The sequence below is a fragment of the Erpetoichthys calabaricus genome, chromosome 11, assembly GCF_900747795.2.
Source record: "Erpetoichthys calabaricus chromosome 11, fErpCal1.3, whole genome shotgun sequence".
Classification (NCBI taxonomy): domain Eukaryota; kingdom Metazoa; phylum Chordata; class Cladistia; order Polypteriformes; family Polypteridae; genus Erpetoichthys; species Erpetoichthys calabaricus.
Genome location: NC_041404.2, coordinates 39950121 through 40094299, shown reverse-complemented (window position 1 = coordinate 40094299; position 144179 = coordinate 39950121). Strand labels below are relative to the sequence as shown.

The 144179-nt window shown below is 41.2% G+C and overlaps 2 protein-coding genes across 2 annotated transcripts in view; both read right to left on the bottom strand.

Moving 5' to 3' along the window:
- Positions 1-12296, bottom strand: part of spock1 (SPARC (osteonectin), cwcv and kazal like domains proteoglycan 1) — a 633015-nt gene extending 620719 nt beyond the window's left edge. The window contains exons 1-2 of the mRNA XM_028812997.2: positions 12019-12296; positions 11468-11641 (exon numbers count right to left, since the gene is read on the bottom strand). Coding sequence (XP_028668830.2) covers positions 11468-11641 — 174 coding nt within the window. The 5' untranslated portion in view covers positions 12019-12296. The remainder of the gene's footprint in view (positions 1-11467; positions 11642-12018) is intronic.
- Positions 12297-42516: 30220 nt separating this feature from the next.
- Positions 42517-118889, bottom strand: bicc2 (bicaudal C homolog 2). The gene is given in 20 exon segments (XM_051933858.1): positions 42517-43645; positions 48793-48892; positions 53931-54082; positions 67511-67641; positions 69510-69535; positions 69538-69692; positions 74680-74719; positions 75774-75864; positions 78862-79067; positions 80206-80363; positions 83893-84049; positions 87334-87465; positions 87560-87808; positions 91005-91199; positions 91369-91422; positions 91602-91763; positions 94170-94249; positions 95107-95176; positions 113929-113975; positions 118408-118889. Coding segments are annotated over 20 exon segments (2520 nt in total). The 5' UTR covers positions 118583-118889; the 3' UTR covers positions 42517-43505.
- Between the last annotated feature and the right edge of the window lie 25290 nt (positions 118890-144179).

Here is a 144179-nt window from a genome sequence, read left to right as displayed (position 1 = left end):
CTAAAATGTCGGGTTCAGAGTGCCTCCTTGATGTCAGTATAAAGAGTGTCAAGCCTGTCTGCATTGCGCGAGCCCCTGATATCAATTAAAGTCACTAAAATGTCCTTTCTGCCCTAAATCAGAGCATATCCGCGGCTGGCTTCGTTAGTGCCTCGATTTATATGCTACCTGTTAATGAGCTTTCAAATTCCCTCAGTAGGGCTCGCTTATACCTTCCTTTAAGAGATTCTCTTTTATCATTAATTATAGCTCCATCTCGGTGTTTATAGCGAAAGGCGCGAATGGAGACCAAAATCGGCGAACATATATTTATTTTAATATTTCCTCGATTTGAAACAGAATGGACCCTCGCTGCGATCGCACGTTGTTTTGTGTCAAGCCTTGTAAGATGTAATTTAGCCTCACACAGCCAGACAGACTACCACTGCATTTAACGCACACAGTGAGATTAGCTTTGATTTATGTGAATAAATAAATAAAAAAATAAACCCACCATCGCTTCTTTTATATGGTCATTTTTAAGCATGACAGTGCACTCTTTTAATGTAGTTAGAAGAAGAAGAAAAAAGGCTAAATACATAAAACCAGAACAGAACTGCTCGTAAAGTTCAATTCCTGCGAACGGATTATTATATATGCACACCTGAAAAGACCCCGATACTTGCAGCCCGTCTGAAGATAACGAGTGGCAAATGAGCAACACAGTAAAGACCTCCCCCGGCCGTAATCTCCTGACCCAGCGTCGCAAAGTCAATGTCAAATGGTCAAATGGACCTCCTGGTGCTGCTAGATGAGGACGGCGAGCAAAATGGCACAGCGAACGTACTGTGGAACGAGTTAAAAAAAAAAGAGAGAGAAGCAGTGCCCTCTAGGGGTCAGAGCCTAGACGTGGAGACAAAGCAGTATAGAGCACAGGCCAAGACGCTGCTCAAGCTGCAAGGGCAACCTTAAAAATAACGGACCTAAAATGGCACTCTGCTGGTTTCTGGTAGATCAACCGTTTGACAATGAACCGTTTGATTTTGGGAAGGGTTCTTTGAATAAGAAGCTAGTTCTTTGGGTTTTGAAAAGGTTCCTAATCTGTAGAAAAAAAATCTGAAATCTTTAATGTATAGCAAGCTACTAACATATCACAAAAATCTGAACTTAGCCTGTGCTACTGTGTGCAGTAAGAGATGTTTTGAAAGTCAACAACTCAGTGTTGAGGCTAATTATGGAACCTGCATCAGATCTAAATAAATAAAGTTTCTTTTCGGGGACCTTTTTGTGGATGGTTCAAAAATGGTTCCCTTATAGCAGTGGTCTGAAACTCCGGTCCTGGAGGGCCACAGTGGCTGCATTTTTTCATTCTAACCCTTTTCTTAATTGGTGACCAATTTTTGCTGCTAATTAACTCCTTTTCCTTTCATTTCAATTGACTTGTTTTTTTAAGATGTGTTCCCCTGAATTTCTTTGTCATTCCTCTGAATTGCTTCATTTCTTTCCTTAAATGGCAAGATTTTAAAAGATTTTAGACCTCCTTCTAAATGTCCAGATTGGGCCAGTGAGAGAAAAACCTCCAAATGTCGTCTAACTGGGCCAGAGTTTAACAAAAACAGAAATTAAATGTGAAGTGAGTGAGCCAACGGAAGACCAACTAAGCCAGGGCCTCAAGCTCCCACCAATTGGACTCCAACCAGTAGCTTAATTAGGAGCCGATTCCTGTTGTTAATTAAACCCGTTCTTTCTCTCATTGTGCAATAGCAGACATTTTCAAATATTGTTGACTTTCTATTTTCTAAGAGCACTGTTCAAATGTTTTGGGGATCTGAACAGATCCGCATTCCTGAGACTTTCATATTTCTTCATTTTCAGATATTGTATGATGGGACACACTTTGCTGGTCATGTTTTGGATCACTTTATATCTCATTTTTGTTCGATGGCTAATTAAGGAAAAAGAAACAACTAAGGGGTCTGAGTCTTCAAGAGCAAGTCAATTAAAATGAATTCAACAAGAAGTTAATTAGCAGCAAAAACATGCCACTAATTAAGAAAAGGGTTAGAATGAAAACCTGCAACACCACGGCCCTCCAGAACCGGAGTTTGAGACCCCTGCCTTATAACAATGCACTGAAAAACCACTCTGGTACTTTAATTGTTAAGAACGTGGGTAGTGTATAACACTGGCATGAGAGTGGGCACTAATGAACAAATGCAACTGGACATGAAATCCCCAAAGTGTGTGTGTGTGTCATATACTGCTAATCTACCTTTACGATGACCTAAGAAATACAACCAACCCTTTTGAAGACACTGCAGTCTCAGTGTCCAGTTAGAGGCAGCAGGTAAGAACCACTGACGTATTTCAGAATCTTTCATTTCTTAGTAGCAATCAAGCTAATGATCATCAAGTGCAGTACAAGGTTAAAATTCCTAAAGGTTTTCCAGCATGCACTGTACTCATACATCATATTGCAGACAGATAGACACACACGCACACACACATACGAGACTGTAACACACCATCAGCACAGAGGTCCCAAGGAATGAACAAAAGAAGCCATAGTCTTAGATGATATTTTTGGCCAAGAAGAGACAGAAACGTGAAAGGCATCATTAATAATGAGTGTCACAACAGAATACAACCGGGATTGTTATTGGATATTTCAAAGCATAACCAGCATGTCTGAGAAGATTTCCTGAACATCCACCGCTGCAAAACACATCTATATATGGATCAAAAAGCCCAGCACAGTGAACAGATGTGCAGCGGCACACATATCCACGCATCTCCTCAAAGAATCACAGGCTAATGCATCTTCAAATATCCGGTGATTTGTCTAAGTTTCAAGTGGAAGCATTCTAATCGCCTTGTATTAATAGATCTTGTATATCAGCAACAGCAACGTGGTCTGTTTCGCCTAAATCTAAACTTAATCTCATCATCTAAATGTAATTCCTCTGACACCAGCGCAGCATTGAATCAGACTATTAGAGCTGAAAAGCAATCAAGAAGCCGAAGTAAATACTGCAATTGATGACTCAGAAAGAATGAAAGCTGGAAGACTAGCGGGGCCCCAAGGCAAGTCCTAAAACAAAGATAAATGTCAGATAGAAAAACACAATTTAATTGTAATGTCATTTGGCCTTTGGAAGTACTTTATATAAAAGTTTATCTAGCTTGCTTGTTTTGTATACAAAATACAATTTAGTGTTAATGCTATTTGCCCTTTGGAAATATGTCAACCTTTATGTTGCGCTCTTGTTTCATTTACTATGAGCAAATAGAGACTTTCAGGATGCCATTGTGGTGTAAAAAAAGTATTTATTAAGCATAATGTCAGTAACCGAAGGTGAGGTAAACTGCTACACTGTACTTCATTCAGTGTTCGTAAGCCACCATATCCTCCTCATGTCTGACCAAATGTTTTCTTGTTGTGTGAATGTTGTAGCCCAGTGTTTGTTATAGTTTAACCAATCTTCATCTTCTTCTTTCGGCTGCTCACGTTAGGGGTTGCCACAGTGGATAATTTTCTTCCATATCTTTCTGTCCTCGTCATCTTGTTTTGTTTCACCCATCACCTGCATGTCCTCTCTCACAACATCCATAAACCTCCTCTTAGGCCTTCCTCTTTTCCTCTTGCCTGGCAGCTCTATCCTTAACATCCTTCTCCCAATATACCCAGTATCTCTCCTCTGCACATGTCCAAACCAACGCAATCTCGCCTCTCTGACTTTGTCTCTCAGCCATTCAACTTGAGCTGACCATCTAATGTACTAATTTCTAATCCTATCCATCCTTGTCACACCCAATGCAAATCTTAGCATCTTTAAGTCTACCACCTCCAGCGCTGTCTCCTGCTTTCTGGTCAGTGCCACCGTCTCCAGCCCATATAACATAGCTGGTCTCACTACCGTCCTGTAGACCTTCCCTTTCACTCTTGCTGATACCCGTCTGTCACAAATCACTCCAGACACTCTTCTCCACCCACTCCACCCTGCCTGCACTCTCTTTTTCACATCTCTTCCACAATCCCCATTACTCTGTACTGTTGATCACAAGTATTAAACTCATCCACCTTCTCCAACTCTACTCCCTCCATCCTCACCATTCCACTGACCTCCCTCTCATTTTCACACATGTATTCTGTCTTTTTCCTACTGACCTTCATTCCTCTCCTTTCTAGAGCATATCTCCACCTCTCCATTGTCTCCTCAACCTGCTCCCTAGTATTGCTACAGATCACAAGGTCATCAGCAAACATCATAGTCCACGGGGACTCCTGTCTAATCTCGTGTGTTAACCTGTCCATCAATATTGCAAATAAGAAAGGGCTCAGAGCCGATATATGATGTAAACCTACCTCCACGTTGAATGCATCCATCACTCCTACCACAGACCTCACCACTGTCACACTTCCCTCGTACATATCTTGTACAGCTCTTACATACTTCTCTGCCACTCCTGATTTCCTCATACAATACCACAGCTCCTCTTGAGGCACCCTGTCATATGCTTTCCCCAGGTCCACAAAGACGCAATGCAACTCCTTCTGTCAGAGGGGGACACTTTTACATTTTTTTTTTATGCATTGGGTGGTTCCATTAGGCACCCACTGTTGGGACTAGGGGGGGTGAGAAGTTAAAAGGCTATCTGTACTTATTAATGGTATTTGCTGTCCTGCAAGAGAATCACTGCTTTGAAGTCTGGCCTTGGTAGAATGTCTGTATTTACCTGGCTTGGAAATATTGGTTCCGAATCAGCATATCTGTACTTATTAATGTTTGGTAACCATACATTTTGTTAACTTGTGTTTTTATTAATTGTTAAACCCAGGCAATTTAGATGTGCCATTGATTAAACTGTTTGTCCAGGACTGACAACAGAGGGGTGAAGTAAATATAAACTGCTGGCCAGCAGAAGGCAGAGGGGGAGTCCACAGGAAACGCTGCCAAGACACTCGGACAGGGCACAGGGGCTCGCAGGCAGACAAGGGTACCTGGCTGGCACGACGTGAGGCACAAGGACGGCAACATTTACTTCCAGGGAGGAAGAGACAGCTCCACAAGGAGACGCCAGTTGTGGGTCCAGCGAAAGAGGGAAGCCGCATGAGAGGACCCAGTAAAGCTGACAGACGAGGAATGAGCCGTGCCTAGGTCACAGCAACCCAAGGAGCCCAGAGTGGAAGAAAAAGGAACAACGAAGAGACGCTGACAGGGAGTCAACAATTTGACACAACTTCTGCTGGGGAACAGAGTGCATCCATGAACAATTTAGTGTTGGGGTAACACAGTGCCCAAACTGGACTCTGCACCACTAAAGGTTGTATCCACCAATTCTTGTTTTTACGGACTTTTAGAGTGTGGACTATGTATTTTCCTTTTACAAAAAAGGAAATTAATTCCTGATATGTTTAGGTTCTGTTATGTTCGTTTATCTTTTTAATGTACCTTATATTGTCTTGTACAATAGAACTTACTGTTGCCTTTTCCAGAAATTACTGTTGTGTCTTTCATTGTGTGTTTACTCACCGCCCAATTTAAAGAAACCTGTGTGCTATTATTGGTAAATTTCAGGAGTTCCCAGTCTCTTAATAAAACTGGGTGGCGTAGTCGGATATTTTAATGGTGTCTAAGTTAGATTACCTATAAGTTTGACCAGACACTTGTGACACTTCTGGCCTTCTCTATACTTCTCCATCAACATCCTCAGAGCAAACATTGCATCTGTGGTGCTCTTTCTTGGCATGAAACCATACTGCTGCTCACTAATCATCACCTCCCTTGTTAACCAGGCTTCCACTACTCTTTCCCATAACTTCATGCTGTGGCTCATCACTTTTATCCCCTTGTAGTTACTGCAGTCCTGCACATTCCCCTTATTCTTAAATATCGGCACCAGTACACTTCTTCTCCACTCTTCAGGCATCCTCTCACTTTCCAAGATTCCATTAAACAATTTTTTTAAAAACTCCACTGCCATCTCTCCTAAACACCTCCATGCGTCCACAGGTATGTCATCTGGACCAACAGCTTTTCCATTCTTCATCCTTTTCATAGCTGTCCTTAAGTAGAAAATAATTACCATTTTTAACATTCACTTTTTTCTTTTAAAAGTATGAATCCATCTTTATCTTTTGCACTACATGTATTTCATAATTCTGGATTTCACTTTGTGGCTGCTGTATTTCTCATGTAGGTGCAGCTTACAATTCCAGTCCCTGTGTCTTCTGTGTGGCTAGACCCTCAGAGCAATCTGATTGGTCAGTTTGGCTTGGGTGATGCAATGAAAGAGGAGGGGCAAGTTGGAGACACACAAGGAGGAGTAAAGCACCCACTGAGAGAGTCGCCTTCACCGACGAAAAAGTGTAAAGAAGAAAAACGAAAAGCAAAATGGCGAGAAAGGCACCTCAAAAATAATGACAGAGTCGGAGAAGCAGGCTTTATCATTCTGGAATGGCTGGCATAAATTGATCTGTAGGTCCAACAACCTTTTTTTTCTGTGCTCTAAAAAAATGGGGTCATTACACTCTTAAAAAATCCTAGTTCTTTACGCATTTATGGTTATTACTGAGATGTATGAATAGTCATTGAGCCATTTCTAGCAGTGCTACAACTTAAAGGACTCCATTTCCCAGCTGACCCTAAGGGTATTGCCCTGATTGGACATTGAGGAGAACGCATGGGCTGCTGGGGGGCAAGAGGGGCCGGCGGGAATCTTAAAAGGGAGCTGGCTAAGCAGCAAATGAGGTCAGTCTTTGTGTTTGTGTTCACCCGTCTGTTTTGCCATCTACATCATCTTCCGCCTGTATGAATGTATGGACTGTCTCTTACCTGCCTGTCGTGTGAGTAGCGTGTTAGATTTACCATCGCCATCATCGAAGGGAGCACTCCCTAATCAAAATACCCCTCGCCACATCAGGGCTACTGGTAGGGCTGTTTAATAAATTACTTACAGAGAGCTGTTCCCTGGATTGTCACTTCATCCATTACCTCTGCATTGGACTGTGTTAAGGACTTTGTCATTAGTGTTTATCGGTGTGTTGGTATTTGATATTGTCGCGGGAGAAAGGGAGGGTTATTTGTCCATTTGTTGCTTATATTTTTGTTTCATTTAAAAAACAGCTTTATTAGGTTATATACTGTTATTTCGTGTCTCTGTGTGTGAGGGGTGTGAGTAGGGCCAAGGCTGGGTGCGTTCCTGGAATCCCCACCAAAAAAAAATAAACAAATCACCGTCCCTACGATGGTGTGAATGTGAGCGGCTCCAGACTGCTACTCATTGCTTGACAAAGCACCCTTTCATTCTGGGCAGAGTTCTTTGCATATGAAGTTGGCTCTTTGTGCTTTGAAAAACTTTCCTATATGTAGAAAAAAAAAGAAACTGAAATCCTTCATGTTTGGTGGGCTACTAAGCGAGACACTAAGAGATAAAGAAAACCAAAGCTTAGCCTGTGGGGTTGTATGCAGCAGGAGTTCATTTAAAATCTAGACTCTTTGGTATTTCACAAATCTGTTACCATCTATTCATGGGAATTCACTGTATGGAGTTTGTTACAAATCTAAATAAATGAAAGGTTCTTTCTGGAACCCTCATGTGGAGGGATCTTTTGGGTTCCTTTATGGCATCTCCCTGAAGAACCACTCTGGCACCTTTATTATTATGAGGGAAAGGGTGTCTGGCTGGGTTGTGTGGTTTTCGGTTCAACGTTTGCCTGTCAAAGACCCATTTAATTCTGGGAAGGGCTCTTTGTGTATGAAGTTGGTTCTTTGGACTTTGAAAAGGTTCACAATGTGTGGACAAAACAGAAATCTGCTATGTATGGTCAGAGATCTAGCAGATTAAGAAGACCTCAGCTTTGACTGTGTGATTGTGTCCTTTTATAAACAAGAATCCATTAATATTTCACAAATCTGTAATCACCTGTTCATAGTTATTTATGGAGCTTGCATACAGATCTAAATAAATAAACATTCTTACATAAGAACATAGGAAATTTGACAAATGACAGAAGACCAATGCGTCCATCAAATCTGGTTTGTTCAGCTAATAGCTAAGCTGTCCCAGTGTCTCATCCAGTTCCTTCTTAAAGGTTGTCAGTGTTTCTCCTTCAAGTAGTTTGCTCCAGATTCTGACAACTCTGAGAAAGCAAATGCTATCTGGGGTCAGTCCTACATGCAGGTCCCCTTCATTTTCACTGATGTCCTCGAGTATTAATTCACTGTTTAGTTCGAGAATTCTGTGATGCCATTGAGGATCTTAATGAACTGAATTACATGAAGAAGGGCTTCCTGGCTTCAGTCCCACATGCACTTCCCCTTAATTTCCAAACGCACCCTCACGTATGTGATTCAAACCTTATGTTGAAAGAATTCTGGTGGATCTGCTTTATTGATGTCTTGGAAAGTCCTGAAGACCTGAATTAGATCCCCATGCAGTCTTTACTGCTCAACGACCGGTGAGTGACCATGAGTATGCGATTCACCCTTAATGTTAAAGAATTCTGCCAGACCTACTTTATCAATTGGTTTGAGAAATATTAAGACCTATAGTAGGTCCCCATGCAGTCTTCTTTGCTTGACACTAAACAGCTTTAATTCTCGGAGTCTGTCAGAGAAGGACACGTTCTCAAGTCCTGGGGTGCGCCTGCTTGCTTTCCTGTGCACAGCGTCAAGTGTTGCTCTGTCCTCTTTGTAATGAGTTGAGCAGAACTGCACACAATGCACTAGTGGGCTGTACAGGCTGTCTGATGTCCCTCTACTTATACGTATTATTTTTATGATAAAACCTAACATTTTAATTGCTTTTAAATAACTTCTGTACATTGTTTAGATTATTGTTTATTAAATCCTGATGTGGCTGGTTGTTTTGAGAACCAAAAATGGTTCACTTATGGCACTGCTTGAAAGAACCGCTTTGACACATTTATTTTAAGAGTGTAAGAAGAATCTACCATTCACTTCTTGATTTTGATTTGCTCTGTTAACTCCTGAGGGGAAAATGTCTCTTCACATGACCTTTGGGGGTCAGAACATAGTGTCAGCCATTGTACAGCACCCCGGAGCAATTCTCAGGTTACGGATCTTCCTCAAGTGTCTGAAGGAGAAGAATCTCATCTTGCACAAATGGGAAAATAACAGCGCAGAACCTTTAGCCACAGAGTCACCACTGCACCTAAAAATATGATTTTTTTTTAGGCTACTACATCTTTTTTTTTTTGTCCAAATACTGTGTGTACTGTAAAAATTTCAATCCACTAGCTTCATAGATAGATAGATAGATAGATAGATAGATAGATAGATAGATAGATAGATAGATAGATAGATGTGAAAGGCACTATATAATAGATAGATAGATAGATAGATAGATAGATAGATAGATAGATAGATAGATAGATAGATAGATAGATAGATAGATAGATAGATAGATGTGAAAGGCACTATATAACGATGATAGATAGATAGATAGATAGATAGATAGATAGATAGATAGATAGATAGATAGATAGATAGATAGATAGATAGATAGATAGATAGATAGATAGATAGATAGATAGATAGATAGATGTGAAAGGCACTATATAACAGATGATAGATAGATAGATAGATAGATAGATAGATAGATAGATAGATAGATAGATAGATAGATAGATAGATGTGAAAGGCACTATATAACAGATGATAGATAGATAGATAGATAGATAGATAGATAGATAGATAGATAGATAGATAGATAGATAGATAGATAGATAGATAGATGTGAAAGGCACTATATAATAGATAGATAGATAGATAGATAGATAGATAGATAGATAGATAGATAGATAGATAGATAGATAGATAGATAGATAGATGTGAAAGGCACTATATAACGATGATAGATAGATAGATAGATAGATAGATAGATAGATAGATAGATAGATAGATAGATAGATAGATAGATAGATAGATAGATAGATAGATAGATGTGAAAGGCAGTATATAACAGATGATAGACAGATAGATAGATAGATAGATAGATAGATAGATAGATAGATAGATAGATAGATAGATAGATAGATAGATAGATAGATAGATAGATAGATAGATGTGAAAGGCACTATATAACGATGATAGATAGATAGATAGATAGATAGATAGATAGATAGATAGATAGATAGATAGATAGATAGATAGATAGATAGATAGATAGATAGATAGATAGATGTGAAAGGCACTATATAACAGATGATAGATAGATAGATAGATAGATAGATAGATAGATAGATAGATAGATAGATAGATAGATAGATAGATAGATAGATGTGAAAGGCACTATATAACGATGATAGATAGATAGATAGATAGATAGATAGATAGATAGATAGATAGATAGATAGATAGATAGATAGATAGATAGATAGATAGATAGATAGATATTAATCCCAAAAGTCGAACATAAAAAATAACTAAATAAACAAATCGATTAAAATTTGCTTGTTTAGAGAGGAAATCTCCGATTCCCTCCTAACAGTAATGCACACTCAGATACGCAAGGTGTAGAGTTATGCAGTATCGCCCCCCAGACCCACTGCTTTACAATGAGCCATTTAACTCTGTAATGGGTTCTTTGCATATGAAGTTAGTTCTTTAGGATTTGAAAAGGTTCATAATATGTGGACAATAAAAGAAATCCTTTATGTCTGGAAGGCTACCTAGCAGGATATGGACAGAGTAAGGAAGGAAAAATTAAGCCTGCGTTATTGTATGCAGAGAGAGGTCTTTGAAAATTAGGAACCCACTGGTATTTCACAAATCTACGTAGTTTGTAGATGTTAGTAGATAATCTAAATGAATAAAGGTTCTTTCTAGATGCTTCTTTTCGAAACTAAAATTAGTTCCCCTATGACAATCATTCTGAAGAACCCTTTTGATCCTATAATTTTTAAGCGTGCACGTATCAGACAATTATACCCATCATAAACGGCCAGCTAGCTCAGCAGGACTTTCAGCGTGTCCAGCTTTACCTGCGCTTGAAACATTGCATCGCTGCAGTGAAGTATTTCCGTAAATACACATTCATTTTTATGGTGTAATCAGACGATTAACTTTTCATTTAGCATAGAATAAACCTTGCTCCAAGTTCAGCAAATGAAACCATCCGAGAGATAACTGAGTGCTCACTTATATAAGTGACAACATTAACACCAACATAAACACCGAAAACTTTGACAATGATTTAAATCCATTCTTGTTCACAGCAGTAATCATTTAAAAGTCATTTCTAATGTTTGACAACTTCTTTAGTGCTGATTTAAAAATGTCCCAGTCAACGGCAATTGTTTCTGATGATCAAATCTTTACAACTCCTGTCTTGTGGAGTTTAGGGGAACACCGACACTTTTAGCACGTACTGATCTCTGCAGCTATATAAGGAGATGCTGGAACCGCAGTTTTACGGCGCCTTCACTTAGCACGCTATTCAAATAAAACCCCATAGTACTTACGTCTCGGAATTTGTTCCAGTATCGATCTTTGTCATACTGGGAGACGGTGCTTAGCCATTTGTCGTTGTCTACGGAATTTCCATTGTTGCTGGTTGCAGTGATGATTTCAGTGCGCCTGCACTCAACTTGGAGCAAGAAGAGCGTACAGAACCCGAGAAGATAGTGCACCCGCATCTGTAACAAATCAGACAAAACCGTAATAAAGGACTGGCGCAAGAGTACAGGGATCATTAGGCTAACGAGCGTAAAGGATGCCAAGGCAAACGTCATCAAAACATGGACCGGAAAATAAGCTTCCTTCAATTCCTCCAAGTCAGTAAGTGCCCTGAAAGAAACCGAAAAACGGGGATTTGGGTTTCCGGCGTCAAAGGCTGCAGGTGTATATTAGCACATAATCAAACATCTCAGCGTGAGTCGCAACGGCTCAAACCTTCTACTTTGCAGAGTCTCTGCAAAGGATTACCCCCCTTTGTACTCTGAAAGCAGATCAGTAGATTAACGCATCTGGCCACCCCCGCAGAAATAAATAAGGGGAAAGACAGAGAACATACCTCTCCTGTGCTCACTGTTTTCTCTCGCTTCAGATCGGGTCACACTGTGTCCTTCTCTAATCCTCCACTCCGGCTATTTGATCGCCTTCACAAGAATAACGCGATAAAAAAAAATTCCAGTGTCTCCAGAGCGGCCTTCCACTTCTGCAAGCGAGAGAGCCAGATGCTTTTCCTTTTATTTTGGCTTATTTGTTTCGATTTTTTTGAATAAAGAAAGTAACGTAGGCAACAATCTTGCGCCACCTCTCAACTCTACCGTGAAAGTGACAGCGAATCGCAGTTACCAAGATCCTCGGAACAATAACACCCTCCTCCCCCCTTTCAAGCCCCTCCTAATGGTGCTGAGACACACCCCCTGTGTACTCGGCAACCCCACCTCCCCTCGTCAAGAACACGCACGCGGAGTCCGCGAGTGGCACCTGCTGTCTGGAAATAAAATCGAGATGAGGAGAACTGGAAAGATGAAGCTGCCAAGTGCTTCCAGAGTTCTGGGAACTGGAAACTGAAATTGCCATCCACCTATTGCGAGCGGGAAATGTAGACATGATATGGTCTTAAACGTGCATGAAATCCAAAAATACAAGGATTTTATTATTATTATTATTATTATTATTATTATTGCTGTTGTTGTAATGAACATTGCGATTTCGTTTGTTGAAGAGCTTCCAGAGTTTTAAAGATTAAAGTTGCCGAAACGATCAAAGCCAACATAACGGGATTACATTTACTGCTCTCGGACAACTCCACCAAACTAACCCTGAAACCTGTAATTTGTCTATACTGTTTTTTGCGCATGTGTTATGTTTATAAATATATTACAATAGTTTAGTCTGATCTTCACTGTAGGAGGGCTTTTCTTAAGATAAAAATGACCTCAGTGTTCCCTTTACTAAGTAATTCGCCGTTGCGACTTTCACTGTGTTTAGCTCGAGGAGCCGGGAGCTGTCCGTTCAGCACCACAGCTTAGTTCGAAGACTGGCACCGAAAGAAATGTTTTGATTATTTCATCTGATAACTATATATTTTTGGGCACCGAATCCAAAAATGAAAAACATTATTCTCTATCAGTTGGCTTTTCTTCACAATATACAGTACTGTGCAAAAGTTTTAGGCAGGTGTGAAAAAATGCTGTAAACAAAGAATGCTTTCAGAAATATAAATAATGCTTGTTTATTGTTATCAATTTACAAAATGCAAAGTGAGCGAACAAAAGAAAAATCTAAATCAAATCAATATTTGGTGTTAGTACCTTTTGCCTTCAAACCAGCATCAATTCTTATAGGTACACTTGCACAAAGTCAGGGATTTTGTAGGATTCTAGTCAGGTGTCTGATCAACCAATTCTACCAAACAGGTGCTAATGATCATCAATGTCACACGTAGGTGGAAACACAGTCATTAACTGAAACAGAAACAGCTGTGTAGGAGGCTAAAAACTGGGCGAGGAACAGCCAAACTCTGCTACCAAGGTGAGGTTGTGGAAGACAGTTTCATGTCATGGCAAGATTGAGCACAGCAACAAGACACAAGGTAGTCCTACTGCATCAGCAAGGTCTCTCCCAGACAAAGATTTCAAAGCAGACTGGGGTTTCAAGATGTGCTGTTCAAGCTTTTTTGAAGGAGCACAAAGAAACGGGCAACGTTGAGGATCGTAGATGCAGTGGTCAGCCAAGGAAACTTAGTGCAGCAGATGAAAGACACATCAAGCTTATTACCCTTCGAAATCGGAAGATGTCCAGCAGTGCCATCAGCTCAGAACTGGCAGAAACCAGTGGGACTCAGGTACACTCATCTACTGTCTGGAGAAGTCTGGCCAGAAGTTGTCTTCATGGAAGGGTTGCAGCCAAAAAGCCATACCTCCGACGTGGAAACAAGGCCAAGTGACTCAAGTATGCATGAAAACATAGGAACTGGGGTGCAGAAAAATGGCAGCAGGTGCTCTGGACTGATGAGTGAAAATTTGAAATATTTGGCTGTAGCAGAAGGCAGTTTGTTCGTTGAAGGGCTGGAGAGCGGTACAATAATGAGTGTCTGCAGGCAACAGTGAAGCATGGTGGAGGTTCCTTGAACGTTTGGGGCTGCATTTCTGTAAATGGAGTTGGAGATTTGGTCAGGATTAATGGTGTTCTCAATGCTGAGAAATACAGGCAGATACTTATCCATCATGCAATACCATCAGGGAGGCATATGATTGGCCCCAAATTTATTCTGCAGCAGGACAACAATCCCAAACATACAGCCAAAGTCATTAAGAACTATCTTCAGCGTAAAGAAGAACAAGAAGTCCTGGAAGTGATGGTATGGCCCCAACAGAGCCCTGATCTCAACGTCATCGAGTGTGTCTGGGATTACATGAAGAAACAGAAGGATGTGAGGATGCCAACATCCACAGAAGATCTGTGGTTAGTTCTCCAAGATGTTTGGAACAACCTACCAGCCGAGTTCCTTCAAAAACTGTGTGCAAGTGTACCTAGAAGAATTAATGCTGTTTTGAAGGCAAAGGGTGGTCACACCAAATATTGATTTGATTTAGATTTCTCTCTTGTTCATTCACTGCATTTTGTTGATTGATGAAAATAAATGATTAACACTTCCATTTTTGAAAGCATTCTTTGTTTACAGCATTTTTTCACACCTGCCTAAAACTTTTGCACAGTACTGTACATATTTTAGTTGTCAGTTATATTATTTTCTTACTCTTGCACTATAATTAATTGAATATCAATATTTAATTTTAATTACACTTTTTAAGTGCAATATTTTCTGATATTAAAACCTATTTTAAAAGCAAATTGGTTAGTTTATCTGATAACAGAGTCAAAATATATCTGGGGTTGAACACTGTGATGAGTCATAGCAGCAGACAGCAACATGTGAAGCGGTTAGAAATAAAAACTTACTACAACTTCCTATTGGTACCAAAGTAGAGAAGAATATGCAGCATATTTTAAGAAGGATGGACCCTTGATTTAATGCACTGATGTAAGTGGGCTGGTGTAGAAACTTGGCAAAGAGTACAATGTAGAACAATGGAGACTATTCATAGACTAAAGAAGCCTGAAAGTGGAACTTCTTCATAATGATAATGCATCGATACCTGTTGCTCATTCTGTGCATTTGAAAGAAGCTTACAAGAATTTTGAAAATCTTCTTGACAAAATTAATTGCGATGGGCACCCTTGGTTGTGAGGACCTGAAAGGTCTGTGCTGGGACATCAGTAAGGACATACTCAATTTTCTTTGTGAATGGGACAGCAGAGTCAAGAATTGACTTTGAGTTCAAAGCTACGGCTTGGCACCAAAATCATCATCATACCAAGCTTGATGAATCAAAATAAATGGTGTTTTACCACTGCTTCAGGTAGGTTTATTGAAGTAATTTGTCAAACCTTATCGAAAGATTAAATCTGTTTTACATATTTGGGACAAAATTTTCAAAGTTTGTCTGAGGTTAAATTGACAGAGGGCATTTTTGCCGAATTGGATATAACAAAACTGATTTCTGGTGCAGATTATGATGGTGCAATGAATGACCTGGAAAGTAGAGGCCTGGGTATCATTCAAAGAACTAAGTTTTTAGGTAACAATAAAGATTCAAATTCTAAAGAAATTTAAAAATGTATTAGCTTATATTAAAGAATTGGGTTGCGACATGAGTCTCAAATTTTATGTTTTGCAGAGCTGGTTAATCCATTAGGGTTCACAGAGGCAGCCGCTTAGGGTGCTGTCATCTAAGAGCCACCATTTATGAAAGTTCAGGCCTGTACATGCTCTGGACACCGAGGAGGGAACCTGCACACAACCGCCCACCCGCCTTCTCATCAAACTCTGATGATACTGAGAGGCGCTGTTCCCCTTGTACACTCCATACACCAAATGGTAAACGCTCCTTTAAAGTGCACGGGACATGCTTGAAGGGGCACTGCTTGTGCTAATGAAAGAGCATGCATGCACACAATGGACACTGAGGGAGACCCCCACATCCGTCCATCCATCCCCCAAACAAACACACGAAGACAGGTCATCACATTCTGATAATACTGACTACCCACTTTGAACATCGAGTGGTGATGAGATCCAAGTGGGCTTTGACCGGCACTGATATTTTGGACTGATTTTTTAAAAATTTTACTTGAAAATCTTGGTGAGTGAAGAGCGTAGGGTGAAAGATTCCCTTAGGATAACAAGGACATGGAGAGAAGGTACCAGGGATGTTGGGATGTCAGTTTGAAGGCAGACTAATCCTGGATGATTTATAGGGATGCATCAGAAAGATCGCTATTGAACCACTGGCGGTTCACTGCCGAAATTCTTATCAGATAAAGGGGATTGTCAGAGAAGAACTGGAACAGAAAATTTCTCTATATGCAGATGATATGGTCTTATATATATCAGACCCAGAAAACACTGTCCCTGCTGTTTTAACAGCACTAACAGAATTTCAAAAGATATCTGGTCTTAGAATTAATCTGAATAAAAGTATACTCTTTCCAGTGAATTCACAAGCATATAATATTAGATTAGACACCCTACCTTTTACCATAGCAGATCAGTTTAAATACCTAGGGGTAAATATCACAAGTAAACATAAAGCTCTTTATCAACAAATTTTTGCCGTCTGTATGGAAAAAATTAAGCAAGACTTGCATAGATGGTCAACCCTTCATCTCACTCTAGCCGGAGGAATTAACATTGTTAAGATGAATATCCTTCCTAAACTTCTCTTTTTATTTCAAAACATTTCAATATATATCAATAAATCTTTTTTTAAACAGATTTAATAATAACCTCATTCATTTGGAACTCAAAACACTCACGTGTCCGAAGAGCGACCCTACAAAGACCTCAGGCAGAAGGTGGCATGGCTTTACCTAATTTTCAGTTTTATTACTGGGCAGCAAACATACAAGCCATAAAAACCTGGACACAAATAAATGAACATACACAGGCCTGGTCCGCAATAGAAGTAAAATCCTGTAGTACTTCTTTATATTCCCTGCTCTGCTCTCCAATAAATGAAAGTTATCGCAAATATACCAATAACCCAATTGTGCTTTACTCACTCAGAATATGGAACCAAATTAGGAAGCATTTTAAGATGGAAAATCTTTTATCAGTGGCACCTCTGCAAGAGAACCACCTCTTTCAACCTTCGCAAGTATATCCAGTCTTTAACACCTGGAAAAGTTTTGGGATTAAAATGCTCAGAGATCTTTATATAGACAACATATTTACATCTTTTGAACAATTACGTTCAAAATTTAACCTCCCAGCTACACATTTCTTTCACTATCTTCAAATTAGAAATTTTGTTAAACAGAAATTGCCCGATTTCCCCCACCTTGCACCCTCCACAATGCTGGAAAAAATACTGCTCAATTCTGAGGAAACAAACACTATTTCCGCAATATATAAAATCTTATTAGAGTCCCTACCTTTCAAAGATCCAAGAGGACATTGGGAAGAAGATCTCTTAATCAATATATCAGAAAAGGAGTGGAAGGTAGCAAAGCAGAGAATTCACTCGAGTTCTATATGCGCAAAGCATAGAATTATTCAACTAAAAATTATATATCGAGCTCATCTGTCTCGCTTAAAACTGTCCAAAATGTTTCCAGGCCAGGATCCAACCTGCGAACGCTGCAACCAAGCTCCTGCCTCACTGGGTCACATGTTTTGGGCCTGCACCAAACTAACATCATTTTGGACAAAAATGTTTAAGTGCCTTTCAGACAGCCTTGGTATCACAATCCCTCCTAACCCACTAACAGCTGTGTTTGGTGTCCTTCCAGATGGACTGGAATTGGAGAAGGACAAGCAAACGGTGATTGCATTCACTACACTTTTGGCACGCAGACTTATTTTGTTAAATTGGAAGAATCCTAACTCTCATCTGATAAGTCAGTGGGAAACTGATGTTTTATATTATTTGAAATTGGAAAAAATCAAATTTTCAGTTAGAGGATCTGTACAAAATTTTTTCAAAACATGGCAGGATTTAATCAATATTATTTTAGAATAAGAGAATTAACTATTATTGCATTTAACTCCCTTCTCCATCTCTTATTTATATAGATATTTACTTCTCCCCTTCTTTTGTCTAATGTTGCCTTATTAAAAAGCTTAAAGCAATTTTCCTTTAGCTAAGCTCTCCTTCTCAGGGGTGGGGTTTGATTTGTCTTCAAATTTGTTGGGTTATAAATTGATCTGTTTGTATGGAATGATTACAATGAAAATTAATAAAATAAAAATATTTAAAAAAAAAAGAAAGAGGGGAGAAACAAAGGTCCACAAAACAAAGTTTTGAAACCAAAGAAACTAAGGAGTGACAAAGACGTTCTATGTAAGTCAATGAACTGTTTTCTTTACAAATGTGTTTAAGTTTTAGACTGAAAAAGTAATTTCATGTTAAATTGAGTTACAACAAAATTCTATACAGTAGTAATAACTTTTTTCTCACTACTAGAAGTGATCGCCACACAGAGGATCCGGTACGCGAACCCGTCACCCCCTTATCCTCAAGCAGCACCAATCCCACTGCACCACCTGTGTAGTACCTGAACAAATTCTGTTTTACTTGAATATCTTTTCAACTTTGTACTTAAATGTGACGTGATTGAAAATTTGTAATTATACTTTTTATTGCGTTCATGAATGCAAAAAAATATATTCACGATTAAAACTTTTTAATGGATGTAATTTTGCAGACCTGCGTTCTCTTCCCATTGTTTCTGTATATTTATTTAATTAAACTCTGTCAGCACTTGTTCGTTGTTTTATTGTTCTTTTGACAATCAATGACGGCAAAGGAGTAAGATTTAAGTGGACCGTTTCCATGACTGGTCTTCACCCTGTCCATCTATGCAGATCTAAGCGTATGGGCAACTAAATTTGCAGCTAAGCAGAGACAAAGGGGTCGCTCCTGCAGCTCAAAGGCAGTCATGCAGTCGGTGGTCTGCACGCCCCTTTTGGCAGTTTAACGCTGTAGGGAACCCCCTGATGATCTCGTCACTGATCGCCAGACCTCCTTTGACAGCAAATCGCTGAAGGGGAATGAGAGAAGAGCGAGAGTGAAGGGGGCTGGGAGGTGTGAGGGCCTGGCTGTAGAAGACGCGGCCTTGATTGGATTCATTTTCAATAACATCAAAAGGGTTTCCATAAATATTTATACAGGTTAACTAGGGGGACTTGAACGCCTTAGGGTGCAAGTGATACGACACAGCTAAATAAGCACGAGCTGTAAAGTGTGTTTTCTTGCTGTGTAATACAATTCTTTTCACGGCATGGCAGCTGTTCTCAAAGACACCAGCGGTTGCTTTCATACAATCAGAATGAATTCTACTACTACTTTTATTAGCGGCACCTGAGACATGATAAATGACAACCCCTTAAAGAGGAGGAAGCCCCGACTCCCCGCGACCCTGACCAGGACAAGAAGGCTGCAGAAAATGAATGGATAGATAAAATGCTCTTAACTTTAGGCGAGACGATGCGGCAGAGTGTTTTAGCCGCGCCATACACTTTCAGATTGAAAATATTTTTTTTACTAGTGGCCTTCTCACAGGACGACAAAAGCATTCATCAAAGAAACGCCCTCTGCAACCGCAAATAAAAAGTGTCACTTTGTCTCATGTTGCCACTGCATAAAATGAACCCTAACACGCATGTTATAAAACTCCCGTCTTATCATGTAGGTTTACTCTTGAATAAATTCTAATGTCTCCTTCCCTTGAGTAATTCTCTCTAAAAACAAATATATAATTCAAACGATACTTTAGTTATTTGATTTCTAGTGTACTCTCTTTAGATGTGTGGTACATGCATTCTCACTGTGACAAACGAGATTTGCCCTGGCAACCTCATCCCGCGTTCAAAAGGTTCTGTGATCATCTCTAACGGGTATTAACGGGCTGATAATAAAGCAGTGCTTGAAGAGGAACCACATTAATGCCTGACGGTGCTCTGTTTGTGGTGATATAGTGATTTTCAATCAAAAAGTTTGGGAAAGTGGGGCTAGAGGGCCTCCCCAGTGAAAATTCACGAAGATGTTCAGGCACTCACCGGTGCGTTATGGTGCAGGGGTGGTGAAACGTCAATCTTCATGATACAATGGCGGTAGATCAAAGAGCACTCCCCCATGAAGATTCCTAAAGAGGTTCTGGTACTCAGCGGTAAGCTGAAAATGCGCTGGGTGAAATGCGCGGGGTGTTGGGGCGTCTCTGGGGTGGGGCCCTGAAGATTCCAGAAGAACGGTAAGCTATGAAATGCTGCACAGCTAACAGTATGGAGAAATTTACAGCATTGCAATAAAACGACAGATGATCAAAGAGTGCAGGGGTGGATTTTGAGGTTTGGGGTGATTCTCGCGTGAAAACTAAAGAAGAGAAGTCGGTACTTACACAAACAAAACGTGCTGGTATTGACTTTGCAGTCCTGTAAATCATTTTAGGGATAGCCAAGTTGGCAATGAAAAACCAATTTGGAGTCTGGAATTCAGTTCTGTACAGCCCTTCAGACTGTTTAAACACAACTGTGTGTTTTATTGCTCCTACGCCTCACATTAATTTGTACTGAGGACCTGTTTGCTGTCAGTAACAGCTGCCAGAGGTGAAAAATATGAAAATATACGATAGATAGATAGATAGATAGATAGATAGATAGATAGATAGATAGATAGATAGATAGATAGATAGATAGATAGATAGATAGATAGATAGATAGATAGATAGATAGATAGATAGATAGATAGATAGATAGATAGATAGATAGATATTATATGGGAGTACTTCCGTTGCTAAGGCATAGCCTGTTGGTTCCAGGTCAATTGGAAGTCCCACATAGCAAGGATTATTAACCTTATCAGCTCCACCTGGTGGCCCCCACAGAACCCAACATGCCTCCCCCATGGAATGACAGGTCCCAGCATGCCCTGCAAGTGTCTATGTGGGAATCCTGACCCAGGGATGCTGCCATCTAGCATATCCGTGAACCCTGTCAGGACTATTTTCCCCTATCCTTCCGTGACACTAGCCTCCTGGCCAAGTACTGATCTTCGGTCCAAGCCTGCCGGAATTCCAACATGCCCACTTCTGTAATGGTATCTTAATGCCCTGCCACACTTTTTACCCATTTGCCATCAGGGTCTTCCAGCAAGGTCAGGGAAAGTAGTCCATTCTGGCAGGAATGCCATCCATTACACTACATATGCATTTTGGTTGTTTCTGGGGTTTCTTATTAACTTGATTCTCTTTCTGAGCTTTATTTTGAATTTCAGGTTTCTCATTATCTGGTTTCTGTTTCTGGGGGTTTATTTTGAATTTCCATTTGTTTTTTTGTTTTTTGCGACCACTTCCATCAGTCAGAAGTGTCCTATGGAATTCATGGAGCTTCCTCTTCTGTCCACTGGTGATTCTGTAACCCTGAGTCCTGGCTTCCCATTAAAGGGCCAGGCAACCCCTCTGCTCAACATGATGATCATATTGTATAAAATCTCTTTTGATGCCACCATCACACTGGGTGTCTTCCATTGCCTTACTGACTGACCCTCATTGCAATCCCCCTACTTCTCTGCTTTGGAAGTAACAACTTCCATGGAACTGTCTCTAAAAATAGGCCCAACCATCCAAAGTGATATTTCATATTCTGAACTGTCATTGTAATTTGCATCATTCCTTGCACATTTCAGTTTCTCCTTATTGTTAGGGGCTCTCAGAGCCTAGTTTACCCAAGGACCCCAATACATAAGGATTTATTTTTTCACATGTGGGGGTGCAGTTACCATATTCTAATTTTTTATGGTAATTTTCACTATCCAAAGTTCTAAGAAAATTAACTGCTTGATTAATCATGCATCATGGTACACTGGGAACTCCACCTGTTCTAAAAATAATCAAGATAAGGCTGCCATGAAGTCATTAGAGTACAAAAAAGCCTAAAGAGTAGCGGAACACTCTGTTCACAAGCGCATTCGCTCTGAAGCCTGTCTGATCGCCTCCTTGCGAGATGACAAGGTGTGTAAGATTTATTGAGCAGGGAGGATGTTTATCAAGCGCACAAAGACAGATATTTGATGTTTTCTCACAGTCAACACACCACCTTACCCAAACAGCAAAGAGCAATTTCACATTAGAGCTGAAGCCATAAGTCTGCAAGCTTTTCCCTTTTCTGGGATCCCCATTGGTTTCACGCAGCTTCGGTTTCTTTATCTTTTCTCTTCTATGTGTGAGTAGCATTCAGGTTAATCAAATGCTTTCTGTTGAAGTCCCCCATATATTATGCCAAGAACAGCTCTCTAGGGTCTCCTTTGGAGGTTCGCTTATTTGGTGCTCTTCTTCCATGGAATTTCTTACCACTTCCCTGTTTCCGCAGCCCCATTTTGATAAATGGTAGATGGTGTCAGTAGGAAGTTTAATTAGCTTCATTTCTTTTATCTTTTAGCACAGACATCCCCTATGCACACAAATTCATCTCATAAAGATCAAAATGACACAATGCTAACCCTGCCTTGTATGAGGCACAGCGGGCAAAGGCTGCCATTCTAACACCTGCCTTCCAGTATTTGGGTTCCACGTACAGTCTCATTTGTTCCGTGTCGAGCCCTCTGTGAGGATACCGTGTGAAGCGCTTTACTTCCATTTCCATACAATCAGGCCGAGCGGCTGAGAGTTAATTACTTGAAAGCTGCAAATGATTTGATTGCCAGATACTCCACTTGCGTGTGGGCACTTTGTCTGATGCATGCAGGAAATTCCCATTGTATACACATTTAGAAAAGTACTGACTTATTAAGGGTCCTTGATTTGTGGTGCATATGTCATTAGCCTACTTTTTCTAAGTAGCTCTTCACAGCCCTGACTTATTTGTAGCAGCATGTGTTTGAAGCAATGACTTTAGACAAAATGCTGCCTTCTGAATGCTTACCCACATTTTCCAACTCTTTCAACTGATCTACCATGAATTATACTTTAAAATCTATTAATGTAGGGTGTGAATCAAAAATGTTAGTGTAGATAGAATGTGATATGTTCTCTGTCATGGAAAAGAAGCAGGTGGTTTGAGGCCTACCTCTTGGGCAGATCCTGGCATGGAGAGATGTCAAGGGTGCACCAGGCAAACATGAACATACCCCAAGGCTTGGTGCTGGATCCTCTCTTCTTCTCCCTATTCACCTCCTCACTAGGCCTTATCATTCAGTCCCATAGTTTCTCCTATCAGTGCTCTGCTGATGATGCTCATCTGTACCTGCCGTTCCCCCCAGAGGACCATACAGTATCACTTAGATTACAGGGGTACTCAGTTATGGTTTAGGAGGTCCACAGTGACTGGAGGTTTCCGTTCCAACCAGTTTCGTAAATGGAAGCATGTCCTAACAGATAATGAAACTTGGCAATTAATGAAATGGCGTCATCCAAGACAAAAAAATTATATTTGCTGTCTTCTGAGAACCTTCTCCATATGTTGTGTGGTCCATCCCTTCTCTTTCATTTATTTTTAAACATTTTCTTTACACAGATAGTTCAAGATGCATGTACACAGGTTTAAATAGAAGCTCATTAGCTGGAGAGCCGGTTGCTCCTTTGTCATTTGCGCCTCATTGTTAATTGATGGTTGTCAAGAAAACAGGCAATGATTAAAAGCTAAATGCAGCTGTTTACAACTAAAATGGGCAATTGAGGGTCCTGAATCATACCAAAAGATTTAACTAAAACTAAGCCCCAAACAAAATATTATTATATTAGTAAATAAATGGGTTCTAATTAAGAAACTGATTAAAATGAAAACCTGCAGCCACTGTGGATCTCCAGGACCCCAGAGCTTCAATCTCTGCACTGATATTGTAACCAGGGTGAAGGAACTCCATCTCAAGCTCACCCTGACAAAGACGGACCATCTTGTACTCTCAGCTTTTCTGTCTCTTCAGTACCCCATCTTTATTTAACTTGGCTCACTATCACTTAACCCTACTAAGTCTTCATGAAACCTTGGGGTGCTGATCAGTGACCAGTGGTCCTTCATGGACCGTGTTGCAAGACTGCCTCTGGGTCTTGCAGATTCACTCCATACAATATCCTCAAGATCAGATCATATCCAATGGAGTATGCAGCACAATCCTGGTCCAGGCTTTGGTCTTGTCACGTTTGGATGACAGCAGCTCTGTGCTGGCATGTGTCACCAAGCTGCTACTGCAGATGATTCAAAATGCAGTGGCATGTCTTGTGTTTAAACAGCCCCAGGTGGGCACATGTCAACTTCCCATCAGTGTTCAGAAGCTATTAAAAAGGCAAATAGAATGTTAGGTGTTATAGCATGATGTGTGGAGTGCAAGTCCAAGGAGGTTCTGCTCAACCTTTATAACACACTGGTGAGGCCTCATCTGGAGTCCTGTGTGCAGTTTTGGTCTCCAGGCTGCAAAAAGGACATAGCAGCGTTAGAAAAGGTCCAGAGAAGAGCGACTAGGCTGATTCCAGGGCTACAGGGGATGAATTACGAGGAAAGATTAAAAGAGCTGAGCCTTTAAGCAAAGTTTAAGCAAAAGAAAGTTAAGAGGAGACATGACTGAAGTGTGTAAAATCAAGAAGGGAATTAGTCCAGTGGATCGAGACTGTGACTTTAAAATGAGTTCATCAAAAACACGGGGACACAGTTGGAAACTTGTTAAGGAGAAATTTCACAAACATTAGGAAGTTTTTCTTTACACAGAGAACCATAGACACTTGGAATAAGCTACCAAGCAGTATGGTAGACAGCAGGACTTTAGGGACTTTCAAAACTCGACTTGATGTTACTTTAGAAGAATTGGATAGGACTGGCGAGCTTCATTGGGCTGAGTGGCCTGTTCTCATCTAGATTGTTCTAAGGTTCTAATGTTCTAATGTCGCTCCTCTTTTCAGACCAGTAAATTGGCCTCCTGTAGCTGCACTTATTAAGTTCAAATCCTTGATGTTTGCCTACAGTGTAGTCAATGGGTCAGCACCCACATATGAAGACACTTGTGAGGTCCTATGCCCCAAGTCTACTGTTGAACGGTGTCTGGTGACGCCACCTCTATATGACATCATCCAGACTCTTTCCACATGTAATTCCTAGCTGGTGGAACAAGATGCCCACCTCTATTCAAAATTATGAGGTCCATAGTGTTAAGAAGTGTTTGAAGACTCTTGTGTTTGGTGGATGTCTGTCTGACACTATCCATCAGGTTTTTGTAACCTAAGAATTGTAACTCGCTTGTATTGTGTTCCGAGCTTTTCACTTGTGATGGTCAATTGTGTCCCCTCGTCCTGACACACTAAACAATCCCCCAGTCTGAAGTTTACACAATTAGGATGGCCTCTTTTGAAAGCCACTTCAAATAAAATCATCTGCTAGAGCAAATAAATGTAAATCATTGACAGTTAAGGATTTCAAATAGCGCAGTGTTAGATAGGACATACTGTAAACGTACACCAATGCACAATTTCGCCAAGATCAAGACAAAACTTTAAATATTGCTTGAAATCTTACCCTTCCAGGTCATTGCCCACAAGGCAGATTACCCAGTTTGTAAATGAAGGGGTTCCCAAATCTCTAAACTGCCAGTCGCCACCTGCTGGTTTCTATTTCAACCAACTGCTCATCAGACGCCAGCTGCTGCCTTTAGCGTAACTGCAGGTGGAAGCAGACGATTTGCATCTGCACGCCTTGTGTGCTGTTGAATTCACATTTTGTTACAGATTTACTCCTTTAACATTTTTGTTAAACCACCGGACACAGTAAGATAAATGACCTAAAATGAAGGCTGGTCATTCTGCGCTATCTAAATCTGAGAATTTAATGTGATCCATTTAAATAGAGGACATTCATTAAGCAGAAAGTGGCATCCAGAAGCATCAATAAAATAAATAAAAACCGCAGAAAAATCTTCAGAACGAATCAAAACGTGAAGTTTAGGACGTGGTTCTTGTCCATGAAAATTAAGAGGTTCAGACTTGTCTGAGTAACCTAATTAAGACAGATATTGAAGGCTACATGGAAGCCAGCATCTATGACCAGTGGGAATCCCTGGTGCACATCATAAGCGACCTGTAAATATGCGCAGGGCAGACGTATTGCATTTGTCTATTCGGGTGCTAATTTCTTATGAGTTCAAGTTCAACAGAGCGCAAGGATTCTGGCCTTGTCATTTTTAGTGGTTCCTCACCTTCTTTTTTGTTTGTTTGTATGAGATAGTGGTGATGAGATGCGTCTGAGACACAAGCAAAGAACACGTTGGTCACCAGGCCTGTGGTCCACAAGCATCAATTTCTGAGGGATTATTAAAATCTGTGAGGCTCCGTCAAGGTTGAAATTTCAAATCGCCTATGAAAGGCAATCTTCGCTCATTTGCATTTTAAATGTTCTTTTGCCTTGCTGTGCGTGTTTTCTTTTTTTTTTCCGCAACTCGTCTGTACTAATGCTGACGCTGCTTTGTGATTTACCAGCCTTTACTGTCAATCTATTGTTTTGTATCCTGCAGTTATTTATTTATTTATTTGTAATATGGGTGCATCCTAATGTTTATTTCCCTTTCTTTATTGGGTGTTTGGATCTGCTTATTCTGTTCCGTATTTTGTTGCTTGGAATTGTAAAAGATGAACTAACAAAAATAGCATTTTCACATATTTTTCGGAAGGGCTTTATCCAGCAGGGCACCTTACCCTAACTAGGCAAGAATCAGACCTAAGCAGATGACCAGTCCATCATGGGGTCCGCCGGTCATGAGATAAGCTGATGTGTACATCTTTAGGACATGCGGTAGACTCACACATACTCTTAACTAAAAGTGCCAAAGTGACTCCTCACAACAACGCCTTAGCCCAAGGATGGGCAATGTCAGTCCTGGAGGGCCGCAGTGGCTGCAGGCTGTCGTTCCAACCCAATTGCTTCATTAGAAACCAATCCATGCCAGTCTCAGTCCTTACTTAATTTTATGGCTTGTTAGTCTGCAACATTAGGCTTTTATAGCATTGATTTTTTTCCTTTCCAAGGATATCATCCAAATGATTTGAAGCCTAAGGTCATTTTCAGTCTGTCACATTTTTCTCTTTAGGGTTTTATTAAACCAAATAGTGCATGATGAACACCCAGAGGGGTAAATGGAGAACTGCTTGCTCCTTTGACATTAGCATCTTAGTGGTAAGGGCTCATTTATACTTCACGCTCAGAATGTGTACGCACACATCATGGCTGCCACGCATTTCCAGCATTCATTTTGACGCCTCCTCTGAGCAGGTCCTCAGAAATTAACGCAACGCGTGAGCGAGTTGCAGTCCCAGCCAAAAGTCGGGGGGCACAGTGTGATAAAAGTTGGAATGTGATGTCAGAGTCTCTGTTTACTATCAACTTGTGACAGAAAGCCGCTTTGAGGATCCTCCGGGATCGGTGTGCGCGCTTCGATGTTTGATGAATGGTTCGATGTGGTGAAGCAAAATGGCGACATACAGATGCATTTGTGGTGTTTTTATATTCAAGCACCGCATATTCCCCATCGTAATAACGCGATACATTTTAAAAGTCTCACATACCATCTTCTGTGTTTTCTTTTGTTTGCACCTTCACAACAGCAACATAATGTATTTGAGCCACAGAGAAAAAAATTAAGGACACAGTGAAAAGGTGTATTTTGTGATTAAAGTGGAAATTTCGGCTTTAATCTCAAAATGTCCACTTTAATCTTGCAGTTTACTTTATCCTTAAAGTTGACCTTCGTAAACAAAGTTGTTAATCGCTATGAGCTTCTGGGACTTCCTCCTGACCTGACAGCAGCGGCAAGCAGCAATAGATCACCACACAGAGGACATTAAATGTATGATATTCCAACTGTCTGCACATTTAGAATCCTTAGATTTATACTTGATATCACTTTCATGATGAAATGCATTAAAGTATGCATGTTACATTTTACAGATAAATCATTAAGTTTGTTTAAATAATGAATACTGTTAATAATTACACACATGGGGGTGACACAGTGGCAGAGAGGTAGCACTGCTGTCTCACAAGGAGTCACGTCCCTGGTGTTCCCTACCTGGAGTTTACATGTTTTCCTGCTGGTTTCCACAGTGGGCTCTGGCTTCCTTCCAAAGACATGAAGTTTTGGGGATTTGGTGACTTTAAAATGACGCTAGTGTGTGTGTGTGTGTGTGTGTGTGTGTGTGTGTGCTTGTATTTACCTTGCAATGAGCTGATGTCCCATCCAGGGATTGTTTCTGCCTCATGCCCAATGCTAGCTGGAATGGGCACATTAATGGATTTATTCATTAAACATCCTTTTCAGAGATATTGCGGCAAGGATATTGTCCTCGGAATTTAATGGATGTTTCAGGCAATTCATGACACAGCAAAACAGAACGTTTTCTCAGAGTGATGATATCTCACACTGCCACCTGGTGGAATCTTCCAGATTTACAGTACGTAAGGTGCACGCGCACGTATAAAGAGTAAAACACTTGCGTAGCAGTAGCGTCCACTGGAGCATGCATTGCGTCGTGACACGTGAAGTATAACCCTGGCCTAAGTAATAAGGAACCATCAAAAACAGTGAATGCAGCTGATTAAGACTGAAATAAGTAATTAAGGGAGGGGAACCTTAACACGCCAGACCACTAAAATGAAGCATCAAAATGTCACTTGAGCAATAAGAGCTTCATCAGCAGTAATTGACTTCTCATTAAGAAACTGGGTTGGAACAAAAACCTGCAGCCACTGTGGCCCACCAGGACTGACGCTGACCATCCCTGCCTGAGGGGAACCTCCATTTATTTACCTCTCTAACACATTCCATCAATTACCATGAATAGCTGATCATAGATTTGTGAAACACCATGGGTTCCTGATCTTGAAGTGCTTCATACCATAACACAGGCTAAGTTTGGTTTTTCTTAATCTGTTGGTATTCTGCTACACTGTTAAGAATACTGGTGCTTTAATGGCACTTTACTGGGTTTTGTATTTTCTCATGGAACCATGGCTTGACAGAGAACTATTTAATTCTGTGAAGGGTTCTTAGCATGGGCGGCATGGTGGCGCAGTGGGTAGCGCTGGTGCCTCGCAGTTAGGAGACCTGGGTTCGCTTCCCGGGTCCTCCCTGCGTGGAGTTTGCATGTTCTTTCCGTGTCTGCGTGGGTTTCCTCCCACAGTCCAAAGACATGCAGGTTAGGTGCATTGGCGATTCTAAATTGTCCCTAGTGTGTGCTTGATGTGTGGGTGCCCTGAGGTGGGCTGGCACCCTCCCCAGGGTTTGTTTCCTGCCTTGCGCCCTGTGTTGCCTGGGATTGGCTCCAGCAGACCACCGTGACCCTGTAGTTCGGATATAGCGAGTTGGATAATGGATGGATGGGTTCTTAGCACTTAAAGTTGGTTTTTTTTTTACATTTACAGAGGTGCCTAATATGTGGAGAAAACAGAAATCTTTAATGTATGGTAGGCTATATAACAGGATATGAGAAGATCATAAAAACCTGAACATGGCTTGTGTTATTGTGTGCAGTGAGAATCCTTAGGAACCCAGTGGTATTTCACAAATCTGCTTTCATGGTTATTTATGAAACCTGTTACAGCTCTTAAGGATCTTTCTGAAACCTCCATGTGAATGGTTCTTTGGCTCTAAAGAAGCACTCTGCCACTTATTTTAATAGTGTGGGTCACCTACTATGCATCTCTCTTCTGCCCACATACTGTGAACCTTTTCAAATCCCAGTGAACCAATTTTAAATTGTAATGCATGGATATCTTAGGATCACCCATTGGACACTGTTGATGCTTGCAGTACCTCCCCAGGGTGAGAGGGGGCGCTGTTGCTAACTATATCATCTCTTTCTCCCTCTGCAGTGCTGAGAAAAGGCCCAGTGAGAGCAACTGAGTCCCTCCCACAATACACACACATTGATCATACAGTAACAATGACAAGTAGACCTTCTACATGATGGACTGCCACAAAACTGATCATCTTGTCAGAGTCTTAAAGTTTGAAAACCCGAGTAGACTATCCAGCTTATTTTTGTACCACCAAGTGCCTGTTTTTATTTGGGCTCTCGCATTAAATGGGGTGGCATGGTTAGTACCTGAACTTTCCTTACGGACTTTTCCACAGTGACCACTTTCGTAAGAGTTACTGTTGCTCATCTACCATATAATAAAATACTAAGGTCTGTGTTTCCAGCCCCTCACGGCAGTCTGATTGGTCGGTTTAGCTCATGTGACATGTGAAGGAGGAAGTGCAAGTGTGAGACACACTAGAAGGAGTAAAGGCACACTTGATGAGAAACTCTCCTTCAATGATGGAAAAGTATAAGACCCGACTGAAGAAAAAACTGTGAGAAAGGCAACTTGAAAATAATGAATGAGTCGGAGAAGCACGCTCGAAAGAGGAGCATCAGACAAGAGAGGTTTCACACATAGATACATGTGCACATATAATTATAGTGAATAACTCAATTAAGGCTGAAACCTGGTTTCCTAATAAACTGAGTTGACAAGTGCAAGAAATTGTCTGGAGTTCTCCTTTGGTAAAATGCTCTGACATCATTAAAATGTGCAAAACAGAGTTAAACGTCATCATTGGCCACTGTGAATTTGAAAATAAGCGCAACGCCTGTGATAATTGTGTTGTGTTTCATGCTTGTCAAACTGACAATTTATCTACAGGTTTCTGTTAAGTGATCCCTCGCCGCACGGTCTTTTCTGCTTGGCTGTGCAATTGAGCCCTGCAAAGGACTGGTAGGCTATGTCTGCTTCTTCCACCCAGTGCTGCTGAAATAACAATAACACACGTATTTTACTTCTATAAGATAAGTATTGCGTTGTGTTACTCGTTACTTTAAAAAGTATGTAACTTTTAACGTACAGTATTAACATACTGCTCTCCAGATGGTGTTGCTGAACGTAAAACTGTGCATTTGGCTCATTAACGTAAATTTAGCAATTTCTGAAATACTGAGAAGGAATTACGGTGGCGCAGTGGTAGCGCTGCTGCCTCGCAGTTAGGAGACCCAGGTTCGCTTCCCGGGTCTTCCCTGCGTGAAGTTTGCATGTTCTCCCCGTGTCTGCGTGGGTTTCCTCCCACAGTCCAAAGACATGCAAGTTAGGTGGATTGGCGATAGTGTGTCCTGCGGTGGCACCCTGCCCAGGATTGGTTCCTGCCTTGTGCCCTGTGTTGGCTGGGATTGGCTGTGTTCGGATTCAGCGGGTTGGACGATGGATGGATGGATGAGAAGGAATTATGCGATCGCCCGAGCATTTGCCTCTGAAAATATGTCTTATGGACGCTTTTGCCCGTGACCGCTGAAAGCGGGCGAAGTAAATACTTACGCAGGCCGACAGATTGCAAAGCACATGCGCAGACTTCAAAATCCTTAACTGTAACCCGGTTATAGGTTTACATGGCCACGTGATCGGCTTATTCACGGAAAAATCTACCTCTGTTAACTAGGTTTCTCAGAGGCCAGTAACCCGATTTCTCTAATCGGAATAAGGGTATACATGGCACTTTAGAAATCAGGCTTCTGTGAAAAGCGGGTTACTAAAGCGCGTGTAAACGCGTTAATCCACGTGAAGGATCTAGAAGAGATTTTTATCTCCAAAAATAGCCATGAACAGAAGATAATAGGTTGTTCCTGATTTTAAAAGGACTCGCTCTGCATAGGATAGCACGGGCTGTGTTCAGGTTATCTTGATCTACCTGTATTCTGTTGGGTACCCTACTATGCCTTAATGATTTCTGCTTTGTCCACATATTAGGGACCTTTTCAAAGCCCCGCGAACCAATTCCAAATGCCACAGAATGAAACTGGGGTCAAGTAGCGGTTCTGCGAGAAGCCACAAAACCTTGTAAAGTGCCATTTTAGTGCCATTGTTTTTCAGAGTCCATGAAAGAAGCAAGCGAAGAGGTGACAAAGGTCCGAGCACAAATAACGCTAAAATAATAACAAGCTAACAATGCATAAATCGTTTAAGAGGTTCAGGTGACAAGTCAAAAGAGAAGAAGAACGAAATATGGCTATCAAAAGAATATCGAGAGCTTGCCTTGGCTATCGAGTATCAAGTTCCCGCCCGGGTGCCCGTTGAAATGTAATGTGCCTCAGATGGCTACAGTGTAATTGGCGTTGCCTAGCAGCCTCAGACTTGATTGACAGCTTGAGGAGTGGCTAAGGCGCGGTCGCTGTGAGATTTCATTCCCCCTTGTGTATACAGATATTGTGCAGAGTTACTTAACAAACTAATATTTCATGCTCGTGTGTCTTTGTTAAAAAAATAACCATTTTACATAACATCTGGCAGCTGTATTTCGCATTCCCCAGATTTTTTTAACAATTCTCCTCTTGGTTTCTGTGTATAATGAAAAAAAGATTTGCTTCATCTCGTGCGCGTCCCCGGCATTGCCTGTTTAAGTCTCTAATATGAAGACTAAGACTGCGCACTATTTAAACGGATTCAAATAAACAGATCCTTGCCACTGTTGCATAAATAATTCAGCAAATGCACCATATACTCAGTGGAGAATCACTCTATAAATTGGATAATTGGCAAGATGGTGAATTAGTGCAAATCCATCTACTCATCTATATTTTAAACCTACAGTTTCTGTCACAGCAGGATCGGGAAGCAAGTCAATGGAAGACATCAGTTCATCCCAGGGTATTAACTACAAATTAAAAAAAAAAAAAACCAGAATGCAAACACAAGTTAACTTGGTAGCTTTATTTCAGTATATTTCATGTTCATGAAAATAGCTCCAGATTATGAAATTGAAACAGAAAGTTATCCACAGTAGGTTTCCCTGAGAGCATAATAAGTTTTGTAATGTAAAGCAAGACGCGAAGGCAAATATAACACTTTTTTTTTTACAATAAATACAACATTAATAGCATTTCCCGCACTGGGTTAAGACACTAATGCAGGTTCTTTAAAAGTACAAGAAGAAACAATTAATAAAATATAAACGGCAAAAAAAACGCTTTGGCGAGCTCTATGACAAAGCAAATCGAAAGCAATAGTGCCCTCTTTCGGAGATAAATATGTATAGCATACGAAGAAAAATAGAATTGAAGATACAGTAATTGATTCTCTGACGTGTTTTTCAGACAACGGTGTGCTGTTTTTGGATTTATAAAAAATGGGATTGATGACAGGCTGCAAGGTTAAGGAGAATATCCAGTGATAAGATTAGCATTCGTAGAGCCTCTTCGTCCAGTTCAGGCTCGTCTGCTAGCAGGCGCCTTAAGTCTCCGCTTAGTCCTGAACAGGGTCGCGGGGTGGGGGTATTGGATCGTCAATTCATCTAACCTGCATGAGGAAGCCCAGGCAAACACGAGGGGGACCTGAGATGTGAATCCTTACTGCAAGGCAGAGGCGCTACCACTGCGCCACCGTGCCTCCCGAGGTGCAAGGTTGAAAACACTCCGTGGACTCCATGCCTATACACGTCAATTTAAATAACATCACACCAAAATCACCAGAGTTAAATTGGGTGAACCCAGAAACGGCCATTTAACTAACGGAGAGGGAACGAGAGAGTTACTCTTAACTCATAAAATATCTACAGCACCTTCAGTTTTCAGAACCCTTCACTTTTCTCACTTTTTGGTAGGCTGCAGCCGCGTGCTAAAACCATTTAAATGTGTCCCATATCAAACAACGCTAAATACTCCCCAGGATAACGAATTGAAAATAAGATTTTGGATTCCTTTTTCAAATTTAGTAAAAAATAAAAGTATTCCGAGCCTTTGGTGTGACGTTTGAAATTTGGTACAGGTGCATCCCATTCTATCGATCACCGTTGAGATGTTTCTACACCTTGTTCAGAGACCACCTGTGGTCAGTTCGATTGATTAGACCTGATTAGGAAAGGCGCACACCTGTTTAAAGAAGGTCCACCATGCCATGAGATTGAAGGAACTGCTTGCACAGCTTCGTGACAAGATTGTGAAAACACACAGATCTGGGGAAGGGTACAAAACAGTACTGAATAATTCACAGTGGCCTTCATAATTCTTAAATGTAAGAACCACGACTCTTCCTGGTGGTGGCTGACCAGCCAAACTGAGTAATCAGAAAAGAAGGGCATTGGGAGAAGAGGTGACCAAGAACTGGCTGGATGAGCACCAGAGAACCTATGTGGAGACAGGAGAAACATCCAGAAGGAGAACAACTACTGCAACACTCTACTTATGTGGGCTTTATGGCGGAGTGGTCACACAACACATGAATACCCAAACAGAGTTGGAAAAAAGGTACCTAAAGGACAACCACATTCTCTGGGCTGATGAAATCCAGGTTGAACTGTTTTGGCCTCAGTTCTAAGCATCACATCTGGAGAAAATCAGGCACCGCTCATCAACTATGCAGTGCCATGCTTAATGGTGAAGTATATTGGAGGCAGCATCAGGCTCTAGGGGGACTGGGAGAGTAGACAGGGATAAGGGAAAACTGAATGGAGCAAAGTACAGAGATGTCTTTAATGAGAACTTGCTCCTGACCACTCTGGAGCTCTGACTGATCCAAAGGTTTACCGTCCAACACGACAATGACCCTAAGCACAGAGTCATGGTAATATAGGAGTGGTTTAGGGACAGCTCTGGGATTTAGTGGTCTATCCAGAAGAGACCTGAAAATATCTGTCCACCCGATGGTCTCCATCCAACCTGAAAGAGCTTGAGAGGATCTGCAGAGAAAAATGGCAGCATATCTCCAAATCCAATGATGTGAAGCTTGTCGTGCCAGACCCAAGAAGATATCAGGCTGGAAAGGCTGCAAAAGGGCTTTCAGCTATAAGTACTGAGTAGAATGTCAATGTGGTAAATGACCTTTTTTTTTAATAAATTAGCAAACATTTCTAAAATCTTGTTTTCAGTTTGCCATACAAATAATTTAAAAGATTTTAGCATAAGGCTTCAATGTTCATTTAAGAAACAGTGGCATTTTAGGGGGATCTTCTGAGACTTTAGCTCCCAATCTCAGGCATGTAGCCCCTGATCTTTGAAAGCTCTCCTCCCGAACTATTCAATGCATGTGTGCCTGTATCCCGCCCCTCAGCCCTGGCTTCCCCCGTTCACTGTTTTAAAAATGGCCCCAGACAGCACGAAAACTCCAAGGGAGATCTCTGAAGCCCCCTATAGCTGGTGATGCTAGCAACACCCCAGCCGAGGACTTAAGAAAGTCAGTACCATACTGCAACCCAAGGAAAGGATTATTTTAATAGTGATATTACAGACATAAATAGACAAAGAACAATGTTTATACCATAAACAATGGCCACATAATAATCAGGAAACATATTTCTTTTCAAGCATATTTCTCAATTGAAAACTTGAGGTTTGGATTGAGGTATATAACTACCAATGTAGCTTAGTGTAAGCCTATTTAAGTAAACCTGAGAGAATTTAAATACTTCTTTATAAAAAATGCATCTCAAGAAAGTGATGATTTTTGTAAGATTGGTATGAATGGTAATTTAACTTTAAGTAACTTAGATAAGAAACAAAGTAGTCAAAAAGTAGTTTTATTTTGTCTTAAATAACATTTTTAATATCCTTTTTGTAATGAGCTCTACCATTAACAGCGCAATCTTCAAGTTCACAAATTATTCTGTGTTTCCCGATTTTCATTTAACAATTCAATACACAGAATCCCCCTTTGCTTTGAGAGGAATCATCACTACCAGACCTGCACATTGAGACCTGGAGACAGGACTGGGGGCAACGAAGTAGTTAGGACCTCAAACTCCCAATCCGAGAATGTCGTGTTATAGCGATGTCTGTTTACAAGACGGTATCAGAAAAATACGTTATATTAAGGGGTGACATATCAGAAAATTATTAGAATGGGGCTATAGTAGTACTCTTTATTCATTGCTTTTAAAGAAATACATATCTGTAAAACTGAGATTTTTAAAGATATCTATTTAAACCACCAGATAAAGGTGTGCTGTTTGATGACGGTGCTATATATATATATATGGAAGAGAAGGTCTGTGATACGGTTTGCATATTTGCAGTTGGAGATCCACAAAGGGAGAAAAAACGAATCACGTATCATAAAATAGTTTTATTCCTGAGCTTTCAACCCCTGTCAGGGGTCTTCATCAGAGGATAATGCTTAGACACATTCAGTGGGGGGTGGGTGGAGGTGACTAAGTCCGTATGATCAAAGGGGGGGGGGGGGGGGGGGGGGTTGTATCGTTTAATCATTGTTTATATGTCCTTCTTAAGTTGGCATAGGCTGGGTTTATGTCCAAGTGTCTGTTGATGGCATTTTCATCTGATAGCCAAGACTCGGCCAACTCTCTTGCGCTTTTTGTACTGGCCTTAAATTTTACTTTCACGTTGTCCCAGTTGAATGTGTGTCCTGTCGATTTAGTATGTGCATATATCAAAGATAGTGCGTCCTTTCTTCTGACGGCGTTGCGATGTTCCTGTACACGTGTTGATATTCTTTTTGACGTTTGTCCTATGTATACCGCTGAGCAAGAATTGCATGGAATACTATACACTGCGTTTCGTGTTTCGGCTGTCGATTTCTTGTTTTTAGCATTAAACAGGACCATGCGCAGATTGTTGGTGGGTTTATGTGCTATTCTGATGCCCCACTTGGTCAGGGTGCGTGTTGCTATATATTGCCTTTGATTCTTGTAAGTATAAGCATTATCCTCTGATGAAGACCCCTGACAGGGGTTGAAAGCTCAGGAATAAAACTATTTTATGATACGTGATTCGTTTTTTCTCCCCTTTGTGGATCTCCAACTGCAAAATATATATATATATATATATATATATATATATATATATATATATATATATATATATACACACACACACACACACCAGATAACGCATGTGGTTGGTCTGCCTTTCGGCAAACATCAGCCACGGGGCCCTCTTCTATTGCAAGAAGCAGATCATGGAATGTTGCCGAATGGCAGACCAACCACTTGCGTTACCTGGTAGGTAACCACCCATACAATCAGGTCGGGACTCAGACCACGAATGCAATGAATGTAATTACTCCGATCTACAAGCTGTCAAATAAACGAACTACACGTCGTGGCGCAGCATAAAGGGACTTTGTCTCTGACGCTGAAGTCCGAGGTTCGATCTCCGCAAGGGGAGCAGTACAGGGTGTACGCCTGATGAAATACGTGTCGCGTACTTTTTGCATTATTTGACAGTAAACTATGCAACATTATATATATATATATATATATATATATATATATATATATATATATATATATATATATATATATATATATATATATATATATATATATTCACAGGGTGGCAACGGGAAATTTTGGAACTAGGTGTTGGCGACCCTGGGGCGTCGGCAGTTATTTGGGACCAAAGCGACCTCGTTTAGGACCCCTTGCCATTAGTTATGATGGAGCAATGCAGTGGTGCGCAACGCGCGTTCGCTGTGAAAGCCTTCTATAACAATGGTGACAGTGTAACTGCTGAGCAAAGGGAATTTCGGCGTCATTGCCAGTTCGGATGTCATGATCGTGTCCCGTCTGCTCATGGGATTACAACATAGGTGCGTAATTTCAAAGAAATGGTTTCAGCCTTAAAAAATGAAGTCCCCAGGTGGAGCCACCTCACATACTGCCCGACAGTCGATGGCAGTTATTCGACGATTGTTTGGAAGGCGCGTCATTTCACGCAACTGTGGCATTCCATGGCCTCCGAGATCCCCAGATCTAACTGTTTGTGAAAGCCAAGCCATCTTAAAAGCCAAGTGTACCGCACACGTCCTGCAGCCATTACTGATCTAAAAAGGACAATTGAAGAGGAAATAGCTGACATTCCTCTTCACATGTTATGTCGCGCAATGCAAAATTTCCGCAACAGGCTGACAGAATTTGTACGGAGAAATGGACAAAACCATCGTGATGTTTTCTTCAAAACATAATATTGAATGACTATTAAAATTATTTTTTAACTAAGACATTACTGTAATGTATACATGTCGTTTAAATTAATACAATAAATTGAAAACTTAGCATAATAACAACATTCCGCGAAACTGAGAATATAATGATTATCTTTCAACAGAAATCTTTACCCACAATTCCTACTTAGCGTATGCTCGTGTATACAAAAAATGCAATCTTCCTATCCAAAAAAAAACACACACACACAATCGCTTTAGCGTGCCCAGAGCGAATCTCACAAAAAGGTGGTGAACAACAGAGAGACGATATTTGCTAAGTTTTAACACAAGTTTTAATGCATGTTCATTTGGGAGGCGATCATAGTTTAAGATCAAGAGCTAAAGTCCTGTTGCCGTTTTGATTGTTTAATTTGATTTCGCCATGTCTGTGTTTTCTGTGCTACAGTTTGAGGATTATTATTATTGGCATCATCATCATCATTTTTCTTGTTGTTTGTGTTATTGTTGAACTGTGTAGGTCGTCAGACGTTAAGACCGAACACCGCTAGTATCCGGACGTAACATAAAAGAATATAATCGGACATTCGCTTTGATTCAGAAAGTTTGTAGGTCTGTGTTGTTAAAAAACGTTGATCGCCCAGGGCTGTTTCTGGGCTACAGATTGTGCTGTGCATAGTTCCGATAGTGCAGGCGCTGCAGAGGCACACAACATAAACGTATCTTTGTGTTCCGTCCGGTCCGGACAATTTTATATGTAACAAAATTAAAAGAATAATCTGTACATGGGACTGCAGTAATGCGTCCTGACCACTAGAGGCCCAGAGATCCAGAAACGTCCCTGCACTGAACAAAGCAAGTTGAGTCGCGTAGCTAAACGATTGCTTCAGAAAAGTATGCGCTATTCTTACTTTAAACGGGAGAAAGGACAGACCTTGATGAAGAATTCGTCAAATAATCCATTCTGAAGTGACAATGTCCTGGGCGCAGAGGGCTTTGCTCTACAGCCCGTCTCACCATTTTGATATTTTCTGAGATTCTTACAAATACAATTACAATTACAATAAACACGTCTTTCCCAATTCCAGTAATTTATAGAACCACTTTAAAATAGTATGACGAAAAGGATTTCTTTATCGCCAAGACATGTCAAACTTTCTAGAAAATCTCTGTTATAGATTTGAATTCTGTCCATCCCGTAATAGCGAAGAGGCACTGACTACATTCTTAAGAAGGTAACGGTTTTTTATTGGCACTTTTCTGGGTTGTATGGTTCATCTTAAAACCATCGCTTGACAAAGAACCATTTAATTATGGGAAGTTACATGAAATTGGTTCTTTGGGCTTTGAAAACATTCCTAATATGTGGACAAAACCGAAATCTTCAAAGTATAAGCTCGGTTTTTCTAAATCTGTTCACATCTTACTATAGGTAGCCGACTACACATTAAACATTTCTGTTTTTTCCACCTATTTAGAACCTTTTAAAACCCTGAAGAACCAATTTTATAATCAGTGAACCCTTTCCAGAATTTAATGGGGTTTTTTTTTTTTTGTCATGAATGGATCTAGAAGGGGGCGGCACGGTGGCGCAGTGGGTAGCGCTGCTGCCTCGCAATTGGGAGACCTGGGGACCTGGGGTCGCTTCCCGGGTCCTCCCTGCGTGGAGTTTGCATGTTCTTCCCGTGTCTGCGTGGGTTTCTTCCCACAGTCCAAAGACATGCAGGTTAGGTGGATTGGCGATGCTAAATTGGGCATGGTGTGTTTGTGTGTGTCCTGCGGTGGGTTGGCACCCTGCCCGGGATTGGTTCCTGCCTTGTGCCCTGTGTTGGCTGGGATTGGCTCCAGCAGACCTCCGTGACCCTGTGTTTGGATTCAGCGGGTTGGAAAATGGATGGATGGATCTAGAAGGAAGTGCCATTTTAGAACCATTATATGTGTTCACTGAATTAAGGATCACAATGTCATGTACAAGGCAAGGAAAAATGTCCTGGGCTGCTCTCCCCTGTACAAGAACACACACACTCCTGATGTCAGCTGGTAGATGTCAATAGATTTAGTCCAGCACATCTTTTGGGAAATAGGAGACAACCAGAGGGATGAGTGGTAGGGCTTATTTAACAAATTGGGAGACCCAGCCATGATCTGAGCCTTTGTGCGTCCTTGGAGCTGTGGGACGGGAGAGCTGACCAAAGCACCAAGGTGCCGACCTGTGACCATTCTGTCTTTACTTTACATTTCACCATCCAAAGAGAACTTTACCACAAACTACTGTCAGAAGTGGTATGCGACCCAGCTGCTTTAACACCAAGACTGACTACCCTTGTCTAAATTCTGTGTCCTTACTGTTCATTTCTTTCCCGTTTCTGTTTATGTCCTAAATGTAAACATTATATATTAGTCTGCAGCTTTAAAGATTCTTAGCACAGGTATATCTCTGAAGTGTACAGAACTCATGTAAAAGCACTTGAGTCGCTTCACACTTGATTTAACTCAATCACTCCCTGTGGGATTAACCACTCTATTCAAAATTAAACCAGACCTTGAAAAGAATGCATAGCCACCATGGGAAAGGTGAAATTAATGCATGTGGATGGTGCAGGAGAAGGTAGGACACCTGTAGTGATGTCTTTTCTCCCCTAGCAACACTCAATGGTGCGTAATTATAAAGTATTCTTTGTCACATACGTGCGCATGGGAGACAACAGCAGGGTCTAGTTATTGTTGAAGTGCCGTATGGGACTGATTATGTGCATTAATACCTTCTCTCATTCCTTGCACTTCCTGTTTCAACATAACACCGCCCCTGGGATGATGTCACTTCTCCTTGATGACCCGCCTCTTCCTCCCTCTCCACCATATTAACCCAATGATCCTCCTGGTCTTCAGTCTGTTATATGACTCTGTTCGAAGAGACTACTCTCTTTTTTAACCAAAAAATATTTAGTCTTGCAGCAATCCTGACAATACTCGGGCGGATCCCCCCAAAAAACCTTAATCTTGTTCCCTTTGTTTTCTTACACCTTGAAAAGTGGGAGCGGAGTGTTGGCTGTGTTGTAGGGGTCTGCACTGGTGATCAGAAGGTTGCCTCTTCAAATCCCGTAAATGCCAAAAGTGACTCTACTTCATTGAGCCCTTGAGCAAGGCTATTAACCTGCAAATGGGCCATTGAGCAAGGCCCTTAACCTATAATTGCTCCGTCCTGGGTATGACGTTAACCTGCAGGTCCAGTCCAGTCCTGCATGTAGGCCCTCCAACCTGCAGGGAAAAACCTGGGGGTGCTGAGGTGTCACTAGTCGCATGGCTGCACTCGGGTCCTAATCTAGTATCCTGAGTTGGTTTGTTGTGTGGTGGATGTGCCAATGTGCTGCATTAGTGTGTGCTCCTAACCCCTCTTTCTCTTGAATTGTAGAAATATTACATGTGGAAAATAAAGATTTTTCTACTTTAAAAAACTGTTGCTAGCATAAAGACTATCTAATCGGTGAGCTATGGTGTCAGTTCTTAGGTGGATCAGGTGCCGTCCTGGACAAACGAGTTGGCATCTAATCTATCTAGTTTAATGATTGCTTACACGCAGAGCCGATTCTTGGTATAAACAAGCTAAGCAGCCCACACAGAACCAGAAATGGCCTAATATAACTTCTACAAGTGTGCCTTCCGTAATGTGGAACTGTAAATTCAGAAAGTATTCTGCCGCAGAGGATGATCCATTATTGAATCCACTCGGTTCAACCCAAAGTCCTCGGTGCTGGAATCTCTGCCATCAGGTTTGGGTACAAAGGAAGAATTAACTTTAGACAATGTGCCAGTCTATTGCAGGGCACACTCACAGGTTACACTTGGAAGTTAACCTAACATGGAACCTCACAACTGAAATAAGCGGAGAAGTGGTCACTTACAGCAAGAGAGAAGGTGAGAACTCTACACGGATACCATTCTGGTCTGTGTTTGATTCAAGAACGGAGGTAGCACCAGACTCTGATCCAATAGGTTGCCAGCTGTTAAGCACACTATATAAAATAACATTAAAATGGAGCCCAATGCTAATAATGGTAAGATTTACAGGAATACAACATGTGGTTTGTAGTGATGGGTGACAAAAAGTTTGAATCTCATATTTTCACATTAAACATAGCTAACGACGCTTCTGATAGAATGGGAGGCAATGGTGAACAACGTTGGACAACAGCAATTGATTTCAAAAGCATCCAATAAAATAAAAAATCTCACGTTACTTGTGTTGTATAACCCACATGTCAAGTCATCCATTTGTATGCTCACAATGTGCAAAATGTATTTTTTTTTTGATAAGCTATTGTTAATTAAGAAAGTTGTCCACAACCAGGTAATCCACTGGGATTACAATTGTGAATGGAAGACAGGACTCTTGACCAATGACTGAGGATGGAGAAGTGGGTGATCAACACATAGGTGCAATCCAATATGAACGGACTTCCTGTTTGTGGACTACTTTCATTTTCCAAACGTATCTATTTAACAAAATGTTAACAGAAAATGCATGCATTTTGGTATTTGAGAGCATACAACTGGACAATCTGAAGTGTGGATTAAATGATTCAAGTAACATTTCATGTTATATTTCATGGATATTTTTGAAATTGTTTGCTGTTGTCCTGCACTGTCCAGAAATGTTGTTATTTCCATTCTCCACAAAAACATGAGAGTAAGGATTTTTCTTGGCCATCACTGCAAGCTACACAAGGTAAGTAACATATCGTAATATCGTATTTTAGGTGGGGCGTTCATTTAATGTAACAGTAAAAACTGAAGAGATCATCAGAATTCACTTCCTTGAGCCTTTACCGAGTGTGTTTCTGACTGCTTTACTCATCCAGCCATACATTTTATCAAGGCTGCTTAATCCATTTTAAGGTTGTGATCTTATGTAGAGGAGAATTTTACAGCGCTGAATTAATTCCCACCAGTTTCCTGCTTGCAGGTGCATGCTGACAAAGTCTTCCTCCAACTCCTCTGGAAGTCATTATGCACGTGTCTTCATCTACTCAGACCCAATTCCAGTATTTAATTCACAAGAGTTAAAGCTGCCATCTGTCATGTGTACTAACAAGAAAGTAATGAAAAAAAAAAAAACACTCCTGTTGCGCAGTTCCAGTGTGACATGAGTGAGGTGTTCTCCATTTACGGTTTCACCCACCTGCTGATCGTCTAAATAAGAACATGGTTCTGACCTTTATAGGACGTCATCCTTAACATGCCACCCACATGCCCAGTCTACAAGCCTCGGTGTGGTAGTGACGATCATAAAAAACCAACAGGTAACAGTCGGCCGTGAAATGGGGCAACAGAGACAAAGGACAGAGGCTAGGAGAGACCCTCAAAATAATCAGTTTTGCCTGCAAAAATTTCTTATCATTTCATCAACTCATCTGTCATCATGTATTTGTACCTGTCCTGTCTTGAATTTTGCACACATTTTTCTGGCTGCATAAAATAAGCTGTAAAAGTCTGCCCTGATCCAGCACTGGCAGTAGATCTTCTGAGCTGCAGCACATACAAAATACAAATGGAGCTTTTCCCATTCGTTAAAAAATACAAGAGTACGTGTATCACCAGCGGTTGCTGAGTGCTGCAATGTCAACGTCCATGTCCACATTCCGGGGTAATCGTCCACTGGCGCCCCCTTCGAGATAGCCTGGCCGCACAACTGGGGGTTCCAGGAGCTTCTTCTTCTTCGTTTTATTTAAATCTGTGTAATTGGATAAATGCAGACATATTATGCAAAATTCTTCTTAGAAAGAGCAACCAACCACCACATTTTTAAACAACAACCAAAGACATTAAATATGCCCCTGCTTATATTCAATTTAGTTTATTCTTGTATTGCGCTCTTCAGTGACTGCGGGTGCAGAACACTAAGACAATTTTATAGTGTGGCGGGTGGCCCCAGAAATTACCTGGCTGGTATACCAGCCGAATGGGGGGCACTACTTTCCCCGGGACCCTGGAGGGCAGCCCTTCTGAGTGGCTGTGGCACCATGGATTCCCGCAGGGCAGGCAGGGAGGGAGTTGGAGTTTGGCACAGCCCTGTTGGGTTCTGTCGTGGTGTGCCAGGGGGGACTGCAGAGCCAAATATTGAACTTTCATCACACCTGGGAGTGATTCCAGATAATGCTGATGATCCACCTGGAGCACTCCCAGGAGCTGACTAAAAGGAGCCGCCTCACTCCATTCAGAAGCCAGAGTCGGGAAGGAAGAAGGACGAAGCTTGTGAGGAGAAAGGACTGAGAAAAGGAAAGAAAGAAAAAAGGACATTCTTTGTATATTTTGGTGTTCTATTGTGTTGTGCTCTGGAAAGCGAGAAAAATTGTCTCCAAATTGTAAATAAAAAGTGTTGTGTGTTGCACCTGCGTCTCTGCTGGTCTGTGTCAGGTTAGGGTGGCTGTACGCACCCCAGTGGTCCACAACAGGTAGATTCAAATGCACAATTTACAAATTACTAATCTCAAAAACACTATGCGTGAACACAGCCATTTATTAAACAGACAGGAAACCAACCTGGTTTGAAAACTACTGTAAATAACATAAATGGAGCCCAACAACATGTCTCCATTACTTAATGGTTGAACTATGGCCAGTTCACAACAGAGGACTGGAAAGCTAAAACTCTTATCAGTAGAAATAAAAAAGATGAACTGACATCTAGAATCTAAGGAATACATTATCCAACTCAAACACTTTATGACATAACACAAATAACAATAACTTTGTTACAAAAGAAACTGAATAACAAGGCAGCATGAAGAATGAACAGAACCAAGTTCCAAAAGTAATGCCCAAAGATGAGGTACAAATATATGAATTTATTTTGTAATGGAGACACTGCAGAAGCCAAATATTAAGCATAGCAAAGATTAGTCTCATGAAGGTAAATGAGACACAATAAATATAAGTGTGTGTATACATACATGTATACATATATTGTCACACATGTGTGCCAGATTGTCACCTTCCAGGCTCACCTAAGGAATATAGTGCCACCCTGGGACAAAAGGAGGCACGATCGCTAACAGTCTTCCCTCATAGTGTTGAGAAACCACCCATGGAACCAGAGGAGCCCCACCCTTTCTGGTTCAGCCAATATAAAAAGGGAGACATTCCAGAAGGTGGCATCTCATTTGGACCGGAGGGCCTAAGTGTCAGGGACAACTCCAGACCAGCCCTTCATAGGAACGCCACTAGAGGGCAATAAGAGACTATTAGCCGATTGTTTGTTGTAATGCCATTATACTTTTTTTTTTTTTGGTTCCCTGGTTGGCACCTGGTTGAGACTCACTCTGCCCTAGCAATATACATATATACACACACACACACACACACACACACACATATAGACAACACAGAATTTTCAAAACTCGGGAACCAATGCCAAAATACGAATACTTTTCTTTTTTAACAAGACAAGGTGTAATATAATAAATGAAAACTAAATAAAAGAGTAAGAAAGAGACATAGGAAACAACAGGTCACCAATATGAAGTAGCTAGTACTGCATTCAATAGTGTGTCTAAAGAGAGTGAGAAGACCCAGGGTGCAAAACCTTCATGTTCCTCTGGCAATTGAACTGACCTCATATTGACCTACCAGGTAATGCCTTGAGTTGGTTGAACAGTCGGCAGACATCCGCCGCGTCCTCTCAGTTGCGAGAAACATGTATCGTGTACTCTTTGTATTATATGGCAGGTACTATAGGGCTGACCTACCACAAGCATTACCTGGTAGGTAACCAACCAAATAATCAGATTGCAATCAGACCTATGCATGTAATACTCTGATCTTCACCCTGTCAAATAAGCGAACCAGCCGCTGTGGCCCAACATCTGAGGGTTTGTCTGATGTATGCCTGATGAGCTCCAATTTAGGGTGAAACATGTGTCGTGTGCTCTTTGTATTTTTTGGCAGGTACAATATATCACATAGACATACACACACACACACACATACTGTATGTGTGTGTATATAAATATATATATATATATATATATATATATATATATATATATATATGACGTCTGGGGGACCTTGCCCCACCAGGACACAGGGAGAAGGGAAGGACTGGGAGACTTCCCCAGAATGCAAGAGGACAGCCTCCCTGGATTGCATGGAGGCCCGGAGCTTGGAAGCTCAACACTGTGGGTGGACGTGGCCTCCGCCAGGGGGCGCCGGGACAGCTCCGGAGTCTAGGCATGCAGCACTTCCACCACACCTGGAAGTTCTGCCATAAGAGGAGCTGAACTCGCAGGCAGCACTTCCACCACCCCCGGAAGTACTGCCGGATGTTAATTGGGGAGCACCTGGAGCACTTCCGGGTGCTGTATAAAAGAGGCCACCTCACTCCACTCGGGGAGCCGGAGTTGGGTGGCAGTGGACAGAGTTTGCCTGAGAGGAGTGGAGGCGGCAAAAGGAGAGAAGGATTGAGTATTATGTTGGATTTCTGCACTGCGTTTGTGCTCTGTGGAAAAGGGAGAAATAAACGTGTGTGATGTTGGACATCGTGAGCCTCAGTGTCTGGGCAGATCTTTCACTATATATATTATATATATTGTCACACATGAGCGCATGGGGAGCAGCTTAAGGACCCAACGTGCAACGCGACAAGTCGTGCTAGGGGACAACGGCAGGGTACAAACCTTTCTCTCTTTATTTTCACAGAAAAGATGAAGCATCACCGCTGTAATCACACCCGGACGACTCCAAGAAGCACAACACTTCCGGGTCCCTTTCTTTCCTCTCGTCCCCCTTTGATGATGTCAGCTACCCATCCACCACCACGCTTTCCCAGCATCCCACTGTTTTGATTTCCGGTCCACCTCCATAAATTGTACGTCCACCCGCCCTTGTATGTCTGATGATTTGTTTATTTTGACCTTATTTACAGTATATGGGGCCTAAAAACCCCAAATCTTAATGAGTTGTGGTCTCTCTTTTTTCTACAATATATATACACATACATACATAATATATATATAGTACATATAAATATATTATATATATATACACACACATATATATATATATATATATATATATATATATATATATATATATATATATATATATATATATATATATATATACACACATAGTACATATATACATATATACACACACACACACATTATATATACATACTGTATATACAGTACATATATACATATTGTTACCCACGTGCGTTTGGGAGTTGACTGCAGGTCCCATCTAATGGTAATTTGCCCCGAGTTGGGGTTGGTGCAGCTGCTTAATGCCTCTCCTCTCCTCCCTACTGCAGAGTTGACGGAAGATGAGTGACATCACTTCCTAGTCCAAATCCCCTGAGCCCACCTCTTCTGCCGTTCCCGCCACTTAACTGGCCTTTTGACCATCATGGAGACAGTCTAGTTGTTGACTTGCATCTGTGAATTATCCGTGGTTGGCTGAGGGTGCCCCAAACCTTTATCTTTTGCTTCATTTACTTTCTCTGTATATTATATATTTTACAGTATGTATACACTTATATTCATTGTGCCTCATGTACCCTCATTAGACTGATCTTTGTTATATTTAATATTGGGATTCTATCGTATAGTGTCTGTTACAAAATAAATGTACAGTGTATATATTTGCTCAGTATCTTCACTTATTATTTGCAAACCTGTGTACTATCAAAATGTACTTTCTTTTCACTCTTCATTTTACCTTGTAACTCAGTTTCTTTATGAAACAACTATTATTAATTTTTGTGTTATGCAATGTTGGATTTGACTATAATTAGAACATCTATGATTTCTTTACTTATTCCTTTCCTTTTTTCTGTTCTATTTTCATATAACGGTAACCTGCTTTTACATAATTGATTTGATATTTTTAGGTTCTGCTGCAAGAAATTAATGGTGGTAATGTTAATGTCCTTTTATATAGCACCTTTCATAGCAGGTACTACTGCATTAAAGCCAGAACATGCCTTGTAATGTATTCAAATGGCAGTAGATAAATAAATAGAAAGAAAGAAAGAAAGAAAGAAAGAAAGAAAGAAAGAAAGAAAGAAAGAAAGAAAGAAAGAAAGAAAGAAAGAAAGAAAGAAAGAAAGAAAGATTTGCAGAGTTTGGAGGAAAACCAGAGTGCCTGTGTGGAACCGAGGCAGACATGGGGAGAACATGCAAACTCCACACAGACAGACAGTGAATGGCACAGTGTCAATGATCCTTCCAAGCACGGCTGTCAGTGTCTGAGCACATCTGGTTTGTCATTCTTTAAAACAGAGGTGAGCGACGGCTTCAGCTGCAGCGGCAGCACACGGTGGGTTTGCTCCAGCCAAATTAAAGACCACGAGCTCCACTATGACAGCCTCTAAAGCCTTTCCATTAGTGGGCTCTATTCTCAGTTTCACTTTTTCTGTCTGTTTCAATCTGACAAATATTTCCTCTGATTTTTCATTTTGTTGAGATCACTGCTCTTTTCTTACGTTTCTGCAGGTGAAAGGCGACCTCTTTTTAAAAGGTTCCTTTAAGGCTGTGAATTTCCAATGCAGCCAAGGCTTCTATTATGACAGGCTTGAAGAAAGCAAAGCTTTTAGGAATCAATGATTTCGAGCTTTGGCAGAATAGATGCCGGTGCTCTAGAGAATGAAACTACGTCTGATGAATAAAAGGCCACTGATATGAACGTTTTATAAATAAAGCTCACAGTTTTCAGGTTTCCAGCAAATATTAAAGATTCACATGAAGTTGAAATGTGAAATCCAACAGACTGAGCAGCTGCCAAAGCACCAGGCCTATCTAGGTGACTACTTGTTAAAATGACATTTATCTAATACGGCCGTTTCCACAATTGGCAATATGCCTGGATCACTGTGCTTACCTGAAATGGCAAGTAACATTTTTCTTCTTGCCCCAAATGTGGAGATTCCAACTTCCTTGAGGTCTTCATCAGTGAGCGTTAAAAAGGTCTGGAAATCAATCTGAGGAAGAGAAATGAAAACATGAGGTGGTGGCCATCAGGGGTTGCCAAAATGTGTGATCACAAGTTCTAATCCACCTAAAGTTAATTTAAAATAATAAAGATTTTAGACCTCCTTCTAAATGTCCAGATTGGGCCAGTGAGAGAAAAACCTGTAAATGTGGTCTAACTGGGCCAGAGTTTAACAAAAACAAAAATGAAATGTAAAGTGAGTGGGCCAACAGAAGACCAACTAAGTCAGGGCCTCAAACTCCAACCAATTTCACTCCAACCAGTTGATTAATTAGGCGCTGAGTCTCGTTGTTAATTAAACTCATTCTTTTATTCCATGACTTGTTGCTGCTCTCATTGTGCAATACATTTCCAAAATTTAAATCTCTTTTCTAAGAGCATTGTTAAAACGTTTTGTGAATCTGAGCCGATCAGCATTCCTGAGACTTTCACCATTCCTTATTTTCACTTATTGTATGATGGTCACAGTTTGTTGGTCCTGCTCATTTTGTATCTCATTATTGTTTGGCTGCTAATTAAGGAAAAAGAAACAATTAAGGGGTCTGAGTCTTCAAGAGCAAGTCAAATAAAATTAATTCAAAAGAAGTTAATTAGAAGCAAAAAAACAGGTCACTAATTAAGAAAAGGGTTAGAATTTAAACCTGCAGCCACTGGTGCCCTTCCAGGACTGGAGTTGGGGACCCAAACTTAAAGGATCTGCTGTCAAAGACTTGGTGCCAGATACCACAGGACACCTTCAGACATATAACACAAATATAAAACATAAAATAATTAGTCACATAAGTGTTAATATGACACCCCTAAATCATCACTGGAGCACCCCATTGGTTTGAGAAGTCACAGAAGGTGATCAAAAGTGGTCACCTGTCTGGAATTGTAATTGATTGTATTCCAACTGAATGTGGAAGGGCCAAACTATGGTGAGTCATTATGGTGGGCTAATCTACACAATGAAGACAAAAGAACAGTCCAAACAACTGTATGAGCACAAGTCAGGAGATGAGGCCAAGAAAACATCCATGTCACTGAATGTCTAGTTAAACCAAACATGAAGAAATGGAAAGAGTATTGCATAGCTCTAAATCGGCCTACAGCGGGCCATCTGCAAAAACTGAGTGAACATGCAATAAGAAGACAAATAAGAGAGGACCCCCAAGAGACCTATGAGAACTCTAAAGGAGTTACAAGCTGTCATTGATGAGATGGGGAAGACAACGCACAACAACTGTTGCTCAGGTGTTTCACCAGTCGCATCTTTATGAGAGAGTGCAAAGAGAAAGCAACTGTTAAAAAAGGTCATGCCACCTTGACTTGTCTTTGCTAGACTGCAAACGGGGATTCTGACATAAGCTGGAAGAAGATTCTGTGGTCTGATGAGAGCAAAATTAAGCTTTTGGGCCTTTTTTGAAAATCTGCATACAATCAGAAACGCACCATCCACGCCATGAAGCATGGTGGTGGTAGCATCATGAGGAGGGGATGCTTCTCTGCTGCAGGCCTTGGGAGGTTTGTAAAGGAAAAAAATGATTGAAGAAAAAAACATGGAAATCTTGCAGGAAAACCTGATACGAGCTGAAAAAACCCTATGCTTTGGGAGAAGTTTTGTTTTCCGGAAAGACAATGACCCCAAGTATAAAGACAAAAGCAACACAGGAATGGCTTCAAAACTACAAAGCTATTGTCCTGGAGTGGTCAAGTCAGAGTCCAGACCTCAATCTAACTGAGAATTTATGGCTGGACTTGAAAAAAAAAAAAAAAAGGTGCCAACTCAAGATCACCATGGCATCTGACAGAGCTTGAACAGTTCTGCTAAGAAGAATGGAGAAAAATGTCAGTGTCAGATGTGCAAGACTGATGGAGAGACAGAGAGATCTGTGTGCACTGACTCAATGCTGTCATGGATGCCAAAAGTGCATTTGCTAGATAAATGCACTATACTTATGCAATGTTTTATATTTGCAATTAATTTAGACCACAGTGCAGAGATCTGTTTCACTTTGTCTTTTTATCTGTTCATCAAGGTCAAAAATGTCTAATTAAAGGCACTGTGATTCAATGTTGTGTAACAATAAAATGTGAAACTTCAAAGGGGGCGAATACATTTTATAGGCACTGTATATACACATACATACTGTATATACAGTACATACTATCAAACATGTGTGTGTGGGAGACAGTGTAAGGGCTCAAGTGATGATAATTCCTTACCAATCCAGGGGGTGGCGCTGTGTGATAACACTCTCTCTTTTCCTCCCTCTGCAGACTGGAAGACTGATGGCTTCTCTCCAACAACATCACTTCCTGTGTCCACCCACCTGAACCCGCCTCTTCCTGCCCGGCAGCCATATGACCAGAAGAACTGCCATCTTCAACAGTTGGAATAGGACTCTGGTCTGAGAAAACTTGTTTTTGCATTTTCATGTGCTTTATTTTAACTAAACCTTATTTCAATTTGCCCATGGGTGTCTTAACACTCTCACTGTCTCTTTTTGTCTTATTGCAATACATACATACGTAACATAGTGTTTTCTTACACTATTTGTTATTATAATTGCTTATTCAGTAGCCTTATGACTTGAGGTTAGTATCCGTCCATGAATCTACTGGCATGAGTGTCAATGGCTCAGAACCATTTGGCAGATGGCAGGAGCTGAGAACAGCAGCCATGAAGACTGGTTATGATCATATCCCACTGGACCGAGCGCTGAAGGGTGGTATTAAATGGGTGCAAGAATGAAAAAGATACCTGTACACGAAGAATTATTTTTTGGATTTAAACTGTTTTTCAATTATTTATTAAACTTTCCTCTTTTTTTCTTTATTTCCGCACCTGTTGATTTTAATAATCATGCACTGTCTGCACCTGGAAACATGTTATTGTCTCCTTGCTTGCCATAATCCATCCTCAGTTATGAACTACTAGATGACGCAACAGGGAGCTTTGCCAGCACCACAGGCACTGGGGCATCACAGCTGTGTAGTGCAAGGGAGCCTGAGACGTTGCCAACCACCACAAAGAATGAAGATGAGGCAGAATGAACTGAGATGAGAATAATTAATTAGATGTGACAAGTTTCACTCAGAGAGAGAGATCGGGAGCATGTGCTGATAGCTCATTGCCACTACTACCACACGACGCACCCCCTGGATTCAGGGACGTGCAGTCAGGGGTGGCAGGTGAGGATCATGAAAAATAAAAAATGAATAATGATAACATAAAATAAATTTGTTCACTGGTCTGTGCTGTAAATTTGCTTTCTGTATGATTCCAATAATTGTGATCATTTTTATTGTCAAAATTGCTGAATTTGCGCATTTCCTGTTCAAATACAGGGGAGAAACGATGAGCCACACCTCACCTTGGACTGCGCTCTCCCTCACACACAGGGTTGATGCATGCAGTTGGTGTGTGCCTGTTGCTGTCTCTCTGTATGTCACCAATATAAGGTTTGCAGACACGTTTACTATATACCCTGACTTTCCACAGTCTGGCTAATATCTTTAATGAATGTGTGTGACATATTTAGCCTTGTTGATTGGAACATAAAACCGCAGTGAAAAGGCACAAGGTGAGGCAGACCGTACCGTGCCGCCCTGAAGGGTGCGCATGTGAGCCCGACAGGTACTTGTTGCTGCTGTTCTTCTTGGCAATAATCTCCATTGAGGCGGAGAGACTTTTAAAACTAAAGGAAAATAAGAAGGACTTCTACAAGACAGAGAAGGGTAGGCACATGGACTTCATTTACAAATAAAGGTAAGACTATAAACGGTTTTCAGTTTTATAATAAATGGGATTTGACTAAGAAAAAAACAATTCAATATTTAAAAACTAAATTTTGACCTTAAATAAAATATTCTTTGGTTTTTCTTGTTATCCTTTTGTTGAACAGTCTGTATTAAAATTGATTAAAGCATCAGAAGTAAAAGCTTTTAAAAACAACTAAATATTTCAATTAAGGTCAAAATTGAAATCCGTTTTTTTTGTACACCTCTCTGTACTTCCATTTGTATTGAATGAGTATGAATTGTGGATTTGCATTGGCAAATTTAGAACACATGAAGGGCGCAGAGCAAATGCGCTCTCTCCGCTCTCTGTCACCGCTATAAATGTAATGTTCTTTCATATCCAAATATATACCTTACCTGCTGTATGTGTGTGTAAAGAATGCCGATGAGATATGAAACATAACCAGTACTCAGTGTGCATGCTGCCCATTGACTAGCGAATAAGCTACTCTTTTGGGTTCATATACAGTATTTGTAAATCTGACACTAAAGGTGTCGGTACCTCACCAGCCATGAACCTCACCGCACGTCACTGCCTGGATTGGCACCTGAGTGCAGCAGGTGACACCATAGCACCACGCAGGAACCGTATGAGTTTTTTTCCAGTGGCTGGAGTGCCAATCCTGCCACCAAAACCCACATTTTCCCTGCAAGCTGCAGGACCTGCTTGCAGGGCTAGATGCAAGTTAACATCATACCAAGGATGGAGCAATCACAGGTTAAGGGCCTTGCTCAAGGGCCCAACAGAGTAGAGTCAATTGTGATAGAGAATTATTCTGAAGGAAAAACATTACATGGAGTTGGTTTAGGCATTTGGGACAAAATGAGCAGGAGAATGCAGTGCTTTGGTGCACTGTGCTCAAGGATGAAGGGACGAGGGCAAGAGGAAGTCCAAAGAAGATATGGAACAGTTGAGATGGTGGATGGCCTGAGAAGATTAATCCAAGTCACTAAATGCAAAGAAAGGAATTTGGGTAAGAAGTGGCTAAGCTGGGTGAACCTGGATTAGGCATTGGATCTGGTTGATGTAGTTTCTAGGTGGAGATTTGTGCTGCTGTATCAATCCATTTTCCAGTTTCTGTAGATCTTTAAATGAATTTAATGAGGTTTGCCTGAACAACGTATATACACCATGGAGATTAAATTACCTCAGCCAAGTGGAGGGTGAGGGAGATGTCCTATTGCATTCCCATCAAGTGCCACTGATGCCCTCTATTGTCTCACCAGTGGTGTTAACTTACCTCTTGTTGCTCAAAGATGTCCAAGTATTTGCCAAGCCCAAGCTGGCTGAAGAGTTCCGGCAGGTTGCTTGCTTGTTTTATAGGGAAGCGACAGTTGCTTGCAGTCCCTGAGACGCTTTCTGGAAAACTGACACATTTGAAGAATGGCTCTGCTGCAAAAAAAAAAAAAAAAAAGAGGTGGATTAATAACGTGCCCATCAGTAGGAAGACTTTCCAGAGCATTATCAACAAACACATATGAAGGTGGCCACCTGCATCACTTCCTTTGTGATGCTAGTAAACTGATTCATGGATGGAAGAAACAACAACTGTGTGTGAATAATGAGTGTGCTGCTTCATGCTGTTCACCAAAGACAGTCCTTCTGTAAAAGCATCGCACCAGGAAACAGGAATGGATAAGCCCCTACGGCAGTCGTTTCAGCATGGAGAGATGTATATTGTAGCGCAGGAGCCTCGCTCTGAAGTGGGCCTCACGCTGATCACAACTATCACAGCAGCTGCTCAGTCATCATTTTGAATTCTAACCAAACCTTACCGTTGAAAGTGCTTTCTTTCTAGAGGGTTCCACACAGGGCCAGCTGTACTATGTAGGCGGTCAGAAGACTCAGTATTAGTGTCTTGGATATAAAATGTGTATAACATCATGCTCAGAACTCCAAGGGGGTCCTTAACATCTCCAAAGACAAGCAATGAGAACAGCTGAAACTAATATAAATGTTTATCAATGTATGGAGCTATTTCCATCACAAGTATGGAGTACAGGGAGATCTTATTTGCTAGAGTCCATATTTCAAAACTCGGGAGTGGTCTCCCCTAGACTTTCTTGTACACTCAGATATGGGGATGGATATTTGAGGAGTAAACCACAAGACAATGGTTATATTTTTATATTATGTACAGAACCATCAACAAAAATCAAATCAAATTAATAATATATTGAACAATTATTATAAAAGTAAAGTTGAATAAATCGGACTCTGCAGCTACATGAATTAAAGGTAAAGTACCACTTTCGGTTAGCGGAAATAGCCCAGAATTTAAATAGAAATCTACGTTTTGTACCTAATACTTGTATGCAAAATTTGGTTGGCCTAAGTGAAAGCGTACTCAAGTTAGCGTGTTTACATACACACACACACACGCACCCACGCACACACACAGACAGACAGACACACAGACATAATCACAAAAATGGTATTTTCGGACTCAGGGAGGTCTAAAACGTGAAGATTCATCAAAATCTTAAGGTCAAATTTTTGGAAAATTACAATACTTTCCCTATACTTTGTATATGAGAAAGTAAAAAAGAGATATCTGAAATAATGAGTAGGTAATAAACACTGGCAAATTAAACCAGAAACACGGATAAAGAAGATCAAAAGACTGAAAAACACCAAACAGGGCTCAAGGAAACTCAATGATTCATCATAGTTATTTAGCCAAGCTCCCTTTTTAAGTGTGTCTGCATATAATATGAAAAGCACCTACTGCGATAGCCATGTCTGCCTGTCTGCCCATCCTCATGAAACAACTCGTCTCCAAATGGGACAGTTTTGTTGAAATTTGGTGCAATTCTTCTTCAATGAAAATTGTCTGGACAGTTCAATTTTAATGAAGACTAAAAAATTAATGATATTAGAAACAATATAGTACATCTCCCCAACACTGATCCTCTTAAGCCCCAGTACTCCATTATAAACAAATTAATTTCTTTCACCAGGATAGATTTATCTGATTTATATAGAATAATTTCTCAACTGAGACCCACCACTTCCGTCCTTGACCCAATACCAACACGTTTTTTCAAAAAAGTATCGGGCGTGCTAATTGATAGTATTTTTGACATAGTAAACTCGTCATTAGATGTGGGGGTCTTCCCAGACTGTCTTAAGACTGCTGTAGTTAAACCCCTACTCAAGAAAAATAATCTTGACTCCTCTGCTTTTGAAAATTTTAGACCTATCTCTAACTTGCCTTTCTTAAGTAAAATTCTAGAGAAGGCAGTCATTATGCGGTTAAATGACCACCTCAATAAACCTGCTATTCTTGATAGGTTTCAGTCGGGTTTCAGAACAAATCACAGTACAAGAACTGCACTCGTTAAAGTAGTAAATGACTTGCAGGTAAATGCAGACAGAGGCTGTTTATCTGATCTCATCCTTTTAGATCTGAGTGCCGCATTTGATACTATTGATCACAATATTCTTAGAAATCGCCTTAGTCAATGGGTGGGCCTCTCTGGCAGTGTCTTAAATTGGTTTGAATCCTACCTGGCAGGTAGAAAACTCTTTGTTACTTGTGGTAATTATACTTCAAAGACCCCTGATATTCTATATGGTTTTCCACAAGCCTCTATCCTGGGTCTGTTGCTCTTTTCAATTTACATGCTTCCGTCAGGTCAGATTATCTCGGGGCATAACGTGAGCTACCACAGCTATGCTGATGACACACAACTGTACTTATCAATAGCACCTGATGACCCCGACTCTGCTGATCCACTGACACAATGTCTTACTTGTGTTTCTGAATGGATGAGTAGTAATTTTCTCAAACTAAATAAAGAGAAAACTGAAATTTTAGTGGTTGGCAATAATGGATATAACGAGGTTATTAGAAATAAACTTGATGCATTAGGATTAAAAGTCAAGAAGGAAGTAAAGAATTTACGGGTTACTGTTGACTGTGACCTGAATTTTAAATCACATATTAATCAGATCACGAGGACAGCATTTTTTCATTTAAGAAATATAGCAAAAGTTAGACCTCTTATAACATTGAAAAATGCTGAGAAATTAGTTCACGCTTTTGTTTTCAGTCGACTAGATTACTGTAACGCACTCCTCTCAGGACTACCCAAAAAAAACATCAATCGATTGCAATTAGTGCAGAATGCAGCTGCTAGAATCTTAACTAGGAATAGAAAATCCGAGCACATTTCTCCAGTTTTGATGTCACTACATTGGTTACCTGTGTCATTTAGAATTGACTTTAAAATACTGCTTATGGTTTACAAAGCCTTAAATAATATCGCTCCATCTTATATTTCGGAATGTCTTACACCTTACATTCCAAATAGTAACCTTAGATCTTCAAATGAGTGTCTGCTTAGAATTCCAAGAGCTAAACTTAAAAGAAATGGTGAGGCAGCCTTCTGCTGTTATGCACCTGAAATCTGGAATAGCAGACCGATAGAAATTCGCCAGGCTAATACAGTGGAGCACTTTAAAACACTGCTGAAAGCATATTATTTTAACATGGCTTTCTCCTAGCTTCATCTTAGTTTAATCCTGATGCTCTGTATATTCAATTAATTATCATTACTATTCATGGTGGCTCCAAAATCCGTACTAACCCCTACTCTCTCTTCTGTTCTTTTTCTGGTTTTCTGCGGTGGCGATCTGCACCACCACCACCTGATCGAAGCACCGTGATGTCCCTACATTGATGGATTAAAGACCAGAAATCCATGTGGCCATCATCAAGTCCTTCCATGAGAACCCTGAATAAAATGAGGACTGATTGAGGTCATTTATGTTAGGTAGAATGCCTAGAGGGAGCTGGGTGGTCTCATGGCCTCGGAACCCCTGCAGATTTTATTTTTACTCCAGCTGTCTGGAGTTTTTTTGTTTTTTCTGTCCTCCCTGGCCATCGGACCTTACTTTTATTCTGTGTTAATTAGTGTTCTCTTATTTTAAATCTTATTTTGTCTTTTTTTTCTCTTTCTTCATCATGTAAAGCCTTTGAGCTACATTGTTTGTATGAAAATGTGCTATATAAATAAATGTTGTTGTTGTTGTAGGGGGCTTTGCCCCCTGCTCAGTTCGCTCACCTGTCCTTGTGTCTCACTACCTTGTCTCTTTTCTCCCCCTGACATCCTCTGCTCCTGTTGGGTTTCCTGCTCCTGAGGTGCGCCCCTATGAAGAGGAAGATTTTCTATTCTTTTAATTGAGAGATGGAACTGTCCCCTACGACTACACACAGAGCTCGATTCACTCCTGAAAGAGACTTATGTTTGTTTGAAGTGTCTGAATAACGTTTCTGTCTCTAAAATCTCCTGTGTATCTGTGCAATTCTGTGACCCAAACATGACAGCGTACATGGATTTCACTTTCACTAGACAACAAATTTTTTAATTCTCACGGATACACCTCTTCATTGGGAAGAAACATTACTTTTCCCTGATGGCAACATGAATTAGACGATCTAGTAGTCTCAGACTTAAAGTTTAAATCCAAACAATATATTCAATTCTCTTTTTGCTGTTCCGTTATTTCACCAAGTAATACAGTAATTTCTGTTTGTTTGCGCTAATGCGATCTATACTATCAATTTTTGGAGACTTTCAAATTTTCGTACTTCCAATATATCTAACCTTCTCTGCATGTGTATCGCGCCAACATTTTTTAATTCTGTACGACGTTCTACTTTGTCATCTACTCTTTGTCTCATGGGACTTGAAAGTGTCTCTCTGAGAAAGTCACATCTTGTCCCAAGATTTTTTTATAAAATAGAGAGATATCTTGAATACAGCACACTGTACACATTTTTGAAATGTCAAAATTGCTCATCGAGAAGCATTGGCAAATTTGTGAACTCGATTATCTCAAAAGAGAGTAGCATTCTACAGCACTTCAACTAAATTAGTTTACTATTTCAATTTAAAATTGAGAGTGGTTACTTTACCTTTTTATTTGGTTATAATTTATTTTCTTTTACTCAATCAACAGCCTGCCCTGATGGCAAAAGTTTGAAACACCTGCAGTCACAACGCTGAAGCAAATACACCTTGGGTAGGAGCAGGTCAGATGTAGGTAAGGGTTGGGTGGCTGAGGGTTACTATATAAAAAGGGAATATGGTTTGTTATACATTTATTCAATTTGCTAATAAAGATATTCTGCATTTATTCAATACAATGGCAATGATTACTTATTGTAGTGATTACCCATACTGTACCAGAATACAGTGGTAGGTCTTATTATACTGTATGCTAACACTCTGGCTTCTGCCTCTGCCCCATCCTATGCTTGTCATCTTGTGGAAACTGCAGCTCACTTCTCCTGCTCTTTGAAATTAAAGCAGGTAACCACGCTGTGGTGTGCTGGGCTGGTAACATCACTTCAAGAAAGGCCCACCAAATCAACAAGCTAATTAAAAGGGTCAGTTCAGTTATGGGACACACTCTGGACACCCTGGAGGTCATAAAAAAGGAGACCATTAAAACAAAACCGTGTAACGTAATAAACAATGCTGCACATCCTCTCCCTGACACACCAACACTGAGGACTTTCAGCCAAAGAATTATTCAGCAGAAGTGTGTCAAGAAATGGTACGGGGGATCCTTTATACCAACAGCAATACACCTGCATAAGGCCTCACTGCAACTAACTGCAGCATCAGAAGTTTTTTTTCTTTTTAAATTTTCTTCCATTTTAGTCATTCTGGTGTGTGTTCAGGCTGTAGTGTGTGTATATGCAGTATGGTATATTTTTTATTTATTTATTTAAAGAGCTTCTGTAAAAAGCCAAATTTCCCTCTGGGGACAAATAATGTTCTATCTATCTATCTATCTATCTATCTATCTATCTATCTATCTATCTATCTATCTATCTATCTATCTATCTATCTATCTATCTATCTATCTATCTATCTATCTATCTATCTATCTATCTATCTATCTATCTATCTATCTATCTATCTATCTATCTATCTATCTATCTATCTATCTATCTATCTATCTATCTTCACAGGTGGCGCAGTGGTAGTGCTGCTGCTTTGCAGTAAGGAAACTGTGGAAGATTGTGGGTTCGCTTCCCGGTTCCTCCCTGTGTGGATAGCGCTTTTAGTACTGAGAAAAGCGCTATATAAATCTAATGAATTATTATTATTATCTATCTATCTATCTATCTATCATCAAGCATGCATGCTTAGGGGACATCTTCAGGGCTACAAAAAAGTAGGCAATATAACTTCAGGCAGAGAGGGGGGCCCTATCATTCAAACCATCTCCTATTCAATCTGCAGTTCAGAGACTCACTGGCTGTGTGACAAGTGACGCACCTTCTGCTTCCTCCACGAAGCCCTGCACTTGCTGGGTTGGCACTATAAACATGCCGAATGCCACTGGAGTGGGTGTTCATTTGAAGACCAATGTCTGAGGAAGACAGAAGTCCACCACAGCACCTTCGTTCTTTTCCATGGTTTCATGCCATTACATTTTTCACCCTTGTGTGAATTTTTCTTTGGTACCCTTTTCAGTTCAACCTATTAATGGGGTTACCAGCTGGTACCCTAACCTTTTATTGACTAACGGGTCTATGTTTAATCTTACACTATCTATCTATCTATCTATCTATCTATCTATCTATCTATCTATCTATCTATCTATCTATCTATCTATCTATCTATCTATCTATCTATCTATCTATCTATCTATCTATCTATCTATCTATCTATCTATCTATCTAAGTAATATGATGTCCATGTATACAAAAGTAAAAAATAAAAACTTAACTTATGTAGAAATGTATGAAAGATGGCTTGGTGACCCTTTATGCTACAGCGACTAAGCGTATACTCAGTATTTCCATTAATCTATAATAACCTCACAACTGCATTATCTAAAGATTATAATGGTTCAGTATTTTTTGACACTGTAATTTATCAGTAATTCACCACAATAATCCACTATCTATCATGCTTAGATGCAGCCAACAATTTTAGCCTGAGACTTCCACACAGATTTGTAGATCTCTAACAGGTGCTTCTTTGAAAAAGTTTAGATTTTAGAAATTTGAACTGCAATTAGCCACAGACCTGCCACATCAAACAACTAACAACAGCACAGGAAACTTTTATCATGTCAGTTTGTCTACAACAAAATCAACAACAATGTATTGCCCAAAATCACACAAGGAATGCCCCAATGGGCTTTAACAGGCCCTGTTTTTGACAGACCCCAGCCTTGACTCTTTAAGAAGACAAGAAAATAACTACCAAAAAAAAAAACTTGTAGGGAAAAATTTAGAAAGAAATCTTGGGAAGTGCAATTCCGAGAGAAAGAGACCCCCTTCCATGTAGGTTGGGTGTGTAATGGGAGTCAAAAAACGGGGTGAATACACTACATAAAACAGAACACAAGTAATGCTCTTCACAGAGCTCAATTGCCAATCTATCATGGCCGCCCCAGGAATACAATACAACAATACAAACTACTTTGTTCTCACAGAGCCCTCCTCACCAAGTGCAGGCGCAGAGCACCACTACAACACTCAAGGCAAAAATGCAAGAATAGATTATTCACCCACTAAATACAAAACTATCACATATAACAATAACAGATTTTTACAGATACAAAGTAGAAACTAATTAACATAAATGATTAACAACAATATCTGTTCATCAGCTAATCGTATAACCACAACTAGACAGTAGAAAAGGTGTCAGTCAAGCCAGACACAGTCAGAGTCCCAGAGACCTCGGCCAACAAGCTGCCTCTCCCCTAATGGCCATTCTACAGCTGAGTCAGTGCTGAGCCGGCCAATCAGATTAAAGGACCCTCCTACTCCATGATTCCAGTGCTCCTTTATATTAGATGACTTTTCCATAGGCAGGCAAATACAGTATCTTGGCAGCCTTCATAACACTTACAAAGCATCAATAAAGTGTTCGTCCATCTCTGTAATGTGACCGAGTAACAAAACTTCACTTTGGAATGGTCAGCAGTGGCTAAGGTGAGACACATTTCTCTTGATATTCCATATTTAGTAAAAGATCTGTGAATCTTTCATATTAAGTATTTTTACCATCATGTCAATACGCCAAATGGCACAGAGATGAATAACCGATCCACTGATATTTTATAAGTGTTATGAAGAGGAAAAGAAGCCTTTGTTAAGGTCTTGTTACATAAAAGTAAATGGGTGCTAGATGTATTTTTGCAGTATCTAAACTAAAGTATAACTATTTAAATAAGGATGTTTAATTAACAAAAAAAAAATCACTGTAAGTGTATATATCCTCAGCTAGGATAAGGCGGTTTTCTAGGTAATGGTAGTATTGGTTAGTTTTAGTGTGGTAAGATTTTCCTGTGAATTAAACACAAGAATGTTTATAGAAGCGCTTTTTATTTTATCTGCATGTGAAAAATATGCAGCATATCATATTTTTTAAAATGCACTGCACTGCTCTGCAGTGAGGTAAACAGAAGGCATAATAAAATAGATTTTTACCGATATGGTATGAATTACAGGCTTTACACTGCTACTGAAGAGAAGAAGGGTAAACACAAAGTGTAAATGAGGCTTTGCGGAGCAGTATTCCTTGTTTACATGTTGCAAGAGATCGACACCTGAGACGGTACAAAGCTAGCAGTGGTGTTATTTAGTTTTTCTTTTTTTTGTCTATTCAACAAATCGTGTATTTAAGTAACCCAAGAGGAATCAATTACAAGTCTATTAAAAGCATGAGCAGGAGATCAAGAGGTCAGAAAGAGAAGGAAAGGGTAGCTGAAGTTTCATCAAAGTCTAAGCCGCTCTCAAATTCACAATATGACCTGCTACAGACTGAGCTGGAAGAGACAGGTGAAGGAATGAATCAGCCAGGTCCTCATGATGCAGCATCTGCTCTGGTTGACAGCGAAACTGTGAGTGAGGTGGGCAATGAGAATTCAACACTTTTGAGTGGCATATCTAACCCAAATGTGACCTCTTTATCCCCGCTGTCTACTGCTACCAATACCATGAAGGAGTCAACAGCATCAACTCCAAAAGTCTGCCTTCAGTGCATGGACAAGATGGAATGAGCTCTCTGAGTTGAAGATTTTGATTCCCACACTCAGGGTAAAAATAAATGATGTAAAGGATATAAAAAAGGTGTGAGAATAGACACTACATAGCGCCCGACCCGGCACAGACTCAGACAGAGGCACGTGTAAAAACACAAGAAGACTTTTATTTTCTTCACCTGTGGGGCATGTCTTCCCCGTGAACCCCACAGGCACAACACAGTCCAAAAAGCACTTAAATCACACAACAGCCCCTTCTCAAACCACCACTCCTCCCTGGCAACCTCGTCCTCTTCCTCCCGATTCTGACTCCTGAGTGGTGGTTGCTGGCCCTTTTTATAGCCCACCCGGAAGTGCTACAGGTGCTTGATCACCTGTTTCTGATTGCACTTCTGGGCGGGGCTGTAGAGTTGTCCAGGCCGGCTCAGGGACCCATGCAGCACCCCCTGGCAGCCACCCCAGATCCCAACAGGGCTGTAGATAACTCCATCTCCCATGGAGCCCTGCGGGAAACTGAGGCACCATCGTCAGCCAGGGAGGCTGCCACCAAGTAATAACTTTGATCAGTGGCGGCTGCTAGCTTTTGAAACAGGGGAAGCTCATATTAGGCCTTCATCATAAAATTCATTATGTTATTTGTACGTAAATTCTGCCCTCCGTTCCTTTTGCAGAAAATGGTCTGTGACCCTGTCGTACCAATTGGCCGTCTTTTCCAGGGACTTAACCAGTTTCCTCTCAATGGCCAGGAGAGCAAGGCTGCTCAAACGATCTTGGCCCATCGTGTTGCAGGTGTATGAATTGACCTGTTTTAAACAGGAGAAGCTCCTCTCTACACCTGCTGATGTAGCGCCAATTGTTGCCACTAACGATAACAGCTTGTATAGCTGAGGCATTGCACTATCCAACTCCATGTCTTTAAAAAACACCAAGAAATCACACAGCTTACCCCTGCTCCCCTGTAAGTCATGATCTGAATATAGAACTTGAAGTTCAGATCTTAGTCTCCCTGAGTCAAAGAAATGGCCATAACTTTTCAGCACACTTTCAAATGCTGTCAATCAAAAAAGGGGTTCCGCCCTTTAAACAGCTCCTCCAATGATCATGCAGCAGCCCAGCGTCCTGGCCCACCCACTGCTCCATTCACTCCCAGAGAAGCTGAGCTTCCCTGGAAGTGACGATTTTGGTGCATTTATCCAATTACCGTCCAGCTTTTCTGCAGTGAAAAAAGCTCCTCTGTGCTTGCCCATAGAGCTCCAGTGAAGCTGGGCTTCAGGAGGGTTTAACGCGCTGTGCTGCACGGAAATGTATGACAAGAAAATCGCGTCAAACAATCTACAATAAATACCTGATTCTGAAGTTGAACGCGTTCTAGCACACTTTTATTAAAACCAATATAAATACGACAGTGCATATATGAGCATTTATTTTCTGACATAGTAGAGGAAGCGGAGCTTCCCTTGTAGTCTTAGAGCAGTCGCCACTGACTTTGATATAAAGCTAAAACAAAATCTAGCCAAAACTGATGAAAAAATAAAGGACAATATGAGCAAAATTGAGATATTAGAAGGAACAACATCAGAATCAAAGGACTTCCTGAAAACCATAGAAGTCCAAACTCTGTGAAATTCATAACTGAACTATCTTTCTATTATAAAAAAAAATCTTGGTGGAAGGGAGACCAGGGAAACGAGACGTGATCTTCTTGGAAGACACTTTAAAGACCCACGAGATGAAAGAGATTGGCCACGGAGCGTCTCACGGGGACCTTAAACATGAGATTTGGTGCCAAGAGATTGCAATTTGACGTCCCGCAAGAGACACTTTAACGTCACTTGAGACAAGGCAGTGAGACAATATTTAAAGCAAGTTCACGGACATCTAACCTAGCAGTTGTTGGAATGCTTTTGGCAGAGCACACTTCATGTGCTCCCAGCCTCTTAAAACAACGACAAGTGACAAGCAGAACACACAGCTTGCCAGCAGAAGCAGCAGGAAGCCAGCAGATGATCCGACTGCTTCTCCTTAGTGTGCGTTCTGCCCCCCCTTTCACAAAGCAAGTGCCAGAGAACTCAAAGTGACAAAACGACAGCTGCTGTACAGACTTTGAAATGATTGATGCAAAACAAGACAAGCAGAAAACGCAGCTCACCAGCAGCAAGAAGCCAGCAGATGATCCAACTGCAACTCATTAGTGTGCGTTCAGCCCCCACTTTACAATGCGAGTGGCAGAGACACGAAGTGGCAAAATGACAGCTGCTGTACAGGCTTTGAAATGATCAACGCAAAGCACGACAAGCAAAAAACGCAGCTCACCAGCAGCAAGAAGCCAGCAAATGATCCGACTACAACTCATTAGCGTGCGTTCAGCCCCCACTTTACAACACGAGCCGCGTTACACATCCTGCAAGAAAGAGATTTAACCACGCCTGGGGCCGGAAATAAAGGACAAGTATTGTTTTTACAAAAGTTTTAAACTAAAAGTGAAAATAATGCATATGTTACAATTCCCATGAAAATAACAATCTCTTTAAATTGTATATCCGGTAAACCAAACCCGGGGGTGGGCGAGCAAAGCGAGCAGGGGGCGGAGCCCCCTAGTTTTCCAAAATATGTAGAGAAGACTTTAAATCGAGCACTGAGATCTCAATGGCTAATCGAATGCCTCAAAGCCTGGACGCCTGATTGTCAGATTCGACAAACTACGGGTTAAAGAAAATTTTGACAGAAATAGGAGATTACTTTTGAAAATATCCGTTTACATCACAAAAGCCTTTAAAAACCCCTAAAACTTTTTAGTGAGTTTTAAGTTTCATGATTGCAAAATTGCCAGAGAACTCAATTTTAGTGCCAGTATTGCAAAACTGAATGTAAATCAAAACTGACACGTTTAGATCTTCACTACTTGTCAGTATTTGAATGAAATTATGTGAGGAAGCTCCACAGAAAAAGTCAATTACATGAAGAAAAGTTAAAGAAAGTTAAGCATTTAAAGCTATGTCAAAAAATGCAATTCTTGGAAATTCTTTTAAACATAAAGATCATGCCATGTAATCAATCAATTAGATCAATAAGATCTAAGAGTGGCTGTTCAACCTGCAGCCACAGTGACATGCTAGGACTGAACCAAAGATCCTCTGGTTTGGACCATTTCCAATTTTCTGGCTATCTTCTTTCTTCTAAACATTCTCTGTTACAACAAAACATCCATTTTATATAAGTGTGAAAGAAGGAGGGCTAATGGGTAAGCCATAGTCTTAAGAGAAACATAAGAGTGTTGTGGTCTTCTCAAAGAAAAAGCCAAAAACCTTGTATTAAGCCCACTGTAGGACAATATGTGCAGCTGCCCATTATGCTACAACAACAACAACAACATTTATTTATATAGTACATTTTCAAGTGAAAAAATTACACGTGGGGGTCAGTGGGCTTTGCACCCTAGGAACCAAGTTATGCAAACTATTCTATAACATTTCAGTAATTATTTATGATCTTTCTGATCATAAAATAGGTCATTATGATAGCAATTGATGAGAGGAATTCATAATTAATTTCAGAATTACGGTATTTGAGGATTCCTCTAGAGTGCCTCTTTCTCTTGCACGATTTGAATCAAAACCTAATCAGCATATTGTCATTTAATAACAGGCTTAAATTTCGAGTCTGGTATTTTTCGCTTTTTAGCATTTTAGCTCTAGACCATCCTCAAGAAACTGTGACACAGAGACACACACAGACAGACACATACCCATCATTGAGATATAGATGTTTATGGTATCAGGGGATTCTAAAACGTTGAGATCCGTTGAAAACCGGAGATCGAACTTTTTGTAAGAATCTAAAGCTTTTTCTCCTCCCCCATAGATGATAGGTTAAGGTGAGGGAAGGGCGCAAAGCAAAAATGAAAATTAAAGTCACAATCACAAAAATAAACACACACTTAAAATACCAGAACAAAATACTGTAATGTACCCACAGTTCCCAGAATTTAACACCTAAAAAACCCAACTAAGAATCTCTAAGACAAAGACGCGCATTGAGCCTAAGCTTACCACGGCCACAATGAAGAGGTTTTGGCAAACTGGTGACTTTTATAGTCCTGTCAGGTAACTGCAGCCTTAATGACAGCAGTGCCTAAGACACCTACGTTAGTGTGAAGGTTTGCGCTTGTATATCAAAAGCATAATTGATCATATTTGACAGAAACAACAAACGAAACAAAGATGGGTGACATTCAAAGCAGTCTGGACAAATGGGATGACCATGGAAGAGGGGGTTATGGGTGGAACCTAGGCTTAAAACTGACATAAAGTGCCCATGGAATGATGAGACATTGGTGGAGTTGTAGCCTAATATTAAGATAATAAACTGCATAGGGAAATTGGAGGGATAAGTGGAGCTGAGACATAACAGTAATATAATAAACTACATGTGGAAGGTGGGGCCATGGGCAGGGCTCAGACCTAATATTAACATAACAGCAAGCACACTTAAGAAAGAATCAAGTGCAGAAATCACACCAAATACTAACACTGACTTTATATAGAAGGACAACAAAACTTGAATCCCGAAACAGAAAGAAACAAAATGACTGAATAATTTCAGGGGCCCTGCGCCTCACTTCAATCATCTCTTCTCTACATAACAGACAGGATGAGAATCTGGGATGCATAAGAAGAGGATTTGAGGCGTTCCTTTAATATTATGGCACCCATCACTCTGCCACAGATGTACAGACGTCAAAGTGAAAAGAAGAAGAGCAGAAGATGAAATTAGATTGGTGCACACCAGAATACATACATGATTGCTCGGGCCTGATTCTTAACGATGACAAGCCAAAGGCTGGGAAAGAAGGTGAGCAGAATGAAGAAGTCGATCGTCTGCGCTCCCGCCAGTTGTCACTGTCGCTGCCACTTGTCACTTTCTCTTTGCTGGATATCTGTTGTAACTTATGAGACATAAGAGAAAGCAAAAGACATTTGACTCACTTCATCTCTCTGTGTAAACTGACTGAAGGGTACAGTGGGCCTGAACTATACCCATGGCCCTTGAACTCTTTCTGTTTCTTGTATTTTTTATGCAAGTCCACTGCTGTTTAATGTCTGTATTGATCTCTCTCCAGGGTATTCAGTGTGATGATGACTACAACCTGTGACAACCACATACCTCATACATCACATTGAGAGGATGCTACAGCTGACACTATCATCTGCATGTGAGAAGGTGTGCATCACTTTTTGTGAATTCAGAGAAGTTGCTGAACATGCTAATCAAAAGTGAACTTAAAGAAATTTGCATTTGAGTTGTTTTCTTTGTTCTTGATATGCATGTCATGAAGTGTAGGATACAGGTGACGAAGAAGAAGCAGAGGATACTCTGAAGGGGTCGTGAGTGCAAAATGTGCAGTGGAGGGTGAATTCAACAGCATGTTCTTAATTGTCAGCTGACGCCGAACCAATGTGGCCTCGTCAAAGGCTGCGGAACAACAGATACCATTCATGCAGCATGCCTATTGCTGGAAAGCATTGGGAAAAGAAGGTGTTCCTGCATCTGGAGAAGGCCTTCAACCGAGTATCCTGTGAGCTGATTTAGTGCACCTTCAGATTGCATGGCATCCCAGAAGTTTACATGTAATGGATTCAACTCCTTTACAAAAACGTCACCAGTGTCATGCACTGTCTGGTTGGAACCTCACCGCTCTTCGACCTCCATGTTGGCATCCACCAAAGACAAACCCTATCTCTGCTACTATTCATCCTGTGTATGGACACTGCCACTGCAGACATCCAAATGGAAATTCCATGGATGCTCCTCTACACTGACGATGTCCTACTTGCGGAGGAAACGTGCCAAGGGCTGGAAGAGATCACACAGCGATGTAAAGACCAGCTGGAAGAAGACAGACTTAGGCTCAATATCAAAAATGATGGCATACATGGAAAGTGGCCTGCAGATGTACCTAGTAACATTAATGGACAAGACCTCAACAAAGTCACTTCAAATACCTTGGCTCACTTATTTTGTCAGATGGCGACTCCTTTCCTGACGCTTGAGAGAGGGTCAACGCAGCCTGGCAAAAATGGGGTCATGTCACCAGTGTCCTTTGTGACCATAGAATGCCCATCTACCTCAAGGTCCGACCAGTTGCCCTTTACGGTATAGAGTGCTGGCCTGTGACAATCAAGCATGAGCAATTACAGCATGTCATGGAAATGCAGATGCTATGCTGGAGCCTAGGCCTGAGCCTGTTGGACTGTGTAATAAATGAAGATGTATGAAGAGTGATGGGAGTGACACCAATCATGGAGAACATGTGAGAATCACACATACAGTGATACGGTCACGTGATTTGGAGTGATGACCAGATGGCCAAGAAAGCCCTTCACTTCAACCCTGGTGGCAAAATACCACACAGAACACAGAAGAAGTGATGGCTGGATTGGTTGAATCAAGGACAGGAATCAAGCTGATGCTGTATCTGAAGATGCCTTGAACAGGAAGAAATGGAAAATGATGTACTGAAAAGTGGACCCTGCAATAATGTGCGATAAACACTCGGAAGAAGAGGTTATTAACTGTCAGCACAAAAAATGTGAAAGCCCCACAGGGTGCAGCTGAAGTCAAAGAGAGTTGAAAGCTTACTAAAGAGACCCCATTCATCATTGACCATCTTCAGGCTAGATGTTTAGAATGGCATCACCTTTCATCAGTGAAATCGCTGCTCATGCATGGTGAGTGCATTATTTGCATTCATGTTTAGGTGTGTGCCACAACACCACTGACATTTCTATATGGTAACTTCAAGCATTTCCAAGTTTGAGGCTTACTTGAAAACTGTTACTGAGGTACGGCTTGTAAGTCCGCCGGCCAGCACACTGCAGTTCCTGGAATGCTTCCGCTGGCATGGATTTGGAAAAACCCAGGCCACTCCATGTGTCTGTAGGCGTGCGCACCTCTGTCTCCACAGGCCTGTTCTGCATCGCTGCAGTGAACAATTAGACAAGAAATAGTTAAGCAAACAATTTACAGAAATAAAACTGAACTTTGAAAGATTAGCATCTATTACCAGAATGTCATTAGGCAAGTCAGCAGAAATCTTAGAATTAGACAAATACTGAAGGGAGGACCGGGGCCAAATTCAAATTTAATGGAGAACAGATAGATTGTTTTGGATAGAAGAGTAGACAAAACCTAAAGACTTGACACATCTGTATGAGGCTTACAACTAGCAAAGACATAAGCAGCAAATGTACAGTAATGTAATGAGGAAAGACACAGCAGTACTTGAAGCTGTGCAGGGGAGAACAACCAGGTGCATCCCAGGACTTAAACAAACTACAAGAATTAAACCTGTTTAGTCCCGAGAAGTGGAGACTATGTGGGGACCTAATGCAGATCTTCAAACTACTCAAAGGCCTTGATAAAGTCAATCCAGCAACGTTCTTTTGGCTTAATAGTGAAACACATACTCGAGGACATCAGTGGAAATTAAGGAGAAGTGCAGTTAAACCTGAAGCCATGAAGCCCTTCTTTACATATAGAGTTTTGTGACTCTGGAACAAACTTCTGAGATATGGAGTTAAAGAAGAAACCTCAACAACCTTTAAAAATCAGGATGAGATACTGGAACAGCTTAGCTATTAGCTACACAAACAGGCTTGATGGACTCAATGGTCTCCTCTCGTCTTATATTATATTGAACAGGCTTTATTTTGAAATGCTCTGAGTTTTGCTCCTTTTCAGAAAAGTGGATTTATTCAGTTGGAATATTTTTCTTTTTGGATCCTCAAACTTTTCCTGACATCATTTTTTTTGTTTTGTCTCCATTTTGATATAGCTGATAACAATGTCATTTTGTTTATTTCATCCAATGTCATTTCATATTTACATCACCTAGTCAACAATATAAAGTTTGTTCTGTACATCCAACCATCAATCTTCCAATCCTGCTTATCCAGAGCAAGGCTACAGAGAAGTTGGAGCCTATCCCAGCAAGCATCGGGCTTAAGGCAGAAACAGACCTTGGATGGGATGGCAGTCCACTCCAAGTTGAGCACACACTCACACACACACATACATATATATATATATATATATATATATATATATATATATATATATATATATATATATATAGTGACGGATGGCTGAGCCCATGCCTGGCCGGGACGCCCCTTCACCACATCTGCCAGGGGGACAAGGGTGGGAAGCCCAGTATCTCCCCATGGAAGGTAGATGGCAGCCTCCCTGGGTTGCAGCGGTGCCTCTGACTCCCCCAGGGCTTCATGGGGGTTGGAGTTCTGTGCAGCTCTGTGGGGTTCCACAGGTGCCACCAGAGGGTGCTGCAACAGGAGCGGCTGGCCCTTTTTGGGCACTGGTTTTGCCTTACCCAGAAGTGCAGCCGGATCTTAATAATCAACCACCTGGAGCACTTCCGGGTACCCAATAAAAGGATGCCAGCGACCACCAGTCAGGGGCCAGAGTCGGGTGGAGGTGAACAAAGCTTGCTGAGGAGGAGTGGTGGTGGAAGAGAGGAGAAAAAGAGTGCTTGGTGAAATGTACTGTGTTGGGGACTGTGTTGGGGCTGGAGGGATTACAGGGAAGATGTGCTCTCCAGCTGAAAAAAAAATAGTTTGTTTTATTTTACCCGTGCCTCCATGTCAATCTGTGTCGGGTCAGGCACAATAAAGGGTCTTCTTACTATATATATATATATATATATATATATATATATATATATATATATACAGTATATATATATATATATATATATATATATATATATATATATATATATATATATATATATATATATATATACACTGTATATATATATATATATACTGTATATATATATATATATACACAGTACTGTGCAAATATTTTAGGCAGGTGTGAAAAAATGCTGTAAACAAAGAATGCTTGTTTATTGTTATCAATTTACAAAATGCAAAGTGAGAGAACAAAAGAAAAATCTAAATCAAATCAATATTTCGTGTTCCTACCTTTTGCCTTCAAACCAGCATCAATTCTTATAGGTACACTTGCACAAAGTCAGGGATTTTGTAGGATTCTAGTCAGGTGTCTGATCAACCAATTCTACCAAACAGGTGCTAATGATCATCAATGTCACACGTAGGTTGAAACACAGTCATTAACTGAAACAGAAACAGCTGTGTAGGAGGCTAAAAACTGGGTGAGGAACAGCCAAACTCTGCTACCAAGGTGAGGTTGTGGAAGACAGTTTCATGTCATGGCAAGATTGAGCACAGCAACAAGACAAAAGGTAGTTCTACTGCATCAGCAAGGTCTCTCCCAGACAAAGATTTCAAAGCAGCATGGGGTTTCAAGATGTGCTGTTCAAGCTCTTTTGAAGAAGCACAAAGAAACGGGCAACACTGAGGTTCATAGATGCAGTGATCGGCCAAGTAAACTTAGTGCAGCAGATGAAAGACACATCAAGCTTATTACCCTTCGAAATCGGAAGATGTCCAGCAGTGCCATCAGCTCAGAACTGGCAGAAACCAGTGGGACCCAGGTACACCCATCTACTGTCCGGAGAAGTCTGGCCAGAAGTGGTCTTCATGGAAGAGTTGCAGCCAAAAAGCCATACCTCCGACATGGAAACAAGGCCAAGCGACTCAAGTATGCACGAAAACATAGGAACTGGAGTGCAGTAAAATGGCAGCAGGTGCTCTGGACTGATGAGTCAAAATTTGAAATATTTGGCTGTAGCAGAAGGCAGTTTGTTCGTCGATGGGCTGGAGAGCGGTACAATAATGAGGCAACAGTGAAGCATGGTGGAGGTTCCTTGAACGTTTGGGGCTGCATTTCTGCAAATGGAGTTGGAGATTTGGTCAGGATTAATGGTGTTCTCAATGCTGAGAAATACAGGCAGATACTTATCCATCATGCAATACCATCAGGGAGGCATATGATTGGCCCCAAATTTATTCTGCAGCAGGACAACGACCCCAAACATACAGCCAAAGTCATTAAGAACTATCTTCAGTGTAAAGAAGAACAAGAAGTCCTGGAAGTGATGGTATGGCCCCCACAGAGCCTTGATCTTAACATCATTGAGTGTGTCTGGGATTACATGAAGAGACAGAAGGATGTGAGGGAGCCTACATCCACAGAAGATTTGTGGTTAGTTCTCCAAGATGTTTGGAACAATCTACTAGCTGAGTTCCTTCAAAAACTGTGTGCAAGTGTACCTAGAAGAATTGATGTTGTTTTGAAGGCAAAGGGTGGTCACACCAAATATTGATTTGATTTAGATTTCTCTTTTGTTCATTCACTGCATTTTGTTGATTGATGAAAATAAATGATTAACACTTCCATTTTTGAAAGCATTCTTTGTTTATAGCATTTTTTCACACCTGCCTAAAACTATATGCACAGTACTGTATATATATACTGTATACATACATACACACGAGGGCCAGATTAATTTCTCCAAACTTCTTAACTTGCATTTCTTTAGATTGTGAAAGGAAATGGAAGCAATTGGAAAAAACCTACCTAGACACAGGGAGAACATGCAAACTATACACAGGGAGAACCCAGGATGTGAACCCCATTCTCCTTACTGTGTATTCCTCAAGTTTGATGGATAGGCTCTGAAAAAATTTGCAGTTGCTTCACATATTGATTTTTCAGGATTAGAACATCTGTCTACGTTTATTTGACTTCAAGTTAGAATTTAGTTTAGGCTTCATGAAAGATCAGCCTGATTTTTCAGGTTTTGACCTTGGTGTGTTTGCTGGCTTCTCTCTGATCCCCTGGTCTTCATTTCAGATCTTTTCTGTTATTCTATAGCAGAACAAGACTGCTGTACATAGATGTGAGTCTGCAAGTCAAAACAACAATTGACAATAACCGAAATGATGTTACTCACACTTAAGGTCTAAGAACAAAGTCAAGAGTTGAAACCCAAACTAGCACTCCTGTTTTAACATATGGCATGCTGCGTAGGGCTCAGATCAAGAGATGCTCTGTTTTAGATATTCTGCTCAGGTTAAAGCAGCTTTGGAAGGTGGATGGATAAAGGAACGGCGGTTATGAGACCACACAGAGAATACGGTATGCAGGTTTGGTCTCCATATTACAAGGACATAACAATGTAAGAGCAAAGTCCAAACAAGAGCTACCATACAGAAGACTCCAAGTTGTGAAAAGAAATTATTGAATTTAGAGGCGACCAAAATGTGAAGTGGAGAGAAGCTGATGATTTACAATCAGAATAGGTGGTATCACTCGTTGATATCATGGAAATCAGAAGATTATGTTTTACATGTAGTTTTAGATTGGCTTTTGTTTCTTTACTTTTTTGGGGTTGAATACATTTTACAGGTTTAAAAGGGCAGAATTCGGGTTCAAAGTTTTGTGGATCGTCTCTAGCTTTTAACCTCTGATCTTAATGAATATTTATTTTTAACCTCAACTTTTGCATTGTTTTAAGGATTATTTATTTATTTTCTGACTTTTGGAGTGCTGCACTTTTTGAATACTTTGGCTTGGGGTGATTTTAATAAAAGCACTTATCGCTTTCACACCTACCCCTTTTTTTGTGTGATGTGTCCTCATTTGCCTAGTTCAGCCCAGTTATGAAACAGACGGTGGTGCGTTCAAGAGGCTCCCATCACAGGCAGTCTGGTCAGCAAAGAATTGTTAAAAGTCAACTGTCATTTATTGAAGATGTGGCTCAAATTCAGCTGGCATCTCAGGGAGCGTGCCACTGCTTTAGGCACAGTTTGCACATGAAGATCTGTGTAGATTTGATTACACTTTTTCTTTGGCTAAAACAACCCTATCTTCAGCTTATGTTGGCCTCAGCTGTGCAGAGTTGAGATCCTGCTGCCTAAAAGTACTGTCTTTTCAGACTGTGAGAACACTGCCCATTTCTACTCATGCATAGTTTATCTTGAGTTTGTGATAAAAGCAAAGAACAGAGAAGACTCACTCACCACGTGCGGCCAGTTGCCTCTTCTTTTCATAGTCGTAATCCTACAAGAAAGAGGGAGACATGTAAAGGTGCTGATCTTTCCTGACCAGGGGTTATGTTACAAGGCATTTGTGATAACAATTACAACCGAGGAAGAGGTCTAGATGTTCTCTTGCCCAAAAAAGTTCTGTAAAGCTGATATTAAAACACAATGAAAAGCTGAGTGTGGTAGTTCCAGATAATAACTCATGACATCATGAGGATTCTTTACTTACAAACATTTTTTTTTTGTAGACAAAAATTTTATTTTGTGATTTTTGGTTTGATGACCTCTTTAGAACATTTTAACAATCTGGACGAGAACAGGTCATTGAGCCTAACAAAGCTCGCCAGTCCTATCTACTTAAGTCTTCCAAAATAACATCAAGTCGAGTCGAGTCCCTAAAGTCCTCCTCTCCACCACACTACTTGGTCACTTGTTCCACGTGTCTATGGCTCTTTGTGTGAAGAAAAACTTCCTAATGTTTGTGTGAAATTTATCCTTAGCAAGTTTCCAACTGTGTCCCCGTGTTCTTGATGAACTCATTTTAAAGTCACAGTCTCGATCCACTTGAATAATTCCCTTCATAATTTTACACAGTTCAGTCATGTCTCCTCTTAAATCTCCTTTTGCTTAAACTGAAAAGGCTAAGCTCTTTTAATCTTTCCTCAAAACTTATCCCCTGCTGTCCTGGAATCAGCCTAGTCACTTATCTATGCACTTTTTCCTGTGCTGCTATGTCCTTTTTGTAACCTGAAGACCACAACTGCACACAGTACAACAGATAAGTGTGTTATAAAGCTTCAGCTTAACCTCCTTTAATTGTACATAACCCTCCTTGGACTTTCTTCTTGTTAGTGCTTCTTGTTCTCTGACTTTTTGCCTGACCTCTGATCATGAACATTGATTGCCTTCTTCTTTATTCTTATCTCCGGACACTTACCATCCGATTATCAAAAAGTGGTGTATAAATAAGTGAATGGGTGTTTGTAAAAACTGACCTAAGGGCTGCCTCGGTACACACTTTTGGACCTCCTTATTTTTGTTTTTTCCATGACTTGAACATTACTGCTCACCTCACTCTTTGTGACATCAGCACTTGGCTCCAGGTCACCATTGGCTCCTCTGCATGGTTCACTGGTCTGCTCAGTCCTGTGGGGATGACTCCTGAACGGTGAATCAGAAGAGAATACACTATTACAAGGATATCTGGGGTTATTTTCACATCGCTTGAAAAACTTGACTCATCAACAATTAAAAGAGACAGTCAACACAATGATTGACAATCAGCTATATACGTTTACAATATGACATCCATATTTTACTGATATATTCTCCAAAACTACACTGTTGTACATCACTCAGTAATGATTAACAGTAGTGATGAGCTAACCCAGCTGGATTTGTTGTCCTGGGAGTACCGACGATGTCTTCACTTAACCAATCCGACTGTGAGTCAAAAGGAGTGTCAGACACGTGCGCTTGGGAGGCAGTCGATGGGCTTGACTAAATGTCTTGTGTGATGGACGGCCGGGGATCCTTCCCGGATGGGATGCCCTTTATATGAGAAGACCGGGGGACTGGGCACACTATTAGGAGTACCTCCCCCGGGACACAAGAAGGCAGCCCCCTGGGTTTACATCGGGGCCACGGATTTGGAGCGTAGAAGCTCAACCTGCTGGGGATCCGTGGACATCACCAAGGGGCACCTGGACAGCTCCAGAGTATGGACATACAGCACTTCCGCCAAACCACTTCCGGGTGCACTATAAAGGAGGCCGCCTCACTCCACTCAGGGGCTGGAGTCGGGAGGCAGAAGATGAGGTTGCGAGTGAGAAGTGGAGGTGGCAGAAGAAAGGATTGAGTTGAGTTGGGTATTGGAGCACGGTATGGTGTGCGGGACAGTGTAAATAAATAAAAGAGTGTGTTCTGAACATTCTGGGTGTGTGTGTCTGTTTGTAGCCGGGCTATCTTCTACACTTGTTAGAGTAGACTAAGGGTTGGCAGTGTGCATTAATGCCTTCTCTCCTTCCTCTACAGATCCACAAAGGAAAACCTGCTTAACCTCACCTCCAGTTCCTCTACAGACTCCACTTCCAGATCCGGCTCGACGGACCTCCCATCCACTCCCAATCCTGACCTCATTTCTGGGTGCAGTTCCAGAGACCTGCCTCTTCCTCCCTACCCACGATAAAGCCACTATTATCCTTATATTACCTCAGTCACGTTCTGGACAGTCTAATGATACTACTCACATGTATTTATTGTGTTGCAATTGAACATTGTCACACACGTGCGCATGGAAGGCAGTCTAAGGGCTTAACTGGGGGTAAGGTGCAGAGCCTGGGGTTGATGAACGGTATGAATGCCTTCTCTCCCTCTTCCACAGAACATCAGAAGGAAAGTCCAGCTAAGACTCCTCCCACTTCCGCTGCTACATCACGCCCTCCTGCAGGACTCATTTCTGCCTGAGATCCCACCCCTTCCTGTCCTCCACCTATAAAATCTAATCTTTCACTCTCTTATTCAGTCTGTTTTGTCTCAGTCTTGAATGATTACTCATGGCTATTGTTTGCTGTTACTACATTATATGGGGTGGACTCCCCAAATCTTTATCTTTGTTTTTGTCTTGTTTACAACATCTATTTAAAGTATACGAGGAACCATTTTTTTGATTCTGGTGTTTGTTTTGTAACAGGCAAAAATGGCTACTGGGTGCTAGTACGGGTAGCTCCCTCATGCATACGTGTTTACATCTGTAACTAACACAACACAATTCAGCACATTAGCAAACCCGCAATGTGTGGAAAGCAAGGTACAGGTGTATCTAGATTGGAAAATGCACAGCTGCTGTCTTCTTGTGATTTTTATTTTTTGGTGTGCATTGAATTATACTCGAGTTATTCCCTATGCATTTGAGAAGTAAACACACCGTGCACTATTCAAAGGAGTCTGGGAATTTTTAATGCACAATGGAATTTGTTTACTTCATTTAATGACTGTGGAAAAACAGCAGATTATTTAAATTAAATCCATGCACAAAGAATTTACAAATTGCCGCCAGGCTGTGTTAGCTAGTGTCTACGTGTCTGAAAAACTTCAAACTAGATTGAGATATGCAGACTTATCCTCTTTATTGTATCATCCCACCATTATTTTTCTTGCTGTTGGAAGGCTGCTGACTGCCATAGTAAGTCACAGTACTGTGATGTCATCTAAAACTGAGGTGGGCAACATCGGTCCTGGAGGGCCGTAATGGCTGCAGGTTTTCATTCTAACCATGTTTGGAAACTAGTGATCATTTTTTGCTGCTAATTAACTTAATTTAATTGATATGCTGTTTAAAATTCACACCCTTTCAAAGAGGGGTGAGTAATATCGGTCCTGGAGGGCCACAGTGGCTGCAGGTTTTTGTTCCAACTCGATTCCTTCATGAGAAATCATTCATTGCTGATGAAGCATTTATTGCTCAAGTGACGCTGCATTCATTGATTTTAATGGCTCCTTATTAGCAATGACAAAGGGACCAGCAGTTCTCCATCGAGCCTGTCTCCATTTACACCTGTGTGTGTATTCATCATGCACTATTTTACTTAATAAAATATTTAGAAGGAAGATGAAGAGAAAAAAGTGATAGACTGAGAATTACTTCAACATTAAATCATTTGGATGACACCCTTGAAAAGGAAAACATCTACAATATACGAATGACCTGACATTGCAAAGATAAAACACTAACAAGCCATGAAATTAAATAAGATCTGCTACTGGTGAGGATTGGTTTCTAATTAAGCAACTCAGTTGGAACAAAAACTTGCAGCTACTGTGGCCACCCAGAACCGAGGATGCTCACCCCATATCTAAAAGAAGAACAGGCTCTTCTTTAATAAGGTGTGACTTTGTTTCATGGTGTGCATCTGTCATTTCCTTTGTGTTCATCTTAGAAAAATGTAATAGAATTGTCCTACTGTAGGTGGGATCTCATGGTAACCTTAATCTTGTGGCAAATCTTACAGCCGCAATTCTATATGTTAAAGTTCCAAGGCCCCCAGGCGCTCCCTGAGCTGAGGGCCAACAACCAGCTCTGTATCAGGAAGGGTACCACCTCAGCAAAAACACATAACCATTAAGCCTCATAAAATAAAGAAATGAGTCGGGACTTACTCTTTGGCCTCATTGCAGACAGTAACATTTGGTCTTGATGCTGTGGGGTGTCCATTTGGGTCAGGTGGTTTATCGTTCTCAGGCTGACTGCTACTTTTACCCTTGGCCATCACCACACTGTCCTTTTTGTGTTTATTTTCACAGATTATTTTTGAGGTGTACCCCTCTGCTGAGCCCCCCTCACCATCTTGGCCAATATCTGAAATCTAAATGAAAACCACAGATTTCAACTTATGGAACTCTCCAGGGGTCACTAGTCATTTTCACATCCAATTAGTCCTGAATAGGGTCACATGGGATACTGGAGGCAGGAGCAAACTCCGGGCAGGGCACCAGTCTATTGCAGAGCAAACACACACACACACACACACACCAACCACACAGCAGGGCCAATTTAGCTATGTCATTCCAATTAACCTGCATGTCTTTGGACTGTGGGAGAAAACTGAAGCACCCGGAGGAAACTCATGCAGACACAGGGAGAACATGGAAACTCCACACAGGGAGGACCCGGGATGCAAACTCCTTACTGCGAGGCAGGAAAGCAACCACTGCACCACCATGCTGCCTTTAAATTACAATAAAAATTGTTTTTAAAGCTCCTCTTAGAAGCCGATTCCTCCTTTTTCCAGGGAGGTGCTAGCATTCCCATGAAACTCCCATCCATCTGTGTGTATCAGACTGGCATACTGGGTCCTGCTTGAATGAAAACACAGCAGCAGTTTAATGCCAGTTGTTCCAAATGCCTGCCCTAAAATTTGAAAAATATGAAGAATAAACTCCCCAAACGGGCACCATTTGTGTGCCTTGTTGATCTTCCCAACTGGCACCTTCTGCTGTTCCTCTTGGTTGTCCTGACATGGCATCATTTTAAGAAAGGTGCAGCCTCACAAGTTATCCATCCATCCATCCATTTTCCAACCCACTGAATCCAAACACAGGGTCACGGGGGTCTGCTGGAGCCAATCCCAGCCAACACAGGGCACAAGGCAGGAACCAATCCTGGGCAGGGTGCCAACCCACCGCAGGACACACACAAACACACCCACACACCAAGGCCAATTTAGAATCGTCAATCCACCTAACCTGCATGTCTTTGGACTGTGGGAGGAAACCGGAGTGCCCGGAGGAAACCCACGCAGACACGGGGAGAACATGCAAACTCCACGCAGGGAGGACCCAGGAAGCGAACCCAGGTCCCCAGATCACCCAACTGCGAGGCAGCAGCGCTACCCACTGTGCCACCGTGCCGCCCCCTCACAAGTTAGCGGAGGCTAAAAATGACATTATTTGTACGTCACACTTCAAGGTCAGAGTCAAGTGCAAGTCAGGTCTGAAACTTACCTGGCGTTCAGAAATCGCTTCATTTGATTTGCTGCTGGCCGTCTGCTGTTTATTTTCCTCAGACCCTCTACTTGAAGTCGGTAAGCCAGGTGGAGTTGTTGCCTCAACTTTGGACTCCAGTGGTGCTGCTTTGTTGCTGCTAAAGAAGTCAGGATGACCTGGTCAGAATATGAAAGGACACATGCCATTGAACGTGTTGCAGAAACTTTAAAAAAGCCATAGTATTGATTTTGTTCCCATGCTTCTTCATACAAATCATATACGAGTTTTTCTTGACAAAAATGGATGAATAAACAAGACAGCATTGGGATGAACCAAAAAGGTTGAAGCAACCCAAGCATTTGTGTTCTCTGCTCTTGTTGAGAGCTCTGTAATAATTTGGGCTGACCACATGTCTGGAGCTGGAGTACCACAATCTGGACAGAAAGCATAACGCTTTGATGTCTCTAACTTTATTTATGTGTGCCATTTGAACAATACACAGTGATAATGTCATCACAGTGCCATTTTGGATTTTGACCACTATAATGTGGCCTGTTGCTAGGTCCTTTATGAGGACAGCTTATTTAAGGCCAAGCTTCAAGCTTATTACTGTTCAAACGTTGTTTGTCAAAGAGAATATACTGTATCTTCTCTAGAAAGAGTTTTATATTGATTTCTTTTCAATGTTTTTTCTAATTTCTGACTTATGTTTAATTTTGAGTTTTGCCCCGCTATTCAAAACTTTCTAAAAACCTTTTTTTTTTAATCTGGCTTTCCAATAATTACATCATAATATAGTGATCTGATTATAAGTTTAGCTCTTTGAAGTGTTAATAACTACCCAGCATTAATCCATTGCTTTTTTAATGTTTTTTGTCTCCCATCCTGGGTGGCGGCTGCTCAAAGCGCTCTATTCTGCAGTCACCTGGGGTACTGGAGGAAATAAGGAGAACTTGGAAACCTTTATTATTGACTGTACCACCTGGATCAACTGTGCCCAGACCTGTGATTCTGACTTTCATGATGCATAAACTGATTACTATCAGACGTCACTATTTGATTTGCTCACTTCTGTTTTCCAAGTGTCGCCCACCAGAAGTTTATTTTTATGCTATAGCCCATCATAGGAGTTTTTTGTTTTCTTCTCCTTTGTGTCAGCTGGTCAACTAATCACATCCAGGAATCAAAAACAAAAAACTCCATCTACATCCTAAATCACCTGAAACGGCTATGGACTGTTTTATTTGCGTTTGCATCTTTTCATTAACCTTTAATAACATCAAACTGTTTCTACTGAAGGGCGGCACAGTGGCACAGTGGGTAGCGCTGCTGCCTTGTAGTTAGGAGACCTGGGTTCGCTTCCCGCGTCCTCCCTGCGTGGAGTTTGCATGTTGTCTGTGTGCGTTTCCTCCGGGTACTCTGGTTTCCTCCCACACTCCAAAGACATGCAGGTTAGGTGCATTGGCAATCCTAAATTGTGCTTGGTGTATGTGCGTGTGTGTGCATGCCCTGCGGTGGGCTGGTGTCCTGCCCGGGGTTTGTTTCCTGCCTTGCGCCCTATGTTGGCTGGGATTGGCTCCAGCAGACCCCCGTGACCCTGCAGTTAGGATATAGCGGGTTGGATAATGGATGGATGGATGTTTCTACTCAGTGGGCCACCATGTACATATGCCTAGGTAAAATGTAGCTATATACTGTATATATTTATTTTTTATTTACATTTATTAGATCTGGTTCTATTGTCAACATTAATATATAATATTTTAATTAGAGAACTTCTCTCTGATAAAACTGAAGGTTTGTTTTGCACTTTAGTGGTTAAATTTTGCTTAATAGTACCAGGTTGATTTTGTATTTAGTATACTTACATTTATTAGAAATTATCATAGTATTAATTATTGATAACTAGCAAAATACCCACGCTTCGCAGCGGAGAAGTAGTGTGTTAAAGAGGTTATGTAAACATATATATACATATACATATATACATATATATACATATCTACATATACACATATCTACATATACATATATATACATATATACATACATACATAGTGCGTTGTAACACGGGCTGTGATTGTTACATGGGAGGGAGACGACAAATCACAGCTTCCCGCTTTCTAATCGGGCCTGTGATTGGTGCTTTGACTGATGCCCAGATCCCACAGTATCTCCCCTTAGGAGAGGCGTTAGGCAAGTGTCATTGAATAGCGGCACTGCAAGTTTAGTTTCTTTTCAATAAAGTCAGGCGATAGGCAAGTGTCATTGAATAGCGGCGCGTCATTGAAGAGCGGCGCTGCAAGTTTAGTTTCTTTTCAATAAAGTCAGGCGTTAGGCAAGTGTCATTGAATAGCGGCGGTGCTGCAAGTTTAGTTTCTTTTCAATAAAGTCAGGTGCGCTTTGCAGCGGCGAAGTTCTGCTTTTAAATTTTTATTAAGAAGAAAAGAAAACCTTTTTAAACTGAGGGAAAATATACCAATAACAATTTGTTAAGGATCTGTTTTTTTGTGAAGCTGCCTTTACACAGCCTGTCCGCTGTTTTATAAACGAACGCCATATAAGGCCGTCCTTTCTCCTTCACAGTCAGTTCACGTGATTACGTGTGAGGCGTGATGACGCGATACGCAACCCCGCCTCCCACGGCCAGCGAGCTGCCGTCCATTACTGTATATGGACAAAAAAGAGGTTCCAGTTATGACCGTTACGCTTTGAATTTTGAAATGAAACCTGCCTAACTTTTGTAAGTAAGCTGTAAGGAATGAGCCTGCCAAATTTCAGCCTTCCACCTACACAGGAAGTTGGAGAATTAGTGATGAGTGAGTGAGTGAGTGAGTGAGTGAGTGAGTGAGTGAGTGAGTGAGTGAGTCAGTCAGTCAGTCAGTCAGTCAGTCAGTCAGTCAGTCAGTCAGTCAGTGAGGGCTTTGCCTTTTATTAGTATAGATTATCATAATATTAATTAATGATAATAATCCAAGTAAATGGGGTGTATCTTTGTTTTTGTTGATTAATCTGTGGAAAGTGTGGAAGAATAAACCGAGGAAAACAGGAGCTTCATCAAGCAGTCAGTAATTTTTATTAGCAATGGGTGAGTAGCTGTGAGTTCTCCGCTTGCAAGCCAAAGAGAAGCCCCCCTTACAGTCCCCAAACAGCTCCTTATATTGTGAGCTTGTTTATTTCTTAAGGAGTAGTTCCCTTTCCAACATAAGTCATAAGTCATCTTATGGCTAATAAGTCATACAGCTATTTTAACATAAAAACATAAGTTCTTAAAAAGCAGTTTGTACTTTAAGCACAGAGTACATTCTTGCTCAACAGTCCGGCATAATGACAGGCCATATGTTAACCTTTGAAAGTATGGAAGATATGTAATTTTTATTCCACAAAAGCACCTTGAGTTGCATGTAAATATATGATAAGGTGCTATATAAATTTATTATTATTGTTATTATTAATTATTTGTCTTTGATGTTTTGGCGTGGAAACTCTGCTCTACATTTAATCAAAGCCCTCATCAACCTGACGACTTACTAAATTTAATTATAAACTGAGATAACTCTCCATCCTCTTTTATAAAAGGTCAAATTCGTTACTACACAGACCTAACTGGGTGATGAGTGGGTGGGGCAAATCTGCTAAGATATGAGTGGGTGGGGCAAATCTGGACAGGCAGCAAGACAAATATGAAGAGTAGAGTGTGCTCACCAGCAGTGTCGGGTGGGCTCAGGTCAGACAGGCGGGCAGTGGTGGTGCTGGGTGCAATGAGAATCTTGTTGGCATCCTTCCCTTGCAGGCCCAGCACTAATCTCCTGGCTTCATACATGTTCTGCACATTCCTTTCCAAGGCCTTGACTACAACTGACTATACAGGGAGAGAAGAACAAGAGCAGTGTTACATTAGTCTTCTGAACAAGAGGCATTGAACTGTCAGGGGTCCCTAATCTACTTACTGTGACACTACACTGGAATGAATGAGAGAAAACTGCAGTTTTATCACCTGTTAGCCACACTCTCCAGTCATGTATTTTGCTGTCTCCTGATACCTATGATGCTGAGACACACACTGAATGGCCAAAAGTTTGTGAAAACCTGACCATCAAACCGATATGAGCTTGTAGGACATCCAAATCCATAAACATGGCCATTATTATTGTGTTGTACCAAAGAAATATGCAGCTATAACAGGCCTCACTCTTCTAGGAAGGCTTTCCACACGATTTTAAAGTGTGTCTGTGGGAATTTGAGCCCATTCAGCCAATGCAGTATCTGTGAGGTCAGGTGGATGAGAAGAACTGTCTCGCAACTGACATTCCAGTTCATCATAGAGGTGTTTGATAGGGTAGAGGTCAAGGATCTGTGCAGGTCACTCAAGTTCCTCCATGTCTTTATGGACTTGCCTAAGTACACAGAGACTTTGTCATGCAGGAACAGAAAAGGGTCTTCTCAAACTGTTGCCACAATGTTGCAAGCCCTGAGACCAACGTGAATATCTCAAACCCTGACAAACATGCCCCGACTATCATCCCTTTTCAACCAAACTTTACAGTAGGCACTATGCAGTCCAGAAGATAATGTTGTCCTGGTATCCAAAAAAAACAGATTTGTCCATCAGACTGTCAGATAGTAAAGCATGATTGATCACTCCACATGTTTCCACTGATCCGGAGCCCAATGGCGGTGTGCTTTACACCACTACAGCCGACACTTAGTGACCTTAAGCTTGTGTGCAGCTGTTGGGTCATGGAAACTCATTTCATGAAGTTCCTGACACCCAGTTCTTATGCTGATGTTGTTTCCAGAGGCAGATTGGAACTCCGTTGTGAGTGATGTCATAGAGTAACGGCCCTCAACCACTGGGCCGCAAACCACTACTGGGCCATGGATTATTTAGCACCCGGCTACACAAAAAGAATAAAAAAGTTCCATCCATCCATTATCCCAACTACAGGGTCACGGGTGTCTGCTGGAGCCAATCCCAGCCAACACAGGGCGCAAGGCAGGAAACAAACCCCGGGCAGGGCGCCAGCCCACTGCAGGAATAAAAAAGTTTTTAATTTTATTTCCACTTTATTGACTACTAGCCATCACCTGCGGCTCCGCCCACGTAGTAGTGAAACAGGGCAGTGAGGAGGGCCCTGCCTGGCTCCCCACTCCTGACGTCACGCTTCCCCCTCCCCTCGGCCCACAGCCTCTGTCTCGGATTAGCGCGAATATGTCATTCCTGCAAACAAACTATGATTCTTAGTGCAATGACAGAAAGTCGCAAAATCAACCGGAATGTTCAAACAAATTATAGAAAAAACTAGATCTAAATCTGTTAAGTAGTTCTCTCATCTGCTAGCTAAGTGGAGGTAAGGAACACCCCAAGACTGGGGCGTGAGTGAGGAAGACCCTTCCCAACTCACCTTGGCCCGCTGCATATTTCTCGGATTCGTAAAAATAAATAGGTACCGCAAGTGAACTATGATACATAGCACGATGAGAGTCTTCAAGCAAATTATAGAAAAAAACCTGATCTAAATCCGTTAAGTAGTTCTCTAGTGAAAAGCGGACAGACAGACGTTGGATTTTACATTTATAGAGATTGGAGTCTGCAGGGTGTTTTATTTTGCAAAATGACCAGATCATGTCTGTAGAACAGGGAGTATGCTGTATTGTTTATGCACCTTGACTGCCACTATCGTTAAGAAATAGGAGGGCAACAGTATTAATTAAGGTTTAGATGTGCGTGTAGATTGATTTGTTTTTGGTGTACAATTAACTGCTGATAACTTTCAATAATTGTGACCAGTTGTCATTCAACAATTTCCCCATCACTTCTGTCTTTGCCTCTTTCACACACTTGTCTCTTGTCACAGTTTTGGTGCCTGATAAAATGAGAAAATAACAAACATCTCTGGAGAGTTTCTTTGAAAAAAGGGAAAGACCCATTGATGAGACTGAAGACTTGCAACAAAAAGAAAGCTGCATTTAAAAGAAAATACCAACAGTTCTATTTAAATGATGTTTATCGTGACAGGTGATTCACATGCTCTTAGTCCGCTCTGTATAATATGTGGTGACCGGCTGTCCAATAAGGCCATGAAAAATCAAAACTGCTTCGACCACAGAGAGACCAAGCATCCTCCATTAAAAGACAAGTTACTTTATTATGCTTAATTATGCACATGCAATGGCTAGTCCATGGAAAAGTGTCTTACACGAAACCGGTCAGTGGTGCAAAAAAGATTGGAGACCACTGTCATAGAGGATTGGCCATTTTAACATGATATGCACTTCAGGACTCAGCTCATTGCTGAATGGTGAAATTTCACACAGTGATTTGTGACAAAGGTGGTATCCTATGACAGTGGCACATTAAACGTCACTGAGCTCTTCAGTTGGTTTCATTCTGTTTGCCAAAGGAGATGGGCTTCAGGTTATGCACTTGTTAGAAATGAAACACTTGAACTCAATCATTTAAAGGAGTGTCCACATACTCTTGGCAACATAGTGTCTATCTATGGATGTATATTTAATAATGTAATAATCTCAGATGTTACATCTTTTTACTTTCAAATCTGTCTTCAATAATATTTACAGTTTAATTCGAAACATTTGAAGGGATACCTAAGTCTGCCAGAGGGAACTCTAGGAGGATGCACTTTAGGAAGGCCTTCCTGACCCTGAAAATGGATATGAGGTTCAGTAGGCCTAATAAGTGGTCCCAGACTAGAGCTTAAAGGCTCCTTCCAGCCAGTTATGTTCTGACAAGGGTTCAGCTGCTGGAAGGAAGTGAGGCCAGACATACGAAGAAAGAGCAACAGGAGGTGAAATCGAGGAGTACTTAACTGCAGTGGTGTAAATGCAAGTTTTTACTGTACAACATTGTACAGTGTGTGAAACCTGAATCAGGATCTAGCTATGGTGCAAATGCACTGAAATAGCATCAATATGGAAACTGTGAGAGATTTTCTGCTGTGTGTTGTAAGTAACGTTTATGGACTGAACAAGGTGTTAATTGATAGTGTTCTTTTGTGAGTAGCATACCATCGTTAGTGGAACAAAATAACGAATAGCACAGAGAACCCTGTGGGGATGCAGACAGCCTACATAACAGTGGCACATCCTTTATATCCCACACTCACCTGTCTCTGACATCCCTACCTTAGCAGGCTGCTTCAGCTTCTCCTTGAGGCCAATGGAAACCCCCAGGGTACGCATGATGTGGCTGAGCTGGTTTGGGTCCACGTCAGCATTGGTCTCCAGATCAAACATCAAGCAGAGAGGCAGACAGTCCTGTGGACAGGAGAGTTTAGCATTGCGGAGGCAGACTCAAGCCACACTCAAGGTCCATCTCTTCACAAAGCTCATTTCTGTTTTTATTCCTTACCAGAAGGAGTTGTTTGGCCAGACAAACTGATTCAATAGGGCCCCTGATGAGCAGAGTCGAGCGACTGGGATTGCAGTTCAAGTCCTGCAGCACAATCTGCGTGTGGGTCACCTGCATGACATTGCCAAGGTTGGACCCATTTTGTCCAAGGAGAAAGAGCCTCTGCTGCGAAGTGACGTCCAACTGGGTGCTGACATTGAGGGCCATTTCTGCGCTTGCCAGGAGCTCAATTAATATGGCTGTCGCCTTCTGTTTAGATGTACAAAGAAGAGGAGTTGGAACAAAATCTCTTTGTGGATATCACTGAATTATTGCTTAATAATAATATAATAACTTTATTTATATAGCGCATTATCATACATTTACATGCAACTTAGGGTGCTTTCCACAGATTAATCAACAAAAACAAAACATATACCTCATTTACGTGGATTATTATCATTAATTAATACTATGATAATTTCTAATAAATGTAAGTATACTGAATATAAAATCAAGCAGGTATTATTAAGTAAAATTTAATCACTAAAGTGCAAAACAAATCTTCACTCTTACCAGAAAAATGTTTTCTAATTAACATATTTATACATCAAGGTAGACAAAAGAACAACAGATCTAATTAATATATATAAAAATACAGTATACAGTATATCTACATTTTACCTAGGCATATGTACATGGCAACCCTTGTCAACCCTTGTCGCTTGTTATCAATTTGGCCTTGAATTGTAATTCTTAGACCGCAACGGTTTAGAGTGGAAAGTCAAAAGTTGGGTTGAGGTGGAATAATGGCGCCCCTGATCAGTTTTTAGAAACCAGACAACAACAAGCCATCTTTTCACACATTACCATCTTAAAAATAAATAAGTCATTCTCTAAGAATCTAGCCATCTTACAAAGTGGTGCATTAGGCAAAAATGGGGTAAGTTGAAAGTTTAGGAACCTGGTGTAAACGTTTATTGTCAAACTTCTCATTAATTTTATGTCCTATATTATAATTTAAATAATGATCATGATAATCTTCAAGGATTCCAATGTTCAAACTCATGTGGCGTGAAGTTAACAGTAGCTAAAAGGCAGAGAACAGAACTTTAGATAGGACCAAAATATATCTTCTGTCATGTAAAAGGCCTCATGTATTCTTAATTTTTTTGTTAAGGTTCAGCAAAGTGTAGCATCTGTAGAGCAGCATAGGATAGTTGGTGAGAGGCCCGGAAGACATGCGGCTGTTGGAGAATCTGAGAGAGTTGAGGAGACAGAGCAGCATCTGCATGGCCTGTGCTCTCACATCAGCCAATACAGTATACTGTCCTACATTGCTTTCAAATCAGTACGGAATGTTAAGTAGTTGTGGTGGTAATATGATAATATGATCATGGAAACACAGGGCTAACTTTGAGTCTCCAAGCAGTTTTTGGAAGTAGAAGTACCTGTAGGAAAGCACCATATGCACAATGACAATACACAAACTCCTAAACCCATTCCAGTATTGCAACAGCTGGTCACTGAGTTGTTAAGTAATTGTCCTCGGATCCACCTGCTCCATCATCCTCCAGGTTTGTTTTTGCTGACTACGCCACTTCGAAACAAGACGGAGACACTGAATAATGGGTGGGTACCACCATTGGTAAACTTCATTTAATAGGTCAAAAGAAGTAAGATTGTAGGTCCACGGCTACTTCACTAATAAGCTTGTGTGACAATGCAGGTTCAGCTCAATGCTCCCACTTCCTCTTTGGGAGCTCTTGAATCCGACACCATCGGTAATGTAACCAGATGAGCTGGACAATGAGGACACCAAACGAAGCAAGGGGAAAGGTGTAAATTGCAGAAGTGCTTTTATTACAAAACAACAGTCAAAACCAAAACAGTGTTCAAATAAAAGTGCAGTGCATCAAAATGTCAGTAAATAAATGATCCATAAAACTAGGGTGATCCAAATTGGAGGTTAGAATAATTCCATTAAATAATTCCATTAAAAACGAGGTTAAAATACTGGCTGGAAGCAGTCCTCTAAAAACCCAGTGCCATCTTTAGCTGTAGGCTCCCCTGCTTCTCCCATCCAGGCCCTGCACCAGGGGAGTCGCCCTTCCTGCAGCTGACCTTCTCCTGCTGCTGGTCTGGTAAGCGTCCCATTCCCTGGCTTCGTTGAGCTCTTCCAGACAGAGACTTAGGTTTCCCAACGACCAGGGTGCTCATGCTGGGGCTTCAACATCCCAAGCCCCTGACTCCCGCTGCCTTCCATGGCCTTACACAGCGAGCCAACCACATTCCGGTCACACCTGCTCCCCTTAAGCGCTCAGCAGGAGTGACCACTTCTTTCTGTCCCTGAGTGTTGGCCAAGCACTCTACTAAGGGGCTCCTCTCCCAGCTGCCTGTCATTAATACAGCGAGTCTCGTGTGCTCGCTCACTCACTCGCATACCGAACCCTTAGTCTCCCGCCTTTTTCTCCCTTAACCTCCATTTCGTTCTTTCCAATCTTTTTTCTCTTTCTTCCCCCCTCCACACTCGTGCTTCTCCTATTTATAATGGGGATGTGGCACAGGTGCAGCAGCGGTCCCACACCTGTGCATTTCAGTGTGGAAACACCCAAGCAAATATCGTGCCAGGGGAACCACTCTGGCCACGCTATCACGCCCCCTCTTTAAGCTGCGAGTGCGGTGATTATTTATTTAAAATTGGCCTGTTATTCTGAGCTGCGGACCTGCAATATCACAGCTTGCTCTATAAAATACGACTCTCTCCACAGCAGAAGTTGTCTTGCTCGGAGCCAGCGTTCAGAAATGAACACTGTCCTCTGGTTATCCACATTCTTTTATAAGGGAAGAAGCCAGAAGTAGCTGGGCTTCCGATAATTCAACCTTAGTGACTTCATGTGTCCAGTGTTTTTACTTTCTCTATTTCAGGGAAACAAAGACAGAAGTTGTTACTGACAGTGTTAATACATTTAAATTCTTATTCATCATAAATACAAGATCAGAGGCATAGGTACATTCCGTAGGTATGGGCGTGTGACACCAGTTCATTTTCTTATGAGAGAACTTGTACTGGAATCTCAGTTATGTCTCTTGTTTTGCTCACGTAAAGCACCTTCAGGTGGTCCATGGCTTAAAAGTCACTATATCATCTTAATATTATTTAGATAGTGACACTTGTGTACACAAAGAGAATGGCAGGCTTCTGCGCTCATTTCTCTGCTAGTCAAATAATTCCTGTGTAACCTCATTGCTACACAGCTGGCACCAATTCTTAGGCTACTTTCAGATGTGGGTAGCACATGGCTATTTACAGCATTCAGGCACATCCAATCAAGGTGTAGCAAGATACTTGGACAAAAATATGGAAATGATATGGAATGTGGAAATCAATCAAGCACTTTGTAAGGACAAAAGTGTTAGATAAAGACCCTTGGAAACATAGGTGTGTATGAGTAATCAGCCTGACCTGAACAGAAGCATGGTTCCCTTGTAGTCCTCTCACTGTGCACGTGCCACCATAAAGATTAGCGTGCTGCCTGACGCTCACGCTGACATCAAAGGTCTGAGTGATGTGACGAATCAAAGGAGAGTTGGTGTCAGGTGTCACTTGAGGAAGGATGCTTAGAGGAAGCTCAAAACTAAGAGCTAGAGGCTGCAGGTCCTGTGGGATAAAAAAAAAGATAGCAGTGAGTTTATATAAAGACTGGCCAGCAGGATAAAACTTCTCATAATGGCCATCATTTCCACTTCCAATTCCAATACACACAAGGCAGATCTCTTAAAGATCTCTTAAAGCAAGCATCAGTCCCTGAGAACTGCATATTGCCTACCCTGATCTTCCTCCTGGCCACTTCCACTCCTGGTTGAGGTCCAGCTATTGAGACCTAACAAAAAAAAAACCAGAATTAATAAAATATTTCTTTGCAGTAGGAAACTAAACACATGCAAGATTCAGAAAACCACCCTTCTTGATTGAGAAGAATCTAAACATGACCCACCCTTCTCAATTCAGAAAAGCCCTCACACAGCCCAAACTGATCAGTTCAGAAAAACATCCTCGTACCTGGTTGCTCTTCTCCATGTTCACATTGTTACGGTTGGAGTCTGGGAAGTGGATGTGGCAGCCACTCTCCTCCATGACCTTGCGAATGTTACACCCACCCTTGCCAATGACATGTGAGTGGTCGGTGTGGGCCACGTCCATCTTCAGTGTGACCTTGCTGGCCTGTGGAGACAAAGAACGTGGGTGAGGATTGGTGCGACAAAGTCATGAAGCTTCATACTCTGCACTATGTGTGAAGTCTCAGTATTTTGCCATTCACAGTAGTGGCAAAGTCCAGTGCCCTTCTTCATGTGGAGAGCTGCCTCCAGCACAGATATCATTCTGGGCAAGCCAATCGTTGCATCCTTTTCCATACCTCATATGGGTCATGGGTTTGAGGGTCCTGCTTGACATTTCTTAATCAGAATAGGCATGGCTTTCAAGACCAATCCTCAAAAAACATGTGGTGATATGCAGCAAATTCAGTATTCCACTCACAAGTTGGCTGTTTTCATCATGACCATTTCACTTGATTAATGAGATGATCCCATCTAGAATTTTATTTTTAATTCTTCCAAAAAGTTGGGGCCTTCTACATGCACTTTCCAGGATTAGGAGGTACCTCATAGGTATAGTGCTGTCCCCTAGTGGCTTCAACTGTCACTGCCCTCCTATGGAAGCTCTTCACCTTTCTTTGGCATACAGGCCACCATCAACTGTGGACATGGACGGAGCACTGGCTGAGAACGGTGCACCCTAGTGGACTAGTTGTAAAAGAGCAATCCAGCCCTTAAAAAATAAGTCAGCTTAGCTCCAGCATTTTAAACTGTATATCTTATGATGGAGAACACCCTCCAAATCTTTACATTAACGATTACATTTAAACAGACCAAAAACAATCAAATGAGCTGTAGAACACATAACACATTCTGGCTGCTCCACTAGGCCTCACCGCACAAGTTTATTTAGATTAGATTATTTCTCGCCCACTTGGCCACCAACCAAAATCACAGTACCGCATTCACCAAAATCTTTCCAGCTCCCCCATGACTTTCTTTCCCATAATCTCTTTAAGTGAAGACTTTGCTACCAAGATCAGTGCACCTCTGCTAAGAAGCGGCCTTTGAACCCCACCCTGTGAGGTCACTTCTAGGCCAAATACCAAGAGAAAACACATTCACAGCCAAAAAGTGGTCCTTAAAAACAATGGAGCTACCTCTTCAGAACTTCCTTTTGGAAACCTCATGTATTTCTACATTCATGAGCCCCATTTCACAACTGAACAGCTAGAAGTCCTGCTTAGCACTAGTGCTACCTGTCCTTCAAATAATAAATAATGGGTCCTCTTGTGCCAATTTGTTTTCCACTTTTTCCTCTGGCTACCCCTCACCAACTAGGTATCCTGCCATAATCTCAAGGTATTCATCAGCTGGAACACACTGAATTTAGAGAGCTGTAAAATCCAGTTGTAGGTACTCCAGGTTTTGATTTGAGCAATTCACAGATTGGTGCATGAGAGAGAGAGGAGGACTTGAGAAGTTTATGAGGATTGTCCAGGATATGTATGAGGGAGGAAGGACCCAGGTTAACAGCAGTGCTGGGGTAACAGAAAGACTTCAGTTAGAGTAGGTCTGCACCAGGGGTTTTCTTCAAATCCTTACCTCTTTGGTCTGGTCATGGATGTGTTGAGTCATGGGATAAAGGACCAATCCCCCTGGTGCAGGCCTTTCGCTGATGACATTGTGTTGTGTAGCACCAGAAAAGAAGAAGTGAAGAGGAAGTCGGAAAAATGGTGAAGAGCTTTGGAAGATGGAGCATCGAAGAGAAATAGGAAAAAAACAACAATATATGAGGTCTAATTATAATCAGGATTCATAAGTTCACCTGCAGAAAGAGCTGTTGAAAAGAGTGGATAAACGTAAATGTCTGGGATTAGTGGTAGACCAGATGGAAAATTAGATGTAGAGTGCAGTGTGGATGGAACAACTGGAGCAAGGTATCAGGAATGTTGTGTGATCAAAGAATTCTTGCAAAGGTTAAAGGTGAGATTTTTAAGACAGTGGTAAGACCACCAATGATGTATGGAGCTGAGTAAGTAAATGCAGAGCAGGAGAAGAAGTTAGATGTGGCAGAAATCAGAATGTTGAGATGGACGTGTGGAGTTACAAAATGAGAAAGAATAAGAAATGAGACTATCAGAGGTGCAACAAAAGTGGGAGAGAAATCTAAGAAAGTGCAGGAAAGTAGGTTAAAGTGGTATGGACATGTGATGAGGGAAGACAAGGAATAACTGGGAAAAAAAGTGATGGGAGTGGAAGTACAGGGGAAGAGAAAGTGAGGGAGGCCAAAATGGAGGTGGATGGATAAAGTAAAAGAGGATCCGAAGGAGAAGGGCTTGACTGGCAAGGAGGTGCAGGACCAAGCTGTATGAAGAAAGTTAATCAAGTATATCAACTCTACATAGAAGTGGGAACAGATGAAGGAAAAGAAGAAAAGACAAAGAATTTTATTTTCTACATACTTGCAGCTGTTGAAATCTGTGGCTTTGAATGAAGCTCACAAAGAAAATAAACATGTGGCAGCTCATACCTGTGCCTCCAGAACTTGTAAAATTCTCCTTTTTGCTTCCTCAACTCCTGCTTTCACTCCTTCTACCTTAACATGAGGATCTAGTTGTAGAGAAAGAAATAAACAAAAACACATCAAGACCTCCTCACATCCAATAAATGATCACCCTGACAGTGGTTGAAACCTGGAAAAGCCACAAGAAGCTCTACATAAAAAGGGGTCTTTCAGTACTGAATTTCAGAGCTGATTAGATGTGACCCAGGAGACAGGATAAGGAAACTGATGGCTGCAGTGGGTGTGGTCACTCTCAGCCACCTCCAAGGGGAGGGGCCTTTCACAACTGGTATTGGTCTTAACTTGATTCTAACATCATGCCATCATGTTCAGGAAATGTCTGACTGGTGAATTTGTACAAATGAATTCTGCCAGCAGGATTCACTTAGTATAGTGCCTTATCATCGTAAATAAATGCATACAATAACAAGAAAAGATTCGAAAATGGAAATGAAGGGTGCAATTGAAAATCACTGGAAAAGTTGTCAAATGTAACATGGCCTGTACATCCTGTCACTTTGTTGCACGAACGCATGGGCAGCAAACACTCATTTCATGAGTAACACCAAATAACAAAAGCATTACTATAAAAGCAAAAGGAATATTGTTCTCCATTTTTACCAGGATGATTTAACTGCTGCCTAAATAGGCAAAATACAGAGGGGCCCACTCTCCTCCAAATCTTTTTTGCCTGGTGACAGAAGTAGAGAGGCTTGCTGGTACTTTGCATGTTAATGATGAAGGTATTATGCAAACATACTGAGGTGTAGGTCAACAAAGCACAGCGTGAAACCAAACTAGCGGAGGAAGGAAGTTGGGAGATCAAATTTGGATTTGGATTCGAGCCCAGTGAACTCTGTGTATAAATGCTGTTAATGTGGCATAATGTGGCATGCTTTCTTACCTTTCTTTGACTTTGCTCCTATTTTCAGCTTTGAGGGCCATTTGATCTGCGTCCCAGTTTCATCCATGACCTGTGAAGACCAGAACATTATCAAGACATAAAATGGCAGATATGAAAGCAAATATACATTTGCACACCGTGGCCCTCCAAAGGGCTAGGCTGCCTCAGGGCCTCAAATATGTGACCTGTGCGCAAAATCCTGCATCCTGCTCAAATTTATGACATCAATATGAGTTGTACAGCAATCCCTCGCTATATCGCGCTTCGACTTTCACGGCTTCACTCTATCGCGGATTTTATATGTAGGTATATTTAAATATATACCGCGGATTTCTGCGGACAATGGGTCGTTTAATTTCTGGTACATGCTTCCTCAGTTGGTTTGCCCAGTTGATTTCATACAAGGGATGCTATTGGCAGATGGCTGAGAAGCTACCCAACCAGAGCGCGTATTACGTATTAAATAAAACTCCTCAAATATATTGTGAGCACGGGGGCTGTTCGCACCCCTAGAAGATACGGCCGCTCCTCAAAAAACGCTAAAAGATTACCTTCACATTGCTCTCTTCTTTGCTGAGCTTACATATGGCTGCTTTGTCAAGCGACATGCTTCCTGAACAGTGCTTCGCATACTTAAAAGCTCGAAGGGCACGTATTGATTTTTGATTGTTTGTTTTTCTCTCTCTCTCTCTCTCTGACATTCTCTGCTCCTGACAGAGGGGGTGTGAGCAGAGGGGCTGTTCGCACACTGGCCTAGAGGATATGGATGCTCCTCTAAAAAATGCTGAAAGACTACCTTTACATTGTACATCCTTGCAGCTGCTTTGTCCGGCGGTGCTTCGCATACTTAAAAGCCAAACAGCCCTATTGATTTTTGTTTGCTTTTTTCTCTCTCTCTGACATTCTCTGCTCCAGACGTGCACTCCTTTGAAGAAGAAGATATGTTTGCATTCTTTTAATTGTGAGATGGAACTGTCATCTCTGTTTTGTCATGGAGCACAGTTTAAACTTTTGAAAAAGAGACAAATGTTTGTTTGCAGTGTTTGAATAACATTCCTGTCTCTCTACAACCTCCTGTGTTTCTGTGCAAATCTGTGACCCAAGCATGACAATATAAAAATAACCATATAAACATATGGTTTCTACTTCGTGGATTTTCACCTTTCGCGTGTTCTGGAACGCAGCCCCCACAACAGAGGAGGGATTACTGTAATGACAGTCTGCTGATGGTGAGCCAGCTGATGTTCAGGTGTCAGAAACACTTCAGTGATAGGTGCTTCTTTGATGGACAAGAAACACAAGACAAACACAGAGTGAAGAACAACAGTGTAAGCCAGGGTCCAAGGAGCCATTAATACTACAGCTTGTAAAATTTACTTCTTGTCCCACTTGTGGTTCATTTTAATTTTGTTTGTGAGAAGTTAAGTTTTTCATTATTTAAGTATTATTCTGGTTTGGTTTTGTAATTTTTAGGATGCATGATGGTTTAAGGGCGGCACGGTGGCGCAGTGGGTAGCGCTGCTGCCTCGCAGTTGGGAGACCTGGGGACCTGGGTTCGCTTCCCGGGTCCTCCCTGCGTGGAGTTTGCATGTTCTCGTGGGTTTCTTCCGGGCGCTCCGGTTTCCTCCCACAGTCCAAAGACATGCAGGTTAGGTGGATTGGCGATTCTAAATTGGCCCTAGTGTGTGCTTGGTGTTTGTGTGTGTCCTGCGGTGGGTTGGCACCCTGCCTGGGATTGGTTCGTGCCCTGTGTTGGCTGGGATTGGCTCCAGCAGACCCCCGTGACCCTTTGTTTGGATTCAGCAGGTTGGAAAATGGATGGCTGGATGGATGATGGTTTAATTAATAATAATAATAATTTATATAGCACTTTTCTCAATACTCAAAGCGCTCTCCACACAGGGAAGACCTGGGATGTGAACCCATGATCTCTCTTAATTCACAAAATTAACCTGTAGAAAAAATGTGTGCATGCCCATGCACTAGTGGCTACTGTCACCTCCAAAGTACTCTCCTTCCACAGCTATGCATTTAGTTTGACGACATCGCCATTGCTGGAAACATATGGGTGCTCTGTTTCTGGAAGAGCCTTGAGATCCTTTGTCACTTTATGCTGGATGCCAGAAAGGTCTGAAAATCTTCATCCTTTCATTGCAAATTTTATTACAAGGGGATATTCACAAGTTAGGTGAATAAGGTGAATGATACAATTTTGTAATTGATTCCTCAGCCAGAAAGTAATGAAAGCTGAGCAAATCATGGCCTGGGGCATTGACATGATGGATGGATGACCTACTTCTAGTGACATAGTTCACATCTTCTCATCCCTTCGAACCCCGTCCCTGCCAAAAGAGATTCTACTTTCCTGGGCCCTTGAGCAAGACCCTTAACCTGTAAATGCTCCAGGGGTGCTGTACAATGGCTGACCCTGCGCTCTGAGCCCAAGGGATATGCGAAAACTAACAAATTCCTAATACAAGAAATTGCATAAGATGAAATAAAGAACAAACCTCTTATGACTTTTTCATAGCATCCTCACTATATGCCCCTATCACCATCTCCAAGGATTCAGCAGCACTTTTACTGATCTTCACACAGAATTTAATGTTAATGCTCTGATCTAGATTTCAAAGCAGCTTGTTCATGGGAAAGGTGCTATATAAATAAAATGTTTTTATTATTATTATTATTATTATTATTATTATTATTATTATTATTATTATTATTATTATTATTATTATTACAGTATGTTTATTTACCCATTATCATTTTGTGATGCCTGCTTGCAACAACTGACGTCACCAGCATGAAAGTATAGTTATAGATACCACACAGCTCTCGGAATCCATAATTGGATTCAGTTCTTTAAAAAATAACAATCTTTTCCTTGGTTTCTTGTTCTTCTGGTATTCTGAAAGTTTGTGTGCTCTTTTCAACGAGTTTGTTTTGTGGTTTGGCTAAAGTTGTTCAGTTCTTCTCATTTTCCAGTTTACAACCCGCCTTTTTTAATCCACTTCCCGGTCCTATTACAGTGTCTCCTTTCTCACCATGAGCCTCGGTATATTAAACGTTGTACAGACTGACGGACTTTTTGATGGTGGCAGACTACAGCATTGAACTGAAACACTTCCAATCCCTTGGGCTGGTGTGAACCTTAAAACACTAAAAGTTACACACGAGGTGTGCCAACACTGTAATTGAGCACAGAGGTGCTGAATTATAGGCTCACAGGATTAGAGGGCATCATGAGGGATGTAGCACATGCACCACATGTGTTTTGTCTGCATCAGTATTTTTCATCCATTATTATTTGAAGATCTTTTCATTTTTGTTCATTGTGAACCTCCAATTCACTATGTTTTGTTTTTTATTTGATTTTTGTATTGTTTCTTTTACTTATAATGATGATGATGGTACCTCACTGCCTTTTTCAGGGCCATCCTTGCCTTTTGCCATTTCCATAATCTGGAGATTTTTGTTTATCTGTTGCTATGATGGTTGCTACCATGTGATTGGTTCATTACATGTGTTCTTGCATGCGTTCTTGCATGCAATGTATCCTTGCTTTGGGATTTTAAGAATTAAGATTTAAGTTTTCTTTGATTAGGGATTTCTTTTTTATTGTTAGTCTGGTTGTTGAATACTGCTATGATTCTCTTTCTTTGCCCCCAAGCACTGATCTCATTAGCTTTACCGGTTTACTCTGTCTGTCCACAACTTTGAGTTTTCCTTGTCATCTGAAAGCTCTTTTAGTTTATTTTATTCACCATAATCTCAACATAGACTTGGCATCTTCCTAACACTTCTCCTGTTGCCAATTATCTCACATCATGAAATCATACACCTTTATATGCTGATATGCCAAGGTGGCTAGATTCTCATGCTCTTATTTCCTTCTGATCCATTTGTGTTCTATTCTATTCACCTCCATTATCCGAGTCTGAGTTACCCTAATTGATTAAACTTCCACTTCAATAGGAGGTGCTGATTAGTCAGCCTCCTACCGGTGGCTTGGCACTTTGTGGGCCTGTGAGACTCATAGTGGCACTGATTGTCTAAAAAGGTGCCCATCCTCAGCCCTATATCTTCACTAATGATTCATTTGAAAGCTCCAGCCTCACTGTTACCGATTACCGTTAACATCTACCCCATGAATTAAACTAATTACACCTGTACTTCTAATTTATAGTGTCACAACTGATCTTTGGGGGTGAGTGGGCTGGCCCCCTTCTCAAACAGACTGAAGGTAACTGAATGGCATAAAAGATATCAGAACTAAATGAATTTTCCAAAATAACAGTCAGAAATGACAGCAAAGAACATGAGAGGCTAAAGCGATCACCAAAACACAGGTCTTTCATAAACCTAAAGTCAAAATAAAATAAAAGTTAAAACCAAAATCCATTCTACATTATTTATTTTACATTGCTCATGACAAGTCTTTCATGAATTCATTCCTGTAACATTTTTATTTTATAGTTTGGATCAGGCCAGGGGTGCGAAAAATCGGTCCCGGAGGGCCGCAGTGGATGCAGGTTTTTGTTCCAACAAATTTGCTTAATTAGAAAACAATCCTTGCCAATAATTTAGTTTCATGGCTTGTTTGTGCTTTCACTCTGCCACGTCAGGTCATTCTCATATTCCATATTTTTTTTCCTTTCTGAGGATATCCATCCATCCATCCATTTTCCAACCCGCTGAATCCAAACAGGGTCACGGGGGTCTGCTGGAGCCAATCCCAGCCAACACAGGGCACAAGGCAGGAAACAATCCTGGGCAGGGTGCCAACCCACTGCAGGACACACACAAACACACCCACACACCAAGGCCAATTTAGGGATTTAAGAATCGCCAATCCACCTAACCTGCATGTCTTTGGACTGTGGGAGGAAACCGGAGCCCCCGGAGGAAACCCACGCAGACACAGGGAGCACATGCAAACTCCACACAGGGAGGACCCGGGAATTGAACCCAGGTCCCCAGATCTCCCAACTGCGAGGCAGCAGCGCTACCCACTGCGCCACCGTGCCGCCTTTCTGAGGATATCATCCAAATAATTTGAAGTCTAAAATGGATGAGCAGTTCTCAGTCCTTCACTTTTTTCTCTTCACCTTCCTTTCAAGTATTTAGTTAAATCAAATAGTGCACGATACATACACAGAGGTCTAAATGGAAGCAAGGCAAATGGACAAATGGTGTTTACTTTTGTCATTTGCATTTTATTGCTAATAAGGAGCAATTAAAAAACGAGAATACAGTTGTTTAAGACTAAAATAAGGGTTCAAAATCTTAATGAGCAAGACATTTAAAATGAAGCAGAAGTGTTACTTGAGCAATAATTGCTTCTTATTAAGTAATTGGGTTGGAACAAAAACCTGCAGCCACTGCGGCCCTCCAGGAATGACTTTGCCCACCCCTGGATTAGGCTAATGTACACCACTGTCTTTTGTAGCACGGCCAACATTAGGCCACGGTTCAAAGGACATGTGCATCATGTGGCTAACAACCATGGAACATCATAGCAACCAGATAAACAAGATGGCAGTACCGGTGAGCAACTAACACAAAAAAGGTAAAAAATAATGTCATTGGTATGATGTAGAGGAGAAAAAGATCAAAAAACCCTGGCCAATCAGATGAATATTAATTTACTATATTAAATAAAGAGTTAAAAAAGCACATTTAAAAAATAAAACAAATTAATTAATAAAGAAATAAGAATTACAAGAACAAAATTGAAATGATGAAAATTAAGAAAAAGAATAGAGAAAAAGCCAAAATTCCAAATGTTATGATTTTTGGACCAGACAGTACTTTTTGGTACTTTTGAGCTACAATTCCCTCATTTATCATGTGCTAAATTATTTTTATCATTACTTTTGGCTACTTTTTTGCTGATATTATGGCTTTATTTTTCATGTAAGTCACAATCTTGTTAGCAAGAGAACTCTGTTGTCATTACCCGGAAGTTGCATGGTGGTGACGTCATCACCCAGAGGACATCTAAAATAGTGGTGCAAGATTTTGGATTTGTGAAGGAAAATTTCTTCTAGGGAGTCAGGATTGTGCATGTTTTTGGTCTTTATATTTGGTAAACATTTTAATTTGATATTTGTGTGTGTGTGTGTGTTTGCGTCTCTGGTTTTGACCTTCTGTTTGCTTTTCAGACTGCCTTCCTCCTATCATTCCCTGTCCCAGTATAATTAATTTCACTGCTTTCCCTGTGGCAGTACACCAAAAATGTCAATAGTTAATTATTACTTCAAAATGAAGGTATTGTGTGTAAAAAATCCAAAATGTATACAAAAAAAGAAAGTGAAGAGAACAGGAATTAACAAACTAAGCAAAATCCATAATCTAAAATTTAAAGTCAAAGCTTTAGACATTAAAATTAAATTATCACAAGCACAAAGCACACCAAAGAATGGGCGCAGAAGAAGACAGCACACAGTTAATATCACTGCACTGAGGCAGTGGCTGATGGAACTCCAAACAGTCTCCAGGGGCAACAGAGAGACACATTAGAGCACCCAGGGCCTGTTATCTAATTAGTGGTCTCACCTCTCCACCATCAAATAAAATGAAAAACAAGACACAGAGGGGAATAAATTAAATTAACAGACAGAACTGGGATAACATAATTGACAATTACTGAGCATCTACCAGAGATTTTTGCAATTTTTTGCAAAAGACAGAGAATACAAAAAGCAAATGAAGCAAAAAATAAAGCATCAGTGTTATATGCCCGCTAGGTTGTGTTCCCTGGTGTCTGTTTATGTTCCTCTTTTATGTAATCGTTTATATTTTGTGAATAGTCTTCCATTTGAGGATTATTATGTCTGTATGCATAGCATCATATTTTTGTATGCCTCTTGAGTTCTGTGAGTGGTACCCCCAGGAGGCAAGACCACCCTAATATCGCCACTCCTGAGCCTTCCCTCGGGCTATTTAAGTCAGGTGAGAAAGCTTAGGAGTTTGGCATCATTTTGTTTGATTGGAGTATATGTGAGTGTTTGGCTTTGGTGACTTTTTTGCCTGTTTTCATGGAGTCAGCCTACAGATTGTGTATTTGGTACTAGTTTACTGTGGGTTGAATTTGTACTCACATCCCTTTGCCTTTTTAGCTCATATGAACATTTTTTCTACTTTTCTGTTTTGTTAATACATTTTCACATTTTGTTAATACTTTTTCATTTAATAAACCTCTTTGCTGCCCTTGGGTTGGTGGTTATCCTGCTTCTTGTGTCATGTTTTGATAGACTTGTGGACATTTCAAGTTGTTTTGCCCGCTCCCCATTTTTGAGGCTTGCTCTGTCTGAAACCAGCAGGTAGTATGTGGGGCCTGGCTGAGTTTAGGTGAATCTCTCCTGGGCAGGTTAGTAAAGATTCTGGCCTGCTTCTGGCATTATTTTTGGAATCTTCGCAACCTTTCGACCTCTGCGAATACTCCAAATCATGACACACAGAACAATGTTATGAATACCTTGGAGATATGTTCATGGTAGTTTTTGGAATAAAAAATCTGTAACCACAACATTAAATGTTAAGGCGGGTGAGACAAAAAAATAGCCAAAAAGTAAATGCAAAGGTCTGATCCAAGGTGTCCATCAACACTGTGTACCAAAATCAAAAAGCAAAGCCAAAATTACAGTCTAACAAAAAACAACTTGGGTCTGTCCTGACTCTACACTGTATCTCTTGACCTTAACTCGCTGACTAACTATCATGAAAACCAAACAAGCGCTCAGACAACAGAAAATGTGGATTGCCATCTTATGTAAGCAGAGGAAGATGTCAAGTGTATCTCATGATTTCAAATCATGTGAAAGGTAATTGGCACAGTAAACACAGACAACGGGGCCAAAAGGCAAAGAAACTCACAAAATGGCATCAACTATGCAAAAATCTAAATTGTGTTGTCAGAATAATAAAATTAGTAAACCAGTTTGAAGAAATATACAAAAGGCTTGTCAAAAAAACATGGATTTGTCACTAGTAAGACAAATATGACTCCATGATAATAATAAAAAATAGTGACAGAAATGTAAACAATAAAAAACAAAAATGAATATTGCACAAAAACAAAATTAAATGTGTACTACCAGGTGACAGAAAAAAATACAGCTGGCCACAAGAGCAATGAATGCACAGATCATGAGTTGAAACGTTACTGTAATGCAAATAAAAAAACGTGCTGTTACAGTTTACTAAATATGACTCATAATATTTAATATGTGTGTTTTATATGTGACTAGCAAAATACCCGCGCTTCGCAGCGGCGAAGTACTGCTTTAAAATTTTAAATAATAAACTGAGGGAAATTATACCAATAATTATTTGTTAAGGATCTCTTTGTATACCATGTTGTCAGTTCGCCCCTCCGGTTGTAATATGACCAAGTTGTGCGCTGAGCTTACTCTTGAGCATGCAACGTATAGTTGGCCATGTGAAAAGCAAATCAAGAACAGCAAGACCGCGCCAGCTGCGGAGCTCAGCTTGGAGCGAAATGAAGTGAATGAAATGAGGTGAATGGGAGGGGAGATGATCACGTGACTCCAACACCCGCCTTAACTCTCCATCCCTCCACAAACACAGTCTCCCGGATCCCAACTCTCCTTTATATATATAGATAAATAGCAAAATACCCGCGCTTCGCAGCGGAGAAGTAGTGTGTTAAAGAGGTTATGAAAAAGAAAAGGAAACATTTTAAAAATAACGTAACATGATTGTGAATGTAATTGTGTTGTCATTGTTATGAGTGTTGCTGTCTTTTATATATATAATATACACACACACACATAAACATATATACATATATATACATATCTACATATACACATATCTACATATATATATACATATACACATCCACATATATATACATATATATATATACACATATCAACATATATATATACACATAAATATATATATATATATATATATATATATATATATATATATATATATATATATATATATATATATATATATATATACATAAATATTTACATATCTACATATATATCTATATATATATATATGTGTAGATATGTATATATATGTGTATATATATGTAGATGTGTATATATCTAGACATACATATATACATAGATTGACACATATATATATACATATCTATATATATATATATATATATATATATATATATATATATATATATGTAATTGTGTTGTCATTGTTATGAGTGTTGCTGTCATATATATATATATATATATATATATATATATATATATATATATATAAATATATATATATATATATATAATATATGTGTATGTGTATATGTATATATATATGACAGCAACACTCATAACAATGACAACACAATTACATTGACAATCATGTTACGTTATTTTTAAAATGTTACCTTTAGTTTTTCATAACCTCTTTAACACACTACTTCTCCGCTGCGAAGCGTGGGTATTTTGCTAGTATATATATATATATATATATATATATATATATATATATATATATATATATATATATATATATATATATATATATACACTTATATATGTATACACACATATATATATATATATATATATATATATATATATATATATATATATATATATATATATATATACATACATACATATACACACATACATGCAGTTTCAATAACATAGAAATCAATATAAACAACATTAACATCATTATCATATGAGAATATGAAGTAATATATAAGAAGCACATTTCATATAAATATAAATTATTAAACAGTAAAATCTTCTTCTGTAATTTGCTACCGTGGCTATTCGTTTGTCTGTCCAGGATTTTAAATCACCTGTAGCTCGCAAACCGTTTCACCTATTGACTTGAAATCTGGTACACATATAGTACGTCACGTCTACTATCCGCTTTATGGGTGATGATTGTATTATTCTTTTTATCTTTATTTTATTTAATTGTAGAATCAACTCCTATCTGCGCACACCAGGGTGGATGCGTATGGTGTATTCACTCCACGTTATCGTGCATTGCGCTGTCACTGGTATTTTGATAAAAGAATTTGAACAACATATAAGAAGCGTATAAATTATTAAACAGTAAAACATTAACATTTAAGAAGTAAAGTTACATTAAGTACTACTGCAGTGCCTTCGGGTATACCTCATTTTTTGTTTGCCCATTACATGCTTAAATGTATACATTTTTTGGTGTACCTACCCGAGAACACGCGACATATAACCGAGCGTGGGAGAAGCATGGATTTTAAACACGTGTTGAGTTCATCTGCTGGTCTCCCTCGTGAAATAACTGGTAATGTTTGACTAAAATCTACAGCGAGTAAAACGACATTACCTCCTATTTTTTTTTTACGATCTCTGAGATCTTGCTTTTTTCGGTTCAAGGCTTCATAAGCTCTTTTATGTTGTATGGTGTACTTATCCCAAACCATCATCTTTGAATGTTGCAAGACTTTCGCCTTGTATGTAGATCGGGGTAATTACATTCATTGCATTCCTAGTCTGAATCACAATCTGATTGTATGGGTGGTTACCTGGCACTGTAGGGTTGCCACCCGTCCTTTAAAATACGGAATCGTCCCGTATTTGAGAATGAAATTGCGCGTCCCGTTTTGAATCAATACGGGACGGGATTTGTCCCGTATTTTTTTTATCATTTTTTTTAAAGCAGCGTCTCATGCAAATCATCCCACACGCATTTGATGAAGATGCCTCCTTTCCTACTTTTGATTGGGTAATACTTGATGTCATCGTTAGTTTGATTGGTCTTTTTAACTGTCCAGTGAGGAGGGCGGGTCTTTTAAGTAGAGTCTGCAAAGTGTTGGCACTGGGATGTGGCACCCGCTGCAGTATGCGTCCCTTATTTTTTTGTATTAAAAGTGGTAACCCTACCTGGCAGGTAACACTTATGTTTGGTCATGAAGTCGTCTAAAATCCGCCACGTGCCCTCTTTTAATTGTGAGAAACAGATATATATAGCCAAATTCTCGCGCTTCGTTACAGCGAAGTACTGCTTTTCATTTTTTAAGAAGAAAATAAAACCTTTTTAAACGGATCGAAAATATACCAATAACAATTTGTTAAGGATCTGTTTTTTTGTGAACCTCGCTTTTCACAGCTGTCGCGCTACGGTGTGTGTTTCGTTTATTTGACAGTATGTAGATCGTGGTAATTATATTCATGGCATTCGTTTTCTGAATCACAATCTGACTGTATGGATGGTTACCTGCCAGGTTACGCTTGTGGTTGGTCAGGAAGTCGCCTTACATCCGCCACGTGCCCTCTTTCTGTTCCCAGAAGCTGATCATAGAATGGTTTTAATAGTTTACTTTCAAATAATGCAAAGAGTATGCGACACGTGTTTCTCCCTAATTCTGGGCTCATCAGGCATACACACTCACTGCATCCCCTCTCAGGAATCGAATCTCTATCGTCAGCACCAGAGTTGAAGCCCCTAACGTTGCGGTCAGCAAGTCGGCTAACAACCGCCATGTGCCGTCTTTCAGTTGCGAGAAGCAGATCATAGAATGGTTGAAACTGTTGCCCCTAACGTTGCGCTACGGCGTGTGGTTCGTTTATACCTCGTGTCTTCTCATTAAACTTTTATCTCGCGAATATGTTATTGCAATCTGCAGCGGGAGCGTTTCTATAAACTTAATTTAAACTTACGTTTTACACCATGCTTTGTTTCCCTTATGAACATGCTTGTATGCTTCACTCGCTCGCTTCTTATTGTTTCGCTCCCTTCTCAATTGTTTAATGAATTTTTTGTTCTTCGCTGTTTGCGGCTCCTCCTTCATTTGTCCCTACTGCGTTCACAGTCTTTTCACGTGATTACGTGGGAGGCGTGATGACGTGACACTCAACTCCTCCTCCCACGGCCATCGAGCTGCCGTCCATTACAGTATATTGTGAAAAAAGAGGTTCCAGTTATGACCATTACACGTTGAATTTCGAAATGAAACCTGCCTAACTTTTGTAAGTAAGCTGTAAGGAATCAGCCTGCCAAATTTCAGCCTTCCACCTACACGGGAAGTTGCAGAATTAGTGATGAGTCAATCAGTCAGTCAGTCAGTCAGTCAGTCAGCGAGTCAGTGAGGGCTTTGCCTTTTATTAATTAGTATAGATTATTTAGAGAGATATAGTGTTAGTGCCCAGAGCTCATACAGGACATCTAGCATTAGCTCATTAGATCACAAGGAGTCACATGACCAACAATTCAAATGTTTAAAAAAAACACAGAATAGTGAAATGACAAATGTGTTTTAAAAGAGTGTTGGATTCTGGGGGATATGGAAATGTAAAAGAAAATACAAGAAATGGTATTATTGCCGTTAGAATATATATGTTTAAGCTTAGATAATCTAACCAATGTGTATATGCACAAACGAAGAAGCATAGGAGGGGGCTTGGTACTTCTTGGTCAACAAATTTCATGGTTAGCTAAAAGTAGCTTAACTACCAATCAACTAGACCAAGAGAACTTATTAGCTGTCCAGTTTCAGCACATGCAACATTATACTTAAAGCAGCCTTTAAAGACACCCTATAAAGAACAGGATTTTAAAAGCATTTTCAGAGATCTCACAACAGGCACAGAGAGAGAAGACAACCATACCAAATTTTCCATCTACAAGAACATCCCAACACTCACTAGCATCACATCTGGCTTCAGAAGACAAAGACTACAACAGCTAAAGTTACAGGCACCCAATACGAAGCTTTATGTGTGACCCTGATTTAAATCGTTTTTAATATTTAACACACTGTGCGTGGGGCCCATGATCAGAAAACTGATTGTTTGGGCGCCAGTTGAGGATTTACAGACATTCACAGTTCAGGAGCTCCGCTGGATTGCACATTTTTGTCACTTGGTTTATTTGACTTGACATGAGTCACATAACTCCTCCCACAACCCGGTACATCACTGTGGTATAATGTAAAGTTCAGCTTGACTTTATTGGGGTTACTGTTGTTTCAGGAATCCTCAATTTAATGTTGTTGATAGTCACCTGTTATGATCAATTTAAATTAATGAGCAAAGGGATTGCTTCAAGTCAATACCAGACAGGAGCGCAGAGAACAAAAAAATCAAAAGCGTGAAGAAGCAGCTCATGCTGCATATGTTGATGTGTTTTAGAGATCTAAATTTTTCCAACTTCCAGTAAGCTAGCTAACATTTATCAACTGCCACTACACTAAAGCTAGCAGTTTACTGGAGCAACAATGAGGACGTATTATGTGTTTTAGCTTTGATATTGAGAGTTTAACAGATATTATCTGAGGGGACCCAAGAAGATTCCACTTAGGGCCCAAGTTTGATTACGGGTGCCACTGTTTGTAATAAGTGTATAAGTTTAATATGTCACTATGTGCTCTGTGCAAATATTTTATAAATCTGCCTTTGTCTGCTCACATGTACAGAACCTGATTTAGCACAGGAGTTTACCATTTAAGAACTGCTAGGCAAAGCACAAGACAAGATAGATAAAGACAGCTGGGGAAACGTGCACTATTTTTCATCTGTCGGAGTCAGCATGAAATTGTATCCTCTTTGCCTTGGTTGGAATTGTATTATTCACCTAAGTGGGGGCCTGCGCATGAAGAAAGAATATAAAACCTTGGAACATTGCCCGGCACACCTTTGAAGCCGACGGACAGATGAGAGATAACGTCATCCGATCCAGAAAATCCTTCCAACGCAGCAACGAAAATGGCAGACTCCATACATTGGGCCCCCACTCCTGAACTGGGTTCTTGTCATGGCTTCCTTCGTCTGTTATGCAGCCATCATTAAAGAAAGCTAAGTTATTTCTCCTAGGTGATTTCTTACTGCCGTATCACTAAGGGAGGGGTATCACCTTTTTATATTATATCTATAGTTTCGGGTTATGTAACACACCGCAATTACAAAAGAACTTATTCGAACAAGGGAGCTAGCGCCCCCTGCTGGATACACTGTTCAACATTTATGTTTTACCCAGCATTTCTCACCTGCCTGGGGTTCGCAGTTGTGTTTCTTGCATGTATTGTTTAATTGTATGGTATTTATTTGTATTAATGTTTATTTTTTTAATTCTGTACATTTTTCTGTGTGTTTACTTGCCTATGTCATATCCCATGTGTTTTGTGGGTGGTTCCCCAAGGGGTGGGGCCACCTGCCAATCACCACCTGGAACAGCCCTCCACACGATTTATGGGAAGGCCTTCCATTGTTCCTGACAGTTCATTTTGAATGCACTAGAGAGTGGAGTGTTTCTTGTGTTTACTGTGCCTTGTGCTGTTGCTTTTGTGTTTACTGGGTTTTTCAAACCTGTGCTCAGTTTCTCAACTACGTCTTTGGATTTTGTATTGGGACTGTGTTTATGGATTTTTGAACCTGTGCTCTATTTTTGACTACACCTTTGGATTCTGATTTGGGGCTTTGTTTGCTGAGGTTACCTTGTCTGTTCAGGCAATTGTTCTGAGTTCTTCGGAACTTCATCTTGTCATGATTTAGGCTGGAAATTAATACTTTGCCTTTAAGAGAAGCCATATTGCATACTGTTGTCAGAATCACAACCCTCGTTTCTAGGGGTGGAGTTTCCAGGGTTGTGACTTTGACTGAACCAGCAACCGGCATAAAAGATCAGCCTTGGCCATGAACCTTATCCAATCTGCGGATAAATCCTTGCTTCCTTTTGAGTTATTCTGTATTTAATCTTCTAGTTTTGCCAGGTTTTCGACTCATTGCCTGCATTTTTTTACTTCGATTTTGCTTCTCGTCTGGGTTTCAGTTGCTACAGCTTATTTTAATTTTCTTTTGTATTGCCTTTTGCCCACTTCTCATGGTTTACTCAGAAATTCAGTATCCTGTTTTCCTTTTCCTGATGAGTCAGGACACATCTATTGCAGAGCCTTTTGACACAAAAAACGTTTATTTTATAAAGATTGTTCTGGCTCTTTCTTGTATCTAGTTGAGGTTTGACAGTATTTCCCTCCCTTAGAGGGCAATTTTTGAAAGTGCTGCTGGAGCTTCTGTGGTTTTAGGACTCTCCAGTCACAACAATTTATGCCTGGTTTTCCTGCAAATAAACACAAGTAATGACTGAAATAAAGTTTACTGACATTTAACCAGTGACTGATGAGAGATAATATAACAAGCTCTGTTCATTCAGGTGGAGTTCTTTTAAGGGGTATTGATTCAAGTGTGGACCAGTGGGTCCAGCCAATCAGTTTGTTGTATATGAAATTTTCCATTAAATTTTGTAGTTGATTGGGTATTGGTTATTTTCACTTTCCTTCAGTTTCAGAGTGGAATGTCAAATCCCATTGCTTTACTGAATTTTCAATAAATAAATTGATGGGGTGATGTTAAGGTGTATGTGTAACCTGATCGATAGTAGACATTAAACAGCAACTTAACAGAACCTTAAGTTGCTTAAGTGAATATTTTCAAGGATTATTTCTGACATGGCAAAACAAATAGAAATATCAAGGTTTTTCAAAAAGCCTCATTTAGATAAAGAGGAACGCCCTGGCACAAATGAGACACGCAATATACAACAGTTTGCAGCTGAGAAAATGACTGGAGCAAACATTTTAATCGCGTCTTCATCTGAGGAGACTCTGGCTTTAGCGGCCCCAAAAGACTGTACTGACAAAACCAGTGGCGTAGCTTGGGGGGGACATCTGTCCCTGGGTGCAGCATCCAGGGGGCACCAAATTGATGTTTCTTTCCTTTCCCCATTGCATTCTGCCAAACAGGAGGGAGCGCAAAATCTTCAGTTGTCCCCAGGTGCTGAAAACCCTAGCTACGCCTCTGGACAGAACCACCATTATAGCAAATGCCAATAATGAATTAATAAAGTGTTCTTAACATCTTACAGTATGACTAATCTTCCTTATTCATTCATATTATTACTAATTGTATACAGAAGACACCTCCTTCACTCCTCATCTTTGGGAGTGTTCTCCTCACCAAATCTACAAAGTCACACCTGCACTGCATTTCACTAATCCAATATAGAAGTGCAGACACCCAGCTCTTCAGTTTTACTTGGCATTGTTACGGGATGTTATCTAATAACTTGTCCCTCACTCTTCCAATGTCATTCCTTCCCTGATGTTATAACTAATCATTTGCAGGAGACATCAGTCTTCCCCTCCAAAATGTCGCTCTACATCTTTAGGGGGCCTCCTCCCCCTCAGTGTGTCTAATCATCCTGGTCACTCTTGTTTTGTATTGTCATCTATCATATGAAGGTCACTGACTCACCCTTCTAGAATGTTACTTCCCATCTTTAGGAGTCATTCTGTCTGACTGGTAGAGAAAAAGGGTGGCAACTGTCCCTTGGACTAGACACCTCATCAATGAGTGCTTCTATAATCTTGCACTGATGCTTACAATATTGTATATATAATATACAATATTTTCTGCTTTGCTCTCTGAAAGGCAATCATCTCAGCCACGACTAAGGTGAATGGCACTGAAGTAACCATACAGAAAATTGTAAAATCCTAAAATGTTCTCTTGTTGCTCTGAAAAAACTTCCAACTTAGGACTGGGAACGTTGGGACAACAAGAACACAAATTCACCACCTGCTCACATGTCCACCTGGTGAGGGGATACTACCCAGTGAACCATCCAGCATGCACGTCTACAGTAGCTTTGTTGCACATTGAGTTCACATTAGTCTGAATCTGTGCAGGTCAATAGCAGACAGAGTCCGCCGCTCACTGGATGAAGAACATCAAACAAACCAGCAGAATAAGATGGGAGCCTCAGAGGAACATCTGAAGGACAAGAATGCAAGGACATTCTGACAGGAGAGGACACAAAGCAGATGGGAAATGCTTTGCTTGGCTGGTTGTAAGATAAGTGTGTGGAGGGAAAGGAGAATTTAGGAAGGCACTTGAGGAACGGGTCTTGAGGGTTTCTGCCTACAAAGGTAGGAAATAGCTGGAGTACGACTCATTATAACAATCCTGATGATATTAAAGAGGCAAGGGGGTACAACCACAAGGTGATGTTAGTATGAAATAGCATCTTTCTGTAACAGTCGAATATGGGGAGACAATAAGGGGAGGGGGGGACGTGCTGCTGAATAGCCCAGGGACAAGAAGGTCATTTTTGGTACTGTTTACAACATACATGGTTTGGGACACTCAAGTATTATTATATTAGACCAAATGGACAACCCGTTTATCAAATAAAAAAATATGAGGTCTGCGTTGATTACTTAGATTTCAACCTAATTTAGATGGGTAGCACACATTGTCTAATAAACTTACAGTGCCATGTGTCACCTTTAGGGACTTATTAATCATCCCTGTCACATTTGCTTCTGATTATCACTAATAACATGTGGGAAATAATTGACAACTTTTATTTTATTGTTTCACTCCTCTGACAGTGTCACTTATAATTGTTAGGGTCCACACTTCCCCACAATATCACTAATCATCCACATCCTACGTCTCACATTTTTATCACATGTAGGAGACAACTACTCATTCTTTTAAAGTGTTAGGGGGTGCTTCATTCCCACCCAGGTGAAGAACAGATGCAGCCTTTTCAAGGAGTAGGCACACAAGTCTATCATGGTGCACTAATGTTTCTGATTTATTTCCTTTGCAGAGCTGCTTCTCTAATTACATTGAATGAACACAGGACAGTGGAAAGCAGAGCCATTCCAGGTCATCCCAGTTTATGTTACTGTCACATCTCACACAATGACACTTCTCATTGTAATCATTTCTTGGAACTTTGAAGCCTGAGCAGAACATAATACATATAACAAACAAGAGGAGACCATCCAGTCCATCAAGCCCATTTGTGTATCTAACAGCTAAGCTGTCCCAGTATCTCATCCAGGCCCTTCTTAAAGGTTTCTGCTTCAACTTCATGACTCAGTATTTGGTTCCAGAGAATCACAACTCTTTGAATAATGAAGATCTTCCTGGCTTTAGTTTTAAATGCTCCTCCCTTTAATTTCTACTGATGTCCTTGAGTACCTGATTCACCCTTAAGCTGAAAGAATATCGTTGTTGGGTGTACTTCATCAAAAGTCATGGCTTTCTTTTTTTGGGGGGATATTTAGGTCAAAAAATTTCTGGTAGAGATGTCAAGACCAGTTGATGCCAAAAAGACCTCAGTCAGTCTGAAAGGCATCTACCTGTACCCAAGGAAGGTGACATTCTATGAGTGACAAACAGGAGGTGATTCTAAGTGTTTGCCCGCAAGATTTCTTGGTTTGCCTCACAATGATTGCCTCAACATGGTCACCTCTTGTCATTGAGGACATTACAGGGCCATGCAGACCTGAGAGGAGAGAGAAAGGGGAGGAGCACGCATTGATACAGTGTGTTGCCATACCCTCTACACGACAAGCCACCTCAGGATCCCAAATTAGGACACCTCACCACACACCACACTACTTCAGATGAAATGAAACAGGGTTTTTTACGTGGCTGCAGTGCCAATCCTGCCACCAACCCCCAAGTTTTCCTAGCAAGTTGGAGGACCTGCTTTGCAGGGCTGGATGCAGGTTAACGTCATACTCAGGACAGAGCAATCGCAGGTTAAGGGCCTTACTCAAGGGATTCAAACCAGCAACAGATTCCTAGCCTCAGAACCCCCACTCTGCCTAACTATACCTGGAAGAAAAACTTATAAAAGTAATCATTAATAGCACCTATTGTGTTGAGGCAATCAGGGGGTGAGAAGAAGATCAAAAAAGGAACATAAACCAGAGAACTCAATAAAAAAAAGAGACAACTGGCAAGTGGTGCACTTTTTATATCTAACTGCACACTCCAGCAGAGTAGACTGCTTTCTTACCTTCTGGAAGAATTCTTCTCCAGTCAGGCCATTCCCAGTTCCTGGAGCTGAAAAGAAGGAAACACAAGAAAAGTTTGGTTGAGGACAGTGATGTTTATTGTCACAAGCTGCTTCTCCAACCTGAGACTTCCTTGTCTTGATAAAAGGAACAGTATTGGACACTGCTAGTGTCAATTGAACAAAATGTTTCATGAAACAGAAGCTCATGTCACACATGCAAGTCATCCTCAGAAACTAGTCTTGAATAAATGAAAGCTGGAGTCCATATTGTGGGAAAATCGACTTGCTGGGTCAGCTTGGTGAGATTTTATGCAATCACACACTCCGTCAAGTCCTGTCCAGGGAGTACCAGGCCTAAGGTAACACACACACCTTGACGATGGTGCCAGTTCATCACAGGTGAATGGATGGCTACTGCTGCATCTAACTCTTTTATACCTTATGATTTTGTTCCTACTATACTGACACAAACACTGCTATGCTGTTTATCAACTCCTCCAGACATTTACACTGTTATATTTTATACTCCTGTTCCATTTAAATTTCTGTTTAATTTGCTTTTATAGTGCCTTGTAATAGTATTTGCTGCAAAGACATTAAATAAAATGAAGACTGATTGATAATGTAGCAGGCCACGGTCAGGCTGGAGTGAGCTTGCTTCTTCTTTTTCGTCCTGTAAATGAGCATCTTACACATATTACCAGCATCTCATCCATCTTCATCGAGTCTGACAGTGTATTTGAATTTCATTTTTAACAGCAGCAGCTGGCAATATTGCTTTTCACCTTTTAAAAAATTTGGCTTGATAAAGGGAAATAGCCTCAGCCTGAGGCGTGCAAAGGCGAGCTCCCCGAGAAGAATTTGTTTCTGCAGTTCTAGCCTGATCAAAGACATATATCATCAGGGATTGGGGGAGGGGATGGGTGGGGGGAGTTTGTGTTGACAAGGGTAAGGAGACCAACCAACCCCCCTCACTCCTCCTGTCACTTCACTTCTCATTGGAGTTAACACATGAGCAGGGGTCACAGGTCCAGGGGACCTACCAGCATGAGCACTTCACAAAAGCATCACTAGGGGTCACTAGACAAGCTTAATGTGTGATCTTAACATGTACAGCACAGACAACAGGTGCGAACCAGGACAGAGAAAGAGGCAGATGGGCATCTTTGCATGTGGCAGGAAGTGGGCAGCAAGAGCCCAAGAGCTGACATGCCAGACCCTGACAGCTTTAAAGTGCACTTTACACAAGACATTCATATGAGACAATGAACTTCATCCCTATAGACACTGGGGATTTTAAAGACACATTGTAACAAATAAGAAAAAAATGTGCCAGGAGATGGCCTCAGCCATGGCATTGCACTTCAAGACTATTAATAGTTAGCTGAAGAATTTGTAAGAGAAGACAAGCTGTGCACCTCTATTGTGATCTCAATACTAAGATGTCATCCCCAGAGTGTCATCAGCGCCTCACCTAACTGCTGCCCATCATTTCAGTCTAGCTATATACAGTATCTCTATATTCTAATATATAAAGCAGAGTCTATGTTTGTTTGTCCGCCATACAAATCTGCACCGGGCGTTCGGTCGCCACCAAACTGGGCATGGGGCTTCTGTGTGACCAGGAGGAGGTCATAGAGTATGTTTGGCTGGGAAAAATGTCCTTGGTCAAGCGCAGGACACCTTTTGACCAACACAACATTTGCAAAAAGTCCCCATACTTATCATGGACAACATGGCCGCACGTTACAACAGACATTAAAGGGTGGCACCATCTAGCGGCACGATTGGTCTCTGTGCATCCCTCTTTACCAATGTTTCTTTAAATTACATTGCAGAAGTGTCCAAGTATCAGAAAACCGACTGCTTTCATCGCGTGAAGGGGAACTGCCGTATGGATGTAAAATTGTGAAGGACCCAGTGTGTGTGACTGGCTTTGCGTATTTGTGGTGCTATTTGCTCGCTTTCCGACTCACGTTAAGATTTCAGTCTTGGTCTTTCTGACTGACTGGTGCTATTTGTTCGCTTTCCGACGTATTGTAAATAACGTACATTCATCTCACTCTGGTGAGATATCCCTTGCTTGTGATAAAAGCTTGAAGTCTGCAAAATTTTCTCTTCAGCATATGAAAAGTGGGCTTAATTGTATTTAAAGCGGGTGATTGGCTTGGCCATTCAAGAATTTTCCGTTTTTAGCTTTGAAAAACTCCTGTGTGGCCTCAATGTTTGGCTTATTATGTTATTGTAGAATGAAGTGCCATCCAGTGAGTATGGAGGCTTTTACAGGACCTTGAGCAGATCAGATGTTTCTGTACACCTCAGAATTCACTGTGCCACTGCCGTGAGCAGTTCCATCATCAGTGAAGAGAAGTGTGCCAGGAACTGTGCCCAAGCCATAACACCCCTGCCACCATGTTTAACAAATGAGGTGGTCTGCTTTGGATCTTAGGCAGTTCCTTTTCGTCTTCACACTTTGCTCTCACCATCACTCTGTTGCAGAGTCTCGTTTCTCCACAAGACCTTTTCCCAGAATTCTGCAGGTTCTTTAAAGACCAATACCAGTCCCTTTGTGATTACTGAGCTCACCAGTGTGTTCTTTCTTCTTAATTTTATTCCAGACAATTGATTTAGGTAATCCAGAGGTTTTACCAATGTCTCTGATGGTTTTATTCTTATTTCTCAGACTCATAATGACTTTTTTGACTTTCATTGGCACAGCTCTTGTCCTCATGTTGAACAATGGCAACTGCAGACTCCAAAAGATAGAAGTAAGCTGAGGTATCTGATGAAGCCATGAAACCCACCTGAGGAATCAGACACATGTGATGCCAATTGTCCCAAATATTAAGGTGCCCTGAAATGGGGGGAATGGTCATGTAAAAAAAAGTGTCATCATTTCTACACAGATTCACCGAAATATACGTAAATTCCCTTTAATGAAAGTCTGCAATGTGCACTTTAATCACAATGTCTGAATTGTTTGATTTGTAATTTTAAACTGTGGAACAGAGGAGTAAATCAAGGAAAAATGTGTCTTAGTCCCAAACATTATGGAGGGCTCTGTACTTTACATTACATATCTATGTACCTGACAACATGATTTGAGCATTCACTCTTAAAAATAGTGCTCTGTGATGTCACTTTACTGGGTTGTGTGCTTTCTTGTAGAACAATTGCTTGACAATGAACTATTTAATTCTGAGAAGGGCCTGCAGCCTAGCCTGCCGACAAAATAGAAATATTAAATGTATAGCAGGCTATAGCAGGAGACTAACAGATCAAGAAAACCTACATTGGCTTTTAAAGTCCTTTTAAAATCATGCAATATATCACAAATCTGTTATTTCTAATCAAGTTTATTTATAAAACCTGTTACGGACCTCAATAAACGAGGCTACTTTCTAGAACTTTCAGGTGGATGGCTCTTTTGGAGACCAAAAATGACTCCAATTTAGCGTCGCTCTGGAAAAAAAAAAACCTCATTAGCGCCTTTCTTTTTAAGGACGTATGGTACCATAAAAGGAAAATATATACATTGTAATTTAACATTCCACCTTTTCACCCCAGGACGGCCATGAATTGACACAAATGCCGACACGCCCCCTCCGAAATCTCCAAGGGTAACCACCTCAGCCTGTCGACGTGCCTCCGCCTTCTTTTGCTTTCTTTTTTTCTCGCTGCGAAAGTCGGTGGCGCTCTCCAGAGTTCTGACTTCTTATTTGATTTTATGTCATTGTGGTTCACGTTTTGCACCACACGCCCTCGTTTCGTTCTGATTTTTATAAAGACTCGACCCCGGGACTGTGTACACCCAAAGCTTTCCACGGCTTCTCGTTTACCCGGGGAAGAATCGCACAGGTGTCTACCAAGGGCACTGCGATCACTTATTTTATCATGTCTAGCTATTAACGTTTGTCAGCTACAATTTGATATTAATGCCAAACAAGGAAATGTTAGAATATATAGTACTTGAGATTACACTAGTCTGTCGGGTTACTCACTTTATGTGAGTACAAGCGTGCGGGTCTGACCTGTGCTGCTGACTCCACGCGCGTAGTGAAAAGCAGGAGAATGATTGGTAGTTTGTTTCATGTAATTCCTTCATTTTAACCAGTAAAATTACCGTTCACTTCTTTTTTTATCAGTTTAATTTCAATAGCAGCCTGCTCTCAGATTTGAGGGGGTCTTACGAAGTTACAGCGCTGGAAATGGTAACTGGACGTTGAGAGAGCAAAACGTGAAGAACTTCACGAGAGATCGGCCTCTAGCTTTCAGATCGATGCATTGTGTCGACGGTGAATTGCGATGCAAATCCATGTGGAGTGAAGTCGGTGTCACGAGGCTTACAAACAACAAGGAAAGTCGGGCAACAACTCAAGATTGTGTGTGCACGTTTCACGGGGTCTCAAGAGCTGGAAATCCGCACTCTGCCCATGGACGGATAAGCCGTTTACGGCAGTCATAGCAGTGGATACTCACTGTACAGCATCTCTTCTAGCTTCTTCCTGTCAATCCTGAACCTCTCCTCTATCCACTCGGGGTCACCGGCCGCAGTCTCTGTTCGCACAGACATAGTAAGGTCAGCGGTGTCGGGGGGCACCACCTGGTCAATTTGGCTGCCCGCAGAGTGAAGTTTCTTCTCCGCGGTGGCCATTACCAGTCAGAGTGTCCGGAAGCAGTGAAGAGCAAAGATAAATGAGTTGAGGAATCCATAGGAGCCTTCAAACAGTAACTCTGTCTGAGAAGCCCAGCCCCTCTCCCCCTCCTCTCTTCAGACTCATTTACATTTGCCTACTTGCTGTTAATGGCCGAATTCACTCGCAGGGGGCTGGGTGCAAGAGATGGAAGCAGCTGTTTACCCCAAACACCACACAGTGTGAATGCTCGAAATGCCAATGGGGTATTGTAAAGAAAGTTTGTATCTGTCTGGAATTCTGGGCCAGAAGAAGGTTAGTGTGCTAGAAGAGGTCCTGAAACTTTTACATGTGCATTCAAATAAGGGGTGGGGGGGGGGGGGTGTTTGGGAGCATGCGCTGATAGCATGTTGTGGCACCTACCACATGACAAACTACCAGGATTGGGACCCCAGTGCAGCAGGTGACACCTCGATACCACATTGAAACAGTGTGAAGTTTTTCATTGTGGCTGGAGTGCCAATCCTGCCACCAACCCCCATGTTTTCCCTGTAAATTAGAGGACCTGCTTGCTGGGCTGAATGCAGATTAACGTCATACCCAGGACGGAGCAATTGCAGGTTAAGGGCCTTGCTCAAAGGCCCAATGGAATAAGGTCACTTCTGCCGTTTTACGGGATTTGAAGTGGCAATCTTCCGATTACTGGCACAGATCTCTAACCTCAGCGCCACCACTCTGCAAAGTCAAGTAAAATGACATCTTTTTTTGGCTAACTGAACCAAATACAATATGCAAGCTTATGAGGCAACTGAGGCCTCTTCTTCAGACATGTTGTAATTAAGTACAATCAATTACAACCTGCCTGAAGAAATCAATTACAATCAATTACAACCTGTCAGAAGAAGGAGCCTCAGTTGCCTCATAAGCTTGCATATTGTAATTGGTTCAGTTAGCCAATAAAAGGTGTCATTTTCCTGGTCTTCTCATTGCATCCATAATGGCTAACACAGTACAACACTCTACTACTAACAGTGCATTCTGTAAAGTGAAAGAGCAGGGCACAACTGCAAAGGGCAGGCAACTCAATGGCTGCCCCTCTCTGGCATGATTTCACAGTCATTAACTGACTGCCAGAACCTTAGGAACTGTGACATAGCAAATGAGACCCCCTTTCAAAGAGAATGTTGTCTATACATTGTGACATAGTGGTTAAGGCTTTGGACTTCAAACCCTGAGGTTGTGAGTTCAGATCCCTCTGCTGACACTGTGTGAGCATGAGCAAGTCACTTCACTTGACTGAGCACAATTTTCAAAATAATAGAAATTAAACCAATTGTATCTCTCAGATGTTGTAATTTGCCTTTGATAAAGACATCTGTCAAATAATAAATAATAATGGTTAAATACTGTGGCACTCATTCTATGCAATGTTCACTTCCATTTCATACATCCATACTGCCAGGACTGCAATAAGTCATAATAATAATTCTTTTAATAATTCTTTGCATTTATATAGCGCTTTTCTCACAACTCAAAGTGCTCAGTAATTGCAGGTTAAGGGCCTTGCTCAAGGGCCCAACAGAGCAGAGTCCCTTCTGGCATTTACGGGATTCAAACCGGCAACCTTCCGATTGCCAGTGCAGATCCCTAGCCTCAGAGCCACCACTCCGGGATTGCATCAGGGATTGATAGAGTTACCAAAAAATCTATAGATTTGTTAATCTGAAATCAGTTTTTGTTTTGTTCATTAACACAAAACACTCTGTAAAGAATTCCAGGGAAACAATTTCCTCACATAACTGCATTCATGATTGAACTGCGCAGCACACTGAAATTTAATGTTCTTAATGGCGAGCTCAACTCAATTCACTTCACGTGACAAGCACAGCATACATGGAGCTTGACATGACCTGATCAAAGTGATATGGAAAGTCAGCGGTGTCACTAGAAACAAAAGATCGTTTTATGTAGTACTTTCGCACATGCCAAAGATGTGCATATTAAGTTGATTGTCAGTCTTAAGTTGGTTTTGTATGAGTGACTATGGGTGTGCATGAGTGGGTCTTGTGTTGAGCTGCACTGCGTCCCATCGCTGCCGGGACAGGCTGAGACACCTGAAATAGAAAGTAAAATCTGTGCTTCAAATGTTCACTTTTAGGTTTATTTAGAAGGGCATAGTATCGTGGTATCCATTATGGATGCATTGAGAAGTCAAGCAAAATGACCCCTTTTATTGGCTAACTGAAAAGATTACAATGTGGAAGCTTTCGAGGCAATTCAGGCCCCTTCTTCAGGCTAGATGGAAGGGTTTTATTTCTTTATGGGGATTTTATATATTTTTGTACATATGTATTTAAGGGTCAAGATCCATCCATCCATCCATTTTCCAACCCGCTGAATCCGAACACAGGGTCACGGGGGTCTGCTGGAGCCAATCCCAGCCAACACAGGGCACAAGGCAGGAACCAATCTCGGGCAGGGTGCCAACCCACCGCAGGACACACACAAACACACCCACACACCAAGCACACACTAGGGCCAATTTAGAATCGCCAATCCTAACCTAACCTGCATGTCATTGGACTGTGGGAGGAAACCGGAGCACCCGGAGGAAACCCACGCAGACACGGGGAGAACATGCAAACTCCACGCAGGGAGGACCCGGGAAGCAAACCCAGGTCCCCAGGTCTCCCAACTGCGAGGCAGCAGCGCTACCCACTGCGCCACCGTGCCGCCCAAGGGTCAAGATCTTTTAATTAATTACTGCATGTGTTTTGTAGAAACAAGAGGGCTTGTTGCATTTTTCTTTACTTTTTTCACAATATGTTCAGAGTGATTTGCCTTGTGTTATTGTTGCACAGTGTGTTTACAGATTTTGTTTTTTTCTGTTTTGCTGTCCTTTCAGTAGTTCTTGGGAGGTTTGTTGGGTTGTATTGCACATTTGTATTCATATTTTAATGGAAGCCTTGACGAGTTGTATTGTATTTATTTATCTGTTTGTAATAAATTTTATTTATATGACTCTATAAAGGCAGGACCATTTATTATGTTAAATGCCGGACTTGTGCTACACAGGCTTTTCTTTCTCTGCTAAGCTACCAAGGTCACTCAAGAGCCAAGAAGGAACTGACGCTGGCCTCTGGTGAAGTGAAAATGGCAGACTCCCTTCACCTGCTCCTTCATCTCCGCATTCAGAAGTTATCCAGGGTGGATGACAAAATGCACTGCTAAAGAAATGTGTCAAAATGGCAATGGGAATAATTCAAGGCACATTGGATTCACACTTGGAAAAGAGGTTTCCTTTGTCTTCCATCTTGTGCTGTGACACTCTTCAATTCACACCGTGACTGTTCTGACTTGTGAAATGCAAAGGGGTAAGAAAATATTCGCTGGTGCAGGAAGCGGAGTATACTAGCTGAGGATCGTCCATGAGACTAATGACCTGGAGGAAACAGGACGATCATAATGGCCTAGCTGAGGCACTCTATAACCAGAAAGAACTGCTCAAAATTCACATCTTGGAGATTTCAGGCAGGGATGCCAGTTTGCTGCCAAATGGGGCTAGTTAGAAAACAGCTCTGAAAGGGAAAATATTGATTAAGAGGACTGTGTTTGTTTTTTTGGTCTTCTTAGAAAAATATATCAGACTTGGGGGGGAAAAAATCCAGAAACATAAATGTAACTTCAAATAGATTTAATGTCAAAGAGCATTGGTTTAATAATTGAGGTTGAAGAACAAAGTGAAGTGTGCAAAGGGACAAAACAGTGACATGGGCATGGAATTGGGATTGCCTGGCACTTGTATCAGAGTGTGTTTGTGGTGCGAGGGCAAATTAGTGAAAAACAGCAGCACAGAGGTGTAACCTGGATTAATGGCCCGTGTGCCCCCTTGGATGGAGTTTACAGGTTCTCCCTGTGTACGTGTGGGTGTCTTCCAAATTCTTGGGTTTCCTCTCAAAGTACAAAGACATGCAGGTTAAGTGACGTGGCCCTAGTGTGTCAATGTGTGTTCATCACCCTGCATGGGTGTTTATTTCTTCCTTGCTCCTGATGCTTGCTGGGATAAACTCCAACTGCCCCAAGACCCTGCCCTGCATCAGTGGATCAAGAAAATGGATGGCTAGAGCATAGAGGTGGCAGGGTCGAGGTGATGCAGCAGAGCAGGTAGATGCAGTGGAGACATTACTTAGCTTGGCATGCTTTTCATGCTCCTGTGAGAACCACCCCCCATCCCAACTCATGGTTGAATGAAACTCCATGGTGGACAACTTAATTCCCCCTTTTTTCCATGTAATATACTTTTGGCATAACGCCATTACCAGTGCTAAACCCAAAATAAGTGCTCAAGCTAGTGACACCTCTGAGAATTTCTTGATGAACTGGCCAGTATTGCCGTCTCAATTCTGTCTTTACAAATCGGCAACAGTGCTGTTGAGTAGTCTTTCTTACAGATACCATTCGTAAAAATTAAGCTCAGAAACATTGCAGGAGAACTCTTTGGAAAATATAATGTGGGCTTGACAACGTTAGCAAAGAAAACTCTACACTGCCTAAACTCAAAGGACACCTTCACTGTTTGCAGCTGATATCTGCAAAGGTATTCCAGAGGTAATAATAATAATAATGATAATATATTCTATTTATATAGTGCCTTGTCGATGAAGAAGCCGATATTGTATCAATTAAAGAAATCTTCAAACAGTTCACTTGTGTAACTGATAAATATGAGAGCTGAGCAAAACAAAAAGCAGGACTGAAAAGTAAGAAATGCAGTGGATTCAGAAAGTATTCAGACACCTTCAGTTTCAGCACACTTTATTGTGTCATAGATGTAATTTTAAATGGAAAAAATTGCCAGTTTTGCCCCTCCATTTTAACTCAATGATAGTGTGAAAACATGTTTTCAGAAAGGCCTAAAAATGTATTAAAAAAAAAAACTTAAATTTCTCATTTATAGAAGTATTCAGACCCCTTACTTTTGCAGCAATTCTCAACAAGCTTTGCACACCTGGATTTGGGCAGTTTCTCCCATCCTTCCTAGAAGATCGTCTCAAGCTCCATTAGATTCGATGGGAAGTGTCTGTACACTGCCATCTTCAGCTCTGTTCACAGATGTTCTTTGAGGTTTAAGTCTGGGCTTTGACTGAACCACCGAAGAGCACTCTGACACTTGTCCTCACACCACTCCACCATTCCCTTTTCTGTATGCTTTGAGTCAATGTCACGCTGAAAGGTGAGCCATTGCCCCAGTCTGAGGTGCCATGCTCTCTGCAGCAGGTCTTCTTTAAGGACCGCTCTGTATTTGGCTGCATTCATCCTTCCCTCAGTTCTGACCAGTCGCCCTGTCCCTGCCACTGAGATGCAACCCCATAGCAGGATGCTGCCATTACTACAGTTCACCCTGGGAGGGTATTAGACAGGCGATAAGCAACGCCTGGTCTTCACCAGATACAGTACTTGGAGTTCTGCCCAAACATTCCAGTTTCTGTTTCATCAAATGAGAGAATCTTTTTCTTCATGCTCTGAGAGTCATCTAAATGCCATTTGACAAACCTTTAATCAAGATGGGCTAAACCATGAACACCAGATGTACAGAGTGGCAGAGGTGGTCATCCTTCCCACAGGTTCTTCCATCTTAACAAATCACTTTTGAAGCTCTGCTAAAGTGACCATTAGGTTTTTGGTCACATCTCACCCCGATGTCCTTTGAGCTCAGTCATGGTGGTTCCAAAGTTCTTCTTTTTCACTACAGACCATTGTGCTCCTGGGAGCGTTCAAAGCCTTAAAAAAAGGTTTGATTCCATTGTCCTCACCGCAATTTCATCATTTGAGTTCCTTGGACTTTGTGGCATGTTTTTTTGTCCCATGAATTGTGAAACCTTATATACACAAGTGTCTGTCTTTCTAAATGATGTCCAGTCAATTCAGTTTACCACTGGTGGAATCCAAGTTCTAGCTACAAGAAGAATTAAAGCAAACAGGACGGATCTGATCACGATTTGGAGTGTCGGAGCAAAGGATCTACACACATAAATAAGAAATTTCACTTTTTTGATTTTTAACACATTTGCAAACCTTTTTGTAAAGATAACTTTCACTTTGTCGTCATAGGTTATTGAGTGTAGATTGATGAGCAAAAATGTCAAATGTATCCCTTTAAAATTAACCCTCCAACACAATAACGTGTACAGAAAGTGAAGGGGTCTCAATACTTTCTAAATCTACTGTGTGCATTATTTATAAAACATAAATCCATCCATCATAGATCGTAATCTGAAAAAAAAAAAAAAACAGAAAAGTTCTACTTGTGGTCCCTGCCACTAGCTCAAATTCCCAACCCCCATACCACGGTAAGAAAGAAAGCAACAGCTAAAGTGAAATGCACGATCCATCTTTTATAGAGGAAAGTGAAAGCGCTAGTTAAATGTTTGACGATGACCTCCAGAAACAATGGGACTCTGCCAGTAAAACAGTACAAAAGGGAGCGCGCCAGCATCAGGCGAGATGCTCGGGAGAGAGTAACCTAGCAACCAATCTGTTTACCTCCAGGAAAGCAGCCCGAAAGTTGTCATTAGCGAAAGAAAAGGGCACGGAGCTGGGCAGGAACCGTTCTGCGTGTGAAATGGAACTTGCAGCGCTCCGATAACGGACCCTCCTTCGATGTGCTGTCACTCTTGGCAGTGGCTTAAATTCACTTTTCAAGGTGGCGCATTGACTTCTAGAGGTTTTGAAGCGTATGTTAGTGTACGCATAGTGCGCATTGGTATAATAGCACCTTTAGAATACTGGAGCCGCATTCATAATTCATGAAAAAAACGACTTTTTGAACCAACTAGATATGGAAAGCCATAAATAACACAGCGTTAATAAAGCTAAGTAGAACTATTTGTGTCTTGATGTTTCTACTGCCGGGAAGTAGCGTGTATCCATGGTGAGGGAGCACAGCTCGGAGTCCTGCGACAACAAATCCCAGGCCAGCTGTTGCATTCTTTTTTTTTTTTTTTTAAAACTCAAGTATTCGGCGCAACAGATTTGGGTCTCAGGCGCGCGCATCTGCAGCGGTAATGCCCTCACTGTTTCACACTTCATTTTCAAATAACTATAATCAGTTGCGACCACCTAAAAAAGAATTCGGACAAGTGTAATGCGCCCTCTAGTGTTAGTATAAAAATCCATGGACGTGTTTTCGCAGCTTCTGTCGTTACTCTTATCAAGCATCCATCCATCCATTTTCCAACCCGCTGAATCCGAACACAGGGCCACGGGGGTCTGCTGGAGCCAATCCCAGCCAACACAGGGCACAAGGCAGGAAACAATCCTGGGCAGGGTGCCAACCCACCGCAGGACCTCTTATCAAGCATACACATTTAAAATAACGGTTCCAAAGCGATGTCATAGGGGAACCATAGCAGAACTATCCACGTGATTGTTCCAGAAAGAACCCTTATCTATTTAGGTCCGTAACAGGTTCCATAAATAACAATGAATAGAGGATAACAGATTTATGAGATACCACTGCACTCCTGACCTTAAATGGACTCTTGAGGCACACAATGACGCAGACTATGTCCAGGTTTTTCTGATCTGCTCATATCCTGCTGGGAAGCTTACTACATATTAAAGATTTTTATTTTGTCCACAAATTGCAAACTTTTCACTTTTTCAAAGTCCAAAGAACTAATTTCATATGCAAAGTACCCAGAGCTAAATTGCTAAATTTCATTGCCAAGCAATGGATCTATGAGGAAGCACATAACTTAGTAAAACTGTGATCAGACCTATGAATAAACAGTGAATGTGTGTATATATATATATATATATATATATATATATATATATATATATATATATATATATATATATATATATATATGGTGGCAGAAGACCCGGGTTCGCTTCCAGGGTCCTCCCTGCGTGGAGTTTGCATGTTCTCCCCGTGTCTGCGTGGGTTTTCTCCGGGCGCTCCGGTTTCCTCCCACAGTCCAAAGACATGCAGGTTAGGTGGATTGGCGATTCTAAATTGGCCCTAGTGTGTGCTTGGTGTGTGCGTGTGTTTGTGTGTGTCCTGCGGTGGGTTGGCACCCTGCCCAGGTTTGGTTCCTGCCTTGTGCCCTGTGTTGGCTGGGATTGGCTCCAGCAGACCCCAGTGACCCTGTGTTCGGATTCAGGGGGTTGGAAAATGGATGGATGGATGGTGGCGTAGTGGGTAGCGCTGCTACCTCACAGTTAGGAGACCAGGGTTCGCTTCCCAGGTCCTCCCTGCACGGAGTTTGCATGTTCTCCCCGTGTCTGCGTGGGATTCCTCCGGGTGCTCCGGTTTCCTCCCACAGTCCAAACACATGCAGGTTAGGTGCATTGGCGATTCTAAATTGTCCCTAGTGTGTGCCTGGTGCCCTGCCCAGGGTTTGTTTCCTGCCTTGAGCCCTGGGTTGGCTGGAATTGGCTCCAGCAGACCCCCGTGACCCTGTAGTTAGGATATAGCGGGTTGGATAATGGATGGATATATATATATATATATATATATAGAGAGAGAGAGAGAGAGAGAGAGAGACACAGAGAGAGAGAGAGAGAGAGAGAGAGAGAGACAGAGAGAGAGAGAGAGAGAGATGTTTGCCGAATGGCCGACCAACCACAAGCATTACCTGGTAGGTAACCACCTAAATAATCAGATTGCAACTCAGAACTCACAATGTAATACTGTATTCCAATCTTCACCCTGTCAAATAAGCAAACCAGCCACCGTGGCATAATGTCAGAAGGTTTGATCCCTGTAAGGGGAAGCAAAGGTGTGTACTGTATACCTGATGAACCCCAAAAACTTGCCATGATACTCTTTGTATTATTTGGAAGATACTGTATATATATTGCGGCACGGTGGCGCAGTGGGTAGCGGTGCTGCCTCGCAGTTGGGAGACCTGGGGACTTGGGTTTACTTCCCGGGTCCTCCCTGTGTGGAGTTTGCATGTTCTCCCCGTGTCTGCGTGGGTTTCCTCCGGGCGCTCCGGTTTCCTCCCACAGTCCAAAGACATGCAGGTTAGGTGGATTGGCGACTCTAAATTGGCCCTAGTGTGTGCTTGGTGTGTGGGTGTGTTTGTGTGTGTCCTGCGGTGGGTTGGCACCCTGCCCGGGATTGGTTCCTGCCTTGTGCCCTGTGTTGGCTGGGATTGGCTCCAGCAGACTCCCGTGACCCTGTGTTCAGATTCAGCGGGTTGGAAAATGGATGGATGGATGTATATATATTGTGGTGGACAGCCGGGGCCCATGCCCGACCGGGACAGCAGTTTGTCACTAGATCCAGGGGAGCAGCCATGGGAGCCACATTACGTCCCTCGGAACCTTTGTTGGCAGCCCCCTGTGCTGCATCAGGGCCACTTTCATGGTTGGGCTCCGTGGCCTCCACCAGGGGGAGCTGCATAGAGCTGCATGGCTTAACAAGCCCGTCTAGGCAGGAGCGCAGCCATACCTGGAAGTGCAGCCAAAAGTAGGTCAATGAGCACCTGCAGCACTTCCAGGTGAGCTATAAGAGGAGCCTGCAGCCACTACTGGCTGGAGTGGAAAGAAGAGTGTGATTTGGGCTGATTTTTATTTGTATTTTGAAACTGTGTTGTGGCTTTAGGGGATTACGGGGAAGACGTGCCCTCCAGCTGAAAAAATTGAAAGTTCTTTTGTTTATTTTACACGTGCCTTCATTGTCAGTCTATGTTGGGTCAGCACCAACCTAGCACCAATATCACTATATATATATTCTTATAAATATATATATATTTATTTGCAGTACAGGAGTGTGTTAGAGGCATTTCATAAGAATATAAACGTGGAACAGATTTAGGTGAGACAAACATACTAACCTCCCTTCCAGAGACCAGAGAAGGAGGTCTGATAGGAGCAGTGAAGTCACTTTTGGACCCACCCAGAAGTCTTTCCCCTTCCAGTTGAGAGGCCATATAAGAAACAAAAGGCCTAGGTGTCACAAGCGCCCACAGACCCTTGGGCTTGAAGAGATGAAGAGTCCTGAATTTATAGTTTTCTTTCGATTTCTAATGATATAGTATTGTTAGTTCTGCGGTGGGTTGGCACCCTGCCCTGGATTGTTTCCTGCCTTGTGCCCTGTGTTGGCTGGGATTGGCTCCAGCAGACCCCCGTGACCCTGTGTTCGGATTCAGCGGGTTGGAAAATGGATGGATGGATGGATAGTATTGTTAGTTTGAAGTGGAGTGCTCTGTGAGATTACACTTCCTTATGTTTGCCTCATTTCAGTTCTTCACACTGACACAGCTGGCCAGATTTCATCATGGAGCAGCTAGCGCAGCCAGACCTGCAAACCCTTGTCCAGCAAGTCAGCAACAAAATGCACCAGCTACAAGTGCAAGGAGTGGCACAGCAGACTAACTTTGCCAAGGCTGATGGGTCCTCCCAGGTACTGATGCCATGATTGCCACACGACGATATCGAGCTGTGTTTACTCATGTTTGAGTGCACTGCCATTCACCACCACTGGCCACAGCAGGAATGGACAGACATCTAGCCCCATTCCTCACTGCAAAGGCCCAGAGGCATATCATGACCTTAACGACAGGATGCCCTCAGAATACACAGTCGTAAAAAAGGAGATCCTGGTGCAGTATGGCATGTAAATGATTCCTTTAAACCATGGAAAATGTGACAGTAACGTCTGTGGTGTGGCCAGTGGGAAGGCTGATAGGGCAGAGCTGTCAAACTCATGGGCTGGACGGGCCACAGTGAATGCAAGTTTTAATTTCTGCTATGAGTTACTCCTGCAAACACACTCATTTTGTCTTCATTTTAAGTGACATGCTTTTTAAGATTCAAACCCTTAATTGTTGATTATTTTTCTTAGCTGCCAGACAAATAATAAGGAAGTTCAAAGTCAGCCAACAGATGAGCAAAGGCAGGGGTCTCAGAGTCAGTTCCTGGAAGGCCGCCATTTTCACTTCAATCAATTTCCTAATTAGAAGCTAATTGTTCCTGTTAATGAAACACATTATTTAATTCTTAATGGCTTAATGGCTTGTTTAGTGCTTGCATTCTGGCATGCCAGACATTTCCAACACTGTTGATTATCACTGTTACGAGAACACTATGTAAATGTTTGTGGACCAGTCAGATTAATATTTCTTAGACGTTTGCTTTTCCTCTGTAAATTTTTTATTTAAGCAGACAATTTATTATGGACACAGAGGTCCAAAGGGATCCAGTTTGCTGGTAGGCTCACTTTGCATCTCATTATTTTTTGGATGCTGGCTAAACTAAAAAAAAATAAAGCATTCTGAATATTAAAAGCAAGTCAATTATAATGAAGGCAAAAAAAGTCAGTTTTATTTGTAGTATACAGTAACTGGTGACTAATGAAGAAAGCAGCTGGAATGAAAACCCGCAGCTACTACAGCTTTCAGGATCCGAGTCTGACACCCCTGAATAAAGGATCTGAATCTTAAAAAGCAAGTCAGACACAATGAAGGCCAAAGAAGTCACGTCTGTTAGAGGCAGCAATTACTGACAAATGAAGGCAGAAGCTGGGATCCAAACCTGCCACCGCTGCTGCCTCAGGGGCTGCAGTTTAACACCACTGAAGTAGAGCAAGCAGAGCATGTGGGTCTGAAGACTTACATGGAGCAGGTTTGTTTTGACTTAATTTTAAGATAACTGCTGATAAATAATTATATTTATTCATTTATACTTTGAGTTGTAAAATTAAAACAGAACAGATGTTATTTAGGGTGTTTTTATGAGATGTAAACATACAGTACCTTAAATGGAGGGTAAAATCCAGTAAAATAGATAGATAGATAGATAGATAGATAGATAGATAGATAGATAGATAGATAGATAGATAGATAGATAGATAGATAGATAGATGTGAAAGGCACTATATAATAGATAGATGGATAGATAGGTAGATAGTTATACAGACAGAAAGGCACTGTATAATAGATTCTAAAAGTATTCAGACACCTGAACTTTTTGCACACTTCATTGTGTTGCAGTTTTAATTCTGAAATGTTAAATTTAACCTGTTTTGCCAATCAATCTACACTTAATAAACTGTAATGACAAAGAGAAAACAAGTTTTCAAAAAGGTTTGCAAGTTTAGTAAAAACGAAAAACTGAAATCTCCCATTCATATAAGTTTTCTGACTCTTAATTGAGTACCATTTAGAAGCCATTATGGCAGAATTTACAAGTTTAAGTCTACTTGGATAAGTCTCTGCGAGCTTTGCACAACTGAATTTAGTCAGTTTATCCCATTCTTCTTGGCAGATCCTCTCCATCTCTGTTACGCTGAATATAAAGCATCCATCAAGTGCCACCTTCAGGACTCCAGGCAAATTTTATGGAGTTTAATTCTAAGCTTAGGTTGGGCCATACAAGGACAGTCAGACTTGTCAAAAAGCCACTGCAGTGATGAATTGGCTGTGTGTCAGGTCATGTTGTGATGAAGACTGAACTATCACCCCAGTCTAAGGTCGTGTGCACTCTGCAGCAGTTTTTCCCCAAGGACCTCTCTGCATTTGGATGCACTCACCTTTCCATCAATTCTGGCCAGTCTCCCTGTCCCTGCCACTGAGAAGCACCCCCATGGCATGATGCTTTATCATATGGATGATATTAGGCAGGTGATGAGCAGTGCCTGGTCAATTTTTTGTCTTGTTAGACCACAGAATCTTTCTCTTCATGTTTTCAGAGTTCTTTAAACTGTCATATGTCTTTTACCTTGAGAGATGTAATTGATGGAGTACTGCTGAGATGGTCGTCCATTTGACTGTTCTTCCATCTCAGTATTGGACTTCTGAACATCTGTTAGAGTGACCATTGGGTTCTTGGTCACCTCCCTGACCTCGGCCCTTACCAGTTTGGCTGGAAAGAAGAGTCCTGGTGGTTCCAAACTTCTTCCATTTGACAATTATTGAGGCCGCTGTGCCCCTGGGAACACTCAAAGCTTTTAAAATGGTTTTATCCTATTGCCCTGAACTATGCCTCACCACAATTTGATCACAGAGGTCTACAGTGAGTTTCTTGGACTTCAAGACTTGGTCTTTGTCGTGATGTGCAGTGTGAATTGTGAGACCTCATATACAGCAGGTGTGAGACTTTCTAAAACAGGGGATCCCAACTCCAGTCCTGGAGGACCGCAGGGGCTGCAGGTTTTCATTCTAACCATCTTCTTAATTAGTGAGCCATTTTTGCTGCCGATTAACTTGTTTTGCCTTTGTTTTCATTGACGTGACTCTGATTCCTTAGTTGTTTCTTTCTCCTTAATGAGCAGGCAGCAATAATGAGACACAAATCAAGCCACCACCTGACCAGCTAACCTGAAAATAAAGAAAGGTGAAGGACTTGGTTATGTTGGTTTGCTCATCTTTACGGTGGTCTTAGAAAAAACTGAATTTCAGTCCAGGGGGCCGCAGTGGCTGCAGGTTTTCATTCTAACCCTTTTCTTAATTAGTGACCTGTTTTTGCCACTAATTAACTTATTTTGAATTAATTTTAGTTGACTTGTTTTTTAAGATTTGTTCCCCTGAATGTCTTCATTGTTCCTTTGAATTGCTTCATTTCTTTCCTTAAACAGAAATGAAATGTGAAGTGAGTGAACCAACAGAACACCAGCTAAGTCAGGGCCTCAAACTCCAACCAATTTCATTCCAACCAGCTGCTTAATAAGGAGCCCAGTCTCGTCATTAATTAAACCTGTTCTTTAATTCCACGGCTTGTTGCCGCTCTCATGGTGTGTTAGCAGACAATTCCAAAATTGCTGATTTTCTCTTTTCTAAGAGCACTGATAAAATGTTTTGGGGACCTGAGCAGATCAAGGGGGTCCCCTCGCAATTTGGGGCCCCAGGCAGTTGCCTGACTTTGCCTGTCCTGTCACTATTCCTCTAATTGTATGCACAAAGAGTCCTTTTAAAATCGGGAACCCGCTGGTATTTCACAAATCTTTTATCATCTATTTATTTTTTATTTATTTGTGGAACCTGTTATGGAGCTAAATAAATAAAGGTTCTTTCTGAAGCCTTCATTTGGACAAATCTTTTTGAGATCTAAAAATAGTTCCCCTAAGGCAGGGGTGTCCAACTTCGGTCCTGGTGGCCCGCAGTGGATGCAGGTTTTCATTCTAACCCTTTTCCAAATCAGCGAGCAGTTTTCACTACTAATTAACTAATTACTTAATTAACTAATTTCCCTTCATTTTAATAGCCCTGATTTTAAGGATTCAGTCCTCTGAATTGATTCGTTTCTTTATTAAATGGCAGCCAAACAGAAATGAGATGTGAGACGAGCCAACAGATGACCAGCTAAATTGGAACGTCAAACTCCAGCCAGTTTCACTCCAACCACTTTCTTAATGAGAAGCCAATTCTTGCTGCTAATTAAACCCGTTATTGAATATCAGGACTTGTTGCTGCTCTCATTCTGCCACAGCCGACTGTTGATTTTCAGTTTTTTCTAAGACCACCGTAAAGATGAGCAGACCAACATAACCAAGTCCTTCACCTTTATTTATTTTCAGGTTAGCTGGTCAGGTGGTGGCTTGTTTTGTGTCTCATTATTGCTGCCTGCTCATTAAGGAGAAAGAAACAACTAAGGACTCGGAGTCACGTCAATGAAAACAAAGGCAAAACAAGTTAATCGGCAGCAAAAATAGCTCACTAATTAAGAAGATGGTTAGAATGAAAACCTGCAGCCCTTGCGGCCCTCCAGGACTGGAGTTGGAATCCCCTGTTTTAGAAAGTCTCACACCTGCTGTATATGAGGTGTCGCAATTCACACTGCACATCACGATAAAGACCAAGTCTTGAAGAGGGACACCCCTACCTGATAGATAGATAGATAGATAGATAGATAGATAGATAGATAGATAGATAGATAGATAGATAGATAGATAGATAGATAGATAGATAGATAGATAGATAGATAGATACTTTATTAATCCCAAGGGGAAATTCACTTACTCCAGCAGCACCTTACTGATACAAAAAACAATATTAAATTAAAGATTGATAATAATGCAGGTAAAAACAGACAATAACTTTATATAATGTTAACGTTAATGGCATCGTTCTGAAGACACACTCCGGCACCTTTATTTTTAAAAGTGTAAGAGCCACTTTTAAGACTTTATTTTTAAGAGTAGAGTCAAGACGTGTGTCCAGTCCAGAGCTGTCATTTTTCTTGCGCCACATGTTGAATTGATAGGCTTCGACCCCCGAAATGCAGGTTTTGGATACGAAAAACCCTGCGAGGGAAGAAAACACGCCAAACAACGTGTTCTCGATGCAGACAAAAACTACTGACTTTATTATTTAACGTGCTTAAACTACTGTATATACATAACTGTTGTCTCTCCACTCATCACCCCGCCTCACTGCAGTGCGTGTGAATTGTGTCTTCACAGAGGCGCTGAGCTTCCAGCCGCTAAACATCGGAATCGAAGTCGAAGTGCTCCTTATTCGCATTTCAAAACTGAATAATAAAGACTACATTTTGATGATATAGAATATTCTGCCTTCTTATCTAGCTTACCGAGAGCAAATGTTCTCTTCAAACTTTTTCAACGCATATTTGAAACATTGTAACTTTGTTGTTGGAATTTCGCATATGAGGCGTGAAACGCAGTTAACAACAACTGCAGCAGAAAACAAACGTCAATCGTCCCTCCTGGCCCCTTCAAAGAATTGCAGATTTGTGTCAATAATTTAAATGGAAATGTTGAAAGAATATGCAAAGATCAAAGAGGACTAACGCCGAACATCCTTGTCCCTATAATCTTGAAGAAAAGAGCCGTGGATGCGTTTCCACGCATTTCTGATAAACAGCACATCCCTTCTGGCACCAGCTGCGGAACCAAATAGGTGAAGAATAAAGTCGATAAAAGAAAGCGTTTATCCGTCTTAAGCGGAGTTCGCTTCCTTACGGCTATTAAGATTCCTCTATCCGAAGAAAGAGGATATGGCGCCCCCTGCTGGCACTTATAAGCAACGTAACAGCCGTGGATCAGAAAAAGAAACACAGACATGAGGCAGAAATGGCAAAAGCGCCGAATTTAAAACGAGAAAAGAACTGAAGAGTCGGCCCCCTCACATCCTAAAGGCAAGCGAAGGATTGGCTGATTGGCAATGCTAAATTGACGCAGCATGGCTAAGTGGACTGTCGTCCCGTCCAGGGATGGCTGGTTGCCGCTTTGTGTTCAGTGCTTCAAGGACAGACTTCGGCCCCACGACTCTGAACTCCTGGGCAAGGAAGACCAAGAAGAGTGATAAACACTGGATATACAAAGTTTAATGAGAAACCGCCTCGTCGCTACCCTGAAATGCATAAACAGGTTAATAAATGGATGGACTGATGGATAGGAAAGAGAAAGGATAAAAGTAGAAAAGTCTTTTATTTTCATCTGCCGTTCACTTGTTAATTTAGCTGTCCTTTCTAAGATGTTTAAAGTTACTTTTGGGTTATGATTACAGGTATATTATCGTAACTTCCAATTCATACACAGTACAGTGAAATTCTAGAATGTGGCATTCTCCAGTGCCATGATTAGTGCACATACTGCAAAAATTTCACTTTGAAGCTTTTGTCCTGTTTATACCTGAAATATCTACTTTACCTCAAACTACTCGTATAGGAAGTGAAAAAAACTATTTCAAAGTCATGTTGATGAGGTGAGCATACATGTCACTAATTCTTAGTACATCCTGCAGACTTGTTTCTAAAACTAATATCTATATAACCACCCACACTCTTAAAAATATAGGTGCCAGAGTGGTTCTTCAGAGCGATGCTATTGGGGAACCATTTTTTGTTCCCCAAAGATCCATCTACGTGAAGGTTCCAGAATAAACCATTACTTATTTAGATCCATAGCAAGCTCCTTATAGTAAAGTACAATGAATATATTGTAACAGATTTGTGACATACCAATGGCTCAGGATTTTTAAAGGGCTCTTGCCGCATACAATCACACAGGCTAAGTCAGGTTTTCTTAATCTATTAGTGTCCTGCATGGTAGCCTACCAAATATTAAAGATTTCAGGGGTTTTATTAGGGAGTTTTTCAAAGCACAAAGAACCCTAGAATGAAATGGTGCTTTGTTAGGCAATGGTTCTACAAGAAACCTCACAACCCAGTAAAGAACCACAGAATGCCATTAAAGAGCCATTATTTTTAAGAGTGTATTTGAAAGTTGTTCATTACGATATGGGAAGAGAGTATTTATTCCAATGTAACAATCCCAGTCCAACTACTCCCCTTTTAACTCCTGTTATTCTTCGTTTTCTGAACCAGTTTATTCTGTTACATGATCATAGGATGACTCCACAAGCAGAAGGCAGAACAAGGTTCAAGCAGATTCTCCATCCATACCTGAACACAGTTGAAGCCCCTAATCCTGGAGGGGTTCCAGAAGCGATTTTAGTGCATATTGCTTAAAAAGTTTGGGTGGCTACTTTATGAGAAGGTTTGATTTTTTTTTTAAATAATAACATTAATATCCATCCATCCATCCATTATCCAACCCGCTATATCTTAACTACAGGGTCACGGGGAGCCAATCGCAGCCAACACAGGGCATTAGGCAGGAAACAAACCCTGGGCAGGATGCCAGCCCACCGCAAGGCGCATACACACACACACACACACTAGGGCCAATTTAGAATCGCCAATCCACCTAACCTGCATGTCTTTGGAATGTGGGAGGAATCCGGAGCACCCGGAGGAATCCCACGCAGACACGGGGAGAACATGCAAACTCCACGCAGGGAGGACCCGGGAAGCAAACCCAGGTCTCCTAACTGCGAGGCAGCAGCGCTACCCACTGCACCACCGTGCCACCCATAACATTAATAATATAGTGTAATTCAGTACAGCAATTTTATGAAAAATGTGAAATGTAGTTGCTTTATTTATATATATTTTATTTTATTAAAATTAAAATACATTCCATACATGCAAGTCAGGTTTAACAAAACTGGTTTGAAACAAATCGACCCCCACCCATTTTTGTTTTTTTAATTGTGGTGATTTGTCATAGAACAACCCCATTGAAGGAGATAACAGCCGTTACCCAGACCTCGTTGCTGGTTGTGAAGGGGCCCCCTTAACACTTCCAGCTTCAGGGCCCCCAAAAATGTAAGTCAGCCTATACCTGATCACACTCAGCTGCACTCCAATACTCTCTGACAGCAGACCAGTTTACAACAACAACAACATTTATTTATATAGCACATTTTCATTCAAAAAAGTAGCTCAAAGTGCTTTACATAATGAAGACAAGAAAATAAAAATAAAAGACAAAATAAGAAATTAAAATAAGACAACATTAGTTAACATAGAAAAAGAGTAAGGTCCGATGGCCAGGGGGGACTGAAAAAACAAAATAAAAACTCCAGACGGCTGGAGAAAAAAATAAAATCTGTAGGGGTTCCAGGCCACGAGACCGCCCAGTCCCCTCTGGGCATTCTACCTAACATAAATGAAATAGTCCTCTTTGTATTTAGGGTTCTCACGGAGTCACTTGATGCTGATGGTCATACAGACTTCTGGCTTTTAATCCATCACTGTTGGAACATCATGGTGCTTTGAGTAGATGGTGGTGTTGCGCCACCACCAAAAGGACACCAGAAAAGGAAACAGAAGAGAGAGTTGGGGTTAGTACAGATTTTAGAGCAATAGTTATTATAATGAATTGGATATACAGAGTATCAGGATTAAATTACAGTGAAATTATGAGAAGGCCATGTTACAGTAATGTGTTTTCAGTAGTTTTTTGAAGTACTCCACTGTATTAGACTGGCGAATTCCTACTGGCAGGCTATTCCAGATTTTAGGTGCATAACAGCAGAAGGCCGCCTCACCACTTCTTTTAAGTTTTAGTCTCTGATCAACACAACCTTAAAGATTAGAGAGGTGAGTGGTGAAAGTTCACAATGATCCTAAATATTAATTGATTAAATTAACTTATTATACGCCCTATGATGGACAGGTGCCCTGTCCATGGGATTTTGCGCCTTTTTCTTGCTGCAGTAGGGTCCAGCCCCCCTGAGACCTTGCTTAGGAATAAGTGGGCCTAGAAATTGGTATAGTATGGTTAACTTATTATACAGTGTAGCTTATTATTGATGGGGATGGAGCACTAGAAAAGAAGATACACATTAGCAGATCAGTTCCTGCCCTGTGAATGGGTGTGTGTGCATGTCAGACCCTCTTCTTCATCAACTGCCTGTAGGTGAGGGGACGCTGGCGCACGCATGTTGTTGCCGCTCCTCCCTGTAAACAACACTTTTCGCAAAATTCGACTAATTCTACACTTTCTTACATTTGTTTTATTTCTTTTATTGTACGTATAGTTCGTGGATACAGCTGACTCGAATTGTATGGATTTGGCTTATATTTACAGATTTTATCGACTTTACTTTGACTGGGAACAGCTGAGTCTGTGGATCACGGGACGAGAACCTACAAGCATTTCTTTGTGCCTGGCAATCTAGGACCTTGGGATGATCTGTCTCCGTGATTATATTAAATTCGCTTTGCTGATCTGCTCCCGTTTCATCCTACAATACTCTACGACTGGAAACTGATCTGATATTCATACTAATCTGGCTTTTGGCTCCGGGGCGATCACGCCTGAAATTACCAAGCGTTACAGTTTGTGGCTGTGTATTGGAACCTCCAACTCCTGCTACCTCCTCATGCTATGCTTTCTGCAGCTTTACTATCGCCGCTCACCTACTCTACCACACCCGCCTGTCCTACCGGTTCCGCTGTGCTGTGCTGCTTCTCCACTGCTATTCAGATAAGTATTGCCCAGTATCATGCTAAAATACTCTCATGACAAACTCCTTCTTATTAAACAGTTTGTCCAGAGCAAATGGTCTGACTGCAACATCCTAAAGGACGCCGGTATTTTGCAGCGCCCGAAATATATACATCGCGGGTCAGGTCGCCGCCACCGCCGGGCTGCGAATGAAAAGACCACCGGCAGCATTTGCTCAGGAATACGCCGTCCTTCTCATTACCCTGGAAATAGAATTGTCGGTGTGCCAAATTTGCATTATGTGGAAATAAACCCTGATTGCGGCTCTGTGCAGAAAGAAGCCTCATTATGTAATATTGCACTGTTTAACTCGAGGTCTCTTAATGGCAAAGCGTTGGTGTTGTCAGAACTCATCACTGACACCAAACTTGATATTCTGTGTCTAACGGAGACTTGGCAAAAACCAAACGAATTTGCGTCTCTCACAGAGGTGACTCCAATTGGTTTCACTTTCCACTCAGAGCCTCGCAGCTCAAGACATGGCGGCGGGCTGGCAGTAATTATCAGAGAAGACTTAAACGTTAAAAGAATCCCAATTGACTGCCCATTGTCTTTTGAGTGCCTGGCTCTTAAACTAATAACGGAATCAGGTCCTGTCTCACTCATTGTTCTCTATCGTCCCCCAAAATACAATGCATCCTTCTTATCCGATCTGATTGAACTTTTGACCCACCTAAGCTCTTACTCTCAGAGAATTATGCTTCTTGGTGATTTCAACATCCATATTGACATTACTACATCTAAACTGAGAAATGAATTCCTGTCCGTACTGGACTGTTTTGACTTGACACAACATGTTGATTTTCCAACCCATTGTGGCGGTCATATATTGGACCTGATCTGCACTTCTGGACTATCTGTTGCCAACATTTACAGCACTGATTTGGGACTCTCTGACCATAAAGCAGTATTTTTCACTGTCTCATTACCTATCCTACCTCTTACCTGTAAACGACAAATTTCTTACAGAAACCTTAAAAATATCTGTCCCTCTATCCTTTCTGGATCCATTTCTGATCTTTTACTGTCTGCACCTATTCCACCAACACTAGATAGTTTTGTTCACCACTATAACTCAGCCCTTCATTCAGCATTAGATAAAACAGCTCCTTTAAAACATAAGGAGGTTTCCTTTAAACGCTCAGCTCCTTGGTATAACTCAGAATTGCGATCTATGAAAGCAGCTGGCCGACGCCTTGAGAGAATGTCACGTAAGACTGGCCTCACCGTGCACATCCAGGCTTTCTCTGACCACCAAAGAGCTTACAGAGAAGCACTAACTTCTGCCAAGAACACCCATTATGGCAGAATAATAGAAAGTGGCCATGATAACCCAAGGGTTTTGTTCTCTGTAGTTAATAAACTACTCGAACCCGCATCTGGTCCAACTACCTCTTCTACTGAAGTCTGTGAGGAATTCCTCCACTTTTTCCGTAACAAAATTAAAGATCTAAATAATTCAACTAACATAAATATATCATCTGTTTATATCTCTCCCTGTTTTCCCACTCCATCCAGCTCCTTCTCTAAGTTCTCACCAGTCACCTCTGCGTTTGTTAATAACCTGCTTTGTAAGATGAGGCCGACTACTTGTGTACTGGACCCCATCCCCACCACACTACTTAAATCCTGCCTTCATGCCATAATCCCGACTGTTACAACAATAATAAACTCATCCCTTGACACTGGCTCCGTGCCACTCACTTTTAAAATTGCTTCTGTAACCCCAATGTTAAAAAAGTCTGGCCTTGATGCTGACAATCTTAACAATTTCCGGCCTATTTCCCACTTACCTTTCCTGTCAAAAGTTCTTGAGCGTGTTGTAGCTTCCCAACTCACCAATTACCTAACCTCTAATATTTTGATGGAACCCTTTCAGTCTGGATTCAGGGCGCGGCACAGCTGTGAAACTGCTCTGCTACGGGTAACCAATGATTTGCTTATGGCAGCAGACTCTGGACAAACTAGCATATTAATTCTGTTAGACCTCAGTGCAGCATTTGACACAGTCAGACATGACATCCTACTGTCCAGAATGGAGAACATGCTGGGTATCTCTGGCACTGCCCTCCAGTGGTTCAAGTCCTATCTGAGTGATAGGCAAGAGTTTGTTAGTCTTGGCAACAGCAGATCCAACTCCGTGCCAGTCACACAAGGAGTCCCTCAGGGCTCTGTCCTCGGTCCTCTGCTTTTCTGTATTTATATGCTTCCCCTTGGCCATATTATCCGTAGTTATGGATTGGGTTATCATTTTTTATGCAGATGATACCCAGCTCTACTTCAATGTTAAAAGTGGAACTTCATCAGAGCTTTCTCAGCTCACAACCTGCCTTAGTGAAATTAAAACCTGGATGGAGCAGAACTCTTTAAAATTAAATTGCAATAAAACTGAACTCCTGCAAATTGGGACTAAAATGCAACTTAATAAAATGAGCTCCTTCCCAGTCCATCTTGGCAGTGATCTCATCAGACCTGCCTCTACTGTAAAAAATCTTGGTGTCATTTTTGATTCCTCCCTCACTTATTCCACCCACATAAATCACATTAAGAAACTTTCTTACTTTCACCTCCGTAACATATCCCGTGTTCGCTCCTTCCTCTCCTTCTCTAATGCTGAGAAACTTGTCCATGCTTTTATCACATCCCGCATCGATTATTGTAATTCCCTACTGGCAGGTGCCCCTTCTAATCTTATATCACAGCTCCAGCTTATTCAAAACTCAGCTGCAAGAGTCCTTACTCGAACCAGCAGCAGCGAGCACATCACACCCATCCTGCTCCGTCTTCACTGGCTCCCTGTGTCCTACAGAATCGAATATAAAATCCTACTAATAACCTACAAAGCTTTAAATAACCTCGCACCAAATTACATCAGTGACCTCCTCCATCACTATGTGCCTGCCCGCCCACTAAGGTCCTCTGATTCTGGTAATCTTGTTGTGCCCGTCACTAATCTACACTCCATGGGTGACAGGGCCTTCAGCTGTATAGCGTCCAGACTCTGGAATGACCTACCAAAATTAATCAGGTCAGCTGACTCCATGAATTCCTTTAAAAAACAACTCAAAACTCATCTGTTCAGGAAGGCTTTTAGCTCTATTTGACTTTATTACCTTTCTCTCAGTTTACATCTCTGTCAAGATGCCAATGTAACCTGTATGTGTGTGCGAGACCATCAATTATGTTGTCTGTTTTTTTCAGAATTTACTGTCTTAATCTTCTTTATTTATTTATCTGGTTTGTACAATGCTATATACTGTATATTCTGCCGTTCTTTATTATATTCTGTAAGTGCCTTGAGCATGGGAAAGGCGCTATATAAATAAAATGTATTATTATTATTATTTATTATCAACACTCTGGTCCAAGTTAGAGTACACAAACAATCTGTCTTACAAGTTATTGGGATGTGTGGAGAACCCAAGTACACAAGGGTAGAATGTATAACCTCAACTCAAGCAGGATTTAACCCAAATCTGTGACACACTGCTGCATTCAGTTTTAATTTATATTTACACTCACTGAGCAAATTCTTAGGACCACTGCACTAACGCTGGGTAGGGCGGCCTCCTGCTCTTTAAACAGCCTCAGCTCTTCTTAGCATGGACTCCGTAAGATGTTGGAAACATTCCGTCTTTGAAATTCTGGTACATGTTGACATGATTACATCATACAGTTTCTGCAGAATTTGTCAGCTTCATATTCATGCTGTGACTCTCCTGTGGATCTCCCATATCCCAAAGGTGTTCTGTTGGATTCAGAGCCAGTGGCTAGGAAGGTCACTGAAGAACATTAAATTAATCGTCATGTTCATGAAACCAGTTTGAGATGACTTTTGCTTTCTGACGTGGTGCATTTTCATTCTGGAAGTGGCCATTAGAAGACAGGTAAATTGTGGCCATGAAGGAATGCATATGGCGTGAAGGCTAGTGGGTGCCACAGAGCAACAAACCCCAATCACGAACACACAAAACAGTCCCAGGTTCAAGTAAAGAATATGTATTATACGAAAATACCTCTTTACAATCAAATAAACCAGGTGTTGTCTCTTTTTTCTTTTCCTCTCGCTCTCTCTATCGCATTGCTCTCCTCCAGTCAAGTGTTGCCTGCCCTCCTCCCAGCTCTGACCTGGACAAGGCAGTGTGGTCCCTTCTAATAAGGACCTGGGAATATTTCCAGATCATACAGAAGTCCCAAATGATGGGGAGTGCATCTCCCTGCAGCGCCCTCCTTCGGCACCCATGAACCACAGCAGGGCTGTGTTACTGGACCACAACTCCCAGCATTCCCTGCTGGTTTCCAAATCGGCACTGATATCTAGGGCTGCTGCCATCTAGCGTCCAGGGGGGAATAAACATCACCAAGAGACAGTCTTTCCCTGTCCTTCCCTTTAATCCTGGTCAGGGAAGGTACTACAAATATGTCCGGTCGGGATGCCTGTCCATCTCCCTGGGGCTTCCCATCCAGGTAAGGAATCTGCTTCTCCTGTGGCTGGAATGTTCATCCATAAATCTGGGAAGTTTTGTTCGGGTCTGGCACCTTTCTCACTCTTCGTTGAGATGCCTGTCTGTTCTGTCCACTTGGAGCATCCCATCTTGGTAAGGAACCATCCTCTCTCCTGGTCGGGATGCCCGTGTAGCATTTACAGTGGTCAACAAAAATGCTCATACAGTATAGGCTTTGGCATTCAAATGATGATTGACTGGTATTTACTGGACCAAAGTTTGCTCAAGAAAACATTCCATGCACCATTATACCACCATCACCACCCTGAACAGATGACATGAGTTGCATGGACACACCAAATTCTGGCCATACCATCTGTGTGTCTCATAAGAAACTGAGATTCATCAAACCAGGATATATTTTTCCAGTCTTCAGCTGTCCAGTTTTGGTAAGTCTGTGCCCGCTGCAGCCTCATCTTTCTGTTCTTGACTGACAGGAGTAAATTCCAATGTTATCTTCTGCTGTTGTAGTCTATCCACCTCAGGGTTTGACATGTTGTTCATTCTGAAATGCTTTTCTGCTCACCACAGTATTGTAACCTTTCTGTCAGCTCAAACCAGTCCAGCCATTCTCCTCTGACCTCTTTCATCAACAAGGTGTTAGTTTCTGTCTGCGGAACTGCCACTCACTGGATGGTTTTGTTAAACACGACAATCTGAGTAAACTCTAGAGGCTGTTGTGCATGAAAATCCAGCAGTTATAGGAGCAACCCTGTCTGGCACTAGCAATTATACCATCGTCAAAATCACTGAGATCACATTTTTTCCCTATTCTAGTGTTTCATGTGAACATTAACTGAAGCTCCAGACCTGTATCTCCATGACTTTACGCATTGCACTCCTGGCACATGATTGGCTGATTACATAAGTGCATGGATAAGCAGGTGTAGAGGTGTTACTAATATTTTGCTCCATGAGTATATATAATGCCCTTTCTAGAAGACAGGCTAAGAGCACTGCGGTCTTTTCGTTCTGTTAGTGTTCTGTTAGATAACATACTATACATTAGATATTCCTGTTTCATTTTCATTTTTATTTCAGGAATCTGTTCAAAGTCCAAAAAAACTATTTCAAATGCAAAGAACCATTCGTAGATTTTTTTTTTTTTTTTTTGGTCAATCAATGGTTCAATGAGGATCTGCACAACCTAGGAAAAGTGCCACTTAGGAACCATTAATTTTAAGAGAGCACATTTCCATTTTTATATTAGGTAGTATTGTCACATGTATTAGATTCATTCTATTTCTTGCGAAGTGTCAGTATTATCTTGAAAAAGCAACAAAA